Raw genomic sequence first — 144,179 nt, 5'->3', positions numbered from 1 at the left:
GTGGCTATCTAGACTACGCATAGCAGATTGATCTCGACCCGCTTTGTAGTGTTTCACCTTTAAAGAATCTTTTGCTACCTTCTCTTGTTTTTCTTTTTGGTTGTGTGTATTTTAGTTATGAAAGGATCATAAGCATGCTCTTTGACAGTTGTATCATCTTGATGTGATGATAAGAATTAATAAAGTTTTCTTTATAAAAAAAATAACCTTGCATTTCGATATATGAATGTTCCAGAATCTTTTATATAGATTTGGAAAACTAAATGGATGCAAAGTTGAATGTGTTTGTTTGGTTGATTTGTGTTGGAGTATATATTGAATATATGCACTAAGAGGTTACGTTTCGAATTACGTTGTAATTGGTAGTATGGGGTAGAATTAGACTCAGACTCCTGTAACTCGGCCTCCTCAAACATCTTGCCTTCGTTGTCATCTGGGATCACAAGGTTTGTCTCGTTTGATCAATCAATGCGCTGGCTAATTTTTTTGAAACTTTTTGTGTAGATCACGTAAATAGAAGAAAAACACTGAGGAGAAAGCATTTCACAATCAATCCTAACTATAATTATGTCCCCTGCAATGAAAAGGTCGAAGAAACTAGGGATCACTTCTTTCTTCACTGCTCTTTAAGAGGTGTTGGGCGAAAATTGGATCCACTGGAGCACAAATGATTCTTTCATCAACGACATGTCTCAAGCAAAGCATAATTTTGATGGATCCTTCTTCGTGGAAATTTTCATAATTTCAGCTTGGTGTATTTCGAAGCTTCGAAATGGATTACCCTCTCAGTGCCTTTGGCTCCCGAGATTCAAGGAAAATGTTGCCTCTTCCACTAGAGCTTTATTCTTTTCTTGGCTTGACTCCTTGCTGTAAGGTTTTCTCCCATAGGTATGTAAGTTTTTTTTTCTTTTCTTCCTTTCTGCTTTCTTGGCAGATAGGATTGTTTCCTTTTAGCCTTGTACAATAGTTTTTTTTTTAATTTATCTGCTCACCCATGTGGGTGCATGTGGTATGCGCTCATCCAATTTGTACTCTCATAAAAATATTCTCACTACTAAAAAACCTCTTCATTGTCAGCCTATAAAAAAGTTTCACTGTTAATTTTGGAGCCAGCAGTGAGCAACAGGCAGTGATAGTTTCCGACTATCACTGTCGGTCCCTAGACCGGAGTGAAGAGGTTATCACTACCGGTTGAAGGCTTCAGCCGGTGATGATAGTCGGGCGCCGAATTGATCTTTTTTAGGGCTGAAAAAATTACGCTCGCGCAAGTCATATGATTTTTCACGCGAAATACGTGCGCATGCGATTCATGGCACTCGAACTCGAAACTCTTAGCTCGCGGGATACGTCCTTACTATCTCACCACAGAAGTACTACTGATATCATTAGTATATGTAATCTTTTTGACATCTTCTGGCTGAAATTTCAAACGATTATTTGGATATATAAATGATATCAAATGAAATGTTTTCAACTATAAAGTTGTAAATCTCGTCTAGAAATACAATTTTGATAGAAAGTTTATCCCCATCCAACTCTGTATGAAAAAATTATGAATTTTTTAAAATAAACTATCATCCACTATCACTGCCGACTCTAGCCACGAATAGACAGTGATAGTATCACTATCGGCTCTTAGCTAGAGCCGGTAGTAAAATCTTGACTATTACTACTGGCTCTAGCCATCAATCGACAGTGATGCTCGTTGAGTAAAATTATTTGAATCTGTTATAACTCGTCTGTTTTATAAGTAAAAATCTCTAATTATGCAACCTATCTAGTAAAATGACAGATCCAAAAGTGTTTGGTCAAGATTTATTTTTTGTTTTGCGGTCCTATACTTGCTTTTATGAAAGCTTTATCATCATATTATGCCATAAATCTTCTAGAATCTTAGAAGTAGCATATAATTCTTTTCAACCCGGAACGACTGGATCTTCAATTAGTCAAAACGCCTGACTTGATGGGGTATGCCGTCGATGCCAGCACATATATGATCCATATTTCCGCTGAAACAAGAAAACACGAGCAGAAAGAGAGTCTGGAAAAGAATGTACACATTGTTGTGCACCCCCAATGACAAACAGGGAGTTCTCTGGGTATTGCAAAAAGATTTTCTCAAGGAATCATCCACCAGGAGGTGCAATTTGCTACTATAATGTACAAACAGTTTATATTGTCTACATCTTATTAGACTCCCACAATTGAGAAGAAGTTACATGCTATTTCAAATCCCTACTAAGAGAAGACTGAGAAGGCCCAGCAATTGTGCTCTTCTTCCAGTTCTTCTTTTTGCTGAACAACTTTCAACTTCTGCAGCTTCTGTCAGTAGCGGTGTGTTTCGTCCATTAGGAGTTTGACAGCAAACACGACGCACGAGTCTGGCACGTAGTTGCCATAAACTGATGCCAGAGCAGATTCCACACTTGAGACATCAAAATTTTCAGCCCCAGTGTCGAGATTCAAGCCTGAAAATATTGCAGGGTCAAAGTCAGCACTGTTTTCTTTGGCTTGGTACATACCGATGGAATCAGTTGTCTGCATAAAAGCATTGGCAACCTCACCTTTGCTCTGCTTGAAAGCATCTACATCTGCACAACTTCTCTCCTTGAGCTCAGATGAAGTAGTCATCAGGACATCAATCTGCTCAAAAGCATTTGCACCTGCACAATTCTTGTCCTTCACTTCAGATGACGTATAAAAATTTGTCTTTACAGTCTTCTCAGAAGCATTTGCATCTGCTCCACTTCCCTTGGCGTCAGTAGAAGTATCTGCCATTGGCTGGTTTTTTACATCTGCACCTATGCTCTCCTTCACCTCCATTACATCATTTATCGATATGCCGGTTTGTTTAGTAAGATTGGCACCTGTGCCACTGTTCTTCTTTTTCTTTTTTTGAGGAAAACTGTTCTTCTTTTTCTTAGCTGCCCTTTGGTAGACACGCCTTGATGCGGTGCCTCCATGAGTCTTCTTCGAACCAGCATCCCTATCATTCCGATGTGTTCCTAGCTTGTTCAGAAGCCCATCTAGAGATGACGCCCACGATCCAGGGTTCTCTCTCCTAAGCCGGGCTGAACGCTTTCCACGCTTCATAGGATGCATGGGCTTTTTTTCTTCAGATAAAATTATTCCTACAACTGCTTCTCCTGGTGATTCCCCTTTGCTTTCTGCAGCTTGAACCTTCAGTATAAAAGTAAATATGTAAGTTGGACAATTCATTAGGCTTCCTCCCCGAAACCGGTTCAAAGAACAATGGAGCAATAAGGAAAGGCAAAAAAAGTTAAAAGAAACTAGTAATACAACAGAACGGATACTTTTAACAGGAACGCATAAAAAATGACCTTATGAAATGATAATACTACTCTTGTATTTGAAGAGGGAAGAAAAAACTAACATTTTTGGAATTATTAGAAATTGATACAGAATTAGTTGCAGTTTAAATCTGTCATGTAAATGATTATACAGTGATGTTTTATTTAAACTGTAAGATTTTTCGATAATGTTTGAACCTGTAAGATAAACTACAATAATATTAATCTGAGGTTTACAAAAAGAACTGGTCACTAAAAATATAGACTCCAGATGAAAACAAACTTCTTAAGGGTAAATAGTGTATTATTCGTATAATACTATGGAATTCTTTTTTAACGCCGGGCCCCTTTCCGGAGCTTTGGAGCCTTTAACGGGGCGTGCATCCCGCGCAGCTCCCATGGCTCGAATGCGGGTGGCTCAGGAGGGGAGCTCCTTGCTCCCTCCGTCACTGCCAGCCGAGCATGTTTGTGACAGTATTGATCATAGTTGTAAGTTTGTAACTAGTTTTTACTGTCACAAATACAATGATATGATAGCTTAACAGTCAGCTCAGAAGCATTTGCATCTGCTCCACTTCCCTTGGCGTCAGCAGAAGTATCTGCCATTGGCTGGTTCTTTGCATCTGCACCTATGCTCTCCTTCACCTCCAATGAATAATTTATGGATATGCCGGTCTGTAGTAAGATCGGTACCTGTGTCACCGTTCTTCTTTTTCTTAGCTTGCTTTTGTGGACACGCCATGATGCGGTGCCTCCATGAGTCTTCTTGGAACCAGCATCCCTATCATTCCGATGTATCCCTAGCTTGTTCAGAAGCCCCGGCAGCGATGACGCCCACGATCCAGTGTTCTCTCTCTTATGCCGTGCAGAACGCTTTCCACGCTTCATAGGATGCATGAGTCCGGTAATGCCTGTTTCTGAAAATGTGTCTTCCGGTTGATTGAATCAGTATCTTCTGAAAATGTGTCTCAACAACAGAAGCCAAGTTCTTCGCTGATTCTACAAGCCTACAATATCATTTTGTGCAAGTTTTGCATCAGGCTCAGCATTTTGATGCTCTTGCCAAAAAGTAAGACAGCTCCCAACCAATCACATGCAGGCAAGGTCGTTGAGAAATTGGGATTAGTGTAAATGGCAGATTAGAAACATCAAAGGACTCTATCTTTGCAGTAATCAAGCTAAAAACATTGGTAACAAATGCACGAATTGATGTTACGCTTTGCTTGACAAACAAAAAGAAACTGTTATGTTCACTGACAAAAGAAATGTGGGCACGAAATGCCATATCAATGAAAGGATTTAAAGACGGCTATAATATGATTCATGTATGTCTGGGTTCTTGCAGAAGTAATCTTCAGTGCTGAGTCTTTCCATGGGGGTTTTTTTTTTCTTCAGGTAAAATTGTTCCTACAACTGCTTCTCTGCAGCTTAAACCTTCAGTATAAAAGTAAATATGTAAGTTTGTTATGGGCAGCAAGAGATAAGTCTATTTAGACTCGGTTCAGATAAGTTTGCTAAGCAATAATTCAGTTTAGATAAGTTTGGTAAGAGAAAATTCAGTTTGGATAAATTGGGTACGGGATAATTCGGTTTAGAGATAGAATCGGCTAGGAAATAGAGTTGAATTTGGTCAAGAACTTTTCATGGCTGGATTGAGAGTCCTATTTATAGAGGTCATGTAATCAGATCAATCAAGTAAGAGAAATCAATCTAGACTCGGTCCCCTTTCTTCTAGTCATGTCTCCCTAATCTATAGCTAATCCTTCCCCTAGCAATTGACACCACACCATCCTCTTGGCGGTGTTGACCCTATCAAAGTTGGACAATTCATTAGGCTTCCTCCCCGAAAACAGTTCAAAGAACTAATGGAACAATATGGAAAGGCAAAAAAGAATAAAAGAAACTAGTAAATAACAGAACAGATACTTTTAATAGGAATGCATCAAAAATGACCTTATGAAATTATAATACTACCCTTGTATTTGAAGCACGTAGAAAAAACTAACATTTTTGGAAATGTTAGAAATGAGTTCAAATCTGTCATGTAAATGATTATACAGTCATGTATTATTCGCGTAATACTATGGAATTTTTTATCATGCTCATATCTGTGACAGCTTTGATCATAGTGTTAAGTTTGTAATAAGTTTATAATGTCACAGATACAATGATATGATAGTTCGTTACCATCATACTTCTGATTATTTTCAAATCCGCCAACTTTTGACGGCAAGAACCAATGCAATTGTAACAACTGATAGAAATGCTTAACTATAGCATTGTCAATGAGAACAGACAAATTAAGTGTACTAAGAGCAAGTTGACAGTTACCAGATAGACATTTAGTGGATGTCAACCAAATGAAGATTTACTAGGATTCATTTTACTATCTATAGTAGTAACCCTTAAAACTAGTACAAGAACTTGATAAAGAAATTGGCTCTTACCAAATGTTGTTGTTGGTAGATCGAAGAAAAATTGGTCAAGTTTTGAGTGAGATTTTTAACGATTCTGCAGAAATTTGGGCTAGCTACCCAGATCTGAGAATATGTTTAGGGTTTCCAAGATTTTAGTCTTGTGTTGTGAGGATGAGAAGTAAAGGACTAGATGCTAGAATGACTCGAGGTTGGTCTAAACTTGCAAAGCAGAGGAATGTCATGGAGGGGTGCGAGGAAGTAAATTGTCACTAGAAGAGATATGGGACTTTCCCCTTTCACCTAGCCTGAGATAACCATTTATTGTGGAGATGAGGGGGCATTCCCAATTTGTATCCATGGAAGCTAAATGTACAAATTAATAGGGGTATAACTATAAGTCACTAGTTAGTTATGTCTTCTAGTACACACTAAAGTTACTTTCTTGGTGTCACGTCATACCATCTGCAAAGGTAGAAAAAAGATTTCTAGGGGGCGTGACCTCATTCCTATCTTCACACAATTGTTTCCCTCAAGGAATGTGGGGCTTTACCATGGAGTACACATGGATTGTGCATTTGTGCTCCATGGCTCTAACAATTATATGCCCTTTAAGGATAGCAGCTCTACATGTTCGACACCTCCTCATGTAGGCATTAGAGATTTTACACACTTTTGTGACTAATTTAATAAACTTTGATTAAATCAAGTACGACATATAATTATGCATATTAAATGGTTTCCTGACAATGAAGTTAAATACATGTAACTTATATATAGAGTGGTGATTAAATTAAGTTCGAAATATATGTATGCATGATATATTTAACAAATATAATTACTAGCAACAATACATAATAACATAAATACAGAAGATCCATGGACATCTATCTATCCATAATATAACACCATGACTTACAAAGGATTTCTTGAGGCATAATTGCGGTAGGGTCTAGTCCGTTAGGGAAGACATACGGAAACTAGAAATAGAAGAGATTCATATTTAACAAATATAGTTACTGGCAAAAGCACATATTACCATAAATACAGAAGATCCATGGACATAGATCTATTCATAATATAACACCATGACTTATAAAGGATTTCTTGAGGCACAGTCGAGGTAGGGTCTAGTCCATCAGGGAAGACATACAGAAACTAGAAATGGAAGAGATGCATATTTAACAAATATAGTTACTGGCAAAAGCACATATTAACATAAATACAAAAGGTCCATGGACATAGATCTATCCATAATATAACACCATGACTTACAAAGGATTTCTTGAGGTGTTCGTGGTAGGGTCTAGTCCGTCAGGGAAGATGTACAGAAACTAGAAATGGAAGAGATGCATATTAACAAATATACTTACTGGCAAAAGCACATATTACCATAAATACAAAAGGTCTATGAACATAGATCTATCCATAATATAACACCATGACTTACAAAGGATTTCTTGAGGCACAGTCGCAGTAGGGTCTAGTCCGTCAGGGAAGACATATGGAAACTAGAAATAGAAGAGATGCATATTTAATAAAAATAGTTACTGACAAAAGCACATATTATCATAAATACATATGGTCCCTGGACATAGATCTATCCATAATATAACACCATGACTTACAAAGGATTTCTTGAGCCCCAGTCGTGGTAGGGTCTAGTCTGTCATGGAAGACATACGAAAACTAGAAATGGAAGAGATGCATATTTAACAATATAGTTACTGGCAAAAGTAGATATTACCATAAATACAGAAGGTCCATGGACACAGATCTATCTATAATATAACACCATGACTTACAAAGGATTTCTTGAGGCACGGTCGCGGTAGGGTCTAGTTCGTCAGGGAGGACATACGAAAACTAGAAATGGAAGAGATGCAAATAGTTGCACAAACACTTCCAAAAATCCTGATTTGATCCAACCTATGCACGACCAAGAGGTCCACCAGATTCGGAGGCACTACTCTCCATACACCCAATGCACTCGGAGAGTGGGGATTGGGTAATTTTGCCAACACAGTATTGTGGAATGAAGAGGGGAAAAGAGGACGATGATGTATCTTAGTGTGTTTAGACACCTCCCTCCTCGCCTTTTATAGAGAAAACACGTGAGTGAAGAAGAGAAAAAATGTGACATTTGGAAATGGCATCAATGCCAGTAGTGACGTTATGATTGTGTGAATCACTCACATTTCTTCCATGTACAATTAATATTATCTGCCACATCACTTATCGTGCATGAGCGAGACCTTAAGGATGTTTAGCATTTATTTTGGGCAAAACACCAAAACTCCAACAATCCCCCGTTGGATCCCCAAAGGCATCAGAAAATCAAAGAATTGCCCATCGCACCAAAGCACCTCAATATATTGTTTTTAGTATAGGCCCATTAACATCCACCTATAACCAAAAAGACATTAATTTACACGACTGTCGATGCCTTGAATCGGAAATTTTGCATGGATAAGCACTTGCGTCTTAAGGTGATACATGGTTTTAGATAGGTTACCTAGTGAGTGGAGCATATTGGTCATACTATTCTATCTCTTCACGAGCCTATAAGAGAATTCCCAAATCTCACCAAGGCGACCAACAATTGGGTACAAATAGGTGCCTCCATGTACAACATGTATAGCAACTACTTCAGCATCCACTGATTTGGCAATGACTTTGCCATACACAATTCTTATTGGTTCTTCTAGAATTTTGTCCATGAATTTTCCTTCATTAGTTAGTACTTTTCCTCATGGTGGAGATATAAAATGAATTGTTCTAACGGCCTTGCACTCCATGACTTCCAATCTTGGATGTGTTTGCTGGTTTGTCCCCTGCAAGACCTTGAATCGACTCTTGTTGGACAAGATCACCCTTACCAATGACCATGCATTGCCATATACTGAAACTTTGTTTGCCACCAATTATCTACTTGACTCCATGTCATCAACACCATATTTATACTACTAGCACTACTGTAGAACCACTCAGGGCATATGGTTTTTAAGTCGTATCCCAGATGGTTTCCGCTTCATCTGTCACAATGTCGGTGATGATCCCTCTAAAAACATAAGGTTATGTGTTATCAAAGATGATTCATTCATAAACAAAAACTATTTGTGATGTGAGTCACAAGTCACACAATTTTTCGTGTGAAATACGCGTGCATAGATCTTTCTTGGCCCTAGGTGATCCCACCTAACCGTCTCAACTCATATAGATTGCTCACTGCAATAGGATATGTATTCCTTTTGACCCTTCTTTTTTCTCTTTGTATTTATTAAATTGATATTTCTATATTTCTCTCAAATTTTATCCTCTTTTTTGTCAGACTTTTCTGATTGTGCCTTAAATCTTACAAAGAGCAATGTGAGTGATTACATATCATTTACTTGTGAAAATAACTCAACCTGATTGGAACTATCATGGTGGAATCGCAAGTTTGTGTGTGCTAGATGAGTAGTGAAATATTTTTATATTATTTCTATGAAATATCTTTTATTATCTCTATGGAGTATCTTTTTTTTAAGCGAGATGAGTAATGGATGTAGTGAATCCTTTTAGATATGTATGTGATTTTGGTGATTAATTACAACAAAGACAATAGGACTAATATATTTGTCAAGTATATACTTTAGTAGATCTCATGGATACAATACATGAAGAAGCCACCAAAGTCGAACTCAAGAAAGTTTGAATTAGACGAGTTCAGAGAAAATTGTACTCATCAGATATGCTCTGAAAAGATAACACACCGGATGGTCCAGTGCTTAGACAAGTATACACGCCGAAGTGTTTTGACACATAAGAAAAGGTTGAAGAACACAACAGATGGTCCGGTGTTGAGGCGATATACACATTGGGCATTTTCTAAGAGGTGCTTCAAGTCAACACACCGAATGGTCCGTCCTTTAGGTGTTGTGCACACCGGGGCATTTTCAAAGGGATGTAGCAGATGAGTTATACACATCGGATGGTCCGACGATGAAGAGGAGGTGTACACCGAAGGCTTCACTGAAGTATTTTCTAGAAGGTTTTCAATGAAGAAAGAAGTTGTACACACCAGATGGCCCGATGATCAGAATATTATACACATTAGACAAATACACAGTGAGAAGTGGCTCGGTCAGCTCAAATCTACTCACCGGATATCCGGTGATGGAGTTCAAGATTACATCGAAATATCTGGTGTCACAATGAGTTTGAGTGAGGTTCCAACGACTAGTTTTTGCTACTATATATGTCGGATGGTCTGGTGTTTGTACTGCTATTGACGCCGGATCATCCGGTGTTCACAGTCTTTTTGAGTTGTTGGAGCAACGGCTAGTTCATAGGTTTGAGGCTATAAATACCCCCCCCCCCACTCGGCCATTTGAGTGTGCTAGAGTCTAGGAAGCTCGTGGACACTTGAGAAGACATTCGAGCCACTAAAGTGCTAAAAGTGGTCATCCAAGTCAATTAAGCACAAGATTAGGGAGTGATTAGTGCAAATAGGCCTAGAGAGAGTTGTTGCTATGTGTTACTTACTAGAGAGGGGATTAAGGAGTGATCATACATTTTACCAAGTGATACGCTGGCACATTGGAGTCTTGGTGACTTGTTGGCATCGTGAGCCTTGGTGGCTCATACTTGTTGACCTTTTAACTTGGTGTGGAGCGGTGGCAAGACGCTTTTATAGTGACATGAAGATCCTTACCTTGGTGACTCAAGCTCCAAAAGTGAAGACAGCAACAAGTGACTGGAAGAGAGGTCTCTGGTGAGTTCTTGCTTTGGTGGCTTGGTGGCTCAACCTAGTTGAAGCCTAGGTGGCTCAAGGGTTGTGAACGGGTGATATCCAAGAGTTATAGCCTAGGTGGCTGCTCCAACATGGACAAGGGGTGGTGTTTATGCTATCGATACCATGAGATTAAAATCTCTTATGCATAGTTTACTCTCTCTACCTTATTCATGTTTCTTTACATACTTACAATCTATCCTTGCTTGTTTACCTTCCTAGAGTAGTTTGCTAGGGTTGGCTATATGTTACAAACCTTTTGAATGGTAGAGTAGACATACTAGATAAACCTAGAGCACATTTAGATAAAAATTGATTTAGAATTATTTTGTAAAGTTTTTGAAGCCGATTAGTTTTAGATGTTCTAATTCACCCCCCCCCCCCCACCCCCTCTTAGGATGTGATCAATCCTTTCAATTGGTATCAGAGTTGGTTCTCTCAACCCTGCATTTGGTAGTTAGAACCTTGTGCTCTTAATAGGCTTAACATCCTAGAGAGTTGTGATGTCCAGAGTAGAGATGGATATTGGTAGTGCTCCATATTTTTATGGCACTCATTTCCCCCGTTGAAAAATTCTAATGACTTGTCATTTGCAAGTCAAAGTTTTAAATGTTTGTAGAGTCACCAAGGAGGGGATGAAGCAACATCTCACAAACAATTCGATGCCTCAGTGAAGAGTATCATTTTATCATCTTTAAGTATTTGCATTTAATCGAGTTTATTCTCTCGCCAATGCTCATGATATTTAGACTAACCTCATTGAAACACATGAAGGCACGAAGGGTGTGCACAATGAGAAATATCATGTGCTAGTTTCTTAACTCAATAGCATTAACCAACTTAGTGGTGATGAAACTCCTGAGTATGACATCTCGGATGATGAGGACGATGCTCCGATTCCCATGGACTGTAACAATCCAAACTTCAACAACCTTGTGGGGAATGAGGGGAATCAAGTGGACTAAGAGTATACATAGAATGAGGTGACCCAAGGTGCTAGGTATCCTACCAGTCAGACAATGAAGGATGTTGTGACTCAATGGGCGACCTTGCTTCGATGACAATTTTATGTTGTCAAGTCAAGCAAGAAGGAATATGATGTGAAATACGCGAATGAGGGTTGCTCGTGGTGGGTGCACGGCTTCAAAGGGAAGTGGGTTGACTATTGGGAGGTGTCGATTGTGGTCGACCACACTTGCATGATAGACGAACTTGAGCCTAGCTACAGGAACATCACCTCAGTCTTTGTCCCCAATGTGATGTACGTCCAGACTATGAACAACCTGAACTACGAACTAGGGTTCATAATCAGACAATTGAGAAGGAGTACAAGTACAATATCAGCTACAATAAGGCATGGAGGGCAAAGAGGAAGGCAATAGAGATGAGGTTCGGGACCTACGAAGCGTCATATGACAATCTTCCACATTTGCTGCAGACCATTGCTCGAAGGAACACAGGGATGTATTATGATATTGATAAGTACACATTGCTGTCCAAACCTGGCAAGTACATCCTGAAGCGATGTTTCTATGCAATACGGGCATGTATCGAAGCTTTCAAGCATTATCGGCCTATCCTATGCATCGATGGCATTTTTCTTACTAGCAAGTTCACAAGACAGATACTGACTGCTTTTGGGGTTGATGGGAACAATCAAGTTCTACCGTTGGCCTTTGCATTTGTGGAGAGTAGAACACCAGCAGTTGGTATTGATTTATGTACCGTGTGAGGATGATAATTATTAGTGCTCGGCCAAACATATGCATTATACATGATCGGCATGCAGGGATGCTCAAGGCAATTATGGAGTTGCAAAATGGAACGGATGATGATTTGATTGGACATGTGTGGCCAGATCTATAGGGTAGGTGGTGCATGAGGTATTTGGGTGCAAACTTCTTCCGCCAATTCAAGAACAAGAACCTCATGAACCTGTTCAAGAGGTATTGTAGTCAGAGCTAGCAGCGGAAGTTCGATGCTCTTTAGAAGATATTGGATGAGCTGACGAAGAAGCAAACATAGGAGCATGCAGGGAGGCTTGTGATGGGACCGGAGGACGTACTAATACCTCTTGAGTCCTTGCCAAATAACAATGAAGCTGGCATCACACGGAGGAGCGGGGCATCTACCAGCTCATTTAGCGAGTGGATTGAGAATGAGTCCAAGAAGAAGTGGACTCTTCTCTATGACACAAATGAGGCTAGGTACGGCATTATGACTACAAATTTAGTAGATGTTTCCAACTGAGTGATAAAAGATGTGAGGGGGTTGTCGTTGGTGAGGATTGTAGAGTTCATACTTCAAGGGACATGCAAGTATTTCAGGGACCGCTATACAGTAGCGCACACAACGCTGAATAATGCTAGTATGATTTATGGGACGAAGATGACAAGTACATGGAAGACAAGATGGAGAAGGCAAAGATGCACCGGGTGAAGATCATAGGAACTGCACAGCATACATACGAAATTCTATATAGGGACAAAGGAAGGAGAGTAGGCAAGTATGAGAGAGTTATCCATGAGTGCACCATCTTCAATGACAGGTGTGTTTGCACCTGCTATAAGCTGATGCTACTACATAAGCCATGCTCCCATGTGATTGCCACGTGTGCTATGATGGGATGAGGACTAGGAGGTACGTCTCTGACTACTTCAAGAAGGAAGCTCTGTTCGACACCTCGAACCATGAGGTATATGGTTTCGGGATTTATGGTTCTTTCACAAAGGAACCTGGGCCCAGTGCTATGTTCATACCTGATCCTGACAAGATGAAGCAGAAGAAGGGGCGATGAAGGAATACAAGGCTCCGTAATGGCATGGATGAAGCAGAAACTAGACGTCGTATGAAATAGTGCAGCATGTGCAACAGAACAGGACACACTTACAAGAAACACACTGTTGGTGTCCCAAATGTGAACCCCACAGAAGCAGGTCTTTTCGGGTCTGCTGCAGATGGGAGACATCCTCGTAGTCATCGATCACTGGCTTTGTCGGCTCATTGAGATCGATTAATGTTGTAATTTGTGGTGTGATGGATATTCATGCGCACACCATTGTACTTTACTACGTTAGTACCGAGACGGTCACAATGTGCGAGGTTGTAACGTGTTATGTTATGATTTGTTCCATATTTGTGTACGATTTGAACAATCTATTATATCATGTTATATGTTAGACGCTTACTTATTCAGTTCCCACAAATAAAGACCAGCCTAGACCAGTTTAGACCAGGTTTATACTGGTCGACACTTCTTACTATTTGTTTGTTTTGCATATAAAAATATAAATAACTTGTGCAAATACAGGTATGGCGCAGCTGGAGCTGCTCGATCCCTAGATCGATGTCAGACACCGTTTGTACCGCATCACGGTGTAGGCTAAGGACCTGCCGGTACTTTGACCTTCTGTGCCAGATGAGCTCATGAGGATGATGAGTGTTGGATCTCGAGGTTCATATGGATTTAGACACGATATTGGTCGCTAACTGTAGTATGTTTGCAGGTTGAGTGCTGCTAGCTTACTTTCATTGTGTCAACTTGTGGAGGTGGATGCGTTGGCGGGGGCCTCGGAGGCGACGACGTAGTTCAGCTATGATAGGGCCCTCTCGCGGCCTTTGTCAACAGGTGGCATCCCAAGATGCACACATTCCACCTCTCGTGCGGCGAGATGGCGCCCATGCTCGAGGATGTCTCGCTCCTAATGAGCCTACCTTGCGCGGGTGTTGCTGTTGGGGCTAGGTAATTGGGTGTAGGCTGGTGGGACAAGATGCTGGGCCGCTTCTTCATTGTTGAACAGAGGGACAATGTAGCCCTGTTCAAGCCTTTTCCAGCGACCGAGAAGCACGGCCCGATGAAGGCCTTTCTCATTCAGTTTATGGTGCGTATGTCTTTTAATGGTTTGGCATCTCCTTTACGTTATTAACAGATGCAGATATTTGTACTTCTTCTTTGTTTGACAGGCGAACACCAACCACCCACTGGCAGGCAACAAAGACGTCTCCCAACACCTAGAGGCGTACCTACTATGGTTGTTCGGGTGGGTCATGTTCACCGAGACCCACGACAACACAGTCTCGAGGAGCATGATCCCCTACGCCATAGAGGTTGTGGATACATACCCAGCGGAGGTCTCACAGTACAGTTAGGCTTCAGCTATGCTGGCTGCAACGTACCGCGACCTGTACGATAGGTGCACGAAGATCGATGATAATGTGATCCTCATCAGGTGTTCTCTGTTGCTTCAGATGTAGTCGTACGAGCGCATCGCCATCGACAGGCCCGTTGTCGACCTTAGTGCGTACCAGTATGCTACGGACGGCGTTGACATCCCGACCATGGGGTCCTTGTGGTGCAGACGTAGGGTAAGTGCTATGCTATTTGTGTATGTTTATGTTGATTACTTTATTTTATTCTCTAACTTAGTTTGGTTGCCTGGATTCAGGTTCTCCTCCTTGAACACATCGTCACTTTTTGCATGGGTCTCCCTCATAGCATGTAGGGCTATCATTGAGAATTTGGATGTCCACGAGAAATGTCTACTTGAGGAGACAGCCATGGTGTGTTATTAAGTATCATATGCTAATGGTTTTTCGGAAAATTGTGATGTCATGACCTTCTTGTTGCCTCGACTTCGCATTTATAAGCAGGGGCTGATGGTGTATGGACCAAGTGTAGGTATGTAATTTAGATATAGTGCATACATTGGATGCCTTCCTGTAGCGAGCGGTCACTACACTTTGAGTAGTCGGTAGCGTGCGGTCACATCACTCTGAATAGGTGGCAATGAGAGGTTTCGTCAATCTGAAATACTGACAGTAAGGGATCGCATCTCCCTGAAAAGGTGGTAGCGTGATGTCACATGAGATTAAGAATTGCAGTAATGACATTGTAAGTAGTAACGTCTGAACATGTAATACATAGAGAGTAGACATGTACGAATATGTAAGACTAGATATGTCGTATATACCTTTGGTCACGTAACTGATGAAGGCAGGTCATCGAAGGGAGATAGGAATATGTGAGGTAAAAAGGTATGTACAATAAAAGCCGATGATGATTCATTCGAGTACGATTACATAACACAGTAACACTGCCATACGGCACACACATCGAAAAGTTACAATTTGATGTTTGTGATGTGAGAACTAACTTGTATTAGTTGTGTATTACTTATGTTCCTGATGTAAGGACTATGCGATAATTTATGCGTAATAGTTGTGTTTGGTATTTGCAATTTTTAATGTGCTTCTGCATTATTGGCTGAGATTTATCATTTTATCAATATATTTTTTAAGACAATATTTTCATAGGATTCCCTGCTTCCATGTAGAGGCAACAATAATTCCTTGCAGAACTTTTGCATAATGAAATGACCACACAAGCAACAGCTTTCACAGGGAATCTCTACCAAGCATCAATACCACAACTTTTTCAGTTTTCACAGGGAATCCCATGCTCCAGCCCCAGCCATGCACTCAATCCATGCACCAGCCCCCAACCACCATAAATAACCCCACCCTCCACCATGGATAGACCACTCCTTCCTTAGCTCTCTCAACTGAATATCTTCCTTAGCTCCACCAAGCCCACCAAGAAATATTAGGGGATTTTCATCACTCAGGGGGTCAAACTGCCGATGCACTTCTATGGCGAACCTTGTAGGCTTCGTAAGTCCCAGGATATCTCCTACACCTATTACAGACGTTTCTTCATGTGTACTAACTACCAGTATGACCCGTCTCGATATGGACCATATGAGTACCCACCGGTATAGCGACATAGATCACTCATGTGCCACTTGTTTCATGCATTGTCTTACTAATCTCCCCTCATGCATTATCTTACTAATCTCCCCTCTTGTTTTATTTGTCTAGTCTCCTCCACCTATCTGTGACTTCATGGAATGGCTGGACATGGAGCAAAATGAGCACCAGAAGTGGTGGGTTGATATGGAGATATGATGGAGGAGGGAAGCTTACGAACGCCAGGAGTACGAGCAACAACAGGAGGAACTACGGCTGAAGCGTTAGGAGGAGCGCATGAGGAAGGTAGTGGAGAAGCATGCCGCGGCTGAAGCACGCGAAGCAAAGAGGGAAAGGAAGCGGGAGAGGGATCGTCTCACTAAGGCAGAGAGCCCCGATGCCTTGAGAAAGGGCAAATATCCTAGGTGCACTCAGTAGAGAGCATCTATTGTACCCCGACCAATTTTCATTCCCTAAGGCATATTAGGTTTATCAGTGGCACACTATTAGGTTAGTGTTTAGGCGTACTGTACATGACAATATTTGTTGTCATCTCTTTATGGTTAGGGTCCATTCGCGCAGCAACGAAAAACCCCATGTCCTATGTATTATTTATCAGCGTATGTAAACTCCGTGCCATGTTATATGATATTTGTGCTTCATAACTACTATTGTTCGACAAATTAGATTTTTTATTCTCACAAAGTCACTTCATAAAAAAATTCCACACACTTTTACACCAAATAAATAAAGAAATATCGACAAAATGACATCCAACTAAAATTAAGGATAGAATGAATCGTTTGGACAACTGTATGCACAAATACCATTTTTCGCTGAATGAATGTGCAATATTTTTCAATTTACTGAATACAAAATCTATATTACAAAAACTAATTATACATATATTTTTGTAATTGAATTAAATCGAATATGTCGCCCAAGAGGTGGGCAATACAAATATGTCGCCCGTTGTAAGGGCAAGATGAAGGTCAACGGGTGATACCTTCTTCTCTCCGGTTATTAAATTCACTGACAGCTGAGGCCCACAAAGTTTCACCCGTTCAACGGACGACGGTAGGGTAGACCTCATTATTTTTCAAACGGGCATTTAATCTTAAAATATTATATATATATATATATATATATATATATATATATATATATATATATATATATATATATATAATCAAGAGAGGAGGGGGAGGAGGAAGCGTGTCGACGCGGCTGGGCCAGGTGTGCACGGGTGGAGGGGAGGTGAGCTGAGGTCGGAGAGAGAGGGGGAGGCAGTGGCGCGGGCCACAGGGGGAAAGAGGGGTGAAGGCCCGGGAGAGAAAGAGATGGGCAGAGAGGGGGGAAGGGGAGCCTGGGGTTTCTTTTTCTTTTATTCCTTTTTCCTTTCTATTTTCCCAACTTTTCTCCATTTATTTTCCTTGCATTTTCTTTATTCCATTAGTTTCTTAAGAAATTTTTATGTGGCAAAAATTGGGCTGTTGCACACGTTGTGTAGTAGTGTAGGTACGAACTACTAGAAACATTATATATGAACTTTGATTATAATTAAATAAGTCATAACAATAACTAAAAGATACTTTGGATAATTTCCTATGCTCCATTTAGAGAAGAAGAAATAAAAGATGCAGCTTTCACTTCTTTAGTAGATGGGGCCCTTGATGGTTTATCTTTCTTATTTTACCAAATGTAAACCTAGGAAATGGTAGAAACATTAGGTTTTGGGAAGATAATTGGGCTAGTAATACCAGCCTAGCAATCTTTTCTTTCCACTACTACAGAACACCACATATGTAGTGCTCCATCAGTGCCGGTTCAACAGTAACCACGACTGACGACGTATCAGTACCAGTTCTTAAACTCTCACGCGCGAACAACGATTGAGGCGCTAAGAACTGGCACTAATAGTCACTAGCAGTACCGATATTGATGTATCAGTGCCAATTCTAGCCAAGAACCGACACTGACAGTAACTATCAATGTCAGTTTCATATACCAAACGACATTGATACTTGCTACAGTATAAAAACACACATTCTCCCCTAGCTCGACCAGAACAGAGCTACTGCAAGCCCAAGAAAACAGCATCAGCCGCCATTTTTTTGTAGTATTGAGGTTGGAGGATTCAAAATTTGGAGGAGTTAACTGCTCTAAGGTTCGTGATATGATCTATATTTCATTTTTAGATAGATTTACTTGGTAGATTGCTCTAGGGTTCATGCTTGATGCTTGTTCCATGGTTATGGATTTTGAGATCCAATTGAGATCTAATTTAAGAAAAGTTTGCGACTTTATCATAGTTAGATGTATAGAGATGATCTACATTTCATTCTTAATTGGATTTAGTTGCTAGATTGCTCTAAGTTTGAATTTAGGTGGTTGTCCTTGGTGTTCAATTTTGGAAGGAGCAAGAGCTGTAATATTGATATAATTTAGAGAAAGAACATTATATGATAATTGCAAATTTTCCACTATTTGAACCGTTATTTCCATTAAAAATTTGTAAAAATACCACTAGAACTGTCATTCGAGTGGCATCCTTGAAAAAAAACCAGGGAGGTATTTGCATACTCCCCTTAAATCTAGCTCAAAATTTCTAGTATATGGATTGCATATATTTTTAAAGTATTGGATTTAAATAATAATCCAGTGGATTTCCTCTCTTCATTATTCAACCTAGTGAATTTAACATAATTGATAGAATATTATGTTGTAGGGATAGTAAACCCACCCACAGGTCGCAATCTAACACGGCGGCCACTCGAAGGAGGGTCCACTACCTGACCCGACCCGACCCAAGTACCGAAAGGAGATGGGCTCTCAAATAGGAACCAATCAAGATGCGAGGTAATTCAATAAATTTGTTCAAGATTTTGAAATTTTTAATGATTATAAGTTGAATTAGTTTAATTATAATGATTTGCAGATGGACTGGTCATGGATGTATAAGGATCGAGGGCTAAAGTTCTTTATTGGCGTTGAGGCTTTTTTGATGGCTACCATGGCGTACAAGAAGCTAAAAGGGAAGCATGTTGATCACTATATATGTTGTCCGTTGTCGACTTTAAGAACGAGAAACAGTTTTCAAACATAGTGCAGATCTGTGCACACTTGATTCATAGGGGTTTCAAGGTTGGCTATACTCGTTGGACTAAGCACGGTGAACTTGAAGATGTTGGGCATGAAGGGCAACCAACAGTCGACGAAGATAGAGGCGACGATATGATGGCAAACGAAGACTTTGATATGTCGGCATTTGAAGATACTTTTGTCGAGATCGATAGAGGGGACACTTTTGTTGGCAACAATGAAGACAACATAGAAAAAATGTTGTGTGATGGGGAAGGGAACTTCACCAGTGAAAGACAACATCAAAAGTTTTAGCGCATGACGGAGGACTCTAAAACACCAGTTTACGCGAACTATAAAGATGAGCACAGCAAGTTGCATGTGGTGCTGACACTGATGCAAATGAAGGCTAGCAATGGTTGGGCCGATAAGGACTTCAATGAATTTTTAGAATTTTTTAGGGAATTGATTTCAAAGGGGAACGTGTTGCCCAAAAACATGTACCATACCAAGCAGGTTGTCTGCCCATTTGGATTGGAAGTAGAGAAAATACATGCATGTGGAAATGACTTCATGTTGTTTCACGGCGAGGATGCAGACTTGGAAGCGTATCATGTTTGCAATGCACCACGGTACAAGCGCAACGTTGATGATATCGAGAGTGATGGTGTGAGGGTAAAGAGAAAGAAGAAAAGCCCCCCCCCCCCCTCGTTAAGGTGGTTTGATATTTCCCTATAATCCCCTGTTTGAAGCGATTGTTTGCTAACAGAGCGAATACCGAGTTGATGCGATGGCACGCCGAATAGCGCAAGAAAGAATTGAATGCTTATACAACTTGTTGACGGCATGCAATGGAGGAGATTTGGTACAAAATACAAGAAATTCAGAGATGAAGTGAGGAATATAACGTTCAGGTTGAGTACGAATGGGGTGAATCCTTTCGGCAACACAAGAAGTACTCATAGCATCTTGCCTGTGATGCTCTGTATCTACAACCTTCCACCTTGGATGATGTCTTTGTTGATTAATGGGTTGAATCAACCAGGCAACGATATCGATGTGTACATCAACCCATTGGTTGAAGATCTTCTTGTACTGTGGAAAGATGATGTCCGGGTATGGGATTGAGTATAAACGTGAGAATTTCACCATGTGTGTAATGTTATTCGTAACAATCTCAGTTGGCCTGCTCTTGGTAACCTATCAGGGTAGACTGTAAAAGGGTACAATAGATGTATTCAGTGCTTGGAGGAAATAGGGGGGCGGTGGCCAACGAACACTCGAAAATTGATCTTCATGGGTTACCGTAGGTTCCTTCATCCGGATCACCCATACCGCAAGAATAAAAGAGCTTTTGACAGGACAATAGAGCATCATCAATCTCTAAAGATTTGTACTGGAGAACAGGTATTTAAGATAGTAAAGATACTTAGAGTTGTACTTGGAAATGGGCTAGGCAGTACAAAAATCCCTGTTGTGCAATATGCTCCTATGTGAAAAAAGATATCAATAATTTAGTTGCTACCTTATTGGAAGTATCTTATGGTTCGACATGCAATCGATGTCATGCATGTGGAGAAGAATGTGTTTGTTGCTTGATTGGTACCTTATTAGACATATCTGGCAAAACAAAAGATACACTAAACGCACGGCTAGACCTGGAAGAAATGAACCTCATGAAGGACCTACATTACATACAATTAGACAACGGCAAAAAGAAACTTCTTTGCTACACTATGAGCAAGGAAGAGAAGGTCAGCCTGTGTGGTTGCTTGCGTGATGTCAAAGTTTCGACTAGTTACTTCTCCAATATCAGAAGCTTAGTAAACATGAAATATAAGAAGTTAGTATGCATGGAGTCTCATGATTGTCACATGATGATGACATAGATGCTTCCGGTTATAATTAGAGGTATTATGCCAGATAAGGTTTGAGACCCAATCATAAAGTTGTGTCTGTTCTTCAACATAATTTCACAAAATGTCATTGATCCAAACAAACTGGCAAAGCTACAGGAAGACGTGGTTCGTACTATATATCAGTTTGAGACTATTTTCCCTCCAACATTTTTTGATATAATGCTCCATCTAATTGTTCACATTGTGGGTGAGATAAAGAGTCTTGACCCCGTGTTTCTACATCAGATGTATCATTTCAAAAGGTTCATGGGGTTCTGAAGAAATATGGTCGTAACTGAGGTTTCCCAGAAGGTTGCATTACCCAAGGGTGGAGTACGGAGAAGGTTTGAGTTTTGCAGTGACTACATGAAAACTGAACGCGATTGTGAAAGGATCGAGATGTCGCCTAGAGGGGGGGTAAATAGGCGGTTCCTTTAAAATTCAAACAAATTTGCAGCGGATTAGTTAAAAGCGGACTCTTTGCACTTTTGCGAAGCCTCCTCACTTTTGCGGACATTCCGCAAAAACAGAGGAAGCTCAAATGTAAACTACATCTAATGACTTCTATCTCAAACCAAACCTGGAGATATGCGTCTGGAGGTGTCCACTAGCAGATCCAAAGAGCACCTGCACTCACAAATATGCAGAACCAACCAAGTAGATCTATTGAAAGCACAAATCAAAGCAAGAACTCTAAGGTAAACAAACCGAAGTGGAGACACAAATATTTGTTTCCCGAAGTTCAAATTCACCACCGTGAATCCTACGTCTTCGTTGAGGAAGCTCCAAGAAGCTGGATCTCTTTCAACCGTTTTTCTTAATCCACTAGCTTGATCTCTTCCCTTGCGAAGGCGAGATAGACCTTCACAAACGTTCCCGCAGCTCACTACAAGCACGGGAGCTCGCCGGGCAATGCCTAGCGGTTTAGGAGGCTTCACCTCCAAGAGTAACAAACGCTTCACAAATTGCTTGACGAAGCCCACAAGTGCTCAAGGATGGATTGCTCTCTCTTGTTCTCTCAAACAGCAATCTCTCAACCCAACTACTAGGATTTCTCACAAATCATGCACACACCTCACAAAGAGGGGTTGGGAAGAGCTCTACAAGCCTTTGCCTTAGTTGTGAATGTGAGGAATACCAGCATCCCCTCCAAATGAAGGGGAGGGGGTATAAATACCCCACATACAAGAACTAGTTGTTACCGTCAGAAAGGTGCAGAGTCTCCACAAAAATTTGCGGACTCTCTGGACTTTAACATAACTAGCCACTATTTAAAAAAAAGACTTAGAATTTGCGGACCCTTCGCAAAAATGTGGACTATCCACAAAAAGTGCGGGCACTCCGTAGTTTAACAAAACAGCCAGGTCACCGTAGTGAAAATGCTATAACTTTTTTCTGTGAACTCTGATTTCGAGGATCTTGGACTCTACGGAAAGCTTATTCGGATGGATATCCATCCCAACCAAAAACAAGCTCTAAGATCACCAGGTGCAAGTGTTGTGACATGTGTTTCTCTCAAGTTAGCAATTGGGTTTGGTTAGTTTGAGCACCAAGACTTGGCAAACCATTCTATATCGCATCCCTCTAGATAGAGTGGCATACCTATATTCAAAGTCAAATATGAAATCTATTTCAACCTCTTGAGCTTGGTCAACTGCAATTTGCCACTTCTTTTCAATTTTACTTCATTAGAGTGCAACCTTTTCTTGTCTCTTCTTCTTGAGCACATCCTCCTTAAGCTTGTGACTTGGGATTCTTAAACACATATGGTCAAGAATCAACTTGACATCCTCAAGGCACCTTAAACCTTATGATTCAATAATGATTTGATGCTTGACAATATATGACTGCTTATGGCCTTGATTGGTCTCTCGGCATTAGGCCAATACTTGCTCCTTCTCCATCGCATGGGTCCCTCGACGCCAAGCCCTTTGCTTACCCTTCTCCTCTCACATGGTCCTTCGTAGCCAAGCCATTGCCACCCCTTCACCATCTTATCATATTGAGTCACACATAGCCTCACATCAACAATATGTATTCGTTGAATTTCATTTCTTCAATAACATGATCCTTGCTTGAATATTTGCTTTTATATCAATCTTGTGATCAAGCAAGCTTCCATGTTAACTTTCCTTGAATTGTTAAGCCCTTGATCAACTTTCTTCTTTCTTGATTAAGAATACCATCCATGTGACCAAGAAATCTATCATTACAATTCCCTTTGATTTACCATTGCTTTTTGTCACATATCTCTTCATCATCAATATGCACTCATGTATTCTATTTCTTCAACTTAATATTCATTTCAATATCTTTCTTCATATTGATGTTGTGACCAAGCTAGCTTCCATATAAACCCTTCTTGATCAATTAAGTCTTTGATCACTTATCTTCTTCCTTGATCAAAATACCAATTTTGTGACCAAACAAGCTCACAACTAAATATTCCTTGATTTGCAAAGCTCTTGAAATAGTAAGCCCTTGATCACCTTTCTTCTTAGTGTTGTAATCTTGATCAATCTCTATGCACATTCAATTTTCCTTTGATTATGCAAGTAAACAATCAATGGGACCACATCCTTGTCTCTTTTGCCTTTTTTAATCTTTGCTCATTATTTCTTTACTTTTGCATACTTGACTTTGTTATTTGTAAGTAAAAACATATTTTCAAGCTGAACAAACTTATTAGTTCTTTAATTATTTTATCATTCAACCATCAAAATCTACTAGGGTGCCTAGATGCACTTTCAATCTCTCCCTTTTTGGCGATTGATGATAACACAATTGAAGTTTATAAATGATTGATAAAAATAAGATTTTGAATCCTATGATATAGAGAGTTCCCCCTAAGTGTATGCATTGAATGAATTTCAAATTTTGGCCTTAAATGCCAGATGCACATATTTAAGGTAAAGTGTGGGAACTCCCTTTATATATTAGCATTCGTGGGGTGCATAAGTTGTGTGTGGACAAAAATATTTGTGATACGTATGACAAGATATACACAACAACAGAAAGTTGAGTCTCTGTCAAACTGCGAACAATCCGCAATCAGATGTGGAGCCTTAGTAACTCCAAAAGTGCAGAACCTCCGTACAAATTTGCAGACTTCCGCAAATTTCACAAAAACTAAAAAAGGCATCACAACCCAAAACATATGACAATATACTGACATGATGAGTACCTTAGTTCATAAACAAGTCCAACGAGTTTAGCACATATCATGCAAATTTGAAAAAGAAACTTATATACCTCCCCCTTACCCTTTAAATCTACGAATCAATATTTCTCCCTTACACTCTCCCCCAAAATGTCTCCCCCTTTGGCCTCAATCTCCAAAAAGATATCTCCACCAAAAGGAAGAAATTAAGGTAAACAAGTGAAGGCAAGAATGGGGTAATAGTTTACATATAGGATTTCTCCCCTATTTTGTTCTACCAAACAAAGTATGCCACACCTTAAGACAAGATTTTAAGAAATCAACAAATTTAGCTCATACCTCACTTAGATGACAACCGCTGATGCTGCGCAGGGCACGACCGAAGAAGTGTGGGACGAACTGACATATCAACTTTGAAACTTTTATGCGTTGTACATGAAGGAGTCGAGGGAGGATAGACAAATGTTCGTGGCTAGATACAAAGATCAAGATTTCCACCACGGGGACATCACTATTTATATATTATTTAAGAAAATATATCAAGTGTACCATCAAGATACCATCGACGTGTCTATCTTGAGTTGTTAGACTCTGTAAGTATCGTATACAATTCACAGTATACATTTCTATATCATTAGATTGAATGTCTTAACTTATTACTTGTGTAGAATGGAGGTACAAAGATGCAAGACGGAGGGCATCCAACCTGTGGGATTCATCGACCCACATCATGTAAACCCGACAACGATCGAATCCGATCCAAAACAAATCGAGCACTATGCATTGAAGTGTATTCTGGAGCTACAACTAAAGAAATACATACTTTTACCCTACCACTTTGGGTATGCGTTTCCCTCCATGAATATTCTACTCTTTTTTAGCAATACATCATTAGAAATTAGGACCAACTAATCTATGATGACCTATGTGCAGTTATCACTGGATCCTCCTTGTCATCTAGCTAGATATTAGCAATATCATTATCTTCGACTCACAAAATAATCCAAAAGAAACCTATCAACCCGTCATTGACTTGCTATAAAGGTAAAATCCGATCATTTCGTTATTGCCCTTGTAATATTTGATTTGATTGAATCTAAGTCTACTTACGGTAATAATAACACACATGTAGAGTGTACCCATGATACACCAAGAAGAGTGTTAGACACTGGCCATTAACGAAAGAATGAATAGTCTGACATGACTTTCCTTGTAGGAAGTAGGACCCGAACAATAATTTATGCGCTTTTATGTAATGGAATTCATGCATGGATTCAACGGAGACAAATCGCTCCAAATGATCGATGCTGAGGTAGGTGATATATATATTGATGACTAATTTTTAGGCTCGATACGTGTTCATAAGGATTGATTTCTTCAATTCTTGAAATTGCATCTCCTCAAGCTATCCAGAGATCGTCTCATACCTATTGAAATCAACACACTTCACGAAGAACTTGTCGGGTTCATCAATGACCAAATCATCAATCCAACCAGCGAGTTCCATGAATTTGAATCGTCTCTCTCGCTACCTTCATCTAACAAGAAAGAAGAATTCAGACCCTTCGATTAACAAGAAATCTTAAACTCTTTATCCTTGTTGTAATGAAACTTGATATGTATGCGGTGTATATGTACTGTGATGAGTTCATACATGATGTTTTATGATTTAAATTTATATGTGCTTGTGTATATATGCTACGATCAAACTTGATATCTCGTGAATTAAATTTATATGTGTGTGTCTATAAATGTACCATACAATATTGACGGCAACGGCCATTTGAAAATGGGCACGGTATAGACGACAACCACCAGATTTTGAAAATGGTGGGAAACACCTATCAATGCCGATTGGTTAAACATACCGGCACTGATACTCCACGTATCAATGCTGGTTGGATCCATAAACCAACACTTGTAGTGATTTTTAATGCCAGTTCTATACCTGGCACTGATAGTCACTGACTATCAGTGCCGAGTAATCAGTAACAGTTCAAAACCCGTCACTGATAGTGATTTTGAACGGTCACTGACGAGAGTTTCAGCAATAGTGTTCTAGACCTTTACACAACTGTTAATGAGAAAACTTCTACTGTGGAATAGTTACTGGATAATGCATACATCTGAAATGTGCATTTGAAGATATTTAATTTGACAATTTTAGTTCTGGCATTTTGAGTTCTCAATCTTTGTACAGAATTGTGATTTTGGGAGGAATTACCCATGTTTAAGTACCACCTATTTGGTAAGTTTAGGCTCCCCTTAGATTCCACATTTTTCCTATGGTTGTTGTCTAAGAACAGACATGTAAATACAGGCAACTCAAGCAGGCAGAAGGTGGAACAACATGAATGCTCATTTTGCAATGAGAATCTGCGCAGCATTTGCTTTTCGATTGCGTAGCTGCTCACCAAACTTCCCATGCCATTTTCACGTGTTCTGGGTAGAGAGGTAGGTCGTTGTTGTGAGAATATCTACAGCACTGATGCGTTATGGGAGCTGTGGAAACTAGGAACTGTAGTTGTTTCCAGAACTTGCAGCGGTTCCATTATGAACAAGGTGTGGGAGGAAAGTGATAACCTTACTGCAAAACTGGAGTGCCGTGCCCGGATTTAGAACTGATCAAACTGTATGGTTATATTGGTGCCCTGGACCTGCACATGAAGACCCATGCCTTAATGCAAGAATAATAGGTCAGTTCATGATCCAAGATTGATTTGAAGATGTACTAGCTCAGGAGATGATGGGATGGAACGTCTTTGATGTTATTTAACAAAGTTCCTATACCAGTTTAGACTGCTTTTATCTTTTTATAAATGTCGGACTTTGCTCCGTTTTGTTTCTTGTAACCCTCTGGTTATAATGAGGCTTAGAGAAAACTGCGCTGTAATGCTGAATTCTAGTCCGTTTTGAAATGAAATGAGACCGGGGTATATCCAAGGAATTTGGAGTCCAATATACAACCCAACGCATGCATAGGAGTCAGCAAGTGAGGTATTGCCTAGACTCGGTTTTACAATTATGACGGAGACTCTAAAAAGACTGTAGTATTTAGCGTAGCATTGTTTTATAGACCGTGGGTTCGTTGCCTAGACTCGTCGAAGTTTTTTGATACTATATTGTTTGTGAGAAAACATACTATTTAGAAACGCTATTTATCTGTCGATTAAAAAAGAGAAATTTGTCGATTTTCTTATCTAGGATCAGCGTCAAGATCCACGCGACCTTCTTCTCCAATGACTTCTCTAGCTAGCTTAAGTCTTCTCCGACGAGAGCTAGGGTTAGGATTAAAGGTTGGGTTTAGGGTTCGGGTTTTTGGGAGGGATTCGTGGCTGTCAACGGTAGAGGGAGGTCCGAGAAGGTTGGTGGTCAGTAGTGGTGGTCGGTGGTTAGGAAGGGGCGCCGCTCGCTGTGGGTGGTGGTGGACAGCTGGTTCGGCTGCGGTGATGGCGGGGGCAAGCATAGCCGACAGGTTAGTGAGGGAGCGGTTAGAGGGCAGTGACTCAGGTGACGGCGACGTTGCTGGAGCTAGGCGAGGTGGTGGTGGAGAAGGGGGCGAATGACAGCTGGCTCAGAGGAAGAATGAGAAGGGCAACAGGAAAGGTGGGTGGGCCGCGTCACTGCTGGGGATGACGCCAGCAAGGCGGCGGGGGTGGCGACATGTGGAGCGGAGTCGGGAGGTGACAGCGCGAGTCGAACAAGATGGAGTGGGGTGGAGTGTGGAGTGGGGATTAGGGTTAGAGGTTTTATGTGAACCGAGATCGATCTAGAGCATTGATTTGAGATCGAACGGTCCAAAATTCAAATAATTTCCAAGAAGAAAAAAACAAACCTAATATTCTTATGGTCTAGAAAACTGAGCGTAGCTCCTGTAGGTTAGAATCCTAGTGATAGATCATGTTCACCTAGGTTTGAATCTCATACTCAAACACATGGATGGACGCAGGCGTGCATGTGGTGCGAGGGTTTAACTTGTACTCTTAGAAAAGAATATTGTAATGGTTTAGAAAGCATCTATGGTGCTTGCATGACATTTGTAAGAGTATAGAAGCATTTATGTATTCATTAGTTGATTTTTTTTCAGTCCTAAATTTCAGGTGCCTGATTTTTTTTCTTCTCAGGCTACACATGGACCGTCCGATTAGTTCTAAGATTCGAGTGCATTTTTGGACCCGTTAGTTTCTCGCCCGCTTTTGGTTTAGACACCGCGCTTCTTGTTAAGCTCGCCGAGCAGACCAGTGATTTTGTCGGCGGAGCTCGCTATATGGCGATTTTTCTGGCAGAGCTCACGCGGGGCTTTTAGCGGTGGCGAAGCTGTCGTCGCTCTTCTCTCCGGTGCGTGCTCCTCCCTCCCTTCCTTCTTCCTCCTTTCTCTCCCGTTCGTTCTGTTTCATTGGCTCCCAATTTTCGGTTGCAATCCTCTCTTATTAGATCTCTCGATTTGGTCTAGAGATGATCATTTTCGTAGTGGATTTTGTATTCGTCGTTCTCTATGATCACTATCATCTGGGATCTTTCTATAATTTGTTGGTTTCTGCATCCAATTTATTGCTTCAGTTTTTGTTCATTTGATTAGGGAGAATCAAATGTCCCAGCGATTCGAGAAGCCAATTGTTCTATGGGTGGTTCAGGCCTATGTTCATGGACTTTGACTGTCTCCAAAGGTGCTCCAAAGGACTTCAGTCCTATGTGAGAATACAAGCCAGGGGCGGATCCGCGGCACGGGCGCACAGCGGCACTGCGGCAGCCGGCAACAGACTGGTCGGCAGGCTGCAACCTGCAGGCGCCATCCACGAGGCACTCAGCCACTCAGGCATTGAGGATTTGAGGCAGTGATTCAGTCATTCAGCCCAGTTCTCTCTGCAGGTAATACAGAAAATAGTTTTTTTTTTGGTGGAGAAGTAATATAAAAAACAGTGCATAAGCAGTATGTACCAAAATGCCTAGCAAAGACAACACTATGTTCAGGTCCGTTTCCTAGTGCTATTCCTGTTTTAGGAGGAGTAAAGCAACTAGTATGACTACAACAAGTTGTCCAGAATTTTAGGAGGGGCAATCACTATAAGAAATTCAGATCTTAGATAAGAATGACAAATCGACTAGCAGGCAACCCAAGCATGTTCTAGCTGTAGAGACCTGGAATACTACGGCATAAGTATTATTAAGGTCATAATTCATTAAACTAAGTACAATTTTTTTACCATGAAAAGTGCCTTCCTTCGGTCCTTCCAGCTTTGTCCATTAGAAGCACCCCTAATCCTGTCATCGGAATCTGCAGGTGCAAAACTCTAATCATATACCTGGATTCAGTAAGAGGCATCTAGGGGCTTGTTGAAGAGACCTGGACAGTTCCCTATGTCTAATGAGAAACCTGATTTGTATCATGAGTAGTTAGTATAGTACTCCTGAGTGATCCGTGGTAAAATTTTCTCTTCTGATGACCATAACAAGTGTATGAGAGTTAAGGCAATAAGTTATTGTCGTTCATTACCAGCCGAAACAAATAGCCTTCAATTGACTCATTTGCTTAGTTCAGTCTTCAATTGATAATTCAGTCTCAAAATAGTAGAAGTAATTTAATATTAATTGCATCTGTTTATATATATAATTGCAATTTGCAAGCATTTCAATTATGCATTCAATGCAAATATTACCTCAGCATGATAATTCAGTCTCAGATATTTGAAGTAAAACTTTGATCATTGTGAATTTCAACTTCCTTATTCCTTGTTTGACCTACCTGCATCTAAGATGTAACGCTTTATTAAAATCATAAATATTATCATTTTTCTCTCCACATTGTTGACGACCGAAATTAGCATATTGTGAAGAATTTCAGTTCTGGAAGTTTCCTAGTTGACCGTGAACAATACCTCTGACCAGATGGACCGTAACTCCGAGCCAGTGAAGAACAGTACCTCCGACTATATGAACAGTAACTCCGGCTGGTGAACAGTGCTCTCTGACCAGTGAACAACGCTCTCCGATCAGATAAACAGTACTTCGACCAGTGAACTGTACCTACGACCGGTGAACCATGAAGGCCGAACTATAAGTAAGAATACTCGGGTTGATATTATAGAAGTTCAAATGGTTAACTAGGAAAAATATGTTAGTTATGGAAAGTTTGGAGATTGGAAGGCAAGTCGAATCATATCTGTAAGTTTTGTTCAGTTTGAATTAGGAGTTCTGATCTTGTACGGCTAAGATATGCCACCCTTTAAATATGAGAGGTTATATCCGATTGAAAAAAATGAATTAATCGATCAAAACACAATCTATCTTTCGTTTTTATCTCTTTTGCCTAGCTTCTGTAGTCTTGTTCTTTCTTCTAATCTATATTGCTATCTGTTCTTGATCTCGACGATCAAGGACAAGTTGTCGGCCATCCGTGCTCCGACGGGGTCCCTCCTGAGCGTGGGTGATGATGAAGGTCCGACAACGCAGCGCCACGACCGGGGTATCCTGGATGCTGCTTGCTGGATTGCGCACATGAGGTGCTCAATTTTTGGCGTGACATATTTTCTGGTCAACACACCTGTAGTGTTCATTTCATTTCTTTACAACAGCAATTGCATAAATTTGTAACTGCAATTTGTATTTAGATATCATGCAATTTCCAATTTTCTCCAATCTTTACTATTCACCTGTGTCACTTCCATACATTCTTTTGCACCCTGAATGATTTGAAGCAACAAGAACAATAGAAATGTAGTTCCTCGAATTTTTGTTTAAGTTTGTATTAGTTTTGAGTAAAGCATACATTTACCTTTAGTGTTGGTTCATTAACAGGCCTCTTGAATATGATACTAACTCCGGTTTCCTATTTTTTGTCCAATCCGTGTAAATTGATATCTCTGAAGTGTTAGTCTGGATAAGATCATTTTCACTAGTCAATTTTGTAATTATCTTGTCAAAAAAAGTAGTTGTCAATTGTTTCATGTGTTTCCATGTTTTGTCTATCGAATTCTTTTGGGTTGTTACTCAAGTTTTTTTCCTGTTCCTCTAAAGTAGTTTATATCTTTTGTCAGGGTTCACTAGTCAGTTTTGTAACTGTCCTTCCATAGAAAGTAGTTGTGAATTGCTTCATGTGTTTCCATGTTCTGTGTATCGACTTATTTGTAATATGTTTCAATATAGAGTTTCTTTATACTTATGTGTTTCAGTGCTTTTGTTTGTTAGATACATGTTGTCAGGACCCTGAACTCGGGTTCCCCTGTGCCACCTGTATCAGTCCCTGAATTAAGTAGCTGATATGTACAGAATTCAACAGAATAATATCAAATACATACTTCGAATAAAATAAAGTATAATAATAATAATAATAATAATAACCTAAAAGGGGCAGAAGATGGCCCGGTGGACAAGGATCCACAGTAGACCAGCCAGGCAGAAAAACCTACAACACAGCAGAGCGAAACGACGGCGCAACCTAATGCTACAGGCAACTCGGGTGCGGACACGACCTTAGACTTCTTCTCTTTGACTTCATCTGGGTTGAGATTGATCTCTATCTTCACAATCTGAAAGCAACAAAACTGAGTACAGAAGGTACTCAACAAGTTCTATACTACTTCAATGGGTTGATAGATGCATAATAGATATTTCAAGGATAAGACTTACATCATAGTTTTGAGCGTAAAGCAGATTTTATGCAAATATCCAGGTATATTCTCCACTGCTAACCTTTTGAAATAATTGTAACAAAGCTTTTGAAAACAGTTTTAAAAGTAAAAAATACATGCATCTTCTGTTGGTACTGAGTATCACCTCAAGTCCCCAACGTATTAGAAGGTGACCTGGTAACAAAGCTGTCGAAACAGTTTTAAAACCAGAACCAGGGTAACAAGTTATATCTGGGTTTTCGGTCTTGGGAGGGGCTACACCTCACTTCGCAGTTCCTATTATCACATCTGGTGTACCTCTAGTACCACACAGCTTCTGACAGATTGAGTCAGGAACCTCATCACACGGACATCTAGTCCACACACTCACTCATCAAGACACACACACCTTGAGTCTAGTCAAATGGGGTCATGCTTCGCATGTCCATGACCATAGACATGTCTATTTGAATAAATTTACATTCTGCAGAGGTTATACAGCTTTACCCATGCGATATACTTAGTCTCCATTCGTTGCAAGCGAAGGAGCGAATCATACCGAGACTTTTCAAACACCTTTCATGTCGGGCTTTTCCACGAGACACGCCAAGTACCAGAGCTGTATGTTCTGAAGGCCAGCATCCATTTTTAAGCCTAAACCGGTCCCTGAAACCTCCAAACAGAGGGATAGATGGAGTCTTGGCTGCTCACTGCTCTCAGCCTCCTGGTATGATGCTTAACTTAGTCCGGTGAAAGAAAGTCAAGTCTTTCCCATATAGGACGCATGCTTGCACGGGGGTGGCTAAGCATGATGGCACAAGACTTGGTCCTTAAGCGGCCGGACATGCATCTTCATTGGCAATAAATACCATCAAGTAACTTAAGCCCCTAAGAGCATCCTCCTCGGAGACCACTCTGCCTACCCATGCCAAAACAGTTTTCACCTATTTTTACACATCACCCTCCATATCCCAGACGACATCAAGGATTTCATAACCATCACGGAATTCACAACCATCAAAGATTCATGGTATATGAGTTATCATTGATAATAGTAAATCTTATCTCCGAGGAAAAGTGTTTTAAAAGCGACGTCTCCGAAGAGATGTATACAATCCTAAGTATGCTAGATATCGAGGCGTCGTCCATCGTTAATATTTAACAATAGGTACTCCTAGGGTCATATGTAATTTGGATGATGACATATAAGGTATGGCAGTGTTGATAGGATTAACTACTACAAGTAGTTTGTAAAAGCGTAATACATAGCACATACGATAATAAGTCCACTTTTAGTTGATCATGTATATTATTTGAAAACAATAGGTTCAATATGATCAAGAAAATAGGACTTGTCTTCATGAAGGTCAATTCAAGATTGGTCTTGTTGCTTGAGTCATCCAGAGTTCTTCATCATCAGACCTCGCCTTCAGTTCCTTCCTTGCGTTCTTGCTTAGATCCTTTACTTTGAGTCTACGCAGATTAACAACGAAAAGCGCACAACAACTAAGCAAATGAACACCAGAATAAAACTAAAGAAAGACCAAAGCGAAGAAGAGCGACCGAGGAAAAACGACAAAACCTAACCCTAACGAGAAGATGACCGGCAACCCTTAGCTAAACGAAACTAATACACGAGACTAGCAAGGTAATTTAGTGAAGCTTGTTAAGCTGTTAAACTAGTTATTATATTAACATAAGAGAAAATATAATTAAGTCATTAACGATTAGGTAAGTGTTTACCAGCTTAACTATCGGAAGGTGACAACTAAGATTTCTACGTTTAGGTGAGTGCGACATAAACGTATGTGTTACTTAAGTTTATATATATGTGAGCATGTATACATATATACGTAAGTATAACTCTAGATGATTAAATGTACTTAAGTGTTTGAGATTAATATTCTAATCTATAGCACTAAACTAAGTTTATCTATAGTGTTTCTTAACTGTCTCTCTAATTAAGTTATATTTTATTGATATCATAAAAGCATGCATGTAATTAATTAACTAGGTTAATTTAATACATTAATCTAATTAATTATTGAAAGGGGTATTAGTTAATTAATTACTAACGTCAAATTATTCTATCATATTGTAATGATCGGTATTTATTTATTTAGCAGTTACATGGGTTAATTTATTACCTTAAGTAAGCTAAGGTTAATTTATAACCTATAGCATGAAATAACAATCTACTCCAATTTAAATAAAAGCAATCTTTAATTTATTCTAATTAATAAAAGGATTAATCTAAGATTACGCTAGGTTATCACATGCGACTATACTACGATTATAACTAAACATAATTATCGAATTATGTAAACTTGACTTAGTTTAATAAAAGACTAAATCTAATCTAGGTTAAACGCCACGACATGAAATAATTATTGAACGAGAAAATTAAAAAAACTCCAAAAACTACAAGATTTGAACGGGGGATAGATTATAATTTTAGAGGAATATCGACGAAAGAATTGCCGAAATCGGAGTTGAAATGAAGGAATTATGGTCAACACAAGATTTGCCATAAGAAAAATCCTGGAAAAAGAAGAAGACGCTATTTTGCGGACTTGGTCTATGGACTGTGAATCGAAAGGAAACTCATGAGTGCGGTGCATGGAGGACCGGGTCCATGGACTGGAGGGGGTGCTGGTGCTATGGACACGGTCCTTCGGCCAGTGGACTGGAGGGAGTGCGGGTGGCCGATCCACCATGGACCATTGGCCACGGACCGAAGGGTACCACAGGCTGTGAGAGGGCGGATGGATAAGGGAAGGAGGCCTGGTGATATTTTCACCGGTGGCTCACGGAGGGAGAGGGAGAGGCAACCGGGAGAGAGGAGGGAGCCGGAGAGGGAGGAACACCGGGGGGAGAAGGGTGGCGCTGGTGATGGAGCTCACCAGAGAGGGAGAGAGCAGAGCGGAAGGAGGCTCGGCGTGAGGGAGAGCGCCAGAGGGAAGGGGAGCGATCGGGGCGGTGCAAGAGGAGACGATCGGAGGTAGTAGTGGCTGGGAGATGGAGGGTGGCCGGAGGGGCCAGGCCGGTGGCGGGGAGATCTCGTCGGAGGGAGAGATGGCGCCGAGAGGGAGGAGAGGAAGGGAGAAGCCGGGACGGTGCAGCGAGATGTGGCCGGGCACGATGCGCTAGCGAGCAGCGGTGCAGGCCAACGGCTGCGCACAGGCAGAGCAGCGGGAGCAGCCTGAGGCGCGAGCGAGCACGGCGGCAACACGCCGAATGACGGCAGATGGAAGGGCGCTCGGTGGAGCTACGCAGCGAGACGCGACGTGAGGGCGACGCAACACGGCGGAAGGACACGGCTGGGCGCCACGCGGACACTGTGCGAGAGGACGCACACGTGACGCGATGGATATGATCGAACACTTCAGTCGATCGTCAATTACTTCAAAAGGTACGGAGTCTAAGCGCTAAAAGTATCAAGCAGCCGGTGACTCCAGGCTTGTAAGCCTTGCTAGCATATCCCAGTTCGACAATGCTGTAAAGGAAGAGACCAACGACGACGCCAATGACAAAAGAACCGATGGTGGTGTCAAGGCAGTGCCCCTCGACCCATTTGAACTAGCCAGGACGGTCAAGATTGGGACTGGTCTCGACCCGTCTGAACCAACCATTGGGAGGAAATGTGATGCTGTATAAAAAATCTTTTGTTCATGATTCCAACCATCCATCAAACCCTTGCTTCAGAAGTGATCTTGGTCACATTAAATTATTAGACCGACTAGCACCCTTTTGGCCAACTTTGTCATCCTTATACTTAGCCAGAAGCTCCTTAAATATGGGCTTTGGTCTTTCAACCTTTTTAACAGTGTTGCTTCTACCTTCCAATGATCAACTTTTGAGCTTTGTAGCTTGATCATTTTTAGCGTAACATTATGCATAACGTCAAAATTCGATGTTCTTGTGCCCCTCTTGTCTACTATCATATTCTTGCATTTTGTATATTTGGGCTGAAATGGCCTAACAAGCACTTTTTTATTCTCAATATCAATCACATTTGACAGGAAATGGATTATGATCTAGCTGCATTTTTGGACTTCAGCAAATTTTGATCATCCTTCATTAATGGTCGATTGAATCTGCCGATGGAAATTATTGCAATTATTAGTAGCGTGAGTAAAAGTAATGTAATTTACAATATGCACGCCTTATTAATTCTTCAAATGGTGGTATAACATGCTTATCAGGTAATCTAATCTATTTTTTTAACAAATAATCAAACATTATATCACATTTAGCAACATCAAAAACATATTTAGTTTCTTCTTGCTGATTATTTTGTGGAACCAGCTTTAAAGCTGAATAAACAATGTTTTAGATTTTGAAGACCATGCCTATTCGACTACACACATTTACGCTTTCATCATCCGATGATTGGGAATCATATTCTATTAGATTAACATCGGATTGAACAACCTTATTCTTCTCATTAAACTTTCTAAAATCTTTAGTCTTTGATACGGCTTCCTTGAGCCAGAGCTTTTTGTAAACTTGATTATATAGGAATTCCTGTCCTTCTAACATTTCTTTAAGACGCAAAAGTAATTCAGAGAAAGCTAGCTCAATAAGATTCTTATCAAATATCACTAATTAAAACATCGGGTTTTTATCTCTAACCCTTCTAATATAATCAATAACAGGTTCATTGTACTTCTGTCAAATGTGATAATCTCAATTCAGTATCACTAATATAAAAATATTCATGAAATTTTTACTCTAACTGAGGCCATGTATGAATAGAATTTGGTGCAAGAACGGTAAAACAAGTAAATACAGTGCTAGATAACGATAAAGGAAATAATCTTAATTTCAAAGCATCACTAGCACCAACTTCACCACATTGTGCAAGAAATTGACCAATATGTTTCAACATAGTTCTACCGTCTTTCCTAGTAAATTCAATAAAATTAGGAATTCTAAAACCGCGAGGATATGAAACTATATCATAAAAATCAGAATATGGCTTTTGATGCCCATATTCCCTCCCTTTAGGCTCTACTCCAAAATGCTCTCTCAAAACACTAATAATTTGTTCCCTAATATTTTCAGCCCTAAAAGTGTCTCGGCCATAGACCAATTAGGTATATTACCATATTGTTTTGCGGCCTCAGAATACGGGGTTGTGTTGCATCATAAGCGTGTGGCATCATAAGCGGGTGACAACATAGGTTGCATATATAGAGTATGTGGTTGTGGTGTATTAAAATAATTATCTGGCAATTGATCATAAGCAATTCCTGACCTTTGTTAAGGCATATGAGACACACTATATGTTATAGTATTATATAAATGCACAATTATATTTGCTAAATTTTCATTTATTCGGTTATTGTAATTAATTGCATGTGGAACCGAACTAACTATATTGAGCGCATTATTTGGCAATGGAAAAGTAAGCGGTGGAACCTCGAGTCTAACAACATTTGATGTAACAAATATTAGTATTATAGCATTAGCCATTTCGCAACATTAGTTCGGTTTTGAATTTGGTGTATCGACGCGCCCTGTTGTATAGGAATAGATGGTATAAATATTACCGATGTATTAAAAGGTGCGCCCTCTTGCTGAATTTTACTATCACTATTAGAATTTGAAACACTGATATTATACAATAAATGTTACTTTTGATCTTTTTCATTTTGCAATTTAAAAAATATAACCATAACATGACTAGTAAACAAATGATCAAGATCCTTCACTAGTCTTTTAAATTATTGTACATAATAGAACTAACCGATTAATCAACCATATGAGCAAGTTATTCTTAGTAATAGGTGAGCTACTTACAACGGATTTTACCTCGAGCTTGATACAGATAGATGGTAATACACATTCTTTCAGGATGACATCTTGTTTTATCTTCTGGAAGCATGATAATATTATCTTATCAAATTCTAGTTTGTGCTTCTCGTACTATTGACGATACTCTTCATGCAACTCGTCAACAGTAGGAGTGATGATGTTATCAAGATTAATCTCATATCATCCTTAGTCATGGCCAAATTACTTTGATTCCCCAGTGAAATCATAATTTGTGTTGGCACAAATTTTATACAACGCTCAAATTATCATGCTTCGATCTGAAATATGTTTTTCTCTTTTCTCAACTTGATAAAATCCTCACGTGCGCAGTACTGTGATGCCAAAAGTGCTTAGCTTGTGTTGTCCTGCTTGTCTGTTGCTTCACAGTGCTTGGCTGTAGCTGGCTGTAGCGGAGTTGGCTTTGGACTCGGCTACACATATCTTTAAAAGTTGAATAAACGAATGATATAGATTTTAAAGCCAATGCACATTCGGCTACGCATATCTATGCCCTCATCATCCAATGATTGAGAATCAAATTCTATTATATTAACACCGGATTAAATAATTTTATTCTTGTCATTAAACTTTATGGAGCCTTTAGAGTCTTTATTACGGTTTTATTGAGCCATAGCTTTTTTTTAAACTTGATTATCATTTAGGAATTCTTGTCCTTTAACTTTTTTAAACACGAAAGTAATTTAGATAAAGCTAGCTTAGCAAGATTTTATCAGATATCACTAAATTAAAACAATATTTTTTTTATTTCTAAACATTCTACTATAATCAGCAACTGGTTCTCCGTGTTGTGCCTAACTGAGTTCTCCATGTTTAAAAAGGTGCTTTGGATGCAGTTGAGTATAATAATTTTGTATGAATGTTCATTTATGCACTATAGAATTTATATATATAGAACATTATGCTGCGTGTACCTGTGGATTGTCTACTACTCCATGTCACGAATACTAGATATTTTGGACAAATTCTGGTCATCCATAACTTTTACAATATTTAATTTAAAAACATAAAAATTATATATAAAAATTTATCTTAAATACTTTTATAATCTCATAAATTTATTATATTTTATAAGAGGGATGTTACGGTGCTTGAGGGGAACTGTGGTACCTCCTCTCCCAATTATTACGAACCCTTGATTTAATAAGGACAGTTTAGGAATATGATTTATCATAAATAGGGGTAGTTTAGTAATTGGTTCTCTGGTTAATTCATCTCCCACGTCTTCTCATGTTAGCACCGAACGAGTTCACGGGGCAGCGGCCCAACAAAGTGATTGAAGCTAAGGTTCAGCGCAATCTGCAAGCTCTTGACCTTACCAATTTCAGCAGGTATCTCACCACCCAGGTTGTTGTTGCCGAGCTGCAGCGCAAGCAGCCGGGTACAGCCACCGATTCCTAGCGGAATGTTGCCGGAGAACTCGTGGTGATCGAGCACAAGAAACTGCATCTGTGATCCGTTGCAGATGTTCTCCGGCAAGTCGCCATGGAAAGCGTTGTAGCTCAAGTCCAGCTTGCTCAGGTTCCGGCACCACAGGATCGACTTTGGGAACTCGCCATCGAGGCCGTTGCGGGACACGATGAGCTCCTGCAGGTTCCTTAGCTCCCCGAGCACGTCAGGCACCTCACCGATGAGGCGGTTGTACGCCAAATTGAGCAGCGTCAGGTTGGCTCAGTGCACGAACTGCGTGGGGATCCCGCCGGACAGCTTGTTGTTGTTGGCCTCGAAGTACGTGAGGTTGGTCGCGTCCCCGATCGACGCAGGGATTGCGCCGGCGAGGCGGTTGTCGCCGATGCGCACATTGGAGAGGCCGTGGCAACGGTCGATGGTTTCGGGGATGGTGCCGTTGAGCCAGTTCAAGGTGAGGATGAGGACCTGCAAGTTGCCGAGCTCGATGAGGCTGCTGGGGATGCTCCCCTCGAGGGCGTTGGAATGGAGGTTGAGCACCTGGAGCTCCGACGAGAGCCCGAGGCCCGTCGGGATAGGGCCGGAGAGGGAGTTCTCGTAGGCGGACAACACACGGAGGCCGGGGAGCCCAACGAGCCAGCCAGGGAGGGAGCCGATGAGGTTGTTGCTGAAAATCTGCAGTTCTTGGAGCTCCCTGAGGCCCCTGAACTCGTCGGGGATGGCGCCGGAGAGCACGTTGTTGGAGAGGTTCCAGAACCGGAGCCTGGACGCGCCGGCTAGGGCCGCCGGGATGGCGCCGGAGAGCTCATTCATGGAGAGGTCGAGGAACTCGAGGCGGTCGAGTGCGCCGAGGTTGACCGCAGTGCCGGAGGTGGAGGAGGAGGAGGCGGGAGACGGAGTACGCAGCGGCGCGCCGCGCCGAGTTGGACCGCGGCGCCGGAGGTACAGGTGGAGGAGGCAGGAGGCAGAGTACGCGGCGGCTACCGGCGGTGCGATGCCAAGCTGGATCGGGCAATTCAATGTTTGAATCGACACGATGCCCATGATATACTATTACTAAACTGCCCCTCTACATAATTAGAGCTTGATAACAAAATAACTAATTTACCCTATGACTTATTATTCGATTTGGTACCTAGTCAACTTTTAAGTACCGGTCCACAACTTAAAGTACCTTTCAGCAGGTACCTCAACGTTATTAATCCTTTGATTAGTCTAAATCGACGGCTATCGTGACTTCCAAACACCGTAAAATCCCTCATTTTATAAATATATTTTAGTAGAAAATAATGATCAAAGTTACATATTAAAAACCGTATCATATTTAAAATATCGAGTATTTTTACCGGAAGGAGCACTTGGTTATTTTTAAAATATAGCTAAGTGCCTGTGCATTGCAAAAAAGCATAAATATTAGATGTGATAATATCAAACATAACTCAAGGTATGAAGACATTGATGTAACATATGAGCGCCACCGAATAAATATATTAGGAGCGATATTGTAGTTTGATTTTAAATTAGGTCCAAAAAGAAAAAGATTATCCACTAATTTTTCTCTAAATTTATTTATTTATTTTTATTAGTAAAAGAGTCCTATATCTATAGCCGATAGCGAAGCGAGTAATTTTCTCTTTAATTAATTAATTTATTTTTATTAGTAAACGACTTATATCTATAGCTTGTGATGAGTTAGGGAAAGCTGGAGAATGAGGGTAGAAAATAGATAAATTATTTGAATTAGAGTTTTTTTATTAGATAAAATGAAAGTAGAGGAAGCGATAATATGGAAACTCGTGTTTTATACCGTAAAATTAATTAAAAAGTTAAAAAAATTGGAGGCTGGTATTGAGAGAGAGAGAGAGAGAGAGACTCAGGGTCCCAGGAGGCTCGACGTCTCCGCCCTCGTGCGCCTGCTCCGGCCAAATCACCATCCCGCGGCCGCTCCCGCCGGAGACCCGCCTGACTGCCGGCCCCGCAACAGGCCAGGGAGTTAGCGGATTGAGCTATCTTCTTAAGGGGTACGTGATATATGCATCCCATCCCGGGGTCCCGATCTATTGAGACGCCTCCTCGCCACGAAATTGTGCCTTGGAGCGATTCGGCGTCTCGTTAGTTAGGCGTCCGCTCCGATAGTGCTCCCCTCCTGCTTTTACTTCATCCACGCTGGTTGGAACAAGGTAAAGGACTTGGAAATTTGGGAAACACTTTTGATCCCCTTAAATCTCGTTTTTCAAATTGCCCCAACTATACTCGTTTGTTTTTCTTTTTGAACATTGGATTGTCAATTTCAATTGGATGCCAATTATGTTTTGGCTCGACTGAATTTGTTTGCACGATAACTAAATTGCTTCTAAACTATAAATACGACTACTGTAACTCAATTTCGAATGTAGCTTGTTGAAACACTGATTTGCTCGATGTCCATTTCATCCCTTCCAAGGCAGTTTTATGCACGAGGATTTCTTATTAGTGATTTTAATGGTTCCCATATGTTAATTGGTGTGTGTGTTTATGGCCCCCACCGCTGGTGTATTGTGTTAGGCTCCTAATGAGTTCTCAATTTTTCCTGGCAATTATAAAAGAGAAAACTTATCTACCTTGTGGTAAACTGATGAGTTCTCAATTTCTCCTAATGAGTTCTCAATTTCATTCCTTCTGTTTCAAATAAGTCGGTTGATCGGCTTGATTTCTCAAATGGAATTGATTGGATTAAACCTTGAGGTTATACATGTTGATGCGTTCTCTGATATTGTCATTTGGAATATCAAAGATAAATGCAAAGATGCAGGTTGCCAAGTGATACTTGCTTCTATCGATAGTCTTTCGTGCTGATAGCAAAACAATTTCAGGGAAGCAGTGACAATGGACGAGATTCAAAACTGTGTGGTGAAGCTGGTTAGTGCCTTGCAGAGCTGAATAATTCTCATGCGAATTATTATTTGGTGACAAAACGCTCGGATCTGGCTGATACTACTTTCACTTGTCAGCGGAGCAATCCTACGCAGCACAGGGATAAAGTGTATGTTGGCTGTGGGGCTGGATTTGGGGGAGACAGGTCAATGACTGCTTTGAAATTGCTGCAGGGAGTGAAGGAGCTTAACTACCTAGTGCTCGAGTGTTTGGCAGAGCGAACTCTTGCAGATCGCTACCGAATTATGGCGTCAGGAGGGAAAGGATATGATCCCCGAGGTATATGTTTTGAGAAGTATTGCTGCTTATGCACTTCATTGAATTACTGTCATGGAAATATTTATCTTAAATTTTTCCACCTCTTCATATGCTGTTCTGCATCTACTGTAATAGATAAGCTGTTCTTTGATGCTTGGTTTCATTTTATGGCATTATGCAGTCAAAGAGTGGATGTCTGTGCTTCTACCTTTGGCTTTGGAACGGAAAGTTTGCATAATAACTAACATGGGTGCAAGTAAGGCATTCCTGACTGTAGTGTAACTGTGCTAATAATTTGTGTTGTTTTATTCATTTCTATTGTCCGTTTCTTCCTGTTATATTAGTGGATCCTCTTGGAGCACAGAAAGAAGTACTGGACCTGGCATCTAGTCTGGGACTGGAGATAACAGTAGCTGTAGCTTATGAATCATCCATTAAAACTCAAGGTATTTTCATTTGCTTGATAGTGCCAAGCAACATGAAGCTCTAGGTGCTACGTCTCTGTGCTGCTTAAAAATTTCCAATCATGATAGGTTTCTCTGAAATGTAGAAACTGACAATCAAAATTGGAGTGATATTTCAAATATAATCAAGGTTGGATGTGTTCTTACTACTATTCTTAATTTGCCTGTTTTTGCAGGAAGCTCTCTATCGTCCGATGAATCAACAGGAATGGGAGGGGTAATTTATTGATCACTTGAGTTCCTCTCAACATTAATCATCATCCATTTTTGCCTTCAATTTAATCCAATTCAAGGAATGTTCTTATGTCCCCTTCATCAGAGATGTATTTCCATGTTGTTGGTTCTCTTGGCTCTTTTAAACAAAAAACTGCCTTGATGGCTTTAAGACCATTGTGTGCACTGTTGGAATCAACCACAATGAACACACGTGAGAACACTTGGGAAAAACCCAAGAATTTGTGCCGCAACTGTCACAACGTTTTCTGCTCTATTCCTCTTATATAACAGCAAGTAGACAAGTCTTAAACCTGGCCTTAACGTGGCCTTAATGGCCTTAACGACGAAGAAAAACACCATATAATGGTGGCTGTTACAGCAAGATTTATTATGACATTATTCTCCTCCTAAATCTTGCTGCACCTTATTGAGCTTGATGAAGACCGATCTTAGAACGAAGTTCATGGAACCTAATGTGGCCGAGTGGCTTGGTGAAGATGTCCCCGAGTTGCTCCTCCGTGTGGATGAACTCAACGTCGATCAAGCCTTGATCCACACACTCCTGGATATAATGATAATGTGTGCCGATGTGCTTGCTCCAGTCATGATGCACTGGATTTTTTTACCAAAGAGATTGTGGACTTGTTGTCCACCTTCAGGACTGATGTGCTGGGCTCTGAGACGAGCATGCCACCCAGAAGCCGCGCACAACCAAATGCCTCGCATTGACATATACAGCCTCACAGGATGATAGGGCCACCACCTTCTGCTTGGACGATAGGCCCGGTGGTGCTCTTCCTATCATCGATGTCGCTGGCCATGTCACTGTCGTTGTAGCCCAGCAGCCATGGCCACGCGCTCTTCTTCTTTCCGTTCGCGTAGAGAACACCCCATGTTCTTGTCCAGGCAACAAAGCGCAGTATGCGCTTAAAGGCGACAAGGTGCTCTTCGCATGGTATCTCCATGAAGCGGCTAACGTAGCCTACTGAGTAGGCCACGTCCGGCTGGGTGTGGACGAGGTACCAGAGACTCCCGACCAGACTCCGGTAGAGAGTAGCATCGACCGGCGGGGATGAGCTTGACCTGCTGAGCTTGAGGCGTACCTCTATTGGAGTTTGGTAGGGTTTGTAGTCTACTAACCCGACCTTCTCTAGACTCTTCACCGCGTAGGTAGATTGCTCGAGCTTGATGCCGTCCGGACTTTGGTGCACCTCGATGTCGAGGTAGTACCTAAGCACTCCCAAGTCGTTCATCCGGAATAGGTTCTTCATCTCCCCTTGAACTCATAGATGCCGCTAGTGTTGTCGCTGGTGATGATTGAGTCGTCGACGTAGACGCCCTAGATCAACCGACTTCGCCTTCCCTTGTGTGTACAGTCCATGTTCGGAGGTGTTACCATGAAATCCGAGTTAGCAGAGTGGCGTCCAGCTTCTCGCTCCAGGCACGCGGTGCTTGGTGCAGACCGTAGAACACCTTGTGAAGACTTGTCACACCTAATTTTAAGACCAAACCGAATGTAAACTACATTTATGCTAGGATTAAGTTACATACACGTAGTGATGTAATAAGTGAGTAGCAGACACAATATCCATTAGTACAACGTTACTTTATTACATCAATGATCCAAGGTCTAAAAGAAGATTACATAGCAGCGGAAATAAACTCAGCGCAGTGCCTAACTCCACAGGCAAATGATCGAAAAGTCGCCCACCTAGAACTTAGCTCCATCTTCTGGTAAGTCCTCGCGGTCTTCACCTTCTGAGCAGCAACAAGATTATGGGGGAGAGAGCAAACGTGAGTATGGAATACTCAGCAAGTGTGAGAAAAAAATATGACATGGAAGCCAAAAGTCAAGATAGGCTTAACTTAGGGGTTTGTTTGCATAAATATCATTTTAGTAATAAAACAATTATAAAAGCAACCTATTTCTATGTGAATGATTCTTTAAGACATGAGCTAAGGTTCCGACTACCTTGCTCCACAATCGAGATTCCAACCACCTCTAAATAAAGCTAAGTTGAATCACAGTTCTCACCACTGTGATTCACCAGATCCAACTCAAAATCAACCCGGGAACCACCCGACTAATCATGTGAGGAGTCTATGCCGCTCATGACCGTGAGCACGGCTAATATATCAGTTTTCATTCTGCAGAGGTCATACACTTTACCCACAAGATGTGTCTTCATGTTTTGCCGAGTACCCGTTGGTCGATGGGTAACTCTTACACACTTTCGAGGTGTGCGCTAGGAATCCACTGCAAAACCTTTTCATCGCCTCTCTCAGCACGTATCAACCCACTGAAGTTTCACCGCTGTAAATAAGTGGAGTACACTCTTCACCCCAGAGGCCCCCTCTTGCGCCTTGCGGTTCCAGGAAGTACACCCTTCCATCCCCGTACCACCAAATGATCTTCACAATACTGAGAGGATAGCGAACTACTTGGCTAGGCATATCCCATATCAGACTTGTGATTGTATTGTTTTCATGGGTGATCGCTCTACGAACCGGTCCTTATCATGGTCTGGGTAAGACCGCCATCATCCTAACAACGGGGTAATAACCAATATTCGACAAAGCCCACAATCTGCCTGGAACACATCCACAGGCTAACCATCAAGCCACACTTGCCCAGACCCTAACTTTCATGTCTAAGCACTTTTACCAAAATCTTTATCATGGTTCACATTATTAATCAAAACACCATTTACCTATGCTACCCATGAGTAAGCAACACTAAGCGTAATCTACCCATAACACTGTAATCAAAACTACGGCTACAAGGAATATTGTGGAAAGCTAGTAAACCCTGATCATGGGATATAACATTTGACCGGCATGCAATTTGTAAAACAAAACTTTGTAAAAATAGGTGCAAAATGTTTAAGGACACTTGCCTTCTTTGTTGAGTTGATCGAAATTCCCGAAGTCTTGATCCTGGATGTTCTCGAACGTCTCCAGGACATACTCCTCTACAAGCGAACAAACAAGCAACACTAAGAACAAACACTAAACAAAAAAAAATACATAAAACAAACACTAGAACAAGCTAGAGTACGATTTTAGGAAGATTTGGGTGCAAGAACCACCCAAATCAGATCAACGAAGCGAAAACTACGGATAAACAAATTTTAAACGGCTAGAAACGACAAAAACTATTTTTATGGAACTAAACCTAATTTTTAAAAGTCCTAAAACATTTATTAAATTTTTTTCTAGAATTATCCTATAGCATAAAACTGATTAAAACAATTTAATATAATTTATTTATAATTTTTTGGAAATAAAACTAATTTTATATGCATCAAAACAAATTAAAAGCATTTATTAAACATTATCAGAATTAATATATATTTTCTAAACAATTTTCCAAAATAAAAACATTTATTCTAACCTTAAAACAATTTTTCAGAAATAAAACAGAATTTAAAACCTATTAAAACATTTATATAAAGCATTTTCTATTTTTTGAAAATTTTCTAATAAAGAAAACCTAATTTTCAGAATATTTGAATTATCGGGAATTATTTTTCTAAAGAAAATTCGGATTTTTGCGCAACGCTGATGTCAGCTGCTGGCTAGGCATGCTAACTGGGCCCTAAGTTGCTGACAGGATTCACCACATCGGACGAAACGCACGTGTGGCCAGTTGACGTGGCGGCGCTAACTAGGATTATACATAATTGAATCCAGACCCTAGATCTCTAATTGGATTAGATCTCTAATCGGACGGCTGAGATCGCATACACGAACTGGTACACAAAACTTCTAATAATCCTAGCCCTACAGACACGATCGAACGGTGAGGGAGGGAGCTACCTTGGCTCTAGCGGCTGGAAGTCGACAGCGGCGACTCAGGGCGACGGAGGACGGCCGAAGACGCTTGGATTGGTGTTGCGCGGCTCGAAACTCGACGGCGAACGGCGGAGCGCCAGTAGAAGACGACAGCGTACTCGCTTGAAGGGTCACGGGACGTCAGGGAAGCTCGAGGAGGCTCGGCGACGAAGGCCTTCAACGGAGGAGGTTTGGTGACGATGGAAGCTCCCTGCCGGTGATGAAGCTCGATCAGAGGTAAACACATGTCTCAGTGCATCTCTGTGCTTGTGCAAACTCTGCAAGGTGAGAAATGTGGTAGCAAACTGAGTTGCTACTGGTCTCACAAGATCCTTACCACCTATCTTCTCCCTCGTTACACTAAGAAGCCTTCCATGCCTATAGATGAATGTGAGATAGCCTTTTTGAATTCCTTCAACTTCCCTACATCTTCCAACATAATATCCAAGCAATGTGCAGCACAAGGTGTCCAATAAAGTGTAGGAAACCTCTCCATAAGAAGCTTACCTGTTGCCTTATAGTTAGCCCCATTGTCAGTGACAACTTGCACAATTTTATCTACTCCAATATCCCTTATACTCTTCCCTAACAAATCAGCTAGCATCACTGGATCATGAACTTGTGCTGATGCATCAACTGACTCCAAGAAGAAAATCCTCTCTGGACTATTGACTAGGAAGTTAATCAAATGGTGCCCTCTCCTATCCATCAATCCATCTAACATCAATGTGCAACTATATTGCTTCCATGCATCCTCATGTTTCTTCCTCAAATCATCTGTCTCCTTAACAACCTTCTCGAGCAATGGCTTCCTAAGCTCATAGTAGGTACGAGGTTTGTACCCAAAACCATATTGTGCAGTGGGCTCTATAACAATCTCAAACTGCCTAGAATTTGTAGCATTGAATGGTATGCCACACTCATAAAAGAACCTGGCCCACTCCAAGTTAACATCTCTTTTTTCCTTTGTCCTCATGCTAGCTTGGATACTGATTTGAGAAGAACCCTTTGAATGTTTTTCTTCCACTACCTCTTTTGGCGTTCTCCTAAGCATTGAACCAACTGACTTTGTGTTGGGCTCTTTTGGTGCTTTGAACTTCAAAGTAGATTTTTTCCTTTTGGCAGCTTTCCCTGAACTAGGATGCACAATACTTCTAGTAACATCTTGGGACTCCTCTGTCACATCATCATCTTCTCCTTGAAGCCCTCCTTCATCATCAAGTGGAAGTGGTCAAGTGGTCTCTTCTTGCCCTTCAAAGCAGCTTGCATCTCTTGAGCGATAGCTGATGCGGTTTTGGCACACTTCAGAATATCTCCATAACCACCCACAAGATGCTCCTTGAGCTTTGTAATTCCTCCAGTTACAGTTTTATCACACAAGCAACATTGCAAGAGATCTCTATTACCAATGGTCGGCCAAAATGCATATTTTCACCCCGGATCAGTTGATTTTGCCGGCTTCCGCTTTGGATCAGTCTTTGGATCATACTTTGATGCAGCGTCCGAAGCCTCTGCACTTCCAGTTCCTTGAGTAGCCATGTTCTGAAAAAATGTGTCAACAACTTAGAATATTATGAAATGCTAACATAAGAAGTGAAGAATGAGTTCTAACTGCTGTTAATCATTGGAAATAGACTACAAGAGCTAAGAACTAGTGCTAACTACCAATGATTAAAAGATTGTCTACTGCCTAATGGCCTAACATCACAGTCATGTTCAGAAGATGTGCTAACAGATCACATAGGCTCAAATCAGTATGTGTTGTGCTCACAGATGTGCTCATCTATCTACCGAATAAAAGAGCAGAGGGTCACAATGCAGAGAGAAGAGAGAGAGCCACAACATACCTCGGGCAAGAGCAGAGGACGGGGGTGGCCGACTCAGGCAGCGGAGGCGGCCGGCTCGGGCCACGGGGACGGTGGACTTCTAGGCGATGGGGGCGACGGACTTCCAGGCAGGGGAGGTGTCCGACTCGGGCGACGGGGGAGGCCGGCTCGGGTGACGGGGGCGACGGACTTCCAACCAGGGGACGGTGGCCGGAGACGGGCAGGATCTGAGGGCAACCGGCGGATACGGCGATTGCGAGGACGACAGTCGGGTTTGAGGGCGATCGGTGGCACGTCGGCCTGATCCGAGGGCGACGCGTCGGCCGGATCCGAGGGCGGCGTGTCGGCGAGGAGCTGTCTCGGCGGCAGCGGCGGGGATCGACGAGGACCATTGGACTAGTCGCTAGTGGGTAAAGGTGAGGCGCTCCTCTGTGACCCTCTCCATCTCTCCTCCCCTTCTAATCCCCTCCACCCAACTGGTACGACGTTCGCCACACGAAAAAAGACGCCACACGACGACATATCGGCGACGCCATGCTTATATGGCGGATGCCATAGACGCCGGCGCCGTGACATCGCCGTGGTGAGGCCCAAACCACCGCCACGCCACCATATCGTCGTTATGGCGACGATATGGTGACGCCATGACAACCATGCAGGCAGATTAAGCTGATTGAAGAAAGGATTCGGCCAGGGGAGGGCAAATCCACCGAGGGAGGCGGATCTAGTCAGAAGGAAGCCGACTGGATAAGGGGAAGAACCGGCAGGCCAAGAGAGAAAACCGACGGGAGGGCTAAGTTTGGGACGAGTTGCTACGTCCCAAAAGAAAATCTAGTTCTAATATCATATTAGGAATAAGAACTTGTATTCTATGGACACCATATGCCAGTATATATATATGTACGGGTGAACAATATGTAAGAAACCTCTTACAACATGGGATATTACTGTGACGCAATATATATCTTTAACACTTTATGTATTCTTTATTAGAGTCCTTTTCGTGTACTCTCTCATATACTCTATATATTGCCCCATTGGAACTATTATTGAATAGAAGTGTTATTCATAACAGTGCCATGTTAGATACAAAAATGAGTGAGCTTTGTTACTCTATCCTTGTATCTGTTTTTCTGAGTGAGGGTTATTACCCTATGCCTAGGTAGCAGATGTATATCTGATGCGTACAATTCATGCTACAGAAGAAACTTTGTGTTGATGTGAGGTGTCCAATGGATAGTTGCTGTAGGATGTAGATGAATCAGCAAATAAAAACATCATTAGAGAGGAAATTTCAATTATTGTCAGAATTCAGGAGTCAGGACAAGCTATTCTACTTCAGTTGTGCCTATTTTGGATCATTTTTGTAGTAATTTTTGGTTGCTTTTTCTTCATGTCTGTATTTTTCTGGTCATTTTTACTAAGTGAACAAGTTTCTGGATTTATAACTTATCTTATTTTGTCTTACTGTTTAAAGAAATTCTTTTGTATGTGTGAAGGGCAGAAGCACATATCTTGGGGCAGCTTCCATTGTACATTGCCTGGAAAATTATAAACCACATGTTGTCATTACTTCTCGGGTTGCTGATGCTGCGCTCTTCTTAGCACCTATGGTATGGTATTCATGTTTTTTTTTCTGTGCTCTTAGCCTCCTACATTCCCTAATGATGTAATGCCTTTTTTGCTTAAAACTCTTTATGCCAGACGAACATGATAAATTTTTATAATGAGATAACAGGCTATCATTGCCTTTCCTTTTTTACTTTTTGTGTCATGAGTTCTTTTTTTCCTGATTTGTTGATCTGTTGACTTCTGCATGATGATCCAAGCACTGTACTGCTTAATGATCAAATGCATATATGGAAGAAAAAGCACGACAAGATGATATAGTTGCATGATGCACCCAAATTTCTGTGTTATATGCCTGCATTAGAAGTTAAGTGACTAGGCAATCTCCAAGCCACAGTTATTAGCATGATCAATGTGCTCTCTATCTTCTTGATTCATTGCAAAACAATCTCTTGAATACTTGATTGCTTAGAATAACCAGTTGTTATATCACGTACATGTACTCAAATTCATACTAATCTTATTATTCTCAGCTTTGGAATATTATTGTTGTTTTTATAGATTGCGCATAATAATTCTTTCCTGCGATAGTTAACAGTTTACCCCTTTTACCTCCATTGTCAACACTAGATCTATGAATTAGGTTGGAACTGGAGTGACATGGAGAAGTTGGCACAGGGGACATTAGCTAGCCATCTTCTGGAATGTGGCTGTCAACTCACTGGAGGATATTTCATGCACCCTGGTACATTTTTTCTTTCAAAATCATTAGGGAAATGATTTTCATAACAGTCATGATTTGTATTCTTTTTATGGTCTGCTTCTGGCATTGTAAAGTGCAGGAGATGCATATAGGGATTTTTCTTTTGAGCAACTTCTGGATTTGTCTCTTCCATATGCCGAAGTAAGTTATGGAGGAGAAGTTTTGGTTGGGAAGGCAGATGGCAGCGGAGGTCTTTTGAGCCACAGTACATGTGCAGAACAGCTTCTTTATGAAATTGGAGATCCTGCAAACTACATTACTCCTGATCTGGTGAAGTCAAATGCCAATTCCAGTTACAATTCTAGGTAGCTTCTTATCCAACCAGTGATTATATGTTGGTCGAGCAGGTTGTAGATTTCTGTGATGTGCAGTTCCACCAAATATCAAAAGACAAGGTCTACTGTAAAGGAGCAAAACCATCTAATGCTTGTCGGCCTGAGAAACTCCTTCAGTTATGTCCTACTGTATGTATTCCTTGAAAATTATATGGTACTAACTTAAGGTCATCTTTTAGTTCTTCCAACCTAGAACTTTATTGTGATCTATGACCAGAAAGACTTGCACCAGCGAGCAGTATAGTGTAGCCAGAGATATAAGATTCTCTTTTTGCAAAATACCAGGCCCCAGCAAGCAGCTGGGAACTGACAGGTTCCTGTTGGTTTTCCCAGTTGAATCTATTGCTCTTTTCAAAATATTTTTTAAATCATATATAATACTTATCATTATTGATGCATTTCCGTTGGAATAAAGATCATTTGTCAATACTCTATCACAACATAGTCATTCAGGAGCTATTAAATACCCCCAAGCCAGAATGCTACAGTAGCTCATGCATTGAGTAAAGATCATTTGTCAATACTCTATCACAACATAGTCATTCAGGTGGGCCTAACTAGGTTCTGATTAATGTGAACTTTACATGTTTCTTCAGGATGGTGGATGGAAAGGCTGGGGAGAGATATCATATGGGGGGCATCAATGTTTAAAGCGTGCTCAGGCAGCAGAATACCTTGTCAGTCCATAGAAATACTGTCCTGCTATTTTTTTTTTTAACTTTGGCAACGTCATGAATTGAAGAATCTCTTTTGAAACAAAGTGATGAGAGACAATTTCTCAATTTACACCTTTTTTCATCTGGCATTAGGTTCGGTCATGGATGGGTGAAAGATATCCTAGCATTGATGAAAAAATTGTTTCATATATCATGGGCTATGATAGTTTGAAAGCTATTGGAGGTGACAAGAATAGTTACTCCGCCAAGCAAGTAATGGATGTTAGACTTCGGATGGATGGTCTCTTCGAGCTTGAAGAGCATGCTTCTCAATTTGTTGAAGAGTTCATTGCTCTCTATACAAATGGTCCAGCTGGTGGTGGCGGCATCAGGTACTGACAAGTAATTTCGATGCTCCTTTTGTGTTGGCAAACTAATTTGTTCGTGCCAAGGCATTGTAATTGGACATAGGATTGGCCATAGGTATGCATTACAATATTACACATATGGGTAACCTGTATCAATGCTTGTGATGTGTACTAAGTTCATGAAAACTGGTATTAATTATGATGAACCATGGAACAAAAAAAAAAACTATATTACTCGGGCCATGGACAGGTTGTCTGTAGCTTTCTTCTTTCTGGAGTTTCTTCACCCATTTGACAGGTTTGTTTGACACCTTGCAGCACTGGACAGAGGAAAGAAATCATTCTTCAAAAAATGCTGGTATGGATAATCACTTCGAATCATCCCATGTATGATTTATTAAATGTTTAACTACTTTTTCCATGCTAACAGAGGAACGCATTGAAGCTAATGACAATCTTGAGTATAACCTACATAGCTTTCTGTGACATGGTGTTTGTTTGGATAGGTTAGTAGGGAAAACATCTTCTGGCGAGCACATGCAAACAAGGCAAGCATTCCTTACTCGGATTCTAAAACTGGTAAAATGCATGTTTTACAAGCACACAAAAAGCCAACAAATCGGGCAGTGGGCATTCAACACTTCGACGCAAGCATGGATACACCACCATCCCCTGTTCCTGCTTCACCTAGGAAAAAGTTTGCTCTCTACCATATAGCCCACAGCAGGGCCGGAGATAAAGGGAATGATATGAATTTCTCCATCATTCCTCATTTCCCAGACGACATTGGCCGTCTTAGGACAGTAATCACTCCGGATTGGGTGAAGAATGCTGTTTCACCCCTACTTGATTCCTCGTCATTTCTTGATGATCGAGCAATCCAGCGTCGAAACAATCTGCTTGAGCGTGTCCATGTTGAGATCTATGATGTCCCAGGAATCAGCTCTCTGAACGTTGTGGTGAGGAATATCCTCGATGGCGGTGTGAATTGTTCGAGAAGGATAGATCGCCATGGGAAGACTCTGTCAGATCTCATATTGTGCCAAGAAGTTATCTTGCCCCCATGACTGGTTGAACCACCAGACGCTGATTGTTACATGACTTGGGGAGCTTGTATGAACTTTGAAAACCTTGGCGTGCTACTTGTAATGGCATAGAAGAACCGAGTTTGTATGAACTTCGAAAAATCCTGGCGTGCTAATGTCATCTTGTAATCACCGTTCGTACTATCTTTGGTTCAGGTGATTAAATGCTAGATTGTGTAGTCCTAAAGCCATGTGTGCACGGGAATGGTCGTAGTGCTGTTGTTGCTTAGCTCACCTCGATGTTTATACGCTTCTTTATTTTTGCTTGTCGATGGAATTTGTTTGGCCTCTGAGGAAACATGGATGCGCCGCCCGCCCACCCATCCACCCAATGCGTTCGTTTACAGTAGGCTGAACGGTGTCATGAATAGCACTAGTTTGTATTGCCCTAAGGATAATATAGAGTACAAAAGCGCATATAGAAAAAAGACTACTAATGAATATGTAAAATATTCTATACTCCAACACCCTGCCTCAAATAGCGTTTACTAAACTTAGACAACTATAAATCTAAAATATGACTCTTAAAACCGAAGTAAATGATGTCCTTAGTCAAAAATCGTACAAAACCAACAAAATGTAGCAAGACCACAAATAGAAGTCGCTAATAAAGCTAAAAAAAAAGATCAAGACCACAAAAACATTGTCCGAGATCAAGAATTACAACAGAAGGGAAGACAAATTACAATAGAAGGGAAGACAAGTAGCAAGAGACAACAAACGGAGTCGTTACAAAATACACATAAAGATCTAGATGGTATAGTTACATAAGTAACAATATAAAGTGATCAACCAAACAGAGATAAAATTTAGTTAACCATAAAAGAAACGGCTAACAGAAGAAGAGTTTATGAACTCGTATAGCATGGACGAAGAACACAAATAGAGACTTGAACAACAAAGCTAATTTTTGCTTGGAAAAGCCGAGTAGGGGCCTAATCGGTAGCAGCAGTAGGGGTAGCAGCAGCAGGAGCAGCGACAAAGTTGTGTAGCCGCAGGCCCAAAGGAGCACGTGTATAGGCCATGGTCAAGAAGAAAAGGACACCAGTCACCACTAAGCGAGAGCAACCCATCGAGTCGTACCATTGAAACACGGTCCATGTGTGGCCCAAAAGTTCCTCCTGAAACAGCAGTAGACATGTGCAACTTGCTACTTTGCTAGCAGCTGCACGGTGGCCACACGGAACAAAGGGCAGCGGGAGATCCATCCGATGGAATACCAGACGGATGGAAAAGGAAGTCGACGACGATGGAACTACACGGTAAGAGGCTGAAGAGTCGAGGAAGATGGATCTGCTCTGGGGGCTTGCAGCTGCTACGACAACACAGATTCGAGGATACCATGCTATAAATAGCACTTCTTTTAATTAATCAGCTCAAAGAGCAATACATAGAGTACAAGAGTGCTTATAGAGATGCTAATGTTCAGATGTTCTGTTCAGGCGACAAGATGAGCCACAGGATGCAGATCAAAGGGCCAGGAACGTTTCAGATGTTTTTGTTGAAACGGGCCCACAGAAAAGGCCCGTAGGCTGTTTTAATTGTTAACCGGTCCGCAAAACAGATCCGCTAATCTGTTTCTCTACATAACGGGCGTACAACTAACCCATAACTCGGTTTCAGTTAAACGGGCCCGTTTTTACGAGGCCCTTCTACAGCCCAGTATTAAAGCAAATTTGTTAACAGGATTGGAGCTTTGCTACTAGACAGTAACAGCCTAGCTTGGAGCATCCTTGAAGTGCAAGAAAGCAATGCAGGCAGAGATAAAAGAAGAGGAAAGAAGAGGATCAGAGAAAGAAAGAGCAGAATGAAGAAGAAAATGCAAGATGATTGGTCCTTATCTATAAAAGTTGAAAAGATCATCAAGATTGTTTGCAATCTCACAAAAGGAAAAGGAAAGAAAAAAATGATGAGTAAACGGTGGCTAACAGATGGGTGAACAAAAGCTGCTATCAAGGGCATACCTTTCAAGTGAACCATTAGGCATGTATTCATAGATAAGAGCCCTTTTGGATCCTTAAAATCCTAAAAGCGTAACAACGTTGGCACGAGAAGTTCTGCTAATGCTAGCCACCTCATTCATGAACTCTCCATCACCCATGGAGTGCTTAGCATCTTGACTGCTACCTGGAGGCCATCAGAGAGGTTGCCTCTGTATACAACAGCATATCCACCTTGGTCTAGCTTTACAGCAAAAGATTTAGTCATCCTTTTTACTTTTGCATAAGTGTATCTTTTGGGATGTAGGTTCTCATTCTTTTGTAGAAAGGACTCGATACTTGGTTCGTCTTTCGATTTAAAGAGCAGCAAACCATATTTATGAGTCAAGAAGAACAAAAGGGTAAGTAGACACAGCAATAAAAGGGACGATGTGCTTGCAACAATATCTACATCACAAGAAGACATCACAAGTGAATCCAATTTGCAAAGCATTATAAGAATCCAATTTGCAAATAATGCGATACGTCACTAGTCAGTGAGGACGTTCATAAAGAAATTTCCCCAAAGGAAGAATAAAAAATCTCTTTTGTTATCACTGGTCAGTGGATTCCAAAATAATTTTTTAGATCTGCTATTTGCCAATAATTCGCTATATGCCTTTGTTCTACTATTTTTGACTAAATGAAGGTTGGTACTGACTACATAGGCACATGATTGAAGCAGGATTGGCAAAAGATCAGCATACAAATAAGCGAAGGAAAAACACTTGGACTGAGGCCAAGATAGAGGTCCCTCACATATTTTAGTTCTCTTCTCATGCCCTGCAATTACAGAAGCAACAAAACACATAAGTATAGAGACATTGCATATGTAAACAATGTTGGAATGATGCAACTCAGGTCTATTCCATACCGAAAGAGGCTAGATGTACAAGGTACATATGCAGAAAACCACTCCAACTAGAGGGAAAATACAAGCTACAAATACATGTATCTAACGCCCCCCCCCCCCCCCCCCCAAACTCATGGTGGATCCACAACACTGAGTTTGGAGAGAAAATAGTTGTGTTGTGCCCTCATCTGTGCCTTCATGAAGAAATCTGCTAACTGAAGCTCTGAAGGCACATGAAGAAATCTGCTAACTGAAGCTCTGAAGGCATATAGGAAGCATCAACTCCGATGTGTTTGGTAAGTTCACACTTCACAGGATCCCAAGCAATACTGATCGCACCGGTGCTGTCAGAAGAGAGAGGAGTCAGTGCAGTAACCGTCACACAAAAATCCTCAAGGAACCACCATAGCCAAGTGACCTCAGCTGTCAGTGCCACCATAGGCCGCAACTTAGCCTCAACACTCGAACGGGGAACGATTGTCTGCTTCTTGGTTTTCCAGGCAACCAAAGAGGATCCAAGGAAAACACAATAGGCAGAGAGCGAACGACGATTTGAGTAATCACTAGCCCATGTCGCATCAGAGTACGCCTGAAGCTAGAGTGAGCTGGAAAGACGACAAGAAGCGGTGCCACGAAGTTAGCCAGAACACGAAGAGGGTGGGTGTAGCGTAGCTGAGTGGGAGTAGAAACAAAATGATTGAGGATGCGAACAGAATGAGAAATATCAGGATGAGTGATCCCAAGATAGATAAGACTCCCAACTAGATGGTGATTGCGAGTGGGATCTGTAAGAGGCTCACCGTCAGTGAGCCGCAAGTGAACACCAAGCTCCATAGGTGTCTTAGTCGTGTGGTGATCGGTGAGAGTAGCAAGAGCAAGAAGGTCCTGAAGTTTGGAGAGAGGTATATGTCGTTAGGCGTGAAAGAGACCTTGATCCCAAGGAAGTAGCGAAGGGGGCCCAAGTCAGATATTAATAACTTGTCACTGAGACACTTCTTCACAAAGTCAATGAACTGAGAGTCATCACCCGTGATAATCATGTCATCAATATAGAGAAGAAGATGCGTGCGACCACGGGGAGAAGTGTGAAGAAATAGAGCTGGGTCGTGGTCGCTAGGCTGAAAGGCAGCATCAGTAACAACATAAGATAGGCACTCAAACTAAGCTCAAGGAGCCAGTTTGAGACCATATAGAGAGCGACACAGGTGACAAACCATGCCATCAGGAACAGAGTATCCTGGAGGTGGTTGCATGTAGACCTCCTCATGCAGCTCACATTGAGAAAAGAATTCTTGACGTCTAGGTAGATGGACCACTGGAAAATAGAGGCAACAACCAAAAGAGTTCGAACAATGGTCATGTGAGCAACTGGAGAAAAAATCTCATCATAGTCGCGACCGTGTTCCTGCTGAAAACCACAAACAACAAGACAAACCTTGTAGCGCTCAAGAGAGCCATCAGAGCGACCCCCTTTCGAAATGAAGGGAGCACACCCCTATACATCAGAGTGAACAAGATCAAAGGGATGCTGAGACACAGAATCACTAGAGTTACAGCTGTTTGCCAAGCTTGCAACCTGTATAATGAAAAGCATTATCACCAGAAACATGACCTAAGACACCACTACCCACCAAAGTGAAAAGCCTAGAACCAAAGAGATGGCCTAGACGACGATGCCACAGTGCAAAAGTGGTGGTAGAGGAAGCAGGTGACACAGAGGCGGTGAAACTGGATGACTGGATGTCCAAAACAACTAAAGGAAGATGCAGCCAATCAAGATCTCAAAGGCACTGAGAGTCATGACACCTAGGACCAATCCCCACCAGGAGGCCAGTATGAAGATCCTGAACGCAACAAGAGTCAGCCTCAAGAATGATACGACATCCATGATCAGTGATCTGATCGGTAGACAAAAGTTGCATTGTAAGTTTAGGAACATGAGAGATAGTAGGAACATAAAAGGAAAAAGTAGAGAGAGTGCCCCGTCCTGCAACAGGAAGGGAGGTGCCATCTGCTATCTAAATTATGAGGGGTGAGCTAGAAGACGACATAGAAAATAAATGAGTTAAATCTGGAGTCATGTGGAAGGAGGAACTGGAATCAAGGAACCATGTGGATAATATACCTGCGTGAGGAGGAGGAGGAGGTGTGGAACCAGAAGCCTGAGCAGTAGTCCGGAGTGCTGAGGTAGAAGTTGTAGTGGTGAGGCGGCGAAACAGTGCGAGGATCTCCTGCTCTGCGGCAGACACAGAACGAGAGCTCAACTGATAGGGTCCACTCGACCCCTGAGGGGAGCATCCACCACAACATGCCTGCTTGTCGCGCTGCTTCTTATGACAGGCCATAGCAATGTGACCGGACCTGTCGCAGTAGTCGCAAACAACACCAGAAGGGCCCTCGCCACCACTAGGAAGGGTTGTGGCGTCGAAGGAGGTAGAGGCACCTGGTGAGGTGTGTGAGCTAAAGGAGTAGCCATGACACTAGGGGATTGCTGAGCCTGACTCACACCCCCTGCTCGAAGACGTGTCTCCTTAGCTAGCAGCTCAGGCATCGCCTCATCAAGAAATGGGCATGGACGGCGAGTCAGGAGCTATGGTCTAATAGTCTCAAACTCAGGGCGGAGCCGGGAGAGGAACTCGTGAAGACTAAGAGTCTCTCACTGACTCTTGTGGCGGTCACAACACCTACAAGTGCCAGAACCACAGAACTTTGCACCCAAACAGTCCAAGCGGTGCCAAACTGCGAGAATCTGACGGTGGAACTCCTCCACAACAACAAGGTACATCACCTCATTATGAATCTTTAACTACGATGAAGGTGAGCCCACATCAGCTAAGTAGTGGCGAGACACTTGAGGTACATTGTGAGGTCAACCTCAATGCTCGCAAGCAAGATGGCCTTGGCACAAGCCTCCTCACGCAACCAAGCCTCATAGACAGCGAGATCAAATCGATAAGTCTCCATCTTAGACTCAAGCACGATGAGAAGAGTAGTATTGGCATCATCATCAGCATTCGATGGTAACTGGGTGGAGTCGAAAGAGCGGGACAGGAAGGACGTGCCCGCTCTTCGGTGAGGTAGCCCCAAAGCTGACCACTAATGTGGATCTCCATGTGGAACGCGAACTGCCCCCAGTTGGTGCTATTGAAGATGACCGGGCACTGGGGAATCGGGAGTACACCCAGTCTCGCTAAAGACGTCATGAAGACAACTGAAGCGACGCCAGCAGCAACAATACACTATGTTTTTTTTCAACACACTCACGCACTCACAGTCACAAACATGCACACACAGTGGCAGGCGGGTGGTGGCTTAAAGGAAGCACAGGCCCGACACCTTGGCGGCTCACACATGCGGGCCCACACCTGGGTAGCACCCAGTCGCCCGGCTGGGTCGCAAACGGAGGTGGGCAGCGGTGGGGACCAGTGGGCGATAGGCAAGCGACAGGCAGAGTGGAGGGTGTCGGCAGGCAATTGGAGGCGAGGACCACGGTGAGCGGCAACTCAAGACATGGCCCGCAAAAGGTGGCACGCACACATGGGCCCATGCCTGGGCAAGAACCCGCCACTCGGCACTCTGATTGGGTCACGAGTGGGGGCAATGGCCAGCGGAGGGAGGAAGAAGAGGGGAAGGTGTCGAGGGTTTTTCCCTGACAATATGTCCATAAGAATAACAGAGTTGTCTTCGTGATCCAGGAATCGAATAAGAAATGAGACATACGCGATGTATACAGGTTCGAACCCTCAATTGGAGTAATACCCTACTTCCTATGTGGTTGATTATGTATCTGTATTCACTCGAGTACAGACAATGTATCTATATATATATTACAAGGAGCAGATGGAATCTAAACTAAACTAATGACAAAGTCGCCGAGTATCTCCTGTGGCCCTAGTGCTTGCATCGAGTTATAGATGAGTTGTGTTCCTCCGGAAAAAGAATCTCTCTTTAGGGGTCTGGATCTCCGCCTTATATAGGGATCTTGTACCACCTCCTATCTGTGAGAAACCGCACAAACAGTATTCTGATTAATCACTAAGTCGATCACTGACAAGATCCTGACTTCAACGATTAAACAGAATACCGCTCCGGTAGTCCCGGTACGTGTTTTGTACCTAAGGATCGGAACACATGCCTTCCAACATGTACATCACAACATAGCTTAATAAAGAGCGAGTAATAAATATTTATATTACAAGTATTAAGCATGCAACTAATTTCAACAATTTACAACAAAAGCGAGCTGGGAGGAGACAAAACTCCTTAACTCCTAACCACAAAAGAACTACGCAGCGGAAAGTTAAACTTATGAACAACAAAAGAGAACGGCGCCACATGCCCTTAGGCACCGTCTCAACATGCCACCTTCAGAGTAGGATGCACTACTCTTGTCCGCCACCCTAATCGGCAGGTACGAAGTAGCCAAAAACAACCTCTTCCCCAACAACAGGAGTACCTGAAAGCGCAGACATGAGTACGAAGGTACTCGCAAGACTTAAACCATATAGTGCACATATACATAGCTTGACTCCAAGGATTATGCATTGATCATTAGCAAGGATGAGCCACAGGTTAGGTAAAACATATGCACTAAGCATCCTAAACATATGTGTGAGCGACTGAAACTTAACCAAAACATATCAAAACTACCCTGCAACTAACAACTGAACAAATGTAATTATAACCAATATGTGTATCAATAAGTAACAAGAACCAACATCACCATCTCTCACATACCGAACCACAAACCATACTCGAAACTCTACGACCGATGCAGATGGACAGAAGTATGCTCATGACTGAGAGCGCGGCAGTTCGAACTGTTTATACACCCTGCAGGGGGATACTCCTGGACCCACACGACACGGGGACCATTTGGCTTGTGCCACCGGCCAAAGTGCATACAAGTGGGTACTGTGACAACCTTTCCCAACCAGCCCCAACCATTTGGATCATGCATCGCTCGGCGCGACGGTACTAGAACTACTCCTGGAGCAAACTAGTACTGCTACAAGCCCGCCAGCTTACACTGTCGATGTCCACGCCCAAAAAGCCACATCTACGAAGGTATTTGGCTTGCCTTATCATTAGATCAGTATGTGGTGAGCAAGGTAAGTGCTAAAGCCAACAACACCGATGATCGGTGCTTAACCGGCGCAAAGCGGTCTACGCTGTCTATTTTCCTCTACCGACCTACCCAGGGGAACTCCACATCCAGGCAGGACAAAACACCATCCTAGCACCGCCCACACCTTGTCTCATACTCACCACTCATACAACCATCTCAACCTCAACAAGTTTATGTAATCATAAGAAGGTCCTATGCTCGCGAACAACGGGATGCTCCATCGTTCGACTTCTACCGAATGACCTAAGCATATAAGTCGAACTCATACCTGGACATTGACAACATCTCAAGGCTACAAGGAATGTAAATACCCAAGTATTCAAAGTAGAAGAATGCAATCGGCATAGGTTCTACCCATTGGTACACGACACGGACTCACTAAACATGCATACATACATAAGTATATTTCATCAATTTTAGACTTATCCATTTACACAAAAGGGATAAATATACTTAGTTGCTTGCCTGGATGTACTGGCTCAAATAGGTGAGGCGCCTCGGGATCGCCCTCGGCCTCCGGGATCGATGGATCGGCGATCTCTAAAAAGGATCAACGCGTGCAATGCAATGAATATGAATGGAGTGCAAAAAATATACCACAAAGCTTAACAACATGCTAGGATCATAAGATATGCGAATCAATGCAATACTAAACTATCTAAACGAAAACCAGAAAATAACAGCCACCCGGAATATCCGGATTGGTTCGGAGTATCTGGGTTCGGACCCTCCTGGTGACCCTCCGGAAGAGGCGCTCGGATGCTATTTTTTATTTGACTGGCCCGAAGTATCCATGTGAATCCAGAATATCCGAGTTCCGCAGTATCCGAGCCATCCTTTGGTGAAGGCTCTCGGTTAGCCACTATTCTAACTTAACCCAAACCTCCGGGTTGGTCCGGACTATCCGGGATGTGTCGGACACTCTGAGTGAGGTTCCGAACGAAGCTCTCGGCTACACGACCACTTAACTACCCGGAGTCTCCGGGTTTGACCGGATTATCCGAGTGATACAGACTTGGGTTCTTCTCGATTTTTCTCTCGGGTGATTTGACTCACTTTACAAATATGTGCTACACAAACGTGCCTATGCCCTATCCAAGAGATCCTAAACCAAACTCGCACCCTAAACCCTAACCAATTTTGAATATAATTCAACGGACTATTTCTGCTAAACCCGGAGTCTCCGGATGAGTCTGGAATATCCGGGCCAACCCAGAAAGTTGTTCTTGAGTGGATTTTGGTTGATCTTTTCCAAGCCTAAAGGGAACATGTTGGGGGTAGTCTGAGGATACTGGAACTTACTCATCAACTATCAATACGACTCTAGAGCTCATTTTCGATAAAAACCCCATTTTTGCTCCAAAAAGCTCAAGAACGCCAAGAACTTCAAGAACTACTCGATTCTTCCACGAAAACAAAAATGGATTGGATAGATGAGTAGCTCATGAGCTAGAGAATGCAATGGTACCACATGCATACCTTGAATCCTCCACTTGAGCTCGGATTTTGGGAGAAAAGAGAGAGTGAGCTTGAGTGAGAGAGTGAGAGAGAGGGAACTGTTGTAGCTGAGCTGCAGAGTGAGGACATGGGGAGTGAGGGAGGAGAGAGAGAGCAGGTGGGGTTGCCCCATTTCGTGGGTGGGTTGGTGGGGCCACTAGTGGGGCCTACATGTTAGAGAAAATGGGTATTTCCAATGCAATTTCCATTATTTTCTCCCCCAATTTTCTCTCTATTATCCAAATGATCTTTAACGAAGTGTATTAGCGCTCCGAATTACCATTACACAAAATTAAACATAATACTTAAGAAGCATGATTTTGCTTAAATACGTGATTAAGAATTTGGGACGTGACATTATCTCGTCGTAGTCGATAGGGAGTCCTTCATCTTGTCCACCAAGAAAGATCTGATAAATCCGGCTGGGATACAAGTTGTTCTCGAGTTGGGTAACCAATCGAGACCTTCCTACTATGTTCCTTCTAGATCTTCGGGTGTATCAGGTACCGCAGATTCGATTCCGTAATATCCAGAGTTGTTAAGCATGCACATAGAATACCTTATCCGTATATGGCATACTCTTTATATGTATATACTCCATAGTTAGATATTCGATAGTAGCCCCCTAACTCTGCTTGGGAGGAAGGGTTTTTGCAAATTCCCACTTGAGTACCGCCAAGTCTAAGCCTGGTTGAGTAAGGTGGTTCAGGCTTGCAGTCGAGAGAATCGAGTAAAAACATATCATATTCTGAGTATCGAGTGGAAACACAATTGGGTTGAGTGCCCTGCTATTAACCGCACTCAAAGTTCAAGAAAGGACTAAAAGCTCGATTAGTCAACACCCGATTTCGAGTAGAATTAAAAAAAACTTTCAAAATTTGAATCAATGGGTATAGGGGCATTTAATGCTTGTAGAGATTCACATGATATAATCACTCCGCCTTTCATGCCGATCGAGGCACCGTAGAGACGGGAGTGGTTGCCAGAAGATAATAAGTTTTGGGCTATTTACCCGTACTAGCAGAAACTGTAGCAGTTATTATGGCTCTCATCGCCAGCCTTCTCACACAAGCCTCCATCTTTCTGGCCCATACACTCACCACTGCTGGGAAACCATGGATTCCGATTCTCCTTTGAAGACCCCCGCTCCCTCCTCGCCAGAGGAGAAGTCCGATGTGAAGTTAGTCAATGCCTCGCTCAAGCAACTTGACGAGACAGAGCTCTTGACTGAGACATGGTTGGCCTCCATGATGCAAGAATCAAGGATGAACGAGCTCAAGGCTGAAGGAATAGTGCCCCATCACGATCTGGTTGAATGCAGGCCTGCATCCGGTGAGGAGTTCCCAACCTGCAAAATTAATCATGAATTCATGGTTTTTTAATCGTTTTTCCGTTGTGGGTTCAACGTCCCTCCTTCCAAGTTCTTTTTGAATGTACTCGATTGGTACCAAATCGAGCTTCACCACTTGAACCCGAACTCCATCACCATGCTTAGCATTTTTGTTCATCTTTGTGAAGCCTTCCTTGGCATCGAGCCGAGTTTGAATCTGTTCCAGTACTTTTACCAGATGAAAAGATTTAAGGAGAATAAAAGTGTCGGGGGATGTGGTTTCCAACTAAGGAATAGAAAGAAGAATTCCTACATCACAGTTCCCCTGGTCTCCTCCTGGTTGAGAGATTGGAAAAAACTTTGATTTTATATCTCCAATCCTAATCCGAAGAGTTCCCCTTAATCTATAAAGACCTTTTTCCCCATCAAATCCTATCTTGGACAAAGAAACACCGTGGGACCAGCCACATCTCCTACTATGCCAATTGAATCGGCATGCTCAAGCAATCCGGCCTAACTGGGTGGTATGTAGCCAAAGATTTTATCAGTTGGAGGTTGAGCCTTTTGAAGGAATGGGAACACTTGGCTTGGGAGGACAATGGAGTCAAAGATAGCTCCAGGGATGTGACCGAATGTAAGACTTAATTAGCACTCTGCTGCATTTATTATTGCAGTCGAGCTCTTTCGAATGATTTTCCTCATTTCTATTTCAGCTCTATCCCCGCAAGAAGTTACTGTCCATCTGAACAAACTCTTCTCTAACAAAGTGCCGGAATGTTGCATTCTACACTACTCCCTTATGAATCCTCGACCGAAGCTGTGGATTCTTTAAGGAGGAAAATAGGGCTTTGTTTGCTTGATCTAACTTTGTGTTTTTTTATCATAGGCTCTAGACTTCCGTCAAGAACATATCCTCACAAATGAGATCCTTGATCTTGATGACACTCCTTCAGGTGCTAGCAACAAGAGGAAGGAACTAGTCATTCAAGAAGTTGAGGGGTCTCACCAAACAAAAAGATTGTTCTCGTTGTTTGATCCACTGTATGATCCAACCCCCCCCCCCCACCAAGCGCAAGCGAAGAAGTCATCTGGTACTGAAATCAAATCTTCTAGTAATCAATAGTTTTTCTATTATCGAGCAAATGCTTGCTAACACCAGGTTTGCGTGGATGGTCTTTATCAGGGGACATCTGGTGCATCCTCGCAATCACCATCCTGAGAGACTGCCACGTCCGATGACTCGACCAAAGGGGTAAATCCTACCGAGTTATCTTCTTTTAATTGGTCATTCTTTTTTTTTTAAGAATTTACTTGATAAACTTAGAATTATGCATCGTTGTTGGCTGATTTCTTATAGGCAATGGCCACTTTGGCTTCATCAGATCCCTTGACTATCCCTCCAACAAAACCGAATCCTTATGCTGGTACGCCGAGGAGGAAAATAATAAAGAAGCAGAAGTTGAAAGTCAATGCACTTATCCCAGTCAACAAGAGGTTAGATTTGAGTATTTGTCCTGATTTGCAACTTTTGGCTCCATTCTTGATCCTGTTCATCGCAGTTTGGCACTTCTGGAGAAGTCAAAGGAGCAAATCTCAAGTGACCCGCTCATCGACCCGGCTTCGGCCTCCACAATTATTCCTCCATCTCGTCAAGCAGAGAAATCCTCAGTGGATGTCTTTGGGTAAAGCCAACAAACCAACAAGGCTGAGGTGATGGCATCAACCTCCACGAAAGACCCCTTTTCGGCTCTGGAGGACCTCATCAAGGCTGGAAGCGACCAAGTGGTTACTACCAAGGCCCGATTTTTGGAAGTCGACCATAGAAACTGCCAAATGAAAAAGGATGTGGAGCTCACCTCTAGCTTGGCAAGAATCGAACATTAGTGCCACCCTTGATCACTAGTAAGTGATTTGTCCATCGAGTAACTACTAACTGATCCCTATCTATTCTTCCCAGTTCTCGAGTTCATAATTAGGGACAAAAATGCCTTTATTAATGACAAATCAAAAACCATCGAGAACAAGGACAAATATCTGAAAAAGTTCCAAGGTGACCTGAAGCAGGACAGAACTGACCAAAAAGCCATGGCTGATGCTTTGAAGAAGGCGAAAGCCGATCAGGATGCAATGGCCAAAATTTCAAAAATATCAGAGGCTGATCAAGACACTACGATTGCCAATTGAGGAGTTGCGGTTATAGCACTCCAAGAGCTGGAGGAGCAGACCCTCGATCGCATGACCCAGTCAGCCTCCCTTAGAGCCATGCTTGGTCTCCTCAAGAGTTATGACCCCAATCTCGACACCTCGATGGTGACGGCAGGTTTCGAATGCCCTATAGAAGAGGCAGCAAAAATTATAGAAAGCATCGAACCTATGATCCCTACTTTCATCGAGTGTTTGGGTCTTAGCCTGTCCGATGGCGAAAGTGAAGATAGTCCTTCTAGCTGATGGTCTGTGGTGTGGGACTCAAAACATTTAGATTTGACCCATATTTTAGGGATGTCTGTGAACACTATTATTATTTTCCTTGTCTAATATGCTACTGTCTGCTATTTCCTTATCGATGAAATAGAGTCAGCTTAAGTAGATGCAAAATTGATTAGTAAGTGTTATTATTATCCTCAAAGATCATTTATTGAATATTGTTAATTCCTAAAATCTCAACTAAACAAACATTTAGAAGTGTGGCCTTCGAGTAATTACTCAAGGTGGCAAAAAAGGAATAAGGAAAGGACTAGTGTAAAACTAGAAACAGAACACATGATGGAATTTTGAATAAGAACACTTTTACTGACTTGTACATTTGATCAGCATACGAATAAGAACTCATTAGAGAGCACACACGAGACCGACTAGGACTTTCAAAACCTTGGTTGGCCGTTAGGCGTGAGATGTCTAACAATCTCGGTGTCGTTATGCCTTATGAGGTATAATTGTCCGTCATCCACGAGACCGACTAGGACTTTCAGAACTTTAGTTGGCCGTTAGGCATGAGATGTCTGACAATCTCGGTGTCGTTATGACTTATGAGGTGTAATTGTCTATCATCGACCCAACACATGCCTCCATTGGTTCTATCCAATGCGATCAACACAAAGCTAGATAAATTTTTGCAAAAATACTTACAAAAGAATATGGTATTATTATGTAGCCCCTGACTCTCTAGTTGAGGAGAAGATTTCTCGAGTAAAGAGTAACAAAGAACATACCTGTACCATTGAAGGAATATAGTGTAGCCCTCAACCTTCTACTCGATGACGGAATAGAGTGAAGAGTAAAGTCTTACTATCGAAAGTATGCGATGTCGCCCCCGACTATCTATTTGATGTGATAATCGAAACAGAGAGTAGAGCATATGCGCTATACTTGATTTGGCCCCTATCTCTTACATAATGATTGGATTCGAGTAGATAATGGACCATAAGTGCTTAATATTATACGATGTGACTCCTAACCTTCTAAATAGCGTGATAACCAGAGAGGGGCCCAGAGGAAGAGAGCACAGAGAATCACTTGGGGATGACCAACCTCTCTCCCAGTGGCTGCAGTGCTTCATTACCGCTTATGCCGCATGGCGAGTGATGCGAATAACACGGGAGAGGGATGAAGCTGGTGGTGATCCTGACGAGATCATCGACCAGGCTGTTGACAAAGTTTTTGGCAATGAACCCCCCGAGCCCCTGGCGGCCAAGAAAGTGTGGTCGTTTTCTTCGTCGACAACCGCCGGATCGCCTCAATGGCCCGCGGAGGGTCTGCCAGGCTCACCGACAATGGTCAACAGCACCAACAGGGTCCTCGTGTCGACCATTTTTCCTAGCCCTTATAATGGCCAGGATCTGATTCCTGGGGTTATCAGCTGCTACCCTAGGAAAGAGTATAAAAAGTTTTTCGACTCGTTCAAGGGCGAATAGGGATCTACACGTTTCTGAATTCTTGGAGGTGGTGGATCTTATCTATGAATGAAACTGTTGGAATTGATCGATATGCCATGAGTTCTCGAGTACCTCACTATTTGGAGAGATAACCGTACTAATCCAGATCGAGTAATTTCAACTACTATGTAGGGTCTTTCCCACTTAGGTGATAACTTATGACGCCAGGCCTGTTTTTGCACCTTTCGTAGGACAAGATCTCCAGTAGCGAGTTTCCTAGGTTGGACTTTCTGACTATGATATCTACACAACGCTTGCTGATACTTAACTTCTCGAATGGATGCTCGATCACGGTACTCCTTGAGTAAATTGATGTCATCCACTGGTAACTTCTCTTGTCCCTCTTCCGAGTAAATTTCCACTTGAGGTAATCCGAACTGCAATTCAGTCAGGAGCAATGCTTCTGCTCCATAGACTACAAAGAACAGAATTTCACCGGCAGCCCCTGTTAGTCGAGGTACAAATGATCCATAGTACCGAGTGAAGCTCTTTCACACATTATTTTGAGTAGGCATTTAGCCTATCGAAAATCCAAGTTTTGAGACCCTGCAAGACTATACCATTGGTATGCTCAACCTTACCATTGCTCTCGGGGTGAGCTACAAACGCGAAACAAGTTTTAATGCCGAATTTTTCACAGAACGCAATAAAGGTCCCGCTTTTGAACTGGCTACCGTTATATGTAATTATCTGATGCAGAATTCCAAAACGGATAATTATGCTCCTCATGAACTTCTTAGCCGCGTCTGCGGTTATCTTCCCAACGGGTTCAGTCTCAATTCACTTAGTGAATGTGTTGATAGCCACGAATAGGAACTTGTAACTGCCTTGGTCCTTTGGGAACGGTCCCAGGATATTCAAGCCCTGGACAGAGAAAGACTAAGAAAGAGGAATTGTTTGCAGAGCTTGGGCCGGTCGAGTGGTCTACCTTCTAAAAAATTGGTAGCTCTCGCACTTTTTGACCAGCTCGGAAGTATCTTGGAGGGCAGTCGGTCAATAGAGTCCATAGCAGAAAGTTTTTTTGACCAAGGTGAGATAAGATGCATGATTACCACGCATGCCTCCATGGATATCAAGCAATAATTTATTGCCCTCTTCTAGAGTGATGCACTACATCAAGATTTCGTTACTCCGTTTTCGGTAGATCTTGTTGTCTACCAAAGCGTATAGCTTGGACTTACAAGCAATTTTCTCCATTGACGCATCATCATCAGGGATGTCTCGGCCTTCGAGATAGGCTTGGTACGGAGTTATCCAAGCCAGCTTGCATTCGAGTAGTGCAGCTACCGTGTCTGTGGTTTCTGCCTCGCTGACCTGGCTAGACATCCGTTCATCGAAGATGGTCTGAGGAGTTTCTCAACGAAGAATCCTACAAGCACCAGTGCTCAAGAAGAAGCGAGTCTAGCAATTTCATTTGTACCAAAGTTATCACTCCTTCTGATGTCTGTTACTTCTAGCCCTTCGAACTTTCCCTCGAGCTTTTGCACCTCGTACAAGTAAGCCGCCATGTTGTCGTCTGAGCACTGGTACTCCTTTTGCACTTGGTTTACGACTAGCAGTGAGGCCCCTTTCACAAGAAGTCACCTGATTCCAAGTGACGCAGCTATACAGAGGCAATTTACCTATCCTTGTATTCTGCAACATTGATGAACACTTTAAATATAATTGAACAACATACCTGAGTTCGTCGCTCATCGGAGATTTGAGTATGATGCCAACCCCCGAGCCTTGAAGCATGAGCGATCCATCAAAGAAGAGTGTCCAGTGGTCCTCGACCACACTTGGCTTAGTTTCATCAACACTTGTCCATTCGGCGATGAATTCCGCCAGTACTCTCGACTTCACGCTTGTGCGTGGTACATAGTGTACGTCGAACTCATTGAGTTCAAGCGTCCATTGCGCAATTCGCTCCGTAGCCTCTCTATTGCGTATGACGTCCTTCAATGGATACGCCGTCACGATAGTGACTTTATGCGCCTAGAAATAGTGTCGTAGACATCAAGACTGCATAAAGCAATTTCTGCACTTACGGGTATCATAGTTTTGCATCGTGTAGGACTTCGCTCATGTAGTAAACAGGTTTTTGGACCTTAGCATTTTTTCTTGGGGCATTCTCGTTCGACCACCAGAACCGTACTTACAACTTGTGAGGTAGCTGCAATGTACAAAAAGAGCTCATATGTTTCATTAGGCGGGGTAAGCATAAATTGAGATGATAAATACCTTTTGTAAGTCCTTGATGACGTTCTTTGCTTTTTCCATTCACTCGAACCAGTAGTGTCTCTTTAGTAGCTTGAAGAATGCCATCCCTTGTTCACCCATCCTGGTAATGAATCAACTAAGGGCTACTATACATCCTGTTAGTTTTTTTAACCTTTTTTAGTGTTCGAGGTGACAACATCTGGTTGAGAGCCTCGATTTTGCGTGGATTAGCCTCAATGCCTCAACTTGACACCAGGAAGCTGAGAAGCTTGCCAGATGACACACCGAACGTGCACTTTTCAGGGTTGAGCATCATACGATACTTCCTAAGGTTGTTGAATGTTTCCTTAAGATCTTTAATCAATGCATCTTTGGTTCTAGACTTGACTACAAAATCATCGACATAAGCTTCTACATTTTTCCCAATCTAGGGTTATAGACAATTCTGAATACATCTTTGGTACATAGCAACAACATTCCTCAAATCAAAAGATATCTTTACATAACAAAATACACCAAAAGAAGTAGTAAAAGGAGTTTTCTCCTCGTCCTCAACTCCCATGCTGATTTGGTGATACCCTGAATAGGCATCTAGAAAATATAGCAACACACAACCTGTCGTGGAGTCAACTATCTAGCCGATGCGCGGGAGAGGAAAAAGATCCTTGGGGTTGGCTTTGTTGAGGTCGGTGAAGTCGACACACATTCTCCACTTGCCATTATCCTTCTTTTCGAGGACAACATTCACGAGCCATGTAGGATGATGAACTTCTCGAATAAAGCCCGCCTTTGTGAGTTTATCGACCTCCTCCTAGATGGCTTGCTTTCTATCCTCAGCATATCTTTGTTGCTTCTGCACCATAGGTTTGGTGTCAGATTTAACAGCTAGTCGATGCTCGATTACTTCCTAGGGACCACTGACATATCATACGGTTGCCATGCAAACACATCCCGGTTTGCTCGGAGAAAAGCAATGACGCCGACAATCACGACAGGAAGATTTTTTATACAGCAGGCGCCAATACCCATGCCATGGAGACTTCCTCCTTCCGTTTTTCCTCCTTGTCCACCATGCGATGGTGTGGTCCATGGATGTCGTCACCTCTGATGCCTTTTGGACCATTCCATCCAGGTTGGACCACTTTGAGAAAGCTAGTATTTGATAGATTGTCATGCCTAAGTCAGACCGATTTGAGCCAAGAAATTGGTCTAGTGATAAAGTAGAAAAGAAAGTTTGTCGGCTAAAGAGAGAGACCGATTTCACTTGGCCGGTGGGGAATCTATTTCTCTCGAGCCATGCTGCAACAGTGATGATATTAACGTATAATTTCAAGCTCTCTCTTCCTTTCTCCCAAAGGATTCAAGCCGATTTTGGTGTCTTTTGGTGTTTAGAGTTGAAACATGAGGAACACCAGATTTCTTCATCTCCCGGGCGATTTCCTCCATTTCCTCCATCACTCGACGATCACCCAACCCCAAAACCATCTTGGGTAAGTCCCTTAGGTTTCTCATGGCAAGAATGCATGATTTGGTTGGTCAATTTTGAATTTGGATCTTAGGTTATGAAGTTATGGTGTTCTTGAGCTTTGGGGTGAATTAAAGGATTTGAATGAGTTTTGAGTTAGGAATCGAGTTGCTAGGTTGATGAGTGAATTCTAGACCCCATGAACTATCCCAAACATATTCCCCTTTGGCTTGGAGAGGCTCCCAAATCAAACCGGCCAATTTTTGCCCTCAAACGGCTGTCCTGGAGGAACACGGAGTATCCGGGTCGCAACCTGGAGGATCCAGGAGACCCCAGCCAAAAATGACAGAGAACCCCCGCCCGGAAGGTCACTTGGAGACTCTGGTACCCGGAGTATCCGGATAAACCCGGAGTATCCAGGCGGTCCCAGCCAAAGATGACAGAGGACCCCCGCCCGGAGGGTCACCCGGAGTGTCTGGCCCAACCCGGATAATACGGATTTGCTGTTCGTCAGATTTTTTCCTTTGTGTTGATAGCTTGTAAAATTCATAGCTAATTCATACGAGCTCCAAACATTATGAAACCAATTTTTTTGGCTTCATAATAACCTCCTCTACATGGTAAAAATGTCTCCAGCCATTAAATAGTTAGTTAATTTTCTGAGATTAATTAATTAGGTTGAGGATTCATTAATTCTTTACAAGTCCAAAATTAGCGAACCAATTTTTGTAGTCTCCGTATGACTTGTTCTATCTAGGAAAAATGTTTTCATGCTTTATATGGCATATTTTATGGAAATTCATCATATGCATATTGTAGCATGCATTATTGCATTTCACTCATGTTCATCATTGCATGTGCTTTTCTTTAGTGAACAAGGAGTCGGAGCGTGATACGACCGTGGTTGAAGACGACTCTAATCTTCCGGATTTCTGCGAGTGTTGCTTGGGTAATTATAGGCAGCCACCTGAGCAGCAAGGCAAGCAACTAAGCATATTGCACCTTTGTTCAATTGAATGAAGTCTAAAATTGATGAACTATGCTTATGTATGTTTGCATGTGTCGAGTCGAGATCGGGTACAAATGGGTAGATCCTATGTTGCATGCATTACTTCTACCTTGAATTGTTGTTCATACTTTGCTTGGTTCCTTGAGTATGTTGTTGGTGTCTAGTTTACAAGTTAAATCGAAATGCTTAGCAATGTATAGGTCATTTGGTAGAAGTTGAGTGGTGAATTGTTTCATCGTTCGCAAGCATAGGCGTTATTTACTTTCATAATGATCACAATGTTGGTTATGGGTTGATGATGTTAGACGAGTGGTGAGTATGAGACGAGATGTGGGCAATGCTAGGGGTGTTATCTGCTCCAGAGGGAAGTCTTGGGGGCAGGCCGGGAGAGGATCCTGGACAGCATAGACCGTTTGCATCATTTAAGCACCGATCGTCGGTGTAGTCGGCTTTAGCACTTACCTTACTCACCACATGCCAATCTAATGGTAAGGCGAGCCGAATACCTCTGTAGATGTGATCATTTGGGCGTGAACATCTACGGTGTGAGCAGGTGGGCTTATAAGATGTGCTAGTTTGCTCTGGGAGTAGTTCTAGTACCTCCGCGCCGAGCGATGCATGATCCAAATGGTTGGGGCTTATTGGGAAAGGTTGATATGAGTACCCCTTGTATGGATCTGTGTGGTCATGCAAGTCGTATGGTCCTCAAGTCGTGTGGGTTTAGGAGTATCCCCTGCAGGGTGTAAAAATATTTCGAAATGCTGCGCTCTCGGTCATGAGCATGCTTCTGTCCATCTGCATCGGTCGTAGAGTTTTCGTTTGTGGTTGATAGTTGGATATGCAGGAGATGGTTGAGTTTGTCTTTGTTACATGTATGTGCATAATGGTTCCAGTTATTTAAGTTCAGTTGGTTATGGTAGGGTAGAGTTATGTTGTTGTTGGTTAAGTTAGTTGCTCACGCATATATGTTGTAACACCCAGTTTTAAAGGAGCAAAACCGGGCACAATACATGTATGCTAGGATCAAGTTTCCATGCATGTGCTACATCATCAGTGTATCATTATAATGCCAAAATTACAACGATAAATAACTTATTACAAAGGGACCCGAGGGTCTAAAAGAAAACACCGCGGAACTAAAAAGAGGTCTTCAACGCCAATGGGCAACCATCTTCCACAGGCGTCAACCGGGGGCACACCAGCCTAGAACAGCAACTCCGGGTAGAAGTCATCCTCGTCGAAGTTTGCAGCATCAAAGACGGCTTCTGAACAGAGGTAGAATGCAAGAAGAGGGACAACGGGAGTGAGTACAAAATGTACTCCGCAAGTGTAGGGAAATATTCTATGGGGCTCAAGCCAAGGAAAGGATAGGCACAGGTTAACTGCACTAAGCAACTATGACCTATGACATCAATATCAGGCATCCTATTTACTAGGTGAAGACTCAACTATAAAAAAAAAGGAATGACTAATCGGATTCCATCCGACTACCAAGACTCACCAGGTAATTCCATCACCCGGCTACCCGATCGACCATACCGATCTTGATCCCAACTAATCCCGAAGAAATCCAAGTTCGCTCTTGTCCGTGAGCACGGCTGATTGATCAGTTTGATACTCTGTAGAGTTTACACAGCTTTCTCCACGAGTCGTGATTCCCGTGTTACTTCACACTTCCAGGGTGTGGAGTCGGAGTCTCACTACAAGGCCTTTAGAAAGCTCCCACTAACCTGCAGGCATCCACTGAAGTTTCACCTCTAACAAAAGATTCCATCGCTACAGAAGCCCCCTCTTGTGCCACTTAACCGTCCAACGATGCCCACAGAATCAGAGGGGTGGCTAGTTAGTTGGCCAGGCCGTACCCATATTGGCCTCATGATTGTGCGGAAATAACTTGGTTACATGTTCAAGAACCGGTCCTTAGGATCCCACACAGGAACAACCACGACCAACTGTGTACTACAGCACACGTGCATTCCCGCACCCTCATCAAACAACCATTCTGTTCAGATCCCTATACCATGTTGCTACAAAATTACCCTTCCCAATTCTTGTTGCATAATCATTAGTCAATATTAACATTTTTCCCAACCATGACTGCACTAGCATATTCTACCCATTTATATCATGACTTAACAATGGTGACAAGGAATAGTTATTCAAAAACTAGTAAACCCTAATGTAGGATTTCAAATTAGATAAGCATGCATTTGAAGGATAAACATCTACACATGAATCCTAGAATAGGGGGAAAATGCTCAAGTACACTTACCTTCGGTGAAGGGTTGCTCAAAATCCTCGAAAGCTTGATCTTGGAGATTAGCGGACTGCTCACCTCCTAAGCGATACACCAAAAAAAACACAAGGAAAAACTCTAATAAAAGTACACCATACAACACTAAAACTAGGTAAAAACCCTATAAAAATATTCTATGTCGCTACGAACATTTGGGCATAAAAATCACCCAAATCGGAGCTACGAGCAAAAAGTATTGAGCTTTTGAAGTTCCAGGGGCTAAACTGGAAGTTTTAATTGATTTTCAGAAGAAAAAAAACCGAATTAATTTTAAACGGAGAGAGAATTCGGCCCGAGATCAATTTTCCAATTTTGAATTTGATTTTCTTTTTAGATTTTGAACAATTTTCAAAAGGAGTTTAAATGAGCGACTTCTAACAAATTTTTGCAAAAAATTTTCACGCATAAAAACCTATTGCAACTAAGATGGTATGAATGCAACAATCTTATATAACCTATGTCAATTTAAAATTTAGAAATTAATTTCTTTTAAAGAACAAAATTGCAACACCTATTAAATTTCTAACAAAATTTTAAATTATTACGAAAATTGAATTTTAGGGTGTTACATATGTCTAGGTTGCTTACCGCTTATGTTTAACTTAACCATGTGGCTTTTCCTTACTAATGGCTCAATGCATAATCCTTGAAGTCGAGCTTTGTATCTGTGCTCTCTATGGTTTAAGTCTTGCAAGTACCTTCGTACTCATACTTGCGTTTTCAGGTGCTGCTGGTGAGGAAGAGCCGGTGTTTGGCTACATCGTGCCTGTCGTTCCGGGTGGCAAGCAAGAGTAGTTCATCCTACTCTCGGAGGTCATGCTCTTGGGGTGGAGCCTAAGGGCATATGCCTCTACTCTCTTTTGTTGTATAGGTTTATGTTTTCACTGCGTAGATGTTGTTGCCTTTTGATGTAAATGTTGGAAGTGGTTGCATGTTAAAGACTTGTAATATAACTTTAATTATCTGCTCTTTCTTAAGCTATGTTGTGATGCTAAATGTTGAAATACATGTGTTCTGATCTTGAGCACAAAACACTTGCCGGGACTACCGGGATGATATTCTATTTAATCATCGAGGTTGTGATATAAATAATGATCCTCCTGGTGATTAATTAGAATTTTAGACAGTTTCTCACAAAGTTGATCAGTTTTAGTATCCTTCTAGATCTCTTTTGCTGTAAATTGTTAAACATGTAAATGGTTAAGAACTTGTAGTATGATATAATTACTCGCTCTTTGTTAAGCTTGGTTGTGATTACTTATGTTGGAAAGACATGTGTCAAATTCACTAAGCAACCCACAAAAGTTTCTTTTATACCTCCTCATAATTAATATGTATGAACTTGCTATATTATGCTATTGTCGAGGGTAAATCACTGACAGTGATTCTGAGGTGTATCGGACGATGGGTGCGTGATCCTTGTTCGGGAAGCGTAGGTTGGATCCGGTTATATGTGTGTGACTCAAGAACACCGAGGTTTATCCAAATTCAGGCTCCCCTCAGGGTAATAGCTCTGCAACCTGTGTATTCTTCTTTCTCTGGTCTAAGACAGTTACTCATGCTCTTCTTGCCCAGCCCTTTACTTGTTGGGCCCCGAAAAAACCCTCTCTCAACAAGCCCGGTACTCCTCCCTTTATATATCAAAGGGAGAGAGTACTTACACATGAATCGAGTCATAGACTCAGGCCTAGCCAGAGCTACTCACCTAGGCCTATCATTACTAGAAGCAAACGTATATCATTTGCTCTACATCGCCACATAGCCCGTCCCATCGCTACATTGTCTGCATCATCCCAGTCGCCTGAACTATCCTGCCCCATCCTCACGCGCCGCCTACGCACGTGCAAAAGAACTCCTGCCAAGCCTGTCAGGCCATCCCATAGTGATTAATGCTACGGGACAGGTCATGGCCGCTCTGCACCGACCACGCCGTGGACGACCGAAAGGGGGACCTAGGGAAGGGAACTACTCAAATGAAAAAGCATTTATTGTGATTAGACTGTTAGGACACATACCTGCCCCGCGACCAGAGGAAACTGGTTGCGGGGTTTGCTCCTGCAACCTGGGGATTGGTTGCAGAATCCGATCGGAGTGTTGGGTTGCATGGTCGCTAGCTGGCCGCGCGGTCGCGGTTCAAAAAAATGTGATTTATGATATCTGCTGATATCATACCGGCGAGGGTCCACCCGCCAAGGACCCCACTATTCTTTACACCGATAGCTATTAAGTGTAATGTGTTGTTGTGTGCGACGCTTATGCCATTTAGTTTCATGTTGAGATGTTTTTTTTCATAAATCATGTTGCATCGATGAAAAAGATAAGAAAATGTGGAAGTATCGATGTAATTTTATAGTCATTCGATCTGAATGCTGCATGAAGAAGTCTAACCCTCGTTAATCACGTTCATGTCGAGAAAAGTGAGTCACCCTTGGATACAGGGGCGGGCCGACCACTTGGATCTCCTAATCATCCGAGCTAGCTTGGCCCTCAGGTTTTGCATCTGTTAAGCTAGCTTGAACATTTTGCTTGACTTCAGGCATATGGCTCATGCTTCAACCTTCAGCTTGTCTACTTTACAGAGGTCATTAGGTTTTGCACCTCATGCATTGCATCTTCATTCTGCCCTTTTGTATGTTCTCGCGACCATTGGTGACTCAATTGACAAAGGGGAGAATTATGTAAATTTGTGGTTTTAGGACCTCCCCAAAAGTTCAGTGTATAGCATAGCTTAGGGGAGAAAAAGGTTCAGAAAACAAAAAAGAGATATCATTATGAGGGGAGGTGTTTTTCATGCCTTTGCACTGTTTCACCTGGCAACGACAAAGTTGAACAACCACTCTTTCGTATGGACCATGCATGAGCCAATTTAAACACTCATTCTATACATTACAAGTGCCACTGCATAATCGCGAAAAAAGGATGAGGTTGCAGATATTTTAACTCTCCTTTTCTATAAACTATCAAGGTCTGGCATCAGATAAGAAACTCTCATTGTCCAAACAATACATCTCAGTGCCTCGCTAAAGTACAGGACGCACTTCACTACCCACAAACTAAATTTTTAGAGTGATGGCCTGAACCAGGTTATCCTTGTCGACAACAAACGATCTAACCATCTTCCCCGAAGGCGTGTCTACTTCCACCTTGTACGAACCATGGTAGCCTCTGAACCTGAACTCCCCCAGGTGATCGACATTGCCATTCGCATGGGTCAACCACTCCTGTTTGAGAGCAAGGTACCTTCTGCCAGCCTCATTGATTGCACCATCAACGTCAACTAGGTGAGCATGCTCTCGAAACATAAACATCTCCCAGAATCCCCAGAGGATAATCCCCTCCACAGCAGGATGCGCAAATGCTTCACGGAGGAACACCTCTAGATCATCAGCTCGTATGTGCTCATTTTCTGCTGTCACATCCAACTCGGTAATCCAAATAGGGAGACCTAGTATTGCGAGCTTGTCCAGGGAATCACATATGATTTCTCCCACTGGATGGCTGATATGACCTTGCACACCAATCCCACCAACGGGGGCACCCCGTTCCTGGAGATCGGCAATCTGCTCAATGAACCTCTCAGGGCAAGATTTTGTGTCACATCCGTCTTCGACATTATAATCATTCACAAACAGGACAGCAGAAGGATCGAGCTTATGTGCTTCTCTGAACATGTGAGCTCTAATATCCCTTCCCAGTCTATCTTGATAGAAAGACCCATGAAGCATTTCATTGTTTACATCATGATGTCTAAACCGACCTTTGTATCTTGACAGTAAGCTTTGCAAACGATTCTGAATGGCAGCCATCAAGTGGTGGCCTTGCAATGATCGAACCCAAGGTTGGACAGCGTCTTCCACTTCCCAGAATAAGCAGTGACCACGAACCTGTATATTATGTTTCTGGCAAAATTCAAGCAACTCATCGGAATCTTTATAATTTAGTCTTCCTTGTTCTGGTTCTGTATGGTACCATTTCAATTCATTCTCAAATACAGCCCAATTGAAGTTCTTCACAAAAAAATCAGCAAAATCCTCATTCTCAATGTTGGTTCTCGCTATGCATGATCCAAATGCAAAGCTATTCTCAGTCTGTTGTATCCTCACAGATGAACCTAGAAGATTCACTGTGTTTGATCCTTGGAACTTCAGCACAATGTCACGCTTCCTTACCTGTCAGCAAAATGTAGAAAGTTCATTTAGAGTAAATTTCACAAAATTGGAGGTTTAGTTGAAAAAAGCAAGAAAACCCCAGTTTCTTTGGCTAGTGGTACTTAACCCTAGGTTTCATGATTTAAGGCTTCACAAAACTCTATATTTCTTAGCTAGTAGCATTTACCCTTAGGTTATGGTCAAAAGGTTCCATAAAACCCCGCCTTCATGGATAGAGGATCAACAAGTCAAGCAGATTAAAGGGCCGGTGAGCCATTATTTGTTTTCGTGAAATTTTACGACTGTAAAACTGCCATTAACTGCGACTAGCCAAGAAATATGTGTTTTCCTGCAATTATGTGAAATTTACACTCTAATTTAACAAACCAAATGTTGGATCAGCCCCAGGATTACACACGTGAACTTATGGACACGGCTGTCACGAGGTTTGGTGAGGAAAGAACCAAAGAAAACACACAATGTTTGCCCAGCGCTGCAACAGCTTAGCGCTAGTTTTTCTTTTCTCTTTCAACTCACGAACCTCCTAGTTACATGGATTTTCTTATATAGATTCGACTGCAGGACCCGTACTTGGACACCACGACGCGGCCCCCAGATTTCCGCGGACTTCGCGTCATATACAACCTGACAGCTCAAAGACATGGACTTGCCTACGACTCTAACACGAACCATACCGTCGCAAATGCATGCAATGCAAGCCTCACGCACACATGCTTGGAAACATAGACTTCTACCAAAAACAAGCTAGCAGCGCTTCACGCGTGCCATACATACTTATAGTAACACTGGTGCTTTCCATATCTGACTAAGATTTCCTAAAGACAAGATTAATTCTATCAGCAAAAAATCACTATGGTTAAAACAATAATTGGATGGTGCACAGCCACGGATGAAACGTTGAAATCCAATCTGATTTGGAGGAAACGAACTCTCATAAAAAACATGGAATGCATTGGTGAAGTTTACCTTGTCGGTTTTCTCCTTCAGATACTCAAAACGTGCTTTTCTGTCAACAGGATATATTTGAAGGCCCATGACTCTGAGATCAACACCTGGAGGAGGGCCCTGAACATATGCAGTAACTTTGGATGGCTGCTTTTCAAGCTTGAATGCTCCTTTGACTTCATACCATCGATCCCCATCAGCTTCCACTTGCCCACCATTAACCCATTGGTTATCCACGGCAAGACAAACATTTACATGGTAGCATCCATGTCCTCCAGAACCGGCTCGTACCCAAGCAGATACTCTGTAAGTGACGTGCAACCTTAGCTTGTCAGTTATCACCTGAGAAGGACCCATCCACACATCTGTACGATTTGTGGCAAGGATATAACGACCGCTTATATGTTGCTGAGTTGCAGGATCCTTCAAGATGGAAGATAACATATGGGGTGCTTCAGTCTGGATACTCAATCGACATGAACCCATTGGACTCCAGCCAGCAAGCCCATGTGTGAAAGCACTATTGTGTATTACATTAGCTCCATACAAAGCGTTCTGCAATGTGAAGTAAATATTCTTGGATTAGCGAGGACATTCTAATTTTTATGCAATATCATGATAGATAATACTTACGAAAATAACAATTACACACGTCTCAATAGTCAGGATCATTTGAACAAGTAATAATTCTTGGTATAGCAACGGTATGAAGCAATTAGCCTACCAACCTCAATTTTTGGGTATGGTGCAGCCTGGAGCTTTCTTGCTGGAGACAAGACAAGACCATCTACAAGAATGTCAATTCCTGCAGGAGGCCCCTCTATAAAAATAACAACTTTGGAAAAGGGAGCATGAAGGAGGAACTTTCCTTTCAAATGTGTCCATTGCTTATCAGATGCCTGGTTTCTTTGGTTAAAGAAACAAATAGTAAGCCAATGAATAAACCGTCTGCTCCCAAGAAACAACATTGTCAACAGAGAGCAACAAATGAAATCATCACACTTACTTGGAAAGGCCTACATATCGCTCACGACCATATTCTTGTACCCACAAAGTAGCACGAACTTCAGTATCATTGGAACTCCCAAATATTCGGACAGCAGAACTGAGCTCATAAAGAACTTTTCTCTGCACCCTGTCAGTGATTTCTTGCTGGATGCCATTCCAATTGTGGACACGTCCAGTTGCTGAAGCAAAATAGCTGCCATTTAAGGGCTGAACGTTCCCATATCCAATGAACTCATGTCTGCAGATATTGCATCCTCTTCCTGACCAATTTTTTAACTCATCTTCGAAGTGAGGATTCTTAATAATAGTCATGATTCCACTTGGTACTTTTACTTCCTTCAAAAGGAAACATTAATCAGCAAACATAGGCTGTAACAGTTCATTCAAGATTTTTTTTTTTATGAAATGAAGACCATGAATGAACACATCAGAAGGTACATATGTTACACACAAGGTTAAATGTGAATCGTACAGAGATAAATGCAATAAACAGTTGAAAATAAATCTTCTGCACTACATTTTTATTGCCTACTACATTAGAACTAAAGAAACAGTGCTTAGAATTTTAGTTGTCAGAAAGAATTTCATCACTCCACAATTACTGAACCATAACATTCAGCAAGTTCTAATTATATTTTCAGTAGACTTCTGAGAAATATACAATATCATAACAAGACATTGATTCAAGTTGTATAATATGCCATTCAAGAGAAGGTTACAAGAAACATATAAGAACTCACTTTTGACTGTTTATGTCTGGAGCAAGTAATAATAACAGAATCAATGATAAGATCCACACCAGCAGGAGGCCCTTCCAGATAAAATACAACATGTTTTGGCATGTTTGTCAAAGAAAAGGAGCCTTCCAACTTTTCCCACTTTTCTTTTGATGCTAACACACTGTTACATCAAGTTCTATCATCAATTAAGGGCTCAAAGATTAGCATCAAAAGAATTTTGGTAGTTGAACAATTTAAGCACAATACCTTCCAACAGGATTATAATGTGTTGATCCATCTGGATTTTGCAATCTAAGGGTTCCTTTGACTTCAACTCCACCTTGGACATTCCCATCAACTCTAACAAAGGCAGAAACTACATAAGCAGTACTTGTAGACACTCTATCTGTAATATCTTGTTCAAGACCTTGCCACTGTTCTGTTCTCTTCGAAACAACTGCATAGTTTTCTCCTGAGTTCCCTCTAATACCATCAAGGAAACCAGACCATTGTGATGCCACATATGCATGGCAGCAGATAGGATTCCACGGATGAAGGCCTTGGGAAAAATCATAATTTGAAATGATGTTCTCCGTTCTGCCAATCAATGAAGATGCCGAGCTCTCTGTTTTCTAAAGAAAATCTATAGTAGTCAGTAAAACTATAAGGCAGAGAATCCAATAAATCAAATTGGTAAAATATATCTGCCATTAAGCGAGGGAGACATTTAAAAAATTTAAATACAAGCTGTTCTCTTAACTATGTTAACAATAGTTCTGATACATGTGCTGGATGATGAAATAAAATCTGATATGATTGTAGCCTTCCAGCAAATAGTTTTAGCAGACGATAATTCTTCCTTCGGACCAGTGAGCAATTTGTTGTAGACATATTGACATGTTGTTAATTCATAATCTGAAGCCTGTATCTGGTTACAAATTAAACATTGGTTCTGATACATAAATGTAAGCAAGATATCCAACATGATACCTTGTAGGATATGGTCACTGAATCTATGAGCAAATCCACACCAGGAGGGGGGCCTTCAAGGTAGAACACTAAACGTCTTGGTAGAGTTGTTAAATCAAATGAACCTTCCAACTTTTCCCAGCGTTCTTGTGAGGCCAAAATCCTAGTCAATCAACTTAGACTGATAAACCCATGATGCTGATGTAATATTATAGAAGACACCAAAAAGTACCTTCTGGTCGAAATACCTTGCAATAGAAACATAGTTGGTAGAAGAACTCTCGCCCTCAAGTTTTAAAGTGGCCTGAACTCCAACAGGCTCGTGAAGCTCCCCATGAACTCGGACACAGGCAGCAACAATGTACTCAGTACCAATGGTGACCTTTTCTGTTATGTCCTGCTCAAGCCCCTGCCAACTCTGTGTGCGATGAGTAAGAACAGCATAATTTGACCCTGAATGTGGCCTTACACCATAATGGTAACCTGATCCTTCAACAGCTACAAATGCATGGCAACTATTCGGTTGCCACAAATGTAAACCTTCAGAAAAATCACTGTTCGATAGAATGTTCTCCATGACAACTTTGTCAGAAGCACCACGCTCCTCTATTACCTGCTCAACATTGCACAGAATACAAAATTTCCATGAGTCTAGTGTCATGACAATGGATGTAAACTGGGAAGCCATGGTTGGCTAATAATATAGTATGCATATATATTATATCATATAGAAACCTTGAGCATAAGGAACAACATTAGCTCAAAAAGTCTCAAAGTTTTTAGCAAAACCCAGGGAAAAGGGGGAATAATATCTCCTCCTAATAAGCCACACGGTCTTTCTTCTGTTTTAGCCTCACTTGTTGCCATGTGCTTGACTGAAAATTGCATGGGTTTTCTAGCCCGTCGTAGCACAAATAAGGGAAAAAGGGAAAATGATGATGCAACATGGTCGTGGGCATGACTGTTTTTTGTGACATTTTGTTTGGTCCATATTGGCTTTTGTAACCATACAAACAACAAAATGAAAAATTAAAATTCCTATCATTAAATGAGAAGATAGACATGTTTCTGGTGAGAAAGGACAGTTGTGATGCTTGAAGCAGTAGCTGACATTGCGAGCATGTGCTTCAATTAAAACCTATGAACTTAGATAGTTAGATTCATTCGTGAATAAATAAATTAATGATAGATCTGCTAATAACTAATTACTGAACTATTTTGTTTTCCTGAATCTTCTCAAATGCCACTTTTTATGAGCTTCATCCACTTTACTGGAGTCTCGAATATGTCTCATAAAGAATCTCCCAATGGGTTGCATTTGGTACATAGGAAATTTGAATTGTATTGATATTGACAGGATCAACACTGCTAGATCTCCTCTAAACTCTAAAGACAAGCAGCAAGAGAATTTGTACAAGCAGCGCTTCTCTGCCCCCATTTCATACCGACACTATGCACACCCTGAACCTTTGATCAGTGGGCAATCAAATCAACAATGGACGAAACCAAGCAAGCCTAGATAGTTTGGTTCAAGAGTCAAGACCAATTAAAGCAACCACAGTGCTACCTTAGGCTTGGGCTCGGGCTCGGGCTTGGGATATGGTGGATCTGGTTGCGGGAGCGTGCCGGCTGCGAGGCCGCCCCGGCGAGGGCGGCAGAGGGACGAGAACCACCCGCAGCGCCTCCTCATCTCATCCGACCCAAAAGCACGTTCCGCGCTGCGCGCCGGCTGCTACGAGCAGCTGGCCGGTGGCTGCCAAGAAGTCAAAAGAGCGGAGAGGAAAAGAAGGGAAAGAAAGACGCGTAAGGTAAGCGGTGGTTACCTTCCCTACCTAACTAACTACGAAGGTGGCGAGGCACGACAGCTTGGAATGGAAGGGAAGCATATACCAGGACAGCAGGTAGACGCCCTGGTCTGCGTGAGATGCGGCGACCACCTGCCAAGCTCGCTTGCGTCTTCGGTTTTCCATTCCACGGGGAATGGCGGCGCGTGCGCGCGTGCGTGCGGGGTGATAGAATCGGATGCCAAGAACGCCGCGCGACGAGGAGTAGGAGCAAGAGATCCGGAGCAGGAAGGAGATCTTAATTATTCGCCTCTTGGGTCTTGGAGGCGTAACAACGAACACCTCGCGGGCACGCGGCGGAGGCTTACGCGCTCAGGGTGAAAGGTACAGAGCCAGATGCACACAACACGGACGTAAGTGGAGTACCTCTCTGGAAGGATCAACGGTCGGTGGCGACGGAGGAAGAGAAGGTCAGCGACCGTGCCGGCGTCCGGCGAGGTCGAGACCAGAGCGCGGCGCGGCCCATATGCTTTCATGAGCAAGCCGATTTTTCATGGGTTTTTATTTCCTGTTTATTTTCTTTTGTTTAATTGTTATTCCTTTATGCATTTATTTACTATTTATAAATAGTTTTTATGCACTGTTTTAAGTAATGTTTATTGCCCAATAACCATGCATTATTTCCACTGAAAATTGTGTTAAATATCAAATTGAAGTGGAACCAACGGTACCTTTAGTTGAGATTTAACTCGAGGATTATGAAATTTATTTTCATGCCCATAATTATTTTCTAACTAAAGTTGAAATTTGATTATAATAATGTATGGATTAAATTAATTTTCCAATTAATACATAATTTTGTTCTTTGTTATTTCTATCAAATGGTGATGTGAAATTTGAATTGTCATTAGCATGTTATTAATCAGACCAACGTAGGATTAATTTCGTGCCAGAAATTATTTATTTTTTGTGGTTATATAATTTCTAATAAATTTTCTCATTTAAATAACAGCATTGAACACTTTCATCTGTCACTGGTCACCTAAGTGGCATTAAGCAGTTGTCTGTGACTAGTTTCCCCTCCTGGAAAGAACATATTTTGATTGTCTTTGGAGTGATGGATCTCGATTATGTTTTACGAGAGATAGCTTCTGTTGAGCCCGTTGCTGATGCCCTGAACCTTGCTGAGAAGAATAAGATCTATGAGGCAAAAATGTGAGCGGTCTAACCGCATATCCGTAATGATTATAAATAGCATCATCACTGTAGGGATCTGGGGAGCAATCCTCGATTCAGAGTGCGCTAAGACTTACTTAGAATCTATGGAGGAGTAGTTTAAGAGCCCCTCGAAAGTTTATGCCAGCACACTTATTATGAAGATGCTAACAACCAAATATGATGGGATTAATGATGTAAGAGAGCATGTGATGATGATGAATGACATAGCATCTAAGCTTAAGGGTGTGGAGATGTAAATCTCTGAGGGCTTTCTGGTTCATTTCATTATGAATTCACTTCTTTTGGAGTTTGGAAGCTTTAAGATTAATTACAACACTTAGAAGAAGAAATGGATCATGAGTGAGCTCACTACCATGTGTATCTAGGAGAAGGAAAGGCTAAAAGTAGAGAAGAAGGACTATGCACATCATGTCAGTGCATGCCCGGAGAAGAGAAAGTTCTAAGGGAGGTTTAAGTCCAAGAAGAAGTTGTATTTCACATCCAATGGATATCAAGCAAGTCAAGGTCTAAAGAGATCAAGTCTCCTGCTGCACCCTATGAACCTAATATCATAATATGTTGCTTATGTAAGAAAATTGGTCGTTTCAAAAGGATTGTGCAGGTTTAAAGGAGTGTCTTGCCAAGAAGGGTAATGATATAATTTTTTTTATGAAACACTTTTTTGCTAAATTTACCCCTGATTCCTGGTGGATTAATCTGGTGCAACTGTACATATATGTAATTTATTACAGGGATTTTGTTCCATCAGGATACTAAGAAAGGGGAGCGAAATCTTAGAGTGGATGATGGGAAAGACTAAAGTCAAAGTAATAGGAGATTTTCTATTAGTGTTGCATGACGGCTTTACCCTTCATTTGAATATTGTACTTTATGTTACTTTAAGTTGGAACCTAATTTCAGTTTCTCTTTTGGATGATTATGATTTCAAATGTATTTTTGGGAATAGTGAATGTGTAATAAAGATTGGTAGTGACAATGTTAGTTATGGTTTTGCCAAGATAAGCTCTATATACTTGAATTATTTCATTCCTTGAATTCCTAAATGTGTGAAATAAAGCTGATAAATGTAATGAGACCTCATTAAAACTATGGCATTGTCATTAGGCCATATTTCGAATGGGAGAGTGAAATGTCTCATTAAAAATAGATACTCCACCCTTTTAATTTTTTTGACTCAGTTCCCTATATTGCTAGCATTAAGGGGAAATATGTTAAACAAATTAAGAAATGAGCCACCCGCAGCTTAGGATTATTAGAATTGAACCACACTGACATATGTGGACCTTTTTCTATTCCGAGTGTGGATGGATATGACTCCATCATATTTACTGATGGCTACTCCCCTTACGGATATATTTTTCCTATTCTTGATTATTCTGAATCACTCGATAAGTTTAAGAGTATAATTTAAAAATTAAGTAGTGAGATAAAATCGAGGAGGAAAGTACTATGGTAGACATGCTACCTATAGGTAGATCCCTGGTCGTTTTGCACTGTACCTTCAGGAAAATAGTACAGCGGTACATTACTATTTGCCTAACGAACCTCAGCAAAATGGAGTGGCTGAAGAGCACAATCAGACTCTTATGGATATGGTATGGAGTATGATTAATAACTTCAGTTTTCAAGATAATTTGTGGACAAAAGCATTGAAGACAGCCGCTGACATACTTAATCGGTCCCAGTAAATCAGCGTCTAAGACACTTTATGAATTATGCATGGGGAAAACTGATCTTAAGATACTTATGTGTGTGGGATTGTCTAGCTGTATCATCCACTTGAATGACTCCATCAGGAAGAAAATTCTGGGATTAGTAATGTAACACCTAATGATGAGCATCACATAGATCAGACTCATGTGGTCGCTAATGAACCCTTAAGAAGATCACAATGAAAAAGAAGTTTCCAAATGACTATGTTGTGTATATGAATGAAGATGTGAATGACATAAGGAAGGTGGATGATCGTACCTCATTTAAGGAGGCCATGATGAGTGATCACTCATCCAAGTGGTTTGATGCCATTAAAGATGAGATGGAGTCAATTAGTTTTAATAAGGCTTGAGATCTAATAGAAATTCCTGATTACGTTAAAATAATAGGTTGTAAATAGGTCTAATAACTAAGCATGACTCTAAGGGAAATGTCTGAAAGATGGCAAGACTCATCGCTAAGGGCTTTTCACGGGGAGAGGGGATTGATTATAATGACACCTTCTCTCCTGTCTGGAAGAATGATTCATTAAAAATTGTTATGGCACTTATCACTCATTATGACTTAGAGCTACAACAGATAGATGTTTAAATTGTATTCCTTAATGGTGACTTGCATGAGAATGTATATATGGTTCAACCAGAAGGTTTTGTCATAGAAGGAAAGGAGCACATGTGGTGTAGACTTAGAAAATCCATTTACAGACTAAAGCAGGTGTATAAGCAATGATACCTTAAATTCGATGAAGTCATAAGAAAATTCAGCTTCAAAGAAAATGAAGTAGATAATTGCCTTTATATTAAGGTTAAGGGGAGTAAATTTGGTATCCTATACTTTATTTGGATGATATTCTACTAGACAATAGTGATAAGGACATGTTGTATGAGACTAGGCAATTTCTATCATCCAACTTTGATATGAAAGATCTTGTTAAGGCATCTTACATGTCAGGCACTGAGATTCATCGAGACAGGTCCAAAGGGCTTATATTGACAGAGCGCTCAAAAAGTATAATACGCATAATTGTTCTGCATCACCTGCCCCTGTTGTTAAAGGGAATAAATTTGGTTCATTCCAATCCCGAATCAATTAGAAGCTGATCAGATGAAGACGATTCATTATGCTTCAGTGGCCGAGATCATCATGTATGCTCATGTCTCCACAAGCCCTAACTTAGCTTATATAATGGGGATGTTAGGCCGATATCAGTCTAATCTAGGATTAGAGTACCGAAAAATTGTCAAGAAGGCCTTGCATTATTTGCAAGGCACTAAGCATTTCATGCTCATATATAAGAAGTCTGATAATCTTGAGGTTAAGGGTTATTCATATGTTCACTTTGCATGGTGCATGGACACAAAGAAGTCGACTTCAGGATATATTTTCATCCTCGCAGGAGGAACCATTCCCTGGAAAAGCTCCAAACAATCCCTTATTGTATCTTCTATGATGCAATGTAAGTTTGTGGCTTGTTATGAGGCTATCAGGCAGGTTGTATGGCTTAAGAATTTTATCTTGGAAATAAGAGTGGTTGACAGCATAACTAAGTCACGCACTATATATTGCAATAATAAAGCTACAATTTTATTTTCGAGTAAGAACAAATCAAGTGATGCTGTCAAACACGTTGATATTAAGTATCACGTTGTGAAAGATAGAATCCAAGATCAAACTATTGAGATCGAGCATATAAGTACAAAGTCCATGCTTGTCAACCCACTAACTAAAGGCTTACCACCTAATATATTTAAAGAACATATTGTCGGCATCGGTTTAACTGATAGCCTATGACTCCAATGTAATTACTTTAAGATCTTAGGTTCATGACCCTAGATATTAAGGACCATAAGAAAGAAACCAACTCCCAAGGCATAAGTAATTATCCATATCGAGATGAAATTGTGTACTATAGATTATGAGGTCAAGTGGCAATTCTGATAGTCATTGAGATCGCATTATCTTGGTGTGCTATTTTGTCGAATGTGGACTTATGATGATTAGACATTTTATCAAGTGGGAGAATATTAGTTTTAGGCAAATCACGCGCTAACTAACCTAGCCAAGACCTAACTGCCAACACGCCTTGATCGGAGGTAGAACCCAAAATTTTGTTTCGGTCCTAAGTCACCAACACCAAATAAAAGGGTGAGCCGGCCACCCACTACCATTTTGATTGATCACGAGGTGAGACTCACTTGACACCCCAAAACCCCTTAAACTGATCCTAATTGGTGTTATTGTGACCCAAAGACTGCAAACCATCGCCGGTGGCTCTGATAGCGACATCTTCAACAATCACCGACAACATCTACGCATAGCTTCACCAAAGTACAGATCCCTAATGCTGATCTTCCCCAAGCAACAAAGATCAAACCAACTTCGTCATCATCTAATCAATGTTAGACCTAACTAATTCCACATTAAGGTCATGTGCTCATGTAATTAGGATATGTGATTGAAATTAATTAAGCTATTTATGCTCACACCCTGATCTAGTGGCTCCATCCTTGACTCGGTAGCTCCTCCGGTGGGCTACCTCCCTGATCTAACTGGTGGCTCCATCCTCGACTTGGCAGCTCCTCGAGCGGGCTTACCTCCCCAATTCGGTGGCTTTGGAAGGGAGACATCTAGTTCCACATGTTACCATTTTAGATAGACAAATCAAAATAAATCAAGAGGATCAAGGTGGCAATGATGACCTTGTTCACAAAATCATACCTACAAACAATGTGTCATCATAAGACAATAATGACAATGATGGGCATCAATGCAACTCATGTCATCATAAGGCATGCATGCCAAGAATTCTCCTCGTTCTAGTGGGAAAATGCCAAACATTTGTCATCTACTTATATTTGGTTGTGCCATATATGAACCAATTTCATCACCATCTTAGCGTACACAATGAACCAATTGTGTAAATTACAAATTATATGACATTGGAATCTTTGGCCATAGATCTGTTAAATTTAAAATGTGTTGTGTGTTCAATGGAGAATTATTTACATCAATAGGGAGAAAAATGATTCTAAGTTGGAATGTGGCGCACTATCATGGCATCATCATGTATAGTAGTCTCATAATATAGATCCACGCACCAAGCAAAATAAATAAGCTATAAGTTTGTTTTAGTCACACATCATAAGGGACTAGGGGTGGCAACGGGTCAGGCAGGGGTCGGGTAAAGCGAGAACTCACCCAACCCAAAACCTAAGACCTCAAACTCAACCTGGCCCTAAAATGGTTATCAGATGCAAAATAAGCCCTGACACCGGCCCTGTCGAGGACCCAAAACTCCACCATGATGGCGTACTATAGGAGGGCTAGAGGGCACAGATGAAGCGGAGCCAGTGACACTACGTAGGTGAGGCGGGTGTGGCGTACTACAGGAGAGTGACGATAGTGGCGGAGCCACAGAAGATGGCGTAGGCGAGGTGGCAATGGACTATGAGAGAGCGGAGGTGGCGGCAGCGGAGCCACGCAGGCAAGGCAACGATGGCGTACTACGGGAGGGTGGCAGCAGCGGAGTCGAGTGGGAGGGCGGCATTGTTAGTGAAGCCACAGAGGTGAAGGGTGGCTGGCGCCCATGGTGGTGGTCGGTAGGGGCGTGGAGGCTCTCGTTCTTAGGCTAGGTCCAATGGCTGTCTCGGGGCCTATGGGTGCAAAATCTGGCCTGGCCTTGCACCCAACTCGGGTCAGGGCCCCGACCCGAGGGCTTCGTGAGGCGATTTCCACACCCAGCCCTGCCCTCACTGGGTCTAAAACCCGTGAGGCCCTAACCCAACCCAGCCTGTTGCCACCCTTATAAGGGAGGGAGCTAGTGCAGTATATATTAATAGTAAATGCACGTGAAAGAGTGAAACCATCACATGTGACTGCACCCAACACACGAGAAAAGGAGACGTTTATATCCCGAATATATCTACAACGACGCATGGAATAGGAGGAGAAATTCCAAGCAAGAATGAAGAACATGATAGATGCTCATGCTCCTCACCGTGCTAGAGAACAAGTGGTGTGCTTAGTACAGAGTAGCACACTTGCTAAAATGAGGGTAAGAAAACTTGGAACCTAATGTTCTAGGAAATAGTTATTTGAATGAAATTTTAGGAGAGTGGAACAAACTCTTAGCCAATTATACAGAGAACACATAAGTCATTGAATTGTACTCAACGCTAGGGATCCTGGCAACTCGAGGTCAGTGTCTTGCAACTAGGGTTTCTTTCTCTCTTGCTTCTTTCACCATCGATAGTTTTGTATTACGATCTCAATTCTAAGTTTGGGACTGAGTCCACATGCCATTTCTGTTGCTTCTAGATAAAAATTGATCCTTACAAGATCTAGGTTTGCATCTGTGCACTAGTTCGTCGCTGCACATCAGTGTCAATTTCGATTCTGATCAGGTTGTGGTGCTTCTGATGATCGAAGAAGATGGAGACGATGGCTGGATTGACGGAGTTCATGTAACTCTCAAAGGTGGAGAAGAAGGACATCAAGATTAGTGGTGATGGTTATGATGCGGAGGGTTCAGACGTACAAGCAATTGCTATGGTTTTCTCTAAAAAACAGCATATGTAGAAGGTTTGGAACAAGCGTTGGGGTCAATATGGTGTTTGCGGCGAGGAGTGGAGTGCAAGGATCTTGGCGAGAACTCTTTTTTTTCACTTTTGGTTAGGCAATGAGGAAGCGTAGGGCTCTCGATGAGGGTCCATGGAATTTCATGGGCAATTTTGTGGTGATGGAGGACTTTGATGGATCAGCAATCTTAGAAGATATGGACTTCACCTATATCCTGATTTGGGCTAGGGTTTCAAGGATCCCGTTAGGGATGATGAACAGGGCGGTGTGTTCTTTGTTGTACATGTGGAAGATAATGATAAGGTGATTGGTCAATTTCTGAGGATTAAAGTCAGAATTGATATCCACAAGCCATTGATGAGAGGTGTTTTCTTTCTACGGGCAAAGAATACAAGAAGATATGGTGTCCCTTGTACTATGAATTTTTGCCAGATTTTTGCTATACTTGTTTTCACCTAACGAAGCAGTCGTGTGATCAAATTAGAAAGATGATCTATAGATATTGGTGGAGCCAACAAGACAAGGAGAACAAAATATATTGGTTGAGTAGAGAAAAGCTTGCACAATAGAAGAAGAAGAAGGGAGGCCTAGGTTTTTGGGATATTAGTGCTTTTAATTAGCGATGCTTGCAAAGCAAGGGTTGTGAATTCTACATAATCCAGATTCTTCGTGTGTGTTGATAGCAAAATTTGGCAAGTGGGATTGTGTTTATTTTCAAAAACCGAGTCGGATATGATTTGTAGCTGATTCAGATACTAGTAGGCGTAGACCAACCTCCTATATAAGTTCATAGGGACGGTCGATTCACAGACGCACAAGCCAAAATCACATAATTGTAATTTTCTTTTCTTTTTTTCTATTTTCCTTTTGCATCTAGGGTTAGAGTAGCATAGGTTTTTTCTTGTCTCAACTAATCCACGCCGCTGCTGGTGTTCATAGCCTCGATCCGCACACCTTATACTACACATCGGGCCGGTACTGCTGACCTATTTCCCTATGTCAACATACATCTTGTGAAACAGCCGCCCGCCTTCTGGGCCTACGATTGCGACTGCAATGCAACGACGACCGCCAATCTCTGATTCGTGTGTCCCTGAAGTCGGCGATGTGCATCAAGCGTCTTGTTCTCGATGCTACAGTTGCCCAGTGAAGGAAAGTCACTGGTTACTGTACTCAACGACCGTGTTGCCTCCCATCCAGAACAACCTTCGCAAAGTGATCACAATCCTGTTGTTGCTCGCGTGCATGCGTACTACTATTGGCTACATTACCACATATCAGTCAATAGTGCCATATATCATCAAGTGAATTATACTGTTGGTGCTACTTTGTGCATTGTTCATGAATTGAATATTACTATTTCACATGTTGCACAAAAATATGTGCCAACAGTGCGCTGGAGTGTTAGTAGCTACATACTTTACGCAAGGTGATGTACTTCAAGTATGGTATGTTGTATATATGGAGGAGTAATTTAAAAGGAATAAATTTGTTAAAGAAGGGGAACGTATGGAGAATTTGCAATAGTAATAATGTTCGAGTATGGTCTGAGCACAATAACACCACAAGGTACAAGCTTAATAACCGGTGTTTCTGATTTGATCGATCCAGGGACGGGTACATGGGATGCTACTCTTGTACGAGATAGGGAGGATTGGCCAGCATGGCATTTCGAACCGAAGGGGCAATTCACAGTTAAATACATAAGCATATCGAGTTTGTTGGGATGATATCAATGAAAGTAGTGATAAGGGTATGAGTTCAAGTCAAAACGACAGTGTTGATGCTGATCTACGGCAGAAATTGTGGAATATGCCATGCGCGGGTAAACTAAAGCACTTTTTATATATGGAGGCTATCACATATAATTCCCTAGCGCTTTGTACAAATCTGAAGAGGAGAAGTATGGTTATTGATACACGTTATTTTTTTCTGCCATTAACTTTATGAGGATGTTGGCCGTCTGATTTTCAAATGTAAACTTGTGAAGAAGGTGTGGAGGAGTATGCTTCTAGAAAAAGAAAGAGAGGAATCTGCATAATGCCAATCGGCGTTGGCTGTGATGCGGGCGATCGTGGCTATGGAAATGAAGAAGATGATCCTGTTGATTACCCTCATGTGGATTTGGTGGATGGAGCGAGAGGAATAGAATCCGAGAAGGGGAGCAGGGAAGGGAAGCTGAAGCGTCCGCATATATTATACTAAAACAGATTGTGATTATGAACAAGTGTTTTTGAGGGAGAAGGAGCAGTCTTTGAAGCTGCAAGCAAAGTGGAAATTACCAGATGTGCTGACTTTGTCAAGATTAACACGGATGGGGCTTTCCCTATTTCGGCACATTCGGGTGGATGGGGTTTCACTACGAGAGATAGTGATGGGATGCTATACTATCAAGAACAGGCATAATTCTGGTTGTATTAGATGCCTTTTAAATGGAGCAAACTGCATCTATATACTGCTAATGATATTAATCGTATATTATACATAATCAAACGGTTTACAGTTAAAGATTCTCCCTCCATTCTCTACCCTCACTTTTCTTCCTCGTATCTTACATAATTTGAAAACCTCACGCCCGCTTCTTACGCTAATTTGGAAACCTCACTGTTGCCCATCTCCGTTCCTCTCCCGACTTTCCTGCACTCCTTCTGTAATTCCCGATTCCATCCAAACCACATCGCTCGGTCGCTTGCTCCACCGTCGTGACCGCGCCCTTCTCTACCACCGCTGTGATCGCGCCCTTCTCTACCACCGCCATGACCACACCCTTCTCCGTTCGTCGCACTCTCGCCAACGGCGCCTCCTCCGCTCACCACACCCTCGAGTAGGAGGTGTAGTCGGGGTCCGAGCTACAGGTGGCCGCACTGCTCACCGACATCGCTACCACCAGCGCCGCGCCACCCAGCCATCATCTTCGTGGGCGGCGGTGTCATCGTTGACTGGCTGCTCGACAATGTCGTGTGCAATGCACACAGGCGGAGGCCGCTAGGGCGCTCACGCACCTAGTGGCCAACTCGTGGGTCGCACCTCCCATTCTCTGGCGCCCATGCATGGTGTCCTGCCTCCTCCCGTTCATCTTCTCTTACCAACCCACACGGTAATAAGGTGATAATATGTGTTACTTTTAGATTGTTTTTTGATTGAATACCGTAATGTGGTTATATAGAAGCTTATAGTGGTGTGGTACACGGGATTGGTGAATGTGCGTTGTATTGGCTCTTTTTTATTATTTACTGTAACCACCACGTGGAATTAGTATAAGAAAACCCCACTTTTTCTTATATGTCCTGCTCATCAACTAATATTTGAGTTGTTAATTTTTTTAGCTAGGTAAATTGATTTGATGTTGCATGTTTTCTAGCAACGAATTAGGGTATTCATTTGATATGTTGTACGATTCAGATTTTGAGATGTAGGTCGCCGTGCTTCATACCCGAGCAGCGAACACAACGTCTCCCTACACCATCACTGAGTAAAGAAAATGGAGGTGAGGTCATGTATTCTTGCAAATATTGATTTTGCTTCGATTGTTGGAACAAAATGTGTTGAAGCATCTTCAGTGGGAGCTTGTATATGAGATAAATTATTTTAGCTACGAGGTTCGCACACATGACTGCAGATCAAGGTACACTGATCTAGATAAGATGTCAGAAGCAAGCAAAATGATATGTCGTGATATAAGCGTGTGCCACGGCAATACATTTTTTTTCCTGGTCAACAGTACCTTGACCTTGTATGTTGCAGTATGGTGCATGAGAAAAAGAATATTGATGTATATCTTTTATACATAGTATACATGGTTTAAGATTTTCATATGCTAATGTGAAGCTAAATGTTCAGATTGTGGAGAAGAAAATCATGAAACATTAGGCTGTGGAGCTGCAAGCAGAGATTCCGATTTCATGAAACTTGATTAACATTCTATAATTTTGCAGCAGGGGTATGTCACGTACTAATCCATTTCTTGGGAATAATAGCCTTTCAGGATGCCTGCCAGATGCAAAAAAAAAAAAAAAAAAAAACCTTCACTAAACAAATTGTGTATCACACAAGTTGTTTTTAAGTATTAAAATGATGTATCCATTTCATCTACAGTAATGTTTTGATTGTTTGCATAAATACAATGCAACTGTGTCAAAAAACTTCCTTGGTCCATCTCTTTTGGACTAGCAAGGGAACCTGTTGCTTTCCTACTCAAGGATACTACATACCAATGGCAACTGCATTAAGCGTGACACCAAGTATGCTATGAATAGATAACTTTCAAATGTTTCTAAAAATAGCATTAAGGATTTTACTCACTTCTAATATATGAAACCCCTTTTTTCAGATTTTACTCCTACTGTGTGAAACAGTGTTCCCAAAAAGAAAAGAAAAGCATGTGCAATTGCTATTATTGTGATTGGTGCTTCGGTTTTAGTACTAGCAGTTCTAACTGAAATTTTTTATGTTGGTACATAAGAGTTGCACTGTAGCGAGAAGGTATTTGTATAGTAATTTATACATGGAATCTTAAAGTTGACTGATACCGATTCTTTCTCATGTGAAATGAAATAAAAAAAAATAGAGCTTTACAACATGGTCGAAAGACCAAATTTCTTCAGTAATGCTAAACTGAAATTAGCTATCTGGCGCCTACATATGCAATGAGAGGTCGTTTCACTGTAATTGTCAATGTTTTTGCATTTGGGTTGGTCGCACTAGCGACTATAGCCGACGTATTAAACACTGACAATTCCCTGGACAAAGACGAGATCCATCTCTATGAGCGGATAAGTTGATCAAATATACTTAAGTCCAAAAAAACACATCAGTTCATTCCTGTCAAGTTATTGATCTCTAAAACATTTTGCTCCTATGTTGTACAGGCATAGGAGCTATACTCGGCAGCTTGGATCCAAGGCTTGAAGAATTCAACAGTGAGGAGGCCTTAAGAGTCATCCATATCGCGCTCCTCCGCACGCAGGGCTCACCTCACCAACTGCCACCGATGTCGGGGGTTGTGGTGATGTTCACCAGAGACATTGAAGTGACTGAGGTGGTGACGAAGTTGACGACATCGCTGCGTGGTAGCTCAGGGGCGTGAACACCAGCTACGTTACCACTGACTACTCTAGCAATACAACTGGTGAGTCCAGTGCGTAGATTTCCCCGCACCAAACAATAGATTGGATGTTGAAATGGTGTGTTGTGCACTTTCTGAACGTATGGCAAACTGTGCCCTTAATTTTAAACTCTTTCCCTACTACTTAGTCTTTTATCAGTTTTCCTTCGTTGACATATTTTCTTATTACTCTTATTTTGCTTGCAAGCATCACAACCTTCATGCATTTCTAATTATAATGGTTTTATTTTAGACTCATATTGATATATTCATGATTATATGAATTTTCCACTTTTAGTGCAATAGACATGTGACCATATTGAGTCAGAATTTTGCAAGGTGACAAATTAACTTTCTTGGAGAAGTGTATATAAATTGTGTGAATTATTTGAATGGGAATGGCACCATATAAATTTGGCATTGCTGTTTCTATAATCATCACTCATATATACTTTGCGTCCAGGTATGTGAAGTATTTGTGGTAATCAAGATGAGAGTTGCATCTTCAGGCTATATCTTCCTCTAATGGTCTGGTATCCAATTTATGCATAAGTGCTTTTCTTCTAATTCTTCAGTCAGGCTGTGGATTGGAGTAACAAGAGTGTTTTTTTTTTTTTTTTTTTTTTTGCATTTGCAACGTTGCAGGAGGCTTTAGATGTCGTAGAAGGTCTCTTTTGAAACAACTACTAATATTGATTGACTTGAGGAAAAAAAGAAATCAAGTTGACCAAGCTATAGATCATACACTACAAATTATGTTCACTTTTCTGAGCAACCATGGAATTCTTTTGCTGTTAGGTTGCTTTGGGAAGAGTTGTAGTTGCTTTAAGATTCAGGTTTATTTCGTGTGAAGATCTAAAGGTTCTGACCAACACTTTATTTAGAGAATATGGGTTCTTATTTAACAAGGATGAGATTAAAAAAAAGAGATTGTAATGAAGAGTTGTTCTTGTGAGGATCTTAAGGTTTTGACGAACATCTTATTTAGAGATTATGCATGTTTCTGAAGTGATTTTGTGTCTTCTCGAAGATCAACAAACATCTGGAGCTTGAAGTTTGTTTGTTCCATGCTTACTCTGAGTGCTTTGGTTAAGTTGGTGCATTCGGTGACTGTGTTTTTCGAGTAGGAAATATGAAATCTTCACACTGATGAGGTCACTCTATAGAACAGCTGAGCGACCTCGACGCCCACATGGTGAACCGGAGGGAGTATGAGTAGACGGGGCATGAGCTCGCACAAGTAGCAACGTGCCTCATCGGTGGTGGTACGACGAGCACACTTTGACTTCGACGGGGACACTTTGACTTTATACATGCGTCACACATGTGCGTAGTTACTAGTGTCTTAAGGCCATGAGTGTGGCTACGGAACATGGCATGGGAGATATAATTCTGGAGACAGATGCAATCATGGAGAAGCAAGCTCTTGAAGGCAAGAATATGATCTTTCAGCTACTGGTTCTTTAGTTTATGAGTTAAAGCTTTTTATTGGAACTGAATTTGCAATTCGTTTCAAGTCTCGTGTTGTCGTCGAGTTTGTAATATGGTTGCACATTCTTTAGCAGCGCATGGGTGTGACCTAAATCCGGGCATCCATCTGGTTGTAGATGGTGCACTGATTTATTTTTGTTCATGATATGTTAGTCGAAAATTCCGTCGGCACTAGTGGTTAAAGGAATATGTTTCCATAAAAAAAGAAAATGCAGAAGTCTTTTACAGTCCATTTACATAAATCAGGGTGAAAGTGAAAAGAGCCTTTGGTTGCACTTAATTGGTACGGCGTACAAGAGAGAATGTGGTGGATTTTAGCATATAGAAGATGAGATGAGAGTGCTGGAGAAATTATAGAGTCTGTTCTCTTGTATCCCCTCTTTCCTTCCTCTTTCGTTTAGTACGGTTGTGACATGGATGTATTACATCTAAACTATAAAGCAATGAATGTATTTAGTGTTGAGCACCCCATCCAACGTCTCCGGATCAAATCTAACGCCTCCAATGCCTTCCTACGCATTCTGCTAGATCTATATTCTGTCTCCCTACCTGTTCGCATATAAAAATAATCGATCATGTTCGCATATGAAAGTAATTGTTTGGCAACCTCTATTCAATTTAGAAACATACAATCAATATGCGCTATTAATATTATAAAATATTAATACAATATTATTTCTTTCTATCTATATTAAATAACTAGAATCAATCTATATCTTTTATAATAATTAGATATAGAATGCAAGAGTTTTACATGAAATTTTGATATCTACTATTCATGAGTCTTAATCACACGGATCAAATTCATTGATCTCCTCCCAAGGCAACAATCAATCACCTCTCATGCCTCGTATGGTCTCATCCAACTTTGAGCCTGCTTCACCATGCTGCGTATCGGAGATTAGCTTGATCCTATGTCCTTTTTTTCCTTTCTTTTTATGTTATTTCCTTTCCATGTACAAAGATGAGTATATTTTCACTATCTTTAATTGTGAAGCTTTAGAGATGCATCTTCAAATTTTTGTTTTTAATTATTTTTTGGTACAAATTATTATCCTTATCATAATATTATTAATTCCATGTATATGTAACTCGTGTATGGTTGCTAGTGTTAGGTACTGTTTGTTTCAGTTAGAGATTATCGATTGTGATTCATAATCTGCAAGCTAAAACAAATAGATCATCATCACAATTCAGCTTGTAACAATACAACAATTCGAGTTCCACTAGCTTTTACAGATTGAACAGTCTAACTTTTTTACAATCCATAATTTATAATCTCCAGTTAAAACAAACAGACCCTTAATAATCTGTTGCCATCTCCAAGTCTTAAAAGCTAAAACACAACACTGCCCAAATAAGCAACCACAACCACGAGCCAGCGGCCGCGACTTCAGCTTTGCTTCCGAGTGACACGAAGTTCTAGACCTGTTCAAAGGCAGGGTCAAGCTGGGCTTTGAAAAACCCGACATGAAAACCACAAGTCCAAACCTAGCCTGAACCCAACGTAAGCCTAGACCCTGGCTCGAGTTCGACTCGACAATGTTTTTTTTTTTTTTACCGATTCAGCCTTTTCAGGTTTTCTTAGACTTTTTTGAGTTTCAAATCTATTTTTATGCCGGAGCCCAGCCCGAAAAATCTACAGGCTACAAAGTTAAACCTAAGCCTAACCCTGTACATTAGTTGGGCCGGGCCGGGCTGCCATGAGCAGGCCTAGCGCGAACGCATCGATCCTTGCTTCCTCTCGTATCTCGCCTCCTCCACCGCCCCTCGCGCCTTTTTCCAGCTGCTTGCTACTCCTACAGAGAGGCTGGCGGGCGGACCGGGCGCACGTGATGGCCTGAGGAGGAGGACGACGATATGATGCCGCCGCCTCAGGTTGCTACGCCCGCGCCGTGCCCGTGGGGGAGACGGCGTATTCGCTTCGGGCCCTTATTGCCGACCGCCGAAGTAACCTCCCTCCCCCCGCTGCAGGCACGCCAGATGCTCGACATAATGCCATGGTGCTCACGGCATTCATTTTACATCCTCCCGAGAAACCAACCAAGGCGGAGGAGGGCTAGTATATACGTGAAGAATCTTGTACCATAGTCCGTGCGTCGCCGAGTTTCGCCGCTGGTAAGGTCCTGCTCCTTTGGATTCTCGCTTCTTCTGATTCACGTTCCTTCTCTGTTCGTGCTCTGTCCTTGCTGCCCGAATCACCTGGGAGCAGAGCGTCCTGGACGTCACCCCTGGTCCTTGAAATCACTTTGTTGCACAGAAGCGTTGTGGCCTTGTGGGTTGATATATAACAGAATTTACTTTGACGGAATTGTACATGCTTCCTACGATGAACCGTGCTTTGCGGTGTCGCCTTAAGCTGTAGCATTAAGGATGTGCCTCAGCAAGACCATGCAGAATTGGAATTGAGTGCTAAGTTCGTCACTTGAACTTTTCTTGTTTCTGTGTGTGGGGCAGAGGAAAATTAAACAAATCTGAAGCATCATCATAAGAAAAGGAAATGAGAGGCATCAGTTCCTTTTTTTCCCGTTGCCATTGCTATTTCGAGATGCATTTTTTGCTACTCAATACTCTGTTAACTATTTTCGTTTAAAAAAAACTATGTTAACTATATTGGTACTTCTCTATTGGTTGTCCTGCTGTAGTGAATGGCTGTGGTATCGACCTGCCTTTTAGCAATAGATTACAGGTCCTTAGTGGTCTGAAAAATGATTGCAATGACAACTGTATGTTTCCTACTTCCTCCTCCATGTAGGAACCTAATATATTTTTGTGTGGATAAAATAGCAGAACAACCATTTGGGCTATTATTCTAGTTCAATAGCTATACACTATAGTCAACTTAATACCTTCTTTCTTGATGTATAGTTCTATCAATAATGCCAGAAATTCGTGGCACCAATATTGGGTTATGTACGAGAAATGGTCTGAAATAGCTTTTCTTAACTTTCGAAGATTATGTTTGAAATCTATTGTGGGACTTGGGCGTAATGACCATAACTGCTGCATAATTTTACCTAAGGGATTCCATAGTTGACTCCTGCTTCCCTAACCTTTTTCTTTATTCTGGTTAAACCAAGTAACAGAAACTGAAATGCAAAAAGGCTGAACTCCAGAACTGTTTCTGGCAATGAGAATAATGTGCTCCATTCCTTTGATGAGGGCTTCAGTATCATAACATCAGAACTAATTTATTGAGTTTCCATTTGAAGCTTATTGGTACCTCCTTCAAGTACAGAGCAAAAGCTCCTCCATATCAAAGATGAGCTTCAGATCTGTTGAGCAGTTACTTAGGAGGAACAACAAGACCAAAATTTCTTGCAGTGTTGTTGATGGCGTCCGTGACCAGAAGGAAGAGCAGTATGTGCAATCCTTGAGGGAGTTACTTCTTTCAAGCAACCAACTCCCAGAGAAGTTTGATGACTATCATGTCCTTCTACGGTATGCCCATTTTGTCTGTTATCTGGAAACTATGCCATATACAGTTATTAGACTGTAATGATCTTTCTAATAACTGGGTTAGGATGTATTTTACACCCTAATAGTCATAGGATGCCAGTTTTCTTCTAATTTTGCACTGACGATAGTCCTGACATGATTGCTCTCTTCATGCAGCTTTCTAAGAATGAGAGGCTTCAACATCTTAGAGGCAAAAGAGATGTTCTTAAATATGTTAAAATGGCGTGAAGATTGTTCTGTTGATACCATTGCAAATGTATGCTTATTGTGTGTAATATTCTTTTATGTCTGGTTTGTTAAAAGAATCTATGCTTACAATAATATGTAATCTGACTGAAATATCAAAGAGTAAATGATTGTTTCTATGCTACAGGATTTTAAATTTGAGGAGTATGATGCTGTGAAAAGATGCTATCCTCATGGATTTCATGGAGTTGATAGATTTGGCAGGCCTCTATATATCGAACGGATTGGCTTGGTGGATCTCAGTAAGCTCATGCAAGTGACTAGTATTGATCGCTATGTAAAATATCATATATCAGAACAAGAGAGAACTATATCTGTGAGATATCCTGCTTGCTCAGTTGCGGCTAAAAAGCACATTACCTCTACAACAGCCATATTGGATGTGAAAGGATTGGTTCGTGATAGCTATATGAAGTACTTTCCTTTTTAGTTTTTAATGCTTTATACTAGTTCCATTGTTCTATAGAAGAAAATAGTAACCTAAATGTTCAACCATTCTTCACTCTCTAAAACTGAGAAACAAAAGTAGGTTTACAAGGAACTATCAGACATTTTATCTATTAGTTTTCAGTTCTCTCTCTGGCATATAATGAAGTTATTTGACTATGTGTACAAAATCATATATTTTGACTTTTGGCTGCTGTTATTCAGGGGATGAACAACTTCTCAAAATCTGCAAGAGAGATGTTCATAGAGATCCAAAAGATCGATAGCAATTACTATCCAGAGGTTTGTCTTGGTTATATCTACTCCTGAACATCTAATGTGGCTGTTATGCTAGCCACAATCTGTTCATACACATCTTGCTTTCTGCTGCAGACACTAAATCAACTTTACATAATCAATGCTGGATCTGGATTTAGAGCACTGTGGAAAGTATTGAAATCATTCATGGAGGCAAGAACTTTAGCAAAGATTCAGGTACTGTGTCTTTTCATTTTGCACTGGTTACTGTTTGACAAAAATAGAGTGAATGCTCACCTCGATTCTACTTGTAAGGTTCTGGGGACCAATTACCTTAACACAATATTAGAAGCTGTTGACCCAAGGTAAAAGTGCATCAAGTCATATGCAAGTTTTGCATATTTAGCGGCTTGAGTGATTCCTCCTTTTCTGCAGCAATTTACCAGATTTTTTGGGTGGAACATGCACTTGTTCTGCAACAGGAGGATGCTTGCTTCAAGATAAAGGACCGTGGACTGACCCGGAAATGGTTCGTGCTTCTAAGGTGAGGTATGATGTTTCTGTTACCATGACTGGAAAAGTGTATTGAAGGTCATAATCCATCCATTAGTCTTGACTTTAATATATAGAGACTTCATGGGCCACCTCATGGACCTAGGATATATACAGGTCTAGATATATATATTTAACACCCCCCTCAAACTCAAAGTGGTATAGGAGTCTAAAAAACATTTAGTTTGAGCAAATGAAGCCGATGCAACAACCTGCTTCTTGGATTTCCATGTAAGAGGAGAAGTAACAAGAAGAATACAATAACCAGTGATAGAACGACGATCCATTGGATCACTCGCCCAAGTAGAATCCAAGTAAGCATAAAGCTGAAGCGGGCTAGAACAGGCATAGAACAAGCATTGAGATGATACCCCCCTCAAGTAATGTAAAACCCGAAGCAAGTGACCAAAATGCATAGATGTAGGAGCACTAACAAACTAACTCAAAATATGAACAGTATGAGCAATATCAAGTTTGGTGATAGTGAGCTAAACAAGAGTACCCATAATACGTTGATATCTAGAGGGATCCTCAAGGGGTGTGCCATCAGTAGGACGAAGGTGCAAGTGAAGCTCCATAGGTGTAGCAATTGTTCGATTATCAGTAATGCTAGAGCTAGCCATGAGATCCTGTATGTATTTATATTGAGATAGATAGAAACTTTTATCAGAAGTCATAACTTCAATCCCCAAGAAGTAGCTAATGGGGCCTAAATCATCATCTGAAACTCCTCACTGAGTTGCTTCTTCACACGAGCAACATGCTCAACATCATCTCCTGTAAACAACATATCATCGACATATAGGAGAAGCAAAGAACGCCCTTCTGAAGATAGATGAATAAATAGAGCAGGATCATGATCACTAGGAGAAAAAACAGCAGCCTGTATAACAGAAACAAAACGCTCAAACCAAGCACGAGGAACTTGTTTGAGACCATATAAAGCACGACGAAGACGACAAATATATCATGTAGGAGCCTCAACACCTGGGGGTGGTTGCATATAAACTTCCTCATGCAAGTCATCATGAAGAAAAGTATTCTTAACATCTATATGAGAAATAGTCCAGGAACGAGTAGCAGCCACTGCAATCAATGTACGAACTGTGGTCATATGAGCAACAGGAGCAAATGTCTCATTATAATCTCGACCTTGGTATGCTGAAAACCTTTGGCAATAAGGTGAGCTTTGTATCTCTTAATAGAACCATTTGACTTTGTTTTAATCTTAAACACTCACTTACATGTGATAGGAACTGTATGAGATGGTAAGGGAACAAGATCCCATGTTCTTATACGATCAAGTGCAGCAAGCTCCTCAGACATAGTAGACTGCCACTCAGGAATACCAGATTCTTCTTGATAAGTAGATGGCTCTTTAGCTACAACAACACTCGTACGGGGAAAACTCGACCTGTCAGGAGGCTCAATAGTTGCATGATCATGGAGATTATAATGAGAACCAGTAGGCAACTCATCAACATCAGAATCAGTAAGGACAGGAGCATCAGGACTGGCCGAGGAGGTGGGAATAGACGAATGATCAAAAGAAACTGTGGTCCGACGAGTATAGACATGAGTGATAGGCGGAATATATGGTGGAGGAGCTGAATCCGAAGCAGGGGTGAGTGAAGGAGGTGTAGGTATAGAAGTAGATGTGGGTGGAGTAGACATAGGAGATGGAACAGGGGTATGATCACCAGATGGAGGAGGAAGACAAAGAAAAGAGGTGGACTCTATGGGAGAGGATGAGGGCTGAGTGGAGGGATTATAGAAGAAAGGTCGATCCTTAACAAAGTAACATCACGAGAAATATGCATGCTACGAGAGAAAGGATCATAGCAACGATAACCCTTATGCTCTGGAGTATACCCAAGAAATACACACTCAATCGACTGGGCAGACAACTTAGTCCTCTCACGAGGTGCAAGAAGGACATAACAAGTATATCCAAAAATCCAAAGGTGATCAAAGTTAGGAGTACTAAAAAGATCCTCACTAGGGCATTTACCAGCCAACTTTGAAGATGGCTGCTGATTAATAAGATAAATAGCTGTAGAAACATCTCCCTAGAAATATGAAGGAACAAAAGATGCAATGAGAAGTGTGCGAGCAGTTTCTATAAGATGGTGATGTTTGCATTCAACAACACCATTTTGAGCATGAGCTCTAGGGCATGAGAGCTGAGCAAGAGTGCTCTTAAAGGTGAGAAACTGACAGAAAACAAAAGAAAGATATTCTCCTCCAGAGTCAGAGCGAAAGACTCTAATAGAGGTAAAGAACTGAGTATGGACCATATGAGGAAAAGATTGATATATAGAACACAATTGGGAGCGGTGTTTCATGAAATAAATCAAAGTATATCGAGAATGATCATAAATAAAAATGACATAATAACTATGACCACCTTTTGAGGCAAAAGGTGAAGGACCCCATACATCAGAATGAATAAGATCATAATGTGTCGCAGAATGGGAAATACTACTGGAATATGTGAGTTGGTGCTACTTACCAAGCTTGCAACTATTACAATGAAAAGTGGACTCAATGGACGTATGACCTAAACAACCTTGACGAACCAAAGTCGATAGATGCGATCCACATAAGTGACCAAGTCGATGATACCACTTGGCAAAAGATGAAGCGGATGACGACGCAGCAAATGACGCACGAGTGATGGAGCTGGTGGAAGGAGGAAGACGCAAAGTGCCCAGAACGTTGATGCCAGGAGACCCTATACGACGACGCCAGTCCCAATCACACTTCTGCTTCGAAGATCCTGAATAAAACAAGATGATGCGTCAAATCCAACAACACAGTTTTGGTGAGTAACTTGACTAACGGAGAGGAGATTCATGGATAACTGAGGTACAAAAGAAACATCAGGTACAGAGAAATAAGAAGTGGAAAGAGCACCTTGATGAGTAATATAACAAGATGTATCATCAGCTGTCTAAATAGAACCTCCAGAAATGACCGGCTTGCAAGCAACTAGCTAGGACTTATCAGATGTCACATGGAAGGAAGCTCATGAATCAAGAACCCAATACTGAGAACCACTGTTATGAGCAGCAACAATTGATACGGAGCCTTGAGAAGGAGTTGTATTACGAGCAATACGAGCAGCACGACGTGCACGAAACTCAACCAACTTCTCTGGATGATGAGAGAAGCAATTCTCCGAACGATGACCAGTCTTCTTACAATGCTCACAAGGAATACCCTCTGAGGAATCACAATGTGTTATCTGGTTCTCTGAGAAGCTGCAAGTACACTATGAGGTATTGACATTGGAGTAGACGTGAGCGAACGAAGATGGAATCTCTTTAGCAATCAAGGAAGATAATATATCAGCAATGGATGGAGTGGTGGGATTGTTGAGCAGCTGCATACAAATAAACTCAAATTCTGATCGGAGTCCATGACAAAACTGGTACATAAGAAACTTCTCAATGAACTTATTCTTCTGATCCAACACCCTGAACACCCTCCAGTACATTGAGGTACCATTAAGAGCAACGGTCCCATCAAACGATCAAAAGCATTATAATACTCGTGTATGGATAGATCATTTTGCTGAAGACCATGAAGTCCTGTCATCAGAGTATGCAAGAGAGCACCACTATTCTAAACATATCGATGCTGCAAATAATCCCACATTTCCTTAGTTGTCTTGTGATGCTCAAGACTCATAATCAAGGACTCCATACTAGCGACAATTACGCTCATAACCCTTCCATCATAATTCAGCCAAGTCTTGACTTTAGTAGCACCAGAACCATCTTTTGACTTATCAACAGATAGAATATCAGTCAAGTGAGATGCCAGAGCATAACCACTCAATATAGTTTTCACAGAAAAAACTCATTCTCGATAATTAGAACCATCAAGCTTAATAGGGATAGCAATCGCACTTGGTTGTGGCATATTTGAAGATGAACAATAGCATCACAATAACAGTAAAACAGTGATCGGAAGTCAACAATAGAAGCATAAGAGCTGTAACAGTAGCAGTAGTAGTACATCAGCACATTACCAATGAATACCTCAACCAATCAATACGAATATTCCTCTGTTCTCCACGAAGCAGCATAGAGTGTCTCTCTTCCTCTATTCTCCATGAAGCAACACAGAGGAGATTGAGCAGCACGCGTCTTCCGCCCCTGCCACACACCGCAACGGAGGAAGACGAACCCTCAGGTGGTGAGCGGACCCTAGGCTGCAACGACAGGGGGACGGGAGGAGACTGCGATAGCAGAGCCGCGACAGCGGCTGTCAGAGGGTGAACTCCTCTAGCAGGGATCCAGAGGGACCCCCTTTGAGATTCGGCCGGGGGATGATTCTGAATCCGTTTTACGGGTGAAATAAATGGGCATAAATGCGATGCAGGTGGAATGGAAGGATCGGATGCAGAAAGTAGTAAATGCTCAGGAGGTTTTTAGACAGGTTCGGGCCGCACTGAGCATAACACCCTACTCCTGTGTGTATGCTATAAATGCTCTGGGAATGTCTCTTTGAGTGTTTGCTGGGTTACAAGAATATTTGTCTAGTCTAGAGCTTCGTGCTCCTTGTTCTTCGGTGCTCGTCGTCGGTTGCCGAGAGTTCGAGCTGGTCTTCACTCGGTCTGGCTATTGTCCCGTGTCTCTTCTCCGGGGAGCCCACCCCGCCTTAAATACCCGCCGGGGTGGTAGCATGCCCAGAAAAGGATGGCGCGAGTTCCAAAGCGCCATAAATGGAAAGCAACCATCATGGGCTGTTGCGCGAGGTGACGGGGAGGGTTGAAAACGCGCCCCCGTCCGATCTTGTATATCATCATGCCGTTCTTCAACGGGCGCCGCGGGGAGGGCCCACCGGGCAGCCACCGAGCAGCCCAGCGTGCCCGCCTGGTCAGAGCAGGCCTAACACAGCAGGGCGGCAGGCGGGGTGCCTTGGGCTTCGCGATGTTATCCCGAGGCGCGCTAGATGTCCCGCGATGGGACTTGTGCATTAAATGTCCCTATGCCTCCCTGCCAGGCCGTGGCAGGGACTGACAGCAAGCGTGGGGGAGCAGTTGGAGGTGACAGGCCACGTGCCCTCTTAAATGCAGCATCAGGCCTCTCACCATCTGACACCTCACCGCTGGGCCTTTATGAGGGCCACCGGCGAAGGATTTCTTAGGCCCTCGGGGAACCGAGTGCTCGAGGGCCACTGTTTGCTGCCTCGAGCACTCTTTCCCGGATATGCCATTTCTTGTCCTCGGGGAACTGAGTGCTCGGGGGCCATTGTTCACGGTCCCGAGCACTCTCTCCCTGAATTGGCTGTTCGGGTCCTCGGGGAACCGAGTGCTCGGGGGTCACTGTTCGCAGTCCCAAGCACTCTCTCCCGGAACTGACTTCCCTTGGATCCTCGGGGGACTCAGGTGCTCGGGGGCCACTGTTCGCAACCCCGTGCACCCTCTTCCCGGTACTTGGCTTTTCATGTCGTCGGGGGACTTGAGTGCTCGGGGGCCACTGTTCGCAGCCCCGAGCACTCTCTTCCCGGGACTTGGTCTTCTCGAGTCATCGGGGAACTCGGGTACTCGGGGACCACTGTTCATGGCCCCGAGCACCCTTTCCCGAGACTTGGTCTTCTCATACCTCGCGAAGATAATCCCCACGGGAGGGCGCCACATGGGAACCTGCTGATCTGGCCTCGGGACTCGGGGACCCCTGGTTCCTATGTCACCGACAGCGGCGGGGTCTGACCACGGCGGTCGCGACGGACCAACGGGGCCACAGGAGGAGGTCGCTACGGTAGCCACGACGGCAGAACAGCGACGGTGGGGCAGCGGCGGCGAAAATAGAACGGGACCACAACGAGCGACGGGATCTGACCGCAACGATCGAGATGATAGAACGGCGACTGCGGGACCGCGACGGGCTGCTTGCGTCAACGAAACAGATATTGACGGATGGAATTGGACGTGGCACGACGGCACTGGATGGAAAAAATAGATCGGGATTAGGGAACCCTAATCCTAGGCTGTGATACCATGTTACCTTGACTGGAAAAGTGTATTGAAGGTCATAATACATCCATTAGTCTTGACTTCAATATATAGAGACTTCATGGGCCACCTCATTGTCCTAGGATATATATGGGCCTAGATATATATACTTAATAGTTTCTTCTAGAATTCATCCGAAATTTTATTGGGAAGCTGGCATAGTAAGAAAACTTTTGATTATTGGAGTCTATTTGTAATTTTTAGGAAGCATTCGGTAAAGGCTAGAAGTCTTTCAATGAACTGACTGCTACAGTTGCCTGTGAAAGCTTCACAGGTTGTCAGGTATTAAGATATATATAGTGCTTGTTGTTCTTTGCAATTAAGCTTCAAGAGTTAAGCCTATACCAGCATCGATCAGTAGGGTGGCTGTAGTATTGGTGTTTGGTCATCAGCCACTGATATCACAGTGGTAAGCTTTTTGACGTATTACAGACTTGATACCTCGGTAATCATGATTGTTCAGTTTATAATCCCGTTGGAGTATTTGTTGTCATAGTTTATATAAATAGATAGTTGGGCCTTGGAGGCCTCATTGTTACATCTATGAGCTTCCTTTCCTCTTGTAGAATCGATCTTGCCTTCTCTCTTGTTTTTATGATCCTAGCATCGTAAGAGGGATAAACATCCGCCAGAAGGATAGTCGGGCGACGTCGGCTATTAGAGTAGGGATAATTATAATCCTAAATCAATTCCAAATTCTAACTTACCAAACTTATCTCCTACTGAATTTGAAATCAAATCAAACTTATCTCCCAACCAAATCAAATCCAACTCCTACCAAACTTATCTCCTAATAAAATGACAAGCCTTAATCTCTTGCCCATAACATCTCTTCCCTCCTTGCGAGAAAGCTCGTCCTCGAGCTGTGGTGGTGTAGTTGCGCCAATGCTGTTCTCAGTACCGCTACCTATGGTGGCGATGAAGATGAGAGTGCAGCTAAATCCATGGGTCGGGATAACCTGTCTCTAATACTAGAAGTTATCTCGACTTGCCGTGTATGCGTGGCAGTCCTTCGACAAAGTCCATGGCGATGTTGGACCACACAGAAGTGGGGACGCCTAAGGGTTGGAGGAGCTCTGCTGGATGAAGATGTTCCGCTTTGTTACGTTGGCAAGTGGCGCAGGCGCGCACGTAGTCGAGGACGACGGCGCGGGTGTTAGGGACATGGAAGTCAACACGGAGATAGTGCATTGTCTTTTGAACACCCTCGTGGCACAGGCGCGCACGTAGTCGAGGACAACGGCGCGGGTGTTAGGGACATGGAAGTCAACACGGAGATAGTGCATTGTCTTTTGAACACCCTCGTGGCACACATCATGGGCAGCAACCAAGATGGCCTGGAGCAATGGTGAAGTGGCCGATACAAAAACACGCCCGCCGAATGTGATGATGCCATCTATCACGGCCCAGGGACCCTGGGTGGAGCCAGTGATGATCGCGTCCCGACGAACGCGCAAGGCATCGTCTGGCTCCACCTCGTGTCGGATGTCATCGAAGATGGCGAACTGGGCAACCGATAGGGCGCACAAGATTGGTGTAGTCTCCGTGTCGCGGCGTGACAGTGAGTTTGGCACAACATTAGTGCGGTCGATCTTGAACTCGACATTGAAGTCATAACTGAGGAGCTTGCTGACCCATTGGTGCTGCGGGATTGGTGACAAGTGCTAGTCAAGTAAGAATTGAATGCGCGATCGACGTCCGACGACCATGCGAAGGCCTCCTTTTTGAGGAGGTTGGTGAGGGGTGACGCGAGTTCGCTAAAGCGGTGGATGTTCTTGCAGTAGTATCCTTCCAAGCTGAAGAAGGCGCGAACTGATCGTGCATAATTAGGGGTGGCTAGTCTAGGACAACCCGCACCTTCTGCTCATCCATCGTCACGCCGTCTACCGATATGACGTGCCTGAGGTAGCTAACTGAGTGCTAGCCAAAAGATCACTTGGATCGCTTGAGGAAGAGGTGCTGCTGTCACAGTGCGGAGAAGACTTGCTGAACATGGCAGAGGTGCTCGAACCAAGATGCGTTGTAGATGAGGATGTCGTCAAAGAAGACGAGGACAAAACGGCGGAGGAAGTCATCGAGTGCTTCATTCATCATGACATGGAAGGTAGCTGGAGCATTGGTTAAGTTGAATGGCATCATAAAAAACTCGAACAACCCTTCGTGTGTACGAAACGTCGTCTTCCTGATGTCGTTGACGTGCATGAGCACCTGATGATACATGGAACAGAGGTTGAGCTTGGTGAAGAACTTGGTGTTGCGGAGTTTGTCAAGCAGCTCATCTACCACCGGGATAGGAAACTTGTCCTTGATAGTAGCATCGTTTAGAGCGTAGTAGTCCACACAGAAGCACCATGTCTCGTCCTGCTTTTCGACGAGCAGGACGAGGGCCGAAAACATCGAGACGCTGAGGCGGATGAGCCCTCGGTGCAGCATGTCACGACATTGATGCACTAGTTTGTCCTTTTGCAACTAGGCGTACCTGTAGGGCCGGATGGACACTGCGGTGACAGCGGGTGCAGGCTGGTGGTTGGCCGGTCGGCTCCTGGAATAGATCAGAGTAGTCGTCGATGAGAGCCCTCATCAAATCGGTGTCAACGCCCGTGATGGTGTGGACACAAAGTGGCCGGCCAGGAAGTCCATGACCATATTACACGATGACCGACCCGGGTGAACATCATGGTAAGGGCGCTAAAGTCCCAAACGATCAGCCCGAGCAAGCCCAACCACTGGATGCCCAAGATGAAGTCGTAGCCATCGAGCAGGATAGCGTAGCAGGGGATGATGAAGCACTAGGTGTTGATGTCGATGGGTAAAGTGTGGAAAACCCCCGTTCTTGTCACCTTGTCCCTGTTAGCGACGATGACGCGCCGGCCTAAGCAGTGATGCAGTGTGACGCCCACGCGATGTACTGCGTCTTCCGCAATGAAATTATGCGTTGAGTCTGAGTCGATGAGGGCGGTGAAGCGTTTGGCACCAATTGTGACGGTGACCTTCATGGTTTGCCCAGAGCGAGGCTTGATCCTGGTTAAGGTGGCAAGGGATATATTAGGGTTATTGGGGTCGGAGATGTCTGGGTCGTAGGGCGCGATCTCCTTCATGAAGAGGTGCTTGCACTGGCAATTATGGCTAAGGATGAACTTCTTGTTGCAATTGAAGCAGAGGCCCTAGGCATGTTGAGTCTGCATCTCCTCAGGCGTCAGGGTGCGCTGGGATGCCAGGGGTTGGGTGCGGCGCTTGGCTTTGCCTCCATGCCAGTGCCCCATAGGATGTTTGTGGGCCGGTTGGGCATGGTGCTGTGGCCCCTAGAGTGAGGAGGTAGAATGGAGGTGCGTCGCCCGTACACCCCGGCGAAATTCATGGCATCTTCCAGGGACGTGGCTTCCTGGAGCTCGTTGTCGATCTAAAGGGGCTCCTGTAGGCCAGCCATGAATAGTTGAACTTGTTGCTGTTCAGATAGGGGATTGACACAACATAGGAGGCTCATGAATTTCTTGTAGTAGTCCGCCACCGAACCGAGCCATCGGAGATGTGCCAATTCTCCCAAGGGGTTGCGGATGGAGGGTCCAAAGCGGGTGTCGTCGAGCTTGATGAAGTGTGGCTAGGTGGGGGTGTCGTTGTCGCATTCATAGCGGTGGAACCATAGCTAAGTGTCTGTGGTGAGATGGTAGGAAGCGAGTCATACCTTCTCGTGTTCCAACGTTTGCTGACCACGGAAGAACTGCTCAACGGTTCAGCCATGGCAATGGTCGCCCTCGCCGTCGAAGGTGGGGAGATTCAGCTTGTCGAAATGGGGAGCGCCTCTCCGCGGCGGCCCATGGTTGTCAGTGAGGGCGGGGTTGGGCAGCATCGGTGGTGGCTGTCCTGAGGGTACCTTGAAGGCACCACGTCTTGTCGCGACTGTGTTCCAGGCGATTGATGTCGTTGGTGTTTGTTTGTTGCTCTTGTCGATGTCGATGACGCATTGGTCGGTCTCCGCGAGTCGACGCGGTCGATGGAGGCGCACAACACTTGTTGGCCGGCCAAGAGGTCGTGAAGCATGTCTTTGATTGGTCAGGGATCATTGGAGATGGACATGGTGCGTGGAGGGTGAAGGAACTTGGTCTTTGATACCAAATGTTATGAAAGAGGATAAGCATCCGCCGGGAAGATAACCGGGCGACGTCGGCTGCTAGAGTAGGGATTAGACCATAGATTTAGGAGACAAAATATTAAGGAAGACTTAGATTAATTATTCTTTTTGCTTGATTACAATGATGTGGCTACCCATTTATATAGAGAGGAAGAATTATAATCCTAAATCAATTCAAAATTCTAACTTACCAAACTTATCTCCTATTGAATTTGAAATTAAATCAAACTTATCTTCTAACCAAATCAAATCCAATCCCTACCAAACTAATCTTTTAATTAAATGGGAAGCTTTGAGCTCCTACCCATAACACTTGTTCTCCCTCATTTCCCTTGCAAAGGAACCATTATGGATCAATTCCATGTATGGCATCGAAAATTATCAAAATTCTCAATCTGTCACAAAAAAGTTCTCATTCATCATGTGTCACTACTTAAAATTGTACTTACCTTAATTCTAATGGCACACAAGGGATGAAAAAACTAAATTTCCCTTTCTCCTTGTGCCACTGCCGTTAGCTCCGTTATGACGGCAGTGGTATATAGGGGAATTAAATTTTCAATTAATGGCATATGAGGGATAAGAACTTTTTCAGTGGCAAATTGAGGATTTTGAAATTTTTCAATGGCATATAAAGAATTATCTCTATTTTATTTGCAGGAGCCTTCTGCAAGACAAGTAGATTCCACTTCTGGTAGGAAAAGAACTCTTGGCATGTTGTTAAAGGAAAACCAGGTCCAGTTGTGTCATTTTCATTTTCTGATTTTTTGTTTCTATTCCCGTATACTTTCACTTGATAAACAGAAAAAACATGTGCCATTAGATACTTTTAAGTTTTATAACGCGGCAAGTACAAAAATATGTCTAGGGCTGGCTCTAGATAAAAGGTTCAACCAGTTAGTCCATCTCCTTGTTATGCACAAAAAACCGCATTAATATTGATTCTCTGCGGGACAGGTTGACATTGATAGAAGCGAAAATATTCAGCAGAAACAAGTCAATGAACAGATCTCAGAGAAGATCAGAGAACTTGAAGAATGCGCTGCTCAGACTAAGGAGGTGAACACAGGAACCCAATTCAAGAAATTGCAACCTAAGGCATCTATGGAACTGAATGATAGTTTCTTTGTATGTTCAGACCCTGCAGGCACTAATATGCAAGCAACAAGAACTTGCCAGCCACATCGAACAGTTGAGGAAAATCCTTCGGTGAGAATGACACCCCACCTAGTTCGTTTCTTTAGTTGCAGAGAGCATGCAGCCTCCCAAATCTAAGTAGATAAAATATCGGATGTTTTTTTTTTCTCATTGTGAGCGCAGATAAGAAAGGCAACATACAAAACTTGAAGTGAAAAATGTGCTTCCACAAAAGAGGAGAAAGGGAAAAGGGCAAAAAAGAAGTAACCATTGCATTGCAAAGAAGAAATAGGCACTTTACATAGTTTTCAGTGATGATTCTTTAACCCCTATCAGATGGTAAAATATTAAGTTGCGGATGCCATAGTACACCATGATGATTTCGCAGTGCAGTGCAGTGTACTTCTCGCCTATGCGGGGTCTACGGCCTACGGTTGTACCGCGACATCTCAGGAGTTCTGTATCATGTTAAATGTTACTCCTGTAATTTACCACCCATCCAAATTTCATGAGTAAAGTTCTCTCTTGCCGAGACTCAATTCGATTAATGCAGTGATCTTCAATCACTCAGCACTTTGAGGCTTCATTTGGCATCATGGTGTCATTCAATTTTAGCTTGTGATTCTTGTTTCTAGCACCAGAACTAAGCCGAGGGGAGACTTCCCTATAAAATGGCATGTCACATGGATTTTGATACCTGTGCATTTCGAAAGAAAAAAAATCTCACAAAATTCATAAATATATCCTTTTTGTTCTTTTTTACTTGCCGTCTTAGACATCGGACACTTTCACCAATACATATATTTGATCTTTACTTTTTTGTACATATATATTTGTACAAATAGTTATAAATACAATGCAATGATTTGAAATTATTTTTCATGACAAATATAATAATATCATTTATATGTGACAAATCTTAATACATTTCTATATAATAGTGGCCAAAGTTTGATTGCATGCATTCTTAAACTTCATCTAATTGAGATTAGAGGAGGTATATCAAAAAAAAAAATTGTGTAAAAATATGTTTATATGTGTAGTGTGCAAAAAGAAAAAAGAGATAAAGCTTTGCACAAAAGATAATCATTATCTCTTATTCTTTTTTAACAATGCACATATGACATATTTTTGTATAATCTGTTTTCGCAGATATAAATATTTTGACATGATGGGCATATATGAACATTTTAGAATTTCTTAGAGCGTACAAATGCAAAGGTAAATTTTCCTACACTTATGTATATGAATCCAGATCAAGGGATGAAGTCAGAAGCAAAAAAATAATTTATGAGAGGGGTACAATAATATGTAGTCAGGTATAAGAGCAAATATACTATTTATAAAAATATTGTAGCATCAAATCCTATCTATCCATCTGAGATCAAACAGCTCGCAATGGAGTGAAGTCACCATGACTTCACTCCCCCGTGAAGTTAGAGGACCCCAGCTGTATGTATATAACTCTTCTATGAGGCTCCGTATTTTATTACCTATGCCCATTGGTTAGGCCACTAGTTTTGTTAAAAACGTAAACTTAATACGTTCTCTTTTAAATAAATATAAATGCAAATTTGAATACTATTGGAAGCTCGGTTATCAAATACAGGGGAGGGCCTTTGGCCCTTTAGAGGAAGCCGAAGGCTTTTCTATGTGACATGCTCTTATAAGAAATTGTGCAATATCATTAATATTAACTGTCATTTTTGACACAATAATAGTCTATTTATAGCTTATACTCAATTACTCTCTATTATAATTTACATCATTACCCTTCTAACTGCTATATTTTTGACATATTCAGAGGTAATTTGGTACATTCCTAAGTACATTGGTATTTTTACAATTCCATCCTTCATCGTCCTCGGATTCCAACGAACGTCATTCCTTCGGTCTAGCCCTCAAAGGTCTACCGCAGATGGGATCTTCGGCGCACCTTAGGCCGACTTCGGCATGGCTTCATGAATGGGCCTTCGGTTGACCTCTGAAGGCTCTTCTCAGGCTTCGCCTGTGATGATGATTTTGGCACTCGCTTCAAAGGACTTCCTGACGGTGATGTGGGTAAGCCTTCGATCGTGGTCCGAAGGTCTGATGCTACCTTCGCTACTTATCTGAAGGGCCATTGCGGCGTTAAGCATTATTCTGAATAACACAATTGTAATCATTTGTAATCTGCGTTTATTAGAGGTATTCGACCCACCATCTGAAGAGGGTTTGTAAGGCTATTCCCCAATAAATACCCAAGAACACGAATAACTTTTTTGTTGATATTCACGGATCAGTGATTTTGTTAAACATCTAGTGAATTTTATTAAGAGCTTAGATTTTCTCATTTATTTTTAGATAAGCTCGTAGATTCGTAATACTTGTGCGTGTATGGTGAATTTTTTTATTTCAATTTTAAAAGGAGCAATTTTGCAAATTCCTATGCAATACATCAGTTATTTAGATTATAATTGTCATGTCGCTATATCGATACCATATCGGCGTGACAGTTTTCTAGCTCTCGCCATACCGACGCCACGATGCTAACGGGTACGGCGTTGGCCGTCCCCCTGCGCTCCTCGCAGTCCGTCGTTGCCCCTACGGCATGCGCTGCTGCTCCTGCACTGCTGTTGCTACTCTGCTGCTCTGACTTGGCGCTTCGCTGCCTCTCCGCCCGCACCCACTACTGAGGAGTGAAGAGCTGCCAGCTGCATCTCTACGAACTAACGGGCAAAGTAATTAAACAGCAGTACAACACTGTAGAAGCGGGTTCAATACTGTAGCAGCGCAGTACAATACTATAGCAGTGCAGTATAATACTATAGCAGTGCAGTACAACACTGTAGCATAATAGGAGTGTAGACACCATTGTTCATTCTAGATTAACAAGTTATAATCAGACCACTCTCACAAGCATACATAGACTTTCAAGTTATATTCACACTATAAATTCTGTGATATAATTGGCTCATATTGTTTATTGTCAAGATAAAATTGACATCGTTACATTATATATCATAGATATTATAAAATTATAAAGATAATAAATCATCGTGTCTCGTCGTGTCGCAGTAATAACTACTCTCCTCGATTGCAAATATATGTCGTTTTAGACTTGTGCATAAGGATTAAGAAAGTAGATTAAATAACCTTGTTGTTCCTTATTTATTTTGTATTAAAAAAATAACTCATTCATTTGTGAGAGTGATAATATTTATTAAATAAAGGTAAGAAGAGAACAAAAGAGAAAAAAAAATGCATAAAAATTTAAGAATAATTTATATTTATAGAATAATTGAGGAGTCTAAAATAATCTATATTTGTAATTAGAGGGAGTATGATTTAAGTTATCCGCGTATGTAATTTGGATACGAAAATAGTAAACGAAAGCGGCCCCCTATTTCCCTGTCGGATTTGGATACCGGCCAGCCGAGAAAAGGAAAGGGGAAGGAAGGCGCGGCAGGCTAGGGTTTCTCGACGGCCCCACCGCCCTCTCCGCCATGGACGCGCAGCGAGCTCTCCTCGACGAGCTCATGGGCACAGGTACCACCCGGTTCTCTCGTTCCCCTAACGCCTCCCCCAGGCCCTACCTCTAACCCTAACCGCGCCGCGGGTGCTGTCATCTGCAGCTCGCAACCTGACGGAGGAGGAGAAGAAGGGGCACAAGGAGCTGAAGTGGGACGATCCGGACGTGTGCGGCCCCTTCATGGTTCGCTTCTGCCCCCACGACCTCTTCATCAACACCAAGAGCAACCTCGGTACGGCCGTTCCTTCCGGCTCCTGATGCCGCCCTAGTCCTGTAATTTCTGCGTTTTTTTTTTTGGTGCCGTTTGTTTTACTGATTGGTTCAATCTGGTGTTTGCAGGGCCGTGCTCGAGGATCCATGACCCGAAGCTCAAGGAGAGGTGAGGCCGATTGCGATGTGTATTTTCTTGAAATTCAGTAGGATTTGATGAGTTAATCTAGTAGTAATGTGTTCTGTTTGCTGACCGGAGCTTGTTTCTAGTTGTGAGCATTAAGCCGCTCTAATTTCCCATTAAGCTAAAAACTGTATTTTCCTTGGCACATCTTGCTGTGCAAAACTAGATTTTTGATTACTAGACAGAACATAAGAACTTTTATATGAAACGGGGGTGCCATGACACCCTACCCAGTCTTTAAAAAGCATCCATTCCAACACTGACTTCCTCTCAATATTTTTTATAAAAAGGTTGTATCAAGACATGACAAAAATGCTCTCCACAATTGTTAGAGAAATTTGATCTTATTTATTAGAAATTCCCTTCCCTGACCCCACAGTGTGTGGAGGCTTTCCGCACGGGGTACGCTCTCTTTGGTAGAAATATAGGGTTGAACGTAGTCACAAAAGTCGGGGTTGATGCCATGACCCTGGATCGAACGACCCAGATCGTGGGTCCGGTTTGCCGCTAGGACGCCGCAGAAACTCGTCCCCCGCGCAACTCCGCTGCTGTAGAGAGAGAGAGAGAGAGAGAGAGAGAGAGAGAGAGAGAGAGGCTTACTGGTGACCAGGACCGCGTCGCTTGCCCACCGCTGTGCCGGGCCGCTCTCGCCACGCCTTCCGCTCGACCACCGCACCCACCCACCCGACCGACTGGTTGAATGGATAAGGAGAGAGAGAGAGAGAGAGAGAGAGAGAGAGAGAGAGAGTATCGATGGGATACGAGAGGTGTGGTGTTTATATGGGCTACTAGACTAGGTTTGATAGTGGATTGAATGAGTTAGTAGCCCATTTCTCTTTTCTTTTCTTTTTTTTCTTTGATGTATATGCCATATATGTCTTGATTGCTTGGAAAAAACAAAAACCCGGATGTGTCATTGACCCGGGTCATCGACCCAGATGAATTGGGGTCGCGTTCCGCGTCATTAATTTGTCGTCCCGAAGAGGTATACCCCTTTCGTACCACATTTTTGTTAGATGTCGACCCGCGTCCTTTGACTCCATTCCTCGATCTGATTGACCTGAAATTTTGGTGATTATGGGGTTAAATGCATATTAGTAAGGGATTGGGAAATATACCTACATATTTTCAAGAGGATATTTTTAACGATCAAATTCTAGGTGAAAAACGAGAGAATTTCATCGGAGCAGTAAAAAAGGCGGCCGCAGGCTGCCTAGGCGGCAAATAGACATTAGGTCCTAGGGATTTTTGAAACATTGCATTGAAACTCCTCAAACTTTGCGATCGTATCAATTAGCTCTCTAAATTTGAATATTACTTTCTTAGCTCCTTAAACTTGCATCTGCTTGTGGGGCAGTTCACTTTCACTGTTTGCTAATGCTAACAGATTTCTCTTGCGTGGCTGGTGATTTACCTTAAGATAGCACGGTTGACATCCACCTCACCCTTATCCCTGTTCCATCTCTCCATGTTATGGCTTCGATAGTAGAAGAGTTATTGGGGGTAGAGCAATAAGTAATCATCAGTAGATAAGAGAGATAAAAGATAAGTTTTGCAGAAGAAATAGATGAATGTGCTACATGAGAGAGATATAGAAAGGTACAGGATGGGGAAGATGCAGCTTTTTTCTTATTTCCTTCGATAAAGCATTTCCCTCGTCTATAGAAATCAAATATGAAAGAATCCTTTTTTTTTTCTTTAGAGTTTTCTATCTGCACAATTTCTCGATGTTCAAATCTTCATTATCCTTAGAGTCTTCGGTACACTTTGAATCCTTATGGGGAGTCTATAAGTTACACGCCCCTTGCTTGAATCAGAATGACTTCATTTTTTATGGGGAAGTCTATAAGTTACACGTCCCTTGCTTGAATCATAACTACTTCATTTTTTTTACCCTATCCCTCATCAGTATTCGTATAGAAATGGACCAGATCTTTCCTGAAATATAGCCCAGGATGATGGTGTCATTTTGTAGGTGAACGCGGAACATTCCGTTGGGTAGGGCTCGAAGGATTTGGTGTTGCTCATATTTTACAAGAAATACTTATAAATTTGGTCATCTTATAGCTCGCCAAGAAATACTTAATGCTATGATCTGGGGAAAAAGAGTCCTCCATAATCTTTTTTAGTGCAAAAAATTCCGTTCCAAAACCGTACATGAGGTTTTCATCTCATACGGCTCCTCCCTTCTGTACAGAGTACTAAGCAAAAAATCTATAGAATGAAAATAGAAGTAGTCCCAGCTCGGATGGGTTCTCACAGCAAGGTTCCTTTGTTTGGGCAAGCCCAATTACAAACAAAAGAGGATGTCGGTCCCGTATTCAAACCAAATCAGAAGGGCAGTACTGGTAGAGATAAATATTATTGTTTATTCCTTTGCTGCTGACTAAGGGTACAGGAACTCCTTTAACAGCCACTTACCAATATATAGCATCTAATAGTTAACTAGCAGATAAGCCTAACCAATGGATCTAATAGCTAACTAACATATACCTGACCAATGCACCTAATAGCTAACAAAAGATTGATTGCAAAACAAGTAAATTGCTGTGGCCATTGGTGCCAAAAGCCATGACACCCCATATCTCTCTGCATTCCGTCCTCATCAGCTGCCGAGCATCGCAATGAGCAAGCTCTAGGTGTCAGTGGATGCCTTGCTGCAGGTTATGCCCTTGATGAGTGTGTTCTGGAGCACTACAACAAGCGATTAGGTTCTTGATAGGGAAATTTACAACATATGGGTATCTCTACACATGAATGTACATTACTACATTTGCAGATTAAAATCCCAGATCTGCCGAACTCAAAGGGAAAGCAACAAATCTAACAACGGATATGGAAATCTACACACTATCTTCGTCTTCGGCTTGCTCGATTGGAACATCTACCGTTGTTCATCTTGCCATCTGAGAGACCAATTGCAGGTGTCAAGTCAGCTATTCCATCAACATTCAACCAATATGGAGCGAAGTAAGTAATTCAACAATCAATATGGAGCGAAGTAATTCAACAACCAATATGGAGCGAAGTGATTCAACCGTGTTTGGCTTGAGGGAGTCAGCTTTTGTGCAACCCAGATGAATATAAAATGGATATTTCGTATGTACAAGATAGATTTTGCCATGCGGAATTTCGTACTAGTGCTTGAAAGTTCGAGATGTTTTTAAGAGTTCTTACAAGTTACATTATGTGAGTGTCCTCATAGTATTTGTAGGTTTGTACACGGGCCATTGTTTGGGTGTTTAACAATTCTATCTGATGAAGTGATTTTAATGATTGTTATGGGCTTACTGACATCTGTATACAACTATTGTATACTTAGCTATCTAGGATAGGTATACAATTATCTATTTGTATGTATTCTCAAATGGGTTTTCCTTGGCGAGTGCAGCTTCGAGAAGTCTCCCAGGCATGATAGTTATATGCGAAGGTTTGAGGCAGAGCTTGCACAACAATGCGAGAAATTGGTGAGTTATCACTTGCTCTTGCAAAACTTTTTGACCAGTATATTTACATTTGTTTATTATGTTGCAGGTTATGGATTTGGATAGAAAAATAAGGCGCGGTCGAGAAAGGTTGGCTCATGATACTGCTGTGCCACTACCAATCCCTAGCAAAATAACTGAGCAGCTCTCAGTGCGAGAAGAACAGATAAAAAAGCTGTTGGAGCAAATCGAGGAGCTTGGTGAGGCTGGTAAAGTGGATGAAGCTGAGGCCCTTATGCGGAAGGTAGTGACGTGCAAAATCCATCTTGTTTCTTTACTATGTTTGAATACTGTTTCATCAATTGGTGACACTTCATTTCTGGTTTGCAGGTTGACCTTCTAAATGCTGAGAAGACAGTTTTAGCTAACCAAGCAGACAACAAAGCGGCCATGCTTGAGAAGAAGATGGAACTTTGTGAAACGTGTGGATCATTCTTAGTTTCCGATGATGCTCTTGAGAGAACACAATCCCACGTGACTGGGAAACAGCACATTGGTTATGGTATGGTTAGAGATTTCCTGACGGAATATAAGGTGAAGTATCATCGCATTAGAAGTATTAATACTGCTTTAATCCATTAAGTACTTATGGTTGTCTTTTGCTATCCAGGCTGCAAAAGAAAAGGCAAAAGAGGAAGAGAGGCTTGCAAGGGAGAAGAAAGAAGAGGAACGTAGGAAACAGAGGGAAAAAGAGTACCATAGTGGGGGCAGGGATAGTGATACCAGAAGAGAGAAGTCAGGGGAGTGTGACTATGACCGTGATCGTCACTATGATCGAAGCCGCGGAAGAGAAAGGTCATATGATCACAGAGATAGGAGCAGTTCATACAGAAATGGGAGGGATTCTGAAAGAGGCGGATACAGATATAGGAGTGGTGATATGACAAACGACAGAGGGAGAATGAGGAGCAGATCACGTTCTCCAATCAGGCATGGCTACGGAAGATCTAGAAGTCCAGATCATTAGCTGAACATTTAGATAGTTTTATTACCAGTTGTGACTCATAAGGTAGACCACCATGTTCCTTTTGCTATTTATTATTGTACTATGGGTTTTATTGAAGTGTTGCACTTGTTAAGTCTCTGATCTGCTGCAACAGCTCTGTTTGGAACCCTACAGTCTTCCTTTTACATGGGTAAAAAAAAATCTCAGGTAGGTATTGTCCTTCCCACATTTTTTGAGTTATTGATATTCTATATGTATGCTCAAGCTTTGTTTCAACATTTGGAATTGGAAGTTATTGTCTAAAAGCTGAAAGTTAGTACAATAAGACCAGTATTGGACATCATGTCTGGATGAAGATGTTTACAGCCTATGACAGGTAAAATTTGGTAATTAATTTTCATGTTACGCAAGTTGCTATTTTTTTCTTCTTAAAACTTCGTGAGAAACCATTTTGATTCTGCTTCATTGCGATTGGCCTCTCTTTGCTTCGATTTTACCCTTACATCCAAGCTCAGCTCGGCCATGGATCCGTCAATTTCTGGCAAAATTTATGCATAATGGTGTTTTTTTGTAGTTGTAAATATTACGAAGTAATGCTGCCTTTGGAAAGAACAATCGGAAGGAAAAAAAAAAAAAGAAACGATCCAGGATCTATGCTAATCACCCACAGATTCTTATTCTGGAATCCAAGTAGTTACAACTCTACTGGAGGCCTGGTTTTAGCTGTCCATAACCATACCCTGCTAAAAACCACAAGGACTATCCCTAGTTCTTGACGGGTCGCTGGACCCTGCCTTTTCCTATCTTTTTTCTTTTCTTTTTACGTTGTGCCTTGATTACTGGCTCCTGTACGTCTAGTTAACATACAGTTGTTTGTGCTGCAAAATATTAGCTAGCCTGGTGGTCAGTAATTAGTGTGATATTGGAGCAATTGCAATGTATTTTAAATATGTAACCACTCAGATGAGCTGTTAACTTTGTGTTTTTAGTGTTTACTTTCAATCATAACATTTGAGCTGTAGGTTAACATTGCTGGTTTGTGGATAGCAATTGCATGGATCATACAGCCTCAGCGAGAAATGGTAATCACTCTCTTTGGAATCTGGAGGCAAAATTGTTTGACAAGTCCCAGGTTCAGTCTGAAGCAGCATCCGAACGCCGGATGACGTTGTGACGTTGCAATCTTCACCTCTTGATACAAGATGGGAACGAAACATAAGAGTAAGCAACAGCATGAGCTCATTACAAACAAACGTATGCTATTACTTGTACCCGCTTTTCATTGGGATGATTCCCCGATTTGGTTAGATTTTTAAAATAGATTAGATTAGCGCCTGATTCGGATGAATAAACTGGAGGCGTATTGTTACGGCGTCTCTCTGTAATGTACAACGCTGGTCTTGCTTTTCATCGTAACCACAGTTCCCGGTCGAAATGAACCTGGAATGTAGGTCGGGGCGGATGGGAAGCCACCGGTGGCGGAAGGGGTGGCAGCGGTTCCTGGCCGCGGTCTGTGACTGAGAGGAGGTTGCCGGGCGCCGGAGAGAAAGAAGCCAGTGGCCGGGCAGGGCTTGGGGCAGAGAGGAAGAAGCCGGGGGAGAAGGAAGAAGAGGGCGATGTCAATGACTATGGCCTCCCGGCACGCAGGCTAGCAAGCACTGTGTTCTAATCATTAGACGGTTTTAGATCATCAGAGATATAACAGACTCGATCTCCTCGTATTTACTCCGTACGATTTATTTACTCTCGGTGTCGACTGTCCAGAAAACAAAAAAATTACCTGAGTAGACTAGAGCAGAGCAGAGCAAAATTAAAGAGGAAAGGAAAACATTTTGTTATAAACCATATGATCAAATGCAAATGATCATCATTAAAGCAGTTAACATGTCCCTTAGTGAATAGACAACCGTTCGGAAGGCACACATCCATTCACTATGTATATATTCAACATCAATCAATGAGAAAACAAGAGTTGAATCTATTGTTCTTTGTCTACTTTATATTCTGTACTTTCAATTCTCAACACGTTATTAGCCACGCTAGTTCTACCCTGAGCGGCACAAGAGGCACGAAGGCCTTCATCACTGAGAACAAGAGAAGAAGTCGAGCCTCAACAGAACATCGACTCCATCATCACCGTACATCTCCAGTGGCCCTCACAGAATCTGCACACGGCGGCCGACGACAGATCGGCAATCGCACGAAGGCGCCGCCCAGAGCACGTAGATTCTACCTCTGATTGCGGCGTCGGGTACGCGATGCAAGCGGCGGCGAGCGGCAATCAACAGCACTCGGCGCCGTTTCGCCATCATCTTCCGGCGCTCCACCCTTCGCCCTCCAGCGGCGAGTTCCTCTTGAGTCGGGCCACCGAGAAACTATGCTTAGTTAATCGGCCGGACTCGCACACAGAAGAACAAAGGAGAACACCGCAAGGTAAGCATAATCATGGAGTCTTTCAATTAAGCAGACCACAATCATGCAAGTGGTGATGTGCTTACCACAACGATGGTTCTGTAACCGTCGTCCTCCACCTCCACTCTCCGGCGGAGATCTGCCCTCAACGGCAACCGGCAGCGTTGCAACCGCCCTTCGCCGATGGCGCAGCGCACAGTCGGCTCTCGGCCGACGCGCCCACCACGGCGCATCAAGCCGGCCACCCGAGCCAGCCGACCTCCCTACCCTCAGGCAGCGGCGGTGGCCCACCACGGCGCATCAAGCCGGCCACCCGAGCCGGCCGCCGTCCCTCAGGCGACGGCGGCCCACCACAATGGCTCCCCGAGCCGGCCTCATGGCTATAGGCCGGCGGCGGCCGGCCATGTCGTAGATCAAGCCGGCATTGCTCGGCTGCATCAGCCCTATTCGGTGTCTCACCAGCGGCGCCCGAGGCTCGATGACGTCGCAAAGAAGCCCGTGGCGGCTGTCTCTTGCTGCCGTTCGCGCGGTTCTGACACCGCGCTCCAGAGAGATCCATCGACGGCGGCGGCGCGGACCGCCCTAGCGGCGGCATGCCCTCGCCCGAGCCGGCCATAGGTGACCGGTGGCTCCCCATCGGCGACGGCGACGCCCACGGCGGCGTCCGGCCGTGCCTCCCTCAGGCGGCATCGGCAAAGCAAGGCACGGCGGCGTCTGGCCATGCCTCCTCCATCGCGCAGTCGGCTCGGCTTGAGCCTCCTCTCCGGCGACCCGATCTCCCACAGGCGGCGGCGGCATAGGGCGCTGACATAGGGTGGCAGCCCTAACTGCCCAGCTCCCCTCTCTTTTATATGGGGCAGTTCCCTTGGGCCGAATGGGCCTGGCCCATTCGGCCGGCAATGAAGGGTCAATGACCAATTTACAGAAAAGCCCCCACATTTCTGTGAAATCGTGTCATAACATATACTGTGCATTGTATTCTTATATTTAAACCCTCAGATATTAAATATATTGCACTGTATTATATTTACATCATGTAAATATGCATTCCACACCCTGTTTTCTGGAATATCATGCATTGTTCAATGTGTTTGCTATAGGCAATCCCTATAACATGCAACTATGTTTCCAACTATTTTAATTTTGCAATTGAAATTTATTTTTCTTGCAAGATTATATTGTAATTCACCTTAATTAAGACCAAGGTGCTTTTTACGCCCTAATGTGCTTAATTCAAGCCGAATTACAAATGCAAAATCAAAGTGATTACCTCTTTCACTTGTCATAACACTAAGTTCTAAACTTTTACATATTGGCCATACACTACGTAGTATTCCAATACTACTGGATCTACGCTATGTCTAATACATAGTAACTATCCATATAGTGCGTACCCAATATAAATTTGGAACCAAGGTCTACACCTTTTTAGGTGATTACCTTTAGAGTGTTAACACAAGATTAGCATAACACAAGGTACTAGGAACTAGGCATCTACTGACAATTGTTAGATTATGTCTCCTACTACTAAGAGATCTACACCACATTTGGTGATTATCTCCAACGTGTTTGCTACATAATTTGAGGTCTACACTAAGTAATTCAAGTTTAAACTTGATTTTACAAAATTTTGCATTATTATTACAACATTACCATGATGATTTTTAATTTACATATATTAAATTAATCAAATCTATGGTCAACTCCATGTACGATACAATGTCCAGCCAAGAGTTCGATGAACTCGCGCTTGATGGTCACAATTATCCAACATGGAAAATAGACGTCAAGGTCAGTCTTGAGTCCCGCAGGAATAGTAGCGAAACTATCACCTCTCCGAGAGGTAGATCCACCGCTACCAGATCAATTTAAATATGGAGCTTTACACATAATAAAGTACCATGTCCATCCAGATCTCAAATCTGAGTATCTGATGGAAGAAAATCCGAGCACTTTATGGCTAGCTCTCAAAACATGATATGAACAACATAAGGCAGTCATTTTGCCTGATGCAGTCATGAATGGTCACATCTCCGACTTCAGGATTTCAAATCCGTCGGAGATTACAATCATTCTGTTCATAACATATGTTCCAAATTGCGTTTTTGCGAAAAAAGAACCTACATATGCGGAAGAATAGAGAAAACTTTATCTCCTATACTTCCCGCTGATAGGATCTTACAGCAACTATACTATGCAAGAATACCAAGTTTATTCTGACTTAACCCATGTATTACTTCAGGCCGAAAAGCATGATGGACTCCTTATAAGGAATCATCATCAGCGTTCAATCGGTGCTGCTCCTTTACCTGAAATACATGCTACTGTCCAGAATAACAACAAGTTCATTGGCTCTTTTTAGATGACATCCAAAGAACTTCAATGGTAAAACGCAAACGCAACAAGAAGCATAAGCCATATACACCGGATTAAGGTCAAGGCATTTCCAAACTTGACAAATCTAATGTTTGTCGCAAGTATGGATGCTACAAGCACTCCAATAAGAAATGCCACACTCCAAGTCCTTTAATTGATCTGCATTTATAATCCGTGGGACATAACTGACCTGCTCAAGGATAAAGATTTGAAGCACACTTCAATCTTCAAACTGGCACCACCAAGAAGACTAGTTGTTCACAACATGTTCTAAAAGAACCAAGTAACAAATAGACCCTTCTGCAGCCAGATGATCCCATGAGCACGGAAAACATAATTGTCGAATTTGCTTCGCACTACATGTTTGGAGATCTTAACTAGTCTTCCAGTTCCTTAGATACTATGTTATCTACGTCCCATTAAATGTTGTAATACAATATTGTATCAGCACTTATGATACTACATAAAATATGTATGTATTCTATATATCTGATAAAAAATTTCATAGCAAATTCTTCAATTCTACATATAAATTTTTACGGGAATCAATCCGATGGTGGAAGAAATATGCCTAGTGGACATATGCACCACAAATTCTATACTTAGGGAAAACAAAATATTTCCAAACTCTTACTAAGAGACAAGGAAATATTTTGACAATCGCTGGATGCAATGTAGTAATTGTTGGCTCTAGTCGTGCCATAATTACTCTCCCTATGGGTATTCAAGTCAAAATCGATGATGCTCTATAGTATCTCGATTCAACATGTACCTTATAAGTTATAGAGATATCTGTCAGAATGGTTTCCATATTGAAACCAACGATGATAACAAAAGAGGAATTTCTCCTCTTAAATAACGGATATGGCAAGCTTCATACTATCTTGATTGTACTATACATACATACATCAAACCCGTACAATATATTGCGTACAAAATAATTTTTCTCTCTTGATCAAATCAAGACTTGGCATGATTGCCTTGGTCACTCTAAATCAGAGATGACGAGAAAAATTATTAACAATTCTATTGGTCAAAGTATTCCCAAAATCTTCGGATTTGTGTGCACCGCATGTGTCACAGGGAATTTAATTTTAAGGCCCTCTTACCTTAAAATTCATAATGCGCCACTCAATTTTCTTGAACACATTCAAGAACATATAAGTGGCTCTATTCAGCAATTTTATGGACCATTTAGATACTCTATAATGCTGATTGATGCATCTCCAAAATAGTCACACATGTGTCCCTTATAAATAAGGCACCACACTTATGCCAAACTATTTTGCTCAAATTATAAAAGTTAGAGGAAATTATCTTGGATGCATGATCAAATCCATTTTCATGGAATAGTTTGATTTTGGACACTATAGCATTAAGTATCTTATGTCCATACTCATAACTGAATCTCTCATCAAAGAGAATCAAATCACTTGCATGACCAAACATAGAATTGCAATTTACCAACATCTTGTTGGTAACATGCGGCTTTACACACCGTATCTTTAAACCTAATTCATACAACTGCAATCATACGGCTCCCTCCGTTGTAGTTAAGTACGTGAAAATTTGGCCGCAGCCAAGTATTTCTCATCTGCGATTCGGTTATGTTCTACACATACCGATATCACCACCCTACAGCATACATCAAGGGCATTGGAGATCTATATGAGGTATAATCTGTCAATCATATATGCCTCGAGTCCTTCACATGGGACTTATTCATTGCCCGTATGCTCATAATATTTGAGGATAATTCCAGGCATTAGGGGGAGATTAACACCACAAAGAATGCCAGGAATCAGAAGAGAATGTCACAAACATTCACATTCAGTCCTCATATCCATGTACCAGAGATCTGAATCCTTATTCAGAACATCTTATATTTGCAACATATTACAAATAATCTGCCAGATGCGTTTACTCGTCATAAAGGTGTCATCAAATCCGAATCCCGCTATTATATGTGCCAGAAAGAGTAGAGGTACCGAACAAAACCACTCAACTCCCAAATCAAAATAAGAGGGGGGAGAAGTATGGTCACAAAGGGATACAACTTCTTGCAAGCATTCTCGGAAATAGGGGAGAACATGCTCTAAGACAGTAAATGCAAATCAACATCAAGTTAATAGACACCATTAGATATTTACTATCCAAATGTCTATGGATGTTCAACATCCAAATGCCCAGCAAATGTGTACACAAATTCAGGTGCTGCGTCATTGGAACACCGTAACTCCATTGTGTTGGGAAATACACAGAGTTAAACCGGATAATATTTCCACAAACTATATTGATTCTATAGAATCAATCAATATCAAAATCTACAATTGTCGACAACCTCTCCACTACGATTGCAATCAACCTCCAAAATGATCCAGATCCCAAGACCATGGCAGAGTGTGAAAAACACTCGGACTGGATTCAATTGAAGGATGCAATCCATGCAGAGATAGCCTTGCTCATAAAAGATAGGTATTCACAAAAGTAATACCTACACCTCTAATGCTTTCTCTACGGAAGCAAAATGGATTTTCAGTCCATAAGGTGGTGAAATAGTGAGGCTTGTAGCACAAGGGTTCACGTAGAGACCCGACATCAATTACGATGCTACATACCTATGGTATGTGTGGAAATTATATTCCCATATTCAATATCATTGGCAGATCAAATGAATTGGGTAGATTTGGACATATAAGTCCCTAATGGACTTCGTATTCTGAATCTAAATACAAATCACAATATATATTGTGTACAACTGAAGTCATTTCATGACTTCAAAACAATTAGTTGATTGTGGTACAACTGACTATATGAGTTCCTTCCACAGAAGGGTTACTCCGATCACGATGATTGCATATGTGTGTTCATAATGAAATCTCAATTGGATTTCATATCATCTTCAAACCACACACGACAAAATATGTAATCATCTTATAACGGAATTTGAGATGAAAGATTTGGTTCAAACCAAATTTAGCTTAAGTCTACAACTTGAGCATATCCATCAGTCCACCAATATCCAAATGATATTGGACAATAATATCCATCAAACACTTATGGTCATTCAATCCCTAAATATGAATTAAGATTTATTCATACATTGGGTTGATGATGAAAAGATATTGAACCTAAAGTTCTATATCTTAGTGCCATCAAAGCACTAATGTATCTTGCAAAACACAACAGGCCTGATATTGCATTTGCAGATAACTTGCTAGCTCAAACAGCGCAGCTCCAATAACACAATTAGGTAGGAGTCAAAGAGTATATCCGTAGATATCTTTGTGGCACCAACGATCTAGATTTTTCTATCAGAAAAATCAAGATATGACCATAATGGGATATCAAGATTCTGGCTATATAATTGATCCCCATAACGCTAGATCACAGACTGATATTATGGTGATATAGTCTTCTTATTGGAGTCATCAAAACAGATTCCAGTGGCTACTTCCACCTATCATTCTGAAACATCACATATATGTGTATGGCATAGTGGAATGATCAACCACAAACAACTGTGGTATTTGTTCCATTGAACTATCAACCATTATCTATAAAGATAATACTGCTTGTGTTGCTCAGATGCAAACAGGTTACATAAAGAGCAATATCACTAAGTATATTGCCCCTGAATTGTTTTATCCTCATGTTACAACAAAGTTTGGAAATAAACATCTTGCAAATTAAATATTGTGATAACCTCGCAAATTTATTCACAAAGTCCTTACCAACTTCGACATTCAAACATGTTCATGATATTGGTATGCGACTACTTAAAAATTTGCAAGGATCAAGGGGAGTCTTCTCCTGAATTTAACATGTTTATACATCATATTGCACTCTTTTCCTTTATGAGTTTTTCCTATACGGTTTCTCATAAAAGGTTTTTAATGAGGCAATATCTGCACAAGATCATATGTCATATCTCTTATTTTCTCCACAGGGGTTTTTAAAGGAGATATTGACATATTTATTGTTCTCTAAACTCACTTATGGGTTTTTCCTTTTACAAGGTTTTCTCATATGAGTTTGCGAAGAGACAATAATCATTATATGCTGTATCATTTTCTCCTTATTTTCTCACTAGATTTTAAAGGAGTTTTTAACAGCATATCACTATTACTCTCCTCATATTTTTCCCACAGGGTTTTTGGAGGAGTTCTCAAGATGATATATATAAATGAAGCAGCATTGATCAAGGGGGAGTGTTATAAACCATATGATCAAATGCAAATGATCATCATTAAAGTAGTTAACATGTCCTTTAGTAAATAGACAACCGTTCGGAAGGGTTGCCTCCCGAACGGACACATCCATTCACTATGTATATATTCAACATCAATCAATGAGAAAACAAGAGTTGAATCTATTGTTCTTTGTCTACTTTACATTCTGTACTTTCAATTCTCAACACATTTGACGCGACATATGTACAAGTCTTGTCAGCCGAGCCGCCGCCGATCTCGGCGTCGACTTGTCCTCCACCTTCTCCCGCATCTTTTGCTTCTGCGCCTTCCCTCTCTCGATGTCCTCCTCCGCATCCTCCCTGCCCTGCACGCGTGCGCGCGATCGATGATCATGCGCAGGGGCTTAGGCAACAGTAACTACAAACACTCGAGCAAGTTTAGGAACGTGGTTAATTTCGTGCTCGCTCGTCGTACCTCGACGGTCGTGGTCGTCGGCGACCGCAAGCAGTGCACGGGCAGACCCTATTGCCCGCCGGCCGAGCGGTGGCACGGTGGTCGCCGCTTCTGCAGCAAGGAGCTGCTTGACTGCTTCTGCGCACACCAAGAAGAGATTGAGTTCGCTGCAAGAGACGTAACGATGACGAGGATTGAGGAGGTGAGCCGGACGTGCAGCTGGCATGATGACTATGTTAGAGTATAATTGATGATAGAGATTGAACTCGAGAAATGAATTCGTTGATTATTTCATGGATTCATGAAATATATGAATGGATGCGTGTTCTTTGGAGAGACATCCCCCAATGGACAAGCATAACCGTCATTAACGGTTAGTTATCACTCTTTTTTGGTTATTGATCACTCTTTTTGTTCGTAACACTCTCCCTTAATTAATTTTGTCATTTGTATATATCAAATTGAAGATTTCTCTAAAAACCCTATGAAAAAAGATATGAGGAGAAATATACTGATAATATACCATTAAAAACTCCTTTGAAAGCCCATTGAAAAAAATATTTAGAGAAAATGATATGGTATATATGAATGCTTGTATTTAATATTGCTTTATTAAAAACCTGGTACGAAAAACCTAGATAAGAAAAACTCATAAAGCAAAAGAGTATAATATGTATGATCATAAGCGTGTTATAGTTTAGGAGTTTACCCTTTGAACTTTGTAATTCTTGAAGTCGTCTCGTACCCATTCTAAAAATATATTTTTGGAAGAAAGATTTTGGTAAAGACATTGTGAATAAACTTGCAAGATTATCACATGACTTCGTTTGCAAAATATTCATCTCCCTATTTTTATGTAATTCATGAAGATAAAATAATTTTGATGTAATATGCTTTGTAATATTACTCTTTGTATAACATGTATAAATTTGAGCAATACAAACATTATTATCTTCATAGATAATAATAGTTGATTTTAATGAACTAATACCATACGATTCTTGTATAGTTGATCATTCTACAAAATCATATATATATTCATGTGATACTTCGTATAATGTAATTATTTCAGAATGGTTAGCTAAAGTAGTCACTAGAGTCTATTTTGATGACTTCCATGAATGATAATATAACATATATGTGATCTAGTATTATGAGGATCAGATAAATAGCTAGTAACTGTATATCTAATCATAGTCATGTCTTGGGTTTTCTAATAAAATAAACCAAGTTTCTTTGTACCTTAGAGATATCTGAGAATATTCTTTAGTCCTACATGATGGCATTTTGTTAGAGCTACGCTATATCTAGCTAGCAAGTTAACTACAAATGTTATATCAGGTTTGGTGTAATTTGCAAGATACATTAGCAATCCAGTGGTACTAGGATATGAAAGTTTATGTCCTAATATCTCTTCTTCATCATCTCGAGACATTGAGATATAGAATTTCAAGTTCCAATATCTCTTCATTATCATCTCGAGATCTGAATAGATCTTTATTCATATCAAGGGATCAAATGACCATATGTGTTTTTAATAAATATTATTTATCCATATTAAATTTCTCTAATATTTTCTAGATATATACAGACAAGTGTATTAGTATTCTTAAGGAAAGATGCTTAAGTTGTAGATCTAAGTAAAATTTGATTTTACTCAAATCTTTCATCTTAAATTCGGCCTTAAGATAATTGTGTGCTCTATGTATGTCCTGTGTATTCCCAATGATATTGAGATCATCTACATACACTGACATGATATAAAATCCAGTCGAGAATTTCCTCTATAAATACATATAGACAATAATCATTATTTGAGTAATCCTTATATAGAGAAACTCACTTAGTCTGTTGTACCACATTTTCCTAACTGTTTTAAGCTATATAGTGATTCTTTCAGTTTTACATAATATATGTTATGATTTGTTTGTGATTCAGAATTTCAAGCCTTTCATGGACTTTCATATAGATATCCGAATCAAGTGATCCATATAAGTATTCTGTCATTGCATCCGTTAACTGTATGGATAGATTCTTTTAAACTGTCAATGATATTAAATATTAGAACACTATTTCACTCATAACTAGAGAGTATGTTTCATCAATTGATGTCAGATCTTTGCGTGAATACTATACTGTAAGCCTTGCTTTGTATAGAATAACTAGAGAGTGTTTCATCAAAATTGATGTTAATCTCTACGTGAACCATATGCTATAAGCCTTGCTTTGTATCTCACCATCTCATTGTTTTCATTTAATTTGCGGACGAAAACCCATTTTGATCCTACAGGGAAGATGTTTCGAGGATTAGGTATTACTGAGGTAAATATCTCTCTTTTGTTGAGCGAGTGTAATTCTGGCTCAATCACTTCCTTCCATTTGGTCTAGTCCAAGCATTTGAGGCACTCTGTCATGATCTAAGCAACTGGATCTATTTGAAGGTATATGTTGGAATGGACGAATCCATGGTGATGTTTACCGTTGATGTCTGGCTGATGACCGAAGTGTAGAGCAAAATGCATGATAATGTGTTAAATATAAAATTGAAGATAGAGATTGAACTCGAGAAATGAATTCGTTGTTTCTTTCATTGATTCATGATGAATATATACGAGATGAACGAATACATATCCCTTGGGGAGACATACTCTCCCAACGGACAAGCATAGCTATCATTAATTCCGTGGTCACATGTACACAGCCAGTTGCCACCGTTCCTGAAAAAACTGGGTCCGCATCGATTGCATCATTAACTTAATGTGCTGATTACCAAGAAATTGAGAAGAGGGTGTTTGGTCTAGTGGTTGGATTCTCGCTTTGGATGCGAGAAGCTATGAGTTCGATTCTCCTAACACCGCTTCATTATAGTATCTTACTATTTATGTGGTTGTGAGTAAGTAATTAAAATTCTCAAATTTGGCTCAACTAGGTTTTAACGCCGGCATATCTATACCTCTGAGGCACCTAGCCTGGCTTTGGGAGGCACGCCCAATCTACGATTGCCAACGCCTCGGCGACGTGCGGGGCCGCTCCCTTGTCGGCCAGGGCAGATCGTAACGAGATGGGTGCGACGCTCTGCCTGGAGGTCTTCCACGATCCCCCCTGTTGCAATGCACGCCCCAGGTCTTGCGGGTGTCACGGGCGCTCCGACTGTCACTGCCTTAGCTCAGCTGGGCACTCGCTGGAGGCGGACAGTGCGCCCAACAAGACTGCAACGCCTGGGTCTGTTCCGCCACCGCCAAGGCTGGCCAACCATCCCACGGAGCTTGCGACTGGGGTTGTGGCTGCCGAAGATCTCGGCGAGCCTCTACTGCTGCAACCAATATCGTTGTTGGATCTCTTCGGCGCTTTGCCCGACCAGATCCTACCACCTCCACCAGCATTAGATTTGGCTACACGTCAAAAGAGGACGAAAAAGAACTACGACATGACCAAGGTACGATGTGGTGCACGACTTGCAAACATTTCATCAAGAGAGTCCTATTCAAAGGGCACAATGGAATTTATGTCGCAAACCTGGGCTTCTTCGTGACGAATTACAACCGGTGGTCGTTGCCTTGCAGGAATACGGGGCTATGTTCAGGGAGCCCCTGCCGGAGCAGGCCATTGCGGTTCTGACTGCACTTTTTGACATCGACAACTTGGTGATGATCGGCATGGACGAGACTCTTGCAGGAATGATGGATGAAGATGCACCAGTTGTGTAGGGAGATAGGCTCTTGATGCCATGTAGCGGCAAGGCTACTACTTTAATGTGTACCTTACCATTCGTTACACTCAGCTACAAGTTATCAAGCAGACCAGCCTGTATCAGAGGCCAACAATTTCGGCTGCTATCAGACATCACCTCCTATGGACCAACAATTTTGGCCGTTACGCCTTCAATACACCTTCAAATGATGTTTCGAGTTCAATTCACACATCAACACTTCCTTTCATCCTTGAAGGCGAGATCAATTTAGTGGACAAATGATAGGACCTGCTAGGGGAATGGTACCAAATGGGCTCCTATTGTTGACTTCAGCCACAATGGTCACTAAAAAACCACAACAGCGAGCCTAACGATATGGTAGGGATGTTTCCCTTTATACTTTGCAGAAGTTACGCTTGAGAAGATATAACGAAGCCTAAGGGATAAAGCCCAGAGGCAAGGCCCTAAGGACAAAGGGGGCAACGAGGTCCGAAGGATGAAGGGGTGCAACGAGGACCCAAGGACAAAGGGCCCAGTGAAGCTCTAAAACTGAAGGCAGGCAACACATAAGCTTTGGTGATGGAGTGAAGGCTCACCTAAAAAAGAGCCCACGGGTTAGCTAGAATCCGATCAGAGAATGGTCGATGGGAGATTGCCATTAGCCCCGACAGAGGATCCAGTGTGTATCCCTCTAGGATATGTGTCGAGACTTAGTTGCATAGATCAATGTATGTAGGTGAAGGTATCAGTGACGTCTTAAGAGGTGGGGGAGGATGAATTATGACACTTAAAATCTATTTGGCTTCAAAAACTATACAAGATAAACCTATATCAATTTCTATCTAAATATACTCTAGATTTATTTAGTGTGTCTACTCTACCGATCATTGCAAGAATGTAAATGCGGAAACGTAAATAAGGTAGAGAGATCAAATTTAGCATAAGGATGTTTATCATGTGGTATCGATGACATGAATGACATCCTAGTCTATGTTGGAGCTCCACAAAAGATATGCTCCCAGTCGGCACCCGGTCACAGCTCTTGAGCCACCAAATCATAAAGACAAGGCCCCTACCCGGATGAGCCACAAAGCCACCAAGGTAAGGTCTCACCACTAGTATCTCTTCTGATTCTTTGCCATTGTGATCACTTCAGTGGTTGAGCCACCAAGGCAAGGGTCTTTGCGTCCTCGCACAATCGCTTTACCGCCGCTCCACACCAAGTTGGAGGGTCAACAGACTTTCCTATGAGTCATCAAGACTCCAACGTGCTGGCGTTGGATCACTCATTGATCCACTCTAGGCAGCAATCACCTAGCAACACTCTCGCTAGTCCTATAAATATTAATCACTCACTAATCTTGTGCTTAATCACTTTGGATAATCACATTAAGCACTTTAGTGGCTTGGATGTCTTCTCAAGTGTGTATGAGCTTCCTCTAGATTTCAACAACATGCCACACATTCAAATGACTGAGTGAAAAGGTATTTATAGCCTCAAACCCACGCACTAGCCAATAACCCAATAACTCAGAAAAGTTGTTAACATTGGATGATCAGATGAGAACAATAGTACTAACACCAGATCATCCGATGAGTATACTATCACAAACTAGCCGTTGGAACCCCACTCAAGCCTTTGTGAACACCAGACACTCCGGTGTATACTTCATCTCCTCACCAGACTATCCGGTGAGTTATCCTGAGCCAACTGCATCCTCTCTGTGTAAATTGCTCTGGTTTTAGCATCCGGTGCATATCACTTCATCACCAGACTATCCGATTCCTTGAACTTCATTTTGCATCTTTGCACTGTTCATTGTTCGGTGTATTGTGCGGTGTAGCCTTGCTTCATCACTGGACCTTCCGGCGTGTTGATCTTCGATCTTCCACGGTTGCAACCTTCTCTTGTGGAAATGCTCTAGTGTGTATCTTCATCTGATCACTGGACTATTCGATAGGTTGTTCTATTGTGCATTCTGGATAGAAACACTCCGATGTTGCCATGCTTTGATCACCGGACTATCCAGTGAGGCTTAGTCTTCATTCTTCAGCACGACATCCTTCTCTGGAAGAATTGCTCTGGTGAGCACACTTGTTAATCATCGGACCTTCCAATGAGGTCTCCAGGCCTCTCTCCCCCTTTATCAAATATGCTCTAGTGAGTTCAACACCCAGAGCATCGGACCATCCGGTGAGGCAAATCTTCCTGAGACTTCTTCAATTCGACCAAACTTTGTCTTGGCTGTGGTGGCTTCTTCATGTATTACATCAATAAGACCTACTAACATATATTCTTGACAAACATATTAGTCACATTGATTATATTGTTATTAATCACCAAAATCACAATCATAGCCTAATAGGGCCATTTTCGCCATAGTAGGCAATGACCATAATGCCCCAGGAATATTCTAGGATATTCTCTAGTGCTAGAAGAAATATTCTTGTAGATAAGGAATAAAAATGTAATGATGACGAGAGTGGTTGAGGTGTGCCTATAAATACCCTCACTCACCTAATATAATAACAAGAGAGGAACAATTACTACTTACTGTTACGAGTACTATTCACTATGTTGTGTTCACGATCCTAACATTTGGCGTCATCTATGGGGATCGAACCCATGAACACGTGGTGATCTCATGCCATCAAAGACTAGAGAAGAATAGGAAAAAGGATCAGTGGACAATGAGGGATGCTCGAAGATCCCTTCACAGTGAGGAGGAGCTGTGGCAAATGAGGGGGGCGGGGCTTCGGTCGAGGCCCCTAGGGTTGAGATACCCGGAGTAGCATGGTTATCTAGGGCAGAATAGGGGGTCCAAGACGATAGACACCCAGGAGGGTCAGACGGCTAGGCCGGATGCCCCGGAGCATCACTAGGTTCCCCCACATTCCTAGGGGACCATGGAGCAGGAACTCATGAAGGCAATGACGCGCCGTATAGGAACCATGTGAAGGAGGCTAACAAACAAATCCAAGAGCTATGTGAGGAACTCAAGTCCCTCCATCAGTCCCTCTCTTCCCAGCAGTGTGGGGAACCGGTTAATTAATTATAAGATAATTAAAGGTTTAGCTAACTAATTAATTTAAGAATTGAATTGGCTCATAAATAAGTTTACTGCTTAAGAATAATAGCAGCTTGCATTATCAAAACAACTCTATTTTTTTAAGTATTGTAAAATTAGTCTAAATAATCCTTTACTAACTAATCTTAATTTTTAATTAACAATAAAATAAGAATATATTAAGAATATAGACTTACATGTGGGACCCACATGTTGACTTTATCCCTAAAAGTTTGCCTTAACTTGCACTCCAAGAAACATTCTTAGTGACCAAGGCAATATTTCTTAATGTCTAAGTAAACCTTTCTTGATAGCCAAGTAACACATTCTTGATAGCTAAGGTAACTCTTCTTCTTGCCTAAGAAAAATGATAGAGATAAGAACAAGATAACTTGTATCTCAAGAAATTGAACACTATAAATAGGACCATGGTAGTTCTCCATTCATCATACCTCCTCTCCTCATCCTTGAGACATAGTCTCACGCATAAGCTCTAGTGGATACTTTAAGGGCAAGATAATTAGTGGTATTCTTGGATTTCTAGTTCTACTATATCTGGTATTATGGCTTTCAACTAGCTATTAGATCAATATCTGTTGAAGTATTATGGCTTTCAAGCTAGAGCTATATAGGGGGCTAACTATTTCTTTGAGATTTTGGCATAACCCAGTCAAGCTACGTTGGCACCCTACTCTATTATTATTATGCTTTTATCTGTAAGCTGTGTTACACCCTACTCTATTATTATTATGCTTTTATCTGCAAGCTGCATTCATACCCTCTTAGAGTAGCATATTTATATCAGAATTATTGTCTGTTTATATTTTAATATTGTATTTCCCATTATTACCAATTATTATCCATTAATATTGCAGTTTAATGTTACATTTTAATTAATGCTTGTATTTCTAGAATAGAAATACATATGTTCAATCAATTATTTATACTGTTGTCGATCACTAATGGTCTGATGTGGACAGTTGATACATTTTGAGTTACTGGAAGTGCCTAGTGAAAGATCTAGTCATGTAGCCGGGACTATATTATTCACCTGTATGGTGTGGCACGTGCATTGAAAGTATCATTTGGGATTGTCCATAGGAAAAGCTCAGGCCTCATCGTGGTACAAAACACGACGTAATATTACTGATTACACAATCTCTGCCGGTAACTCAAAATGTATCTATTGTCCACGTCAGTATCCACTCTACCATTAGTGATTGACAACAGTATGAATAATTGATTGAACATATGTATTTCTGTTCTAGAAATACAAAAATTAATTAAAATGTAACATCAAATTGCAATATTAATGGATAATAATTGATAATAATGGGAAATACAATATTAAAATATAAACAAACAATAATTCTGATATAAATATGTTACTCTAAGAGGGTATGAATGCAGCTTGAAGATAAAAACATAATAATAATAGAGCAGGGTGCAACACAGCTTGCAGATAAAAGCATATTTTAATAGAGTAGGGTGCAACACAGCTTGCGGATAAAAACATAATAATAATAGAGTAGGGTGCCAATGCAGCTTGCAGATAAAAGCATAATAATAATAGAGTAGGGTGCAACGTAGCTTGCAGATAAAAGCATAATAATATTAGAGTAGGGTGCCAATGCAGCTTACCTGGGTTATGCCAAAATCTCAAAGAAATGGTTGGCCTCTGTATATCTCTAGCTTGATATTATCAACACTTCAACAGAGATTGATCTAATAGCTTATTGAAAGCCAGAATACCAGATACAGTGGAACTAGAAATTCGATAATACTACTAATTATCTTCTCCTCAAAGTATCCACTAGTGCTTATGCATGAGACTATGTCTCAAGGATGAGGAGAGGATGTAAGATGAATGGAGAACTACCATGATCCTATTTATAGTGTGCAATAGAATGTGTTACTTGCTATCAAGAAAGGTTTACTTAGACATTAAGAAATCTTGCCTTGGTCACTAAGAATGTTTCTTGGAGTGCAAGTCAAGGCAAACTTTTAGGGATAAAGTCAACATGTGGGTTCCACACGTAAGTCTATATTCTTAATATATTCTTATTTTATTGTTAATTAAAGATTAAGATTAGATTAGTAAAGGATTATTTTAGACTAATTACAATACTTATAAAATAGAGTTATTTTGATAATGCAAGTTGCTATTATTCTTAATCATTAAACTTATTTATGAGCCAATTCAATTCTTAAATTAATTAGTTAGCCGAATCTCTAATTATCTTATAATTAATTAACCGGTTCCTCACATCCTACCCCCCTTAAAAGGAATTTTGTCCCGAAATTTTACTCACTGCTATCCGTAAAAAGACAGGGAAAATCTCTGCGGATATCCTCTTCTTTTTCCCAGGTAGCTTCTTTCTCACTGTGGTTACTCCATTGTATTTTAACAAATGGAATTGTTCGTTGACGTAACTTACGATCAATTGATCCTAAGATACGAGTAGGATATTCTTGATACGTTAGGTCATCTTGTAGTTGTAATAATGGCATCTCGACTTTATCTGTTGGCTATCGCAAACACTTTCGCAGCATTGAGACATGGAAGGTATTATGTACTCCTTGTAGGTGTTGTGGTAACTCTAACTGATATGTGACTTTCCCAACTTTATGTGTTATTTGGTATGGTCTAATATATCTTGGGCTTAATTTTCCATGGATGCCGAATCTTTTGATTCCTTTCATTGGCAAGATTTTTAAATATACCCAATCATCTTGTTGAAATTCTAGATCTCTTCTACAGTTATCGGCATAACTTTTCTGTCTATTTTGGGCCATATGCATTCGATTTCTTATAACCTTAATTTTCTCCTCTGTTTCTTGTACTAATTCTGGCCTAATAAATTTCTTCTCTCCAACTTCATTCCAACAAATTGGTGTTCGGTATTTTCTGCCATACAATGCCTCATATGGTGCCATCTGGATAGTTGACTGGTAGCTATTATTGTAGGCAAATTCTACCAATGTTAGATGTTTATCCCATGATCCTTCAAAATCTATTACACATGCCCTTAGCATATCTTCTAAAATTTGATTGACTCTTTTTGATTATCCATCTGTCTGCGGGTGATATGTTGTACTTAAGTTTAGTTTTGTTCCCATAGCTTTATGTAGACTTTCCAAAATTTAGATACAAAATGAGGGTCTCTGTCAGAAACAATAGCTAATGGCACACCATGCATTGCCACTATTTCCTTGATATATATTTCAGCTAATCTCTTAAGGAAGTAAGTTTGCTTCACAAGAATAAAGTGTGCTATTTTTGTTAATCTATCGATAATTACCCAAATGGAGTCATGTCTAGTTGATGTACGAGGAAGTCCAACGATAAAATCCATACCAATTTGTTTCCATTTTCAAACTGGTATTGCTAAAGGTTATAAATAACCACCTAGTTTCTGGTGCTCAGCTTTTACTCGTTGACATACATCACATTCAGAAATGAATTTGGCAATATCTCTTTTCATGTTACTCCACCAAAATATCCCCTTTAAATCTTTGTACATTTTTGTACTTCTCTATTATTAAAATGGTACCAGAGCCTTAGGTTGTGTGGTTGGGGAACACTTAGATAGTCTCATGATTTACCTTTGCGAATTGGTTGTGCTTTATTTTTCAATTAATATGCATTAACATTTTATTTTACCTTTATATAAGACATTCTCACTCATGTTCAATTGTTATTCCTTGCCTCAGATGGCAAGCAGGAAGGTATATACAATTGATTTTAAAGAGTTTCTTAATAATATCACAACTGACTTTGGTTTCCCAGCTCCATATTTTGGCTATACTTGAGATGGAGATGTGTTTAAAACTTTTGTTTATGTCCAGTATAAGCCAAGAAATGGACCACTAGATCATACTTTCCATACTTTCTTTGTAGAGCATACATTTGAAGGAGCTTACAGGAGGGCTGCTTTAGTAGCTATCCATGAGATGCGCCATCACTTACCTATCCACTTAGATGATTTGCATCAAAGAGAGGTTCTTGAACTACGTGATACCGTGACTCAGTATCGCTCTTACAATCATGATCTTCAGGATGATCTATCTTTTCTAGAGAATGAGTTTAATAATGTTCGAGGTTGGCGTACTCATGTTTGTGAACAAGATGCTCGAGTTGCACAAGAATTATGTGAACTTTACCAGATTCTTGATCAACAAAACATCTTGCCTTCTGAACCTGGTGATTCACTCCCAATGCTAGCATCAGATGATTTTCATACAAGGGAGTCATATATCCAGCTCTCGGACATTATCAATATAAACAATGATGAGGATCCTGAAGAGATTATGTCCAACCTAAATAGCAACTAGTAGGATTTCCTTGTAGTATCAATCTACTAGCCTTGTAGAGAGAGAGAGAGAGAGAGAGAGAGAGAGAGAGAGAGAGAGAGAGAGAGACTCTCACAAAGAGGGATTTTGGGATTGAAAGTACCTCTTTGTGCTAGGCCTGCCCACCACATAA

At 41.7% G+C, this 144,179-nt stretch overlaps 5 protein-coding genes and 1 long non-coding RNA gene across 18 annotated transcripts; 4 read left to right on the top strand and 2 right to left on the bottom strand.

Annotated features, from left to right (window-relative positions):
* Window positions 1–28,582: 28,582 nt before the first annotated feature.
* On the top strand, window positions 28,583–29,803 carry LOC133889964 (uncharacterized). Its single transcript, XR_009903976.1, has 3 exons — window positions 28,583–28,721; window positions 28,963–29,252; window positions 29,665–29,803. It is a non-coding gene; the product is annotated as an uncharacterized LOC133889964 (long non-coding RNA).
* Window positions 29,804–39,499: 9,696 nt separating this feature from the next.
* LOC133890259 (leucine-rich repeat receptor-like tyrosine-protein kinase PXC3) lies at window positions 39,500–40,279 on the bottom strand. The gene has a single exon (XM_062330691.1). It carries the CDS (start codon window positions 40,277–40,279, stop codon window positions 39,500–39,502), a length of 780 nt encoding a protein of 259 aa, XP_062186675.1.
* Window positions 40,280–41,070: 791 nt separating this feature from the next.
* On the top strand, window positions 41,071–53,709 carry LOC133890570 (uncharacterized). 3 transcript variants are annotated; one of them, XM_062331006.1, is made up of 14 exons: window positions 41,071–41,415; window positions 42,096–42,133; window positions 42,226–42,427; window positions 42,588–42,662; window positions 42,751–42,852; window positions 43,047–43,087; window positions 50,246–50,359; window positions 50,946–51,060; window positions 51,158–51,348; window positions 51,426–51,542; window positions 52,010–52,090; window positions 52,223–52,461; window positions 52,756–52,795; window positions 52,944–53,709. In XM_062331006.1, exons 2-14 carry the CDS (start codon window positions 42,101–42,103, stop codon window positions 53,502–53,504), a joined length of 1,911 nt encoding a protein of 636 aa, XP_062186990.1. In that variant the 5' UTR covers window positions 41,071–41,415; window positions 42,096–42,100; the 3' UTR covers window positions 53,505–53,709. The 3 variants fall into 3 exon arrangements, with proteins under 3 accessions (XP_062186990.1, XP_062186987.1, XP_062186989.1); XM_062331003.1 differs by having other exon boundaries at window positions 42,088–42,133; XM_062331005.1 differs by having other exon boundaries at window positions 42,009–42,133.
* Window positions 53,710–78,119: 24,410 nt separating this feature from the next.
* On the bottom strand, window positions 78,120–85,311 carry LOC133890864 (endo-1,4-beta-xylanase 1-like). Of its 4 annotated transcripts, XM_062331480.1 has the most exons (10): window positions 84,914–85,191; window positions 84,591–84,776; window positions 83,272–83,636; window positions 83,045–83,186; window positions 82,322–82,686; window positions 82,076–82,235; window positions 81,334–81,671; window positions 81,056–81,233; window positions 80,349–80,882; window positions 78,120–79,382 (listed from the first exon to the last, which is right to left on the bottom strand). In XM_062331480.1, exons 2-10 carry the CDS (start codon window positions 84,711–84,713, stop codon window positions 78,267–78,269), a joined length of 3,321 nt encoding a protein of 1,106 aa, XP_062187464.1. In that variant the 5' UTR covers window positions 84,714–84,776; window positions 84,914–85,191; the 3' UTR covers window positions 78,120–78,266. The 4 variants fall into 4 exon arrangements, with proteins under 4 accessions (XP_062187464.1, XP_062187465.1, XP_062187466.1 ...); XM_062331481.1 differs by lacking the exons at window positions 84,591–84,776; window positions 84,914–85,191 and adding an exon at window positions 85,234–85,311; XM_062331482.1 differs by lacking the exon at window positions 84,591–84,776 and having other exon boundaries at window positions 84,914–85,190.
* Window positions 85,312–100,724: 15,413 nt separating this feature from the next.
* Window positions 100,725–115,775, top strand: LOC133890020 (phosphatidylinositol/phosphatidylcholine transfer protein SFH11-like). 4 transcript variants are annotated; one of them, XM_062330450.1, is made up of 12 exons: window positions 100,725–101,050; window positions 102,145–102,373; window positions 102,548–102,647; window positions 102,765–103,031; window positions 103,289–103,366; window positions 103,457–103,558; window positions 103,637–103,686; window positions 103,757–103,865; window positions 114,688–114,762; window positions 114,985–115,086; window positions 115,166–115,236; window positions 115,337–115,775. In XM_062330450.1, exons 2-12 carry the CDS (start codon window positions 102,195–102,197, stop codon window positions 115,377–115,379), a joined length of 1,176 nt encoding a protein of 391 aa, XP_062186434.1. In that variant the 5' UTR covers window positions 100,725–101,050; window positions 102,145–102,194; the 3' UTR covers window positions 115,380–115,775. The 4 variants fall into 4 exon arrangements, 2 of the variants coding, with proteins under 2 accessions (XP_062186434.1, XP_062186435.1); XM_062330451.1 differs by having other exon boundaries at window positions 115,348–115,770; XR_009903981.1 differs by lacking the exon at window positions 114,688–114,762 and having other exon boundaries at window positions 103,757–103,870; window positions 115,348–115,773.
* A 2,754-nt stretch (window positions 115,776–118,529) lies between these two features.
* On the top strand, window positions 118,530–125,221 carry LOC133890765 (uncharacterized). 5 transcript variants are annotated; one of them, XR_009904104.1, is made up of 10 exons: window positions 118,530–118,692; window positions 118,779–118,907; window positions 119,015–119,054; window positions 122,461–122,536; window positions 122,604–122,798; window positions 122,885–123,088; window positions 123,165–123,563; window positions 123,655–123,876; window positions 124,523–124,721; window positions 124,952–125,221. XR_009904104.1 is itself a non-coding variant. In XM_062331291.1 (8 exons), the coding sequence occupies exons 1-7, from the start codon at window positions 118,650–118,652 to the stop codon at window positions 123,519–123,521; spliced, it is 1,044 nt and encodes a 347-aa protein (XP_062187275.1). In that variant the 5' UTR covers window positions 118,530–118,649; the 3' UTR covers window positions 123,522–123,563; window positions 123,655–124,917. The 5 variants fall into 5 exon arrangements, 2 of the variants coding, with proteins under 2 accessions (XP_062187275.1, XP_062187276.1); XR_009904105.1 differs by having other exon boundaries at window positions 124,075–124,721; XR_009904103.1 differs by having other exon boundaries at window positions 123,655–124,721.
* The last annotated feature ends 18,958 nt before the right edge of the window (window positions 125,222–144,179 follow it).

This window comes from Phragmites australis, chromosome 14 (assembly GCF_958298935.1).
Source record: "Phragmites australis chromosome 14, lpPhrAust1.1, whole genome shotgun sequence".
Taxonomy (NCBI): Eukaryota; Viridiplantae; Streptophyta; class Magnoliopsida; order Poales; family Poaceae; genus Phragmites; species Phragmites australis.
Note: the sequence above shows the minus strand (reverse complement) of the source record. Positions and strands in the feature narration are given on the sequence as shown.

Bases quoted from the DNA above. Each gene is read 5' to 3' on its own strand.
- LOC133890259 (XM_062330691.1), bottom strand. From the start codon at position 40,279: ATGGGCATCGTGTCGATTCAAACATTGAATTGCCCGATCCAGCTTGGC.
- LOC133890570 (XM_062331006.1), top strand. From the start codon at position 42,101: ATGGACGAGATTCAAAACTGTGTGGTGAAGCTG. The intron at 42,853-43,046 runs GTATTTTCATTT...CTGTTTTTGCAG, and splicing joins ATCATCCATTAAAACTCAAG to GAAGCTCTCTATCGTCCGAT. The intron at 52,462-52,755 runs GTACTGACAAGT...GACACCTTGCAG, and splicing joins GCTGGTGGTGGCGGCATCAG to CACTGGACAGAGGAAAGAAA.
- LOC133890864 (XM_062331480.1), bottom strand. From the start codon at position 84,713: ATGAGGAGGCGCTGCGGGTGGTTCTCGTCCCTCTGCCGCCCTCGCCGG. The intron at 82,236-82,321 runs GTATTGTGCTTA...TTGATGTAACAG, and splicing joins CATTATAATCCTGTTGGAAG to TGTGTTAGCATCAAAAGAAA. The intron at 81,234-81,333 runs GTAAGTGTGATG...CTTTAACCAAAG, and splicing joins CGATATGTAGGCCTTTCCAA to AAACCAGGCATCTGATAAGC.
- LOC133890020 (XM_062330450.1), top strand. From the start codon at position 102,195: ATGAGCTTCAGATCTGTTGAGCAGTTACTTAGGAGGAACAACAAGACC. The intron at 102,374-102,547 runs GTATGCCCATTT...CTCTTCATGCAG, and splicing joins GACTATCATGTCCTTCTACG to CTTTCTAAGAATGAGAGGCT. The intron at 103,367-103,456 runs GTTTGTCTTGGT...TTTCTGCTGCAG, and splicing joins ATAGCAATTACTATCCAGAG to ACACTAAATCAACTTTACAT.
- LOC133890765 (XM_062331291.1), top strand. From the start codon at position 118,650: ATGGACGCGCAGCGAGCTCTCCTCGACGAGCTCATGGGCACAG. The intron at 118,693-118,778 runs GTACCACCCGGT...TGTCATCTGCAG, and splicing joins CGACGAGCTCATGGGCACAG to CTCGCAACCTGACGGAGGAG. The intron at 119,055-122,460 runs GTGAGGCCGATT...TGGCGAGTGCAG, and splicing joins GACCCGAAGCTCAAGGAGAG to CTTCGAGAAGTCTCCCAGGC.